The following is a 137,869-nucleotide window of genomic DNA, read 5'->3' as shown; positions in this document are numbered from 1 at the left end:
CGCCCCGCCCCCGAACTCGCCCGGGGACCCTGGGGGCCGCTGCCTTCCGGGAGGAGGGGCACAGGGCGCGGGGACACGTCCCGCCCAAGGCGCGGCCCGGCGCGGCCCCACGCGTCTCGACCCCGCCGCCGCGGGAGGAAGTGCCGGGACGCGGCTGCGGGGAAACCCCGTCCCCCACGGTGACCCCGAATGCTTGTAACACTACACAACGCGATTGAGATCTTTTGTCAGCGGACCGCCGAGGGGGCCAGCCCAGTCTCAGACACTGCCGGTGACGGGACCCGGGAGCGCCAGCGGCTCGTTCACAGACGCCATGGTTGGTGTAAAACACAGCAATCAAAACCGCAAGACTGCGCTTGCGCGCTGGAGGCTTCTTGATTGACACGCGCGCAGGACTCAGAGCAGCCAATCCTCGCGGCCGCAGCAGGACCTCCCTCAAGGGCGGGAAAAATCCGGTCCCGCCCCTTGACTGACAGGCGCGGCTTCGCCTCCTGACAGTCGATTGGCGAGACCGCGTCGGTCGCAACGCTGGCTGGCAGCTCGTGTACCAACAAAGCTCTGCGGACTGGTACTTCGGCCTCCACCGCATCTCACCTCCTGAGGGACCCAAAACGGCGTCTGCCAGGGTGGGCGGCGTGGGAGGAGGGCCGGGGAGACTGACAGGCGCACCGGGGCCCTTTGCCGGGCAGTGTGAAACTCCCACAAACCCTCAGCCAGAGCTTAAAACGCCGGCCTGGGAGACCCCAGACCCCCGCAGCCTGAGAAGCTCCAAATTCTCTCAACCTCAAGAGATCCCAGATCCTTCCACCTTGAGGGACCGTAAATCCCCTCAGCATGAGACCCCCCAGGAACGCCAAATCCCCTAAAGCTTAGATCGCCAAATACCCTGACACTGAGAACCACAGTTCCTCTCAGCCTAAGGCACCCAAACCGCTGAGCCTGAGAGACTTTAAATACCGCACCCACAGCGAGACCAAATTCCCCAACCTCAGAGACCCTAAGTATTCTCAGCCTGGAAACTCGTAATGCCTTCAGCCTCAAAGCCTCCAAATAACCTCAGTGCCGGAGAAACGAACGCCCATTAAAGAGACTCCAAGTCTCCTCAACCTGAGAGATCACAAATTTCCTCAGCCTTAAAGACCCCAAACCCCCTTAGCCTGATGAATCTCAAATCCCCTCCACTTGAGCCTGAAAGCTCCCCATATCTTGTCCTGAGAAACCCCAAATACTATCAGCCTGAGAGCCCAAATCCCCTGAACCTGGGAAGCCCCAATTTCCTCATCCTGAAACATCTCAAATTCCCTTAGCCTGACCGACCCCAAATCTCTTCAGCCTGAGAGATACCTGCCCCTGAGAGATCCAGACTGCTTTACTCCCAGATTTTTCCAGAACACCCAGTTGGAGATTCCCCAAATACTTTCTATGAGAAATGTTCATTTTCTCCATTGGAACAGAGCCAAATCTCAGCGGTTAGGGGTCCTCATCAGTCTGACCCGAATCCCAGCAGTCGGGGTCCTCAAGGTCTCCTTGGGACTCCTCTGGCCCTCACACCTCAGGACTTCCCTCGGACATCCTTAGCCACAACCCTCCAGATACCTTTGCCATCTTTCCTCAGATGAGCCAAGCTGCAGGGTAATTAAAGAGAAAATCCAGCTCACAGTAGTTGGTCTGTCATGACTGGTAGAGACCATCCCATCCCATCAATACCTCCCAGACCTGCTAGGCATCCTCTAGACTTTGCCAGGGTCCCACATCTTCCTGTTCTGGAGACCCCAGCCCAACAGAGAAGACAGTCTGGTTCTGGGCAATGGTTTGGGCTGTCACCCCCAAGGCTGTCAGCACCTTCTCCTTCCACAGAAGCCTTGGCGTAGGAGCTGGGAGACTCAAAGACCCTTCCCAAACTCAGAGTTGGACCAGAACCTGCCCAGCAGTCCAGCATCATGAGCCCTAACAAGTCCCAGGAGGAAAGCCCAGAGGTAGACGCAGGGAGAACAGGGTGGAAGCCCACAGTGAGAAGTACGGGCAGGGGTGGCGGGGGCGGGAGGGATGAAATCCAACTTCAAGCAGAGTCTGTAGGAAGGATGGGAAGGGGACCTGGTGACAAGGAGCTGGTCTCTGGAAGTCTGCAGACTCCTGGTCTGCAACCCTGGGCAACCCTGTCGGAATGTGCATGGAATGAGGGTAGTGGGTTCTGTCCAGGATGTGGGAGGGAAAAGGACACAGCATCAGCAACTGCTGTCTGTCGGAGAACTAGGAAAATGTTCAGTGTTTGCTCAGTTAAATAGGACACAATCTGGGGAGAGAGGGAAAGTCTTTACCCTTATTTCACAGGGGCCCCAAACTATACCCTACACACAGGTGGAGGAAAAGGCTCAGCTTGATGTGTGCTAGTAAACCACTGATGGAATCTGTTACTTTCTCTAGGACAAAGATGCTTTCAAAGACATTTCCATATACTTCTCCAAGGAAGAATGGGCACAGATGGGAGACTGGGAGAAAATCCGCTATAGGAATGTGAAAAGGAACTATAATGTGCTGATTACGATAGGTAACAGGAAGTGCTGGGTGCAGACCAAGCTGGGAAACATAAAACAAATTTTCAGTCCCTATATTATTTTAGCTTTCTCTTAGGTGGCAGCATCTGCCCACAGTTCCCTTCTGTATGGAGACAAATCTGGTGGGAAATTTTCATTTGTGTCAGTATAAGGCTGAGTGCCAATATTGGCCACAGAGAGGGCACAGTTCGACCTTGTATGAGATTCTCCCAGCTCTACAGACTGAGCCACACTAGTTTTGAGTTGCTTTGCACTACTACTGTCCTTAGTTCCTCCTCTCAGCTGTTCCCTTTTAGGACAAAGATTTTGCTTCTCTTCAGGTCTCAGAGCACCTCGTCCAGCTTTCATGTGTCACCGAAGGCAGGCCATCAAACACCAGGTGGATGACACTGAGGATTCTGATGAAGAATGGACACCTAGGCAACAAGGTGAGAAGCCAGAAGGATTTTAGAGGTGACCTCATGAAACCAGCCTGGGTTTAGGTCTCAGCTACATCTCAGGAGTTAACAAAGGAAACAGTATTCCCTCAAAAACTGAAATGTTCAACAAACTAGCAAGATGCAAAACAGTATACACAATAAGAGGCTATTCATACAAAGTTTTTAAATGTGTAAAACAATTAAATATTATTTAAAAATACAATAAGTAGTAAATATATACAATCATAATGTGAATAAGAATATCAAATTCAGAACAGTTATCATCACAACAGAAGGAGGAAGAGCTAGCAGGTGGCTTCACTGTGGCTTGGTTGACTTTTTTTTTTTTTTTTTTTTTTGAGACAGAGTCTCGCTTTCTTGCCTAGGCTAGAGTGAGTGCCGTGGCATCAGCCTAGCTCACAGCAACCTCAAACTCCTGGGCTCAAGCGATCCTCCTGCCTCAGCCTCCCGAGTAGCTGGGACTACAGGCACGAGCCACCATGCCCGGCTGATTTTTATATTATATATATATTAGTTGGCCAATTAATTTCTTTCTATTTTTATGGTAGAGACGGGGTCTCGCTCAGGCTGGTTTTGAACTCCTGACCTTGAGCAATCCGCCCGCCTCGGCCTCCCAGAGTGCTAGGATTACAGGCGTGAGCCATGGTTGACTTTTTGTATGTTTTAATTTTTGTTTTTGAATTTTGAAATTAAAAAAAAGATTTGAAGCAGTTATAGCAAAATGTTGAGATTGGACTGAACGAAGATGGATATATAGGTTTTCCAGTATCATTCTCCACATTTTCCTATGTTTAAAATTTAGGCCAGGCGCAGTGGTTCATGCCTGTAATTCCAGAATTTTGTGAGGCAAAGATGGGAGGATCACTTGAGGCCAGGAGTTCAAGACCAGCCTGGGCTGTTGTGAGACCTTGTCTCTACAAAAAATAAGAAAAATCAGCCAGGTTGTTGTGGTGTGCACCTGTAGTACCAGCTACTCAGAAGACTGACACAGGAGGATTGCTTGAGCCCAGGAACTCCAGGCTGCAGTGAACTATGACCCAGTCACTGCACTCCAGCCTGGACAACAGACTGAGACCCTGTCTCTAAAAAAAATTAAATAAATAAATAAAATTTGTCGTTCTTTTTTTAAACAAAGACTATTTTTCCTAAACATTGTTAATTAGTCAAAGGACAATTAATGCAACTTTAAGCTGTAAATCTACTAAATCTCATAATCTAGCTATCAAATGTCTTAGAAGAGGAAATAATTAACTATTAGGTTACATAATTTATTTATGTATATTTAATCATACTACATGATCCTCATACCCCCAAATGAATCTGATTCTTTGTCCTGATTCTGGGGGAAGGTTTGAGAGAACTATTTAGTGTCCCTGATCTTTCCCACATGTCACAGACCAGAGACAGCATTATGCAAATAAAATGATGTGCAATGATTATAAAACAGAAGTGAGAAGTTCATTTCCTCTTCTACAGCTTGGACAGGAAAGTTTAAAAGAGGGAGGATTTGCAGCTTAATAAAGGTTTCATTAATTATCAATTTATTTTTAAAATAAATAAATATCTTATGAACATAGGATGAAGCAGAGATGAAGTTTTTTTTTGTTTTGTTTTTTGTTTTTTTTGAGACAGAGTCTCGCTTTGTTGCCTAGGCTAGAGTGAGTGCCATGGCATCACCCTAGCTCACAGCAACCTCAAACTCCTGGGCTCAAGCAATCCTGCTGCCTCAGCCTCCCGAGTAGCTGGGACTACAGGCATGTGCCACCATGCCCGGCTAATTATTTCTATATATATTAGTTGGCCAATTAATTTGTTTCTATTTATAGTAGAGACAGGGTCTCGCTCTTGTTCAGGCTAGTTTCGAACTCCTGACCTTGAGCAATCCGCCCGCCTCGGCCTCCCAGAGAGCTAGGATTACAGGCGTGAGCCACCGCGCCCAGCCTAGAGATGAAGTTTTGTCTATTTTTAAAAAACATTTTAAGAAAATTAGCAATGCCTCCAATAGCAGCATAGGCCTTGATGACACTTCAGGAAACATTTTCAAATTGTCCTGGGATAATACTTGAAATTATCACGCTCTAGTTCAGAATTCTCTGTTTCTGATAAGAATGTCCAGACTTTGGAAATATTTACCAACCAAAGCACTGATTTATCATCACCTTTTAGTCAAACGTCCTTGGCTGGCCTTCAGAGTGGAACAGAGTATACACCAGAAGGTGAGTATCTCCTGAGCCCTATTGACAAGAAAGTCTTCCTCATGAGTCCAAGCACAGGAGAGAAGGAGAATATACAGTGTCCTAGGAACTTCCTTTCCTGATCTCTTCAGCATGGTGTCTGAGATCATCATCATTTTAAGAGTTAATAAGAACAGTAACAATAATTGCTACCACCATTTTATTTCTGCAATATTTCAGACTTTATTTTAAGCATTTTACATGAATAAACTTACAACAACCCTATGAGGTAGGTACTAAAACTATAACCATTTTATAGATGAGGAAATGGAGGTACAAAAATGTTCAATTATATGCCTGATATCACATTTAGTGTTGGTGCAGTCTAATCCAAAACTCCTTTTCTAAAGCACTCACACGCTCATTAAAACTTTCACAGTTTTTTTTTTTTTTTTTTTTGAGACAGAGTCTCACTTTGTTGCCCAGGCTAGAGTGAGTGCCGTGGCGGCAGCCTAGCTCACAGCAACCTCAAATTTCTGGGTTCAAGCGATCCTCCTGCCTCAGCCTCCCGAGTAGCTGGGACTACAGGCATGCGCCACCATGCCCAGCTAATTTTTTATATATATATTAGTTGGCCAATTAATTTATTTGTATTTGTAGTAGAGACGGGGTCTCGCTCTTGCTCAGGCTGGTTTCGAAGTCCTGAGCTCGAGCAATCCACCCGCCTCGGCCTCCCAGAGTGTTAGGATTACAGGCATGAGCCACCGCATCCGGCCTACTTTCACAGTTTTGTAAAGTTTATTCTGTTTTATTCATACATCATTCATCTGACTGATTTTTCAATCTCAGTTTTTCTCCATTATGGTAAAAGGAGAGATGCACTAAGAGACTGCAAGGGAGGCTACAAATACACAGTTTGTACGGTGGATGGTCCGTGATGAGAAGGAGATAGGGTCGCTACCCTTGTAAGGGACTCATTCTGATAAGAGAAACTGACTTCCACCCCTGAGGAGCTTCAGGTGTGAAGACTGACAAACAACAAATAAGAAAATAACTTAGGACTTCATATAGGGAACACACAATTCAGTAGAAATGTATCCTGTAACTGATTCCAAATGCTTATTCCTATAGGAGGAAGTAATGGCTCCGGGCTTTATTTAGGTCACTCTTATGCTATTTGGAATCATTTGTTTGACCTGCTGCCTTCACACTGTGAGCTCTTTGAGAGCCCCTTGAGTATTTTCTTGATGAGTGATTACAAATTTACAAATTAAATGAGTAACAGGGTCAAGGAATCCTGAAGATAAAATTTTGAGTTAGATTTCAACTGTAGAGAAGACTGAGGAGAGAAATTGGTACCAGGACTGTGAAGGAAATTATTATTCTCACATTCATACTGTTCAATAGCTCACAAAACACTTTGGCAAACATTATTATGTTTGATATTCACTATAACATTAAAAATTAGCATGTATGCCAATTTATGGATCAGAAAACTGAAGAGAATTAGCTAATGACATGCTCTTTTTCAATCACAATTGGTACAAAACTCAACTGATCTAACTGCAAAGTCAAATATTCTTTCCAGGACATGGAATTTTGCAACTTGTAGCATCACTCTCTTAGTTGTCTAGATACATTTTGCCAACTATTTGTCTCTTCCCAACCTCATCATTCCAGATGTGTTTCGGCCTCCATCAAGTGTCCACCAGCATAGAGAAGACCCTCTTTTTTCTCTGTAAGCCCTTACCCATTCTTCCACAGACCTTGTCAATTCTCCAGCTGGTCTTCCCAAGTTTCCTCCCCTGTTTGCCTTCACTTATATGGAAAAATATGAGAGAAATTTGAAGGGAAAGGGCCTTAAGACATGGGTTCTAGGCCTGGACTCACTACCCACTTAGGCCCTCCCTTTTTCCTCTAGTATTCAGACACCCCAGGTATTTCTAAGGGTTGTTGAAGCATTAACTAAAGTCATGCATATGAAAACACACACTGCAAGCCCTAAAGAACTAAAGAAACATGCTGTCTTTTAATATATGACTCTCACATTAAAGGGAATGCCCAGGGCGCCATTAAGTGATGGATCTAGTTTGAAGGAATTGTCAGGAACAGCAAATTTACTGAACACAAGTGGCTCAGAGCAGCCCCAGAAACCAGTGTCCCCTCCCAGAGAAGCAAGTACCTCTGGACAGCACTCTAGACGAAAATTAGGTAAGAGATAATAATTTCGGGACTTTAGTCTGTCTAGGTGCTCTAGAAAGTTTGAGGAGTATGGTTTAGATATGTGGGGTGGACTTTGGATAGGCCTGGGCTTAAGCTGAACTAAGCTGGGAGACCAGAAGTTGGACGCAGTACTGAACAGCATATAGGAACATTAACTTTGAAATCACACACTTGGGTTATAGTCTACACAGAAGCATTGGGGCCTTGGGCAAATCTCATAAATTTTCTGACCTCCTGAATGCTAATCTGTAAAATGAAGATAATGATACATAAGCTCATATAGTGTTTGAAAGCACTAAATTAAATATAAAAGAATTGAAACATGCAAGGTATCCAACAAATCCATCTCTGATAATAAAGACCATGCCTCCTTAGCGCCCAGGCCTTTGATTGATGCCTACCATGTCATATGCCCTCAACAAATATTTTCTGAATGAATAAATGCATGAATGAACTGTTTCATAAGTGGAAAGGTTGGGAGGTTAATGGGATAATGGGAAAAGCCAGAAACTAAAATTGAATTAGGCATCTGTAGTCAGTGTGGGTGTGGAGTCTCAGTCTCTCTGAACTAGTAGTTGGGGCGCGGGGGTGGGACCAGAGCATATAGAACAGATGATAATCTGACGGCAGGGGAGTTCACATCTTCTCATGAAACAGGGATAAACACCCCAGACTCCCAACTTCATTCACCTACTTTTCTCCAACTTAGAACTCAGGAGAAAGGAAATTCAAGTAAGGATGTACAGCCTGCGAGAGAGAAAGGGCCATGCATACAAAGAGGTCAGCGAGCCTCAGGATGACGACTACCTTTGTAAGTGACCCTTCAGCCCATTCACACAGAAGGCTGTTATGTCCTGATACAATAATTTCAGCTCATCATTTGACCCCCAAATCATTCCTTTACTCTAGTGAGTTGGAGTATAGGACTGAGGCTAAATGATGTGAGTGCTGGACTCTTTCTGAAGCTTTTTATGTCAAGAACATGCACTATACTTTTCCTAATTCCTGCTGCTCTCGCCTCTAGATTGTGAGAAGTGTCAGAACTTCTTCATAGACAGCTGTGCTGCTCATGGGCCCCCTACATTTGTAAAGGACAGTGCAGTGGACAAGGGGCATCCCAACCGCTCAGCCCTCAGCCTGCCCCCTGGGCTGAAAATCAGACCATCAGGCATCCCTCAGGCTGGGCTTGGAGTATGGAATGAGGCATCCGAACTGCCACTAGGTCTGCACTTCGGCCCGTATGAGGGCCAGGTCACAGAAGACGAAGAGGCAGCCAACAGTGGATACTCCTGGCTGGTGAGAAGTGCCTACCTTTTCCCCTGTTCTGGCTGCCCACATCCCTTCTGTGCCTTTGGTGGGAAACCACCTTCTACCTGGAAGGACGTGGACAGAAATAACACGGTTAGCTCTGTGTACTCAGTGGTCTTTGCATGAACATGGAACTCCTGTTTAAAGGTCACAGGGTAAGTGGGAGCACAGTAGTACAAATACAAAGAGGTGCATCCTCCCTTGTGGGCCCCCCACTCTGACGAGATGGATCAACTCAGAGATGTGTAGATGATGGCTGAGGAGGGTGCCACATGGTCTCCACTGGCAGTAGAATCCATGCAGGCTCCAAAGGCACTGATGACAGTAGAGTCAAATAAGTCTTTTGATTATTACCCCTAAATAGCCTTTAACTTATTTTTCTGAAACTCAGATAACCAAGGGGAGAAACTGCTATGAGTATGTAGATGGAAAGGACGACTCTTGGGCCAACTGGATGAGGTGAGGCCAATAGTTCTCTGGGTCTGAGCTGTCTTTTACAACCCAGATTCTTTTCTTCCCATCACATCTCCTTAAGTGGCCTTTATATCGTCTGCTCCTATTTTTCTCCATACAATGCTCTTTCATATCATGAACATTTAGAAAAAAAGAGATAAAAATGTAAGTATTATAATTTATTTTTCATCTAAACATAAATCTCTATGCTAGACAAAACTGAGGCACCAGGATAAACCTTGAGGAGCCTAGATTCATTGGGGATGCTGAATTCACATTTTAATTTATCTAATCCACATTTATTAAGCACTTACTGTGTTCCAGCTTAGAAAATAAACTTCATTACTTGAACAGATCATACAACCCATGTACTTTTGGAGGATGTATTGCAGACAGACATGAAACATTTAATTATAGGAATATTTAACTATAATTTTCCTATTTCTCAAGAAGCACACAGAGCCAAGACAGCCTAAAACAAAGGACCTTTAATCTGTGAGGGCAGGAAATTAAACCTGGGTCCTAAAGCCAGAGGAGAAGGGAGCTACAGAGTTGCTGCTCAAACTCTATCAGCTGATACAGAACAGGCATCAACAATTACTGTTCTGTGGTATTCTGCTAAGGCAAAGAGACCTCTAAGTTTCCATGGAAACCTGAGTAAACTGAGGAGACTGGAGGAAGGCTGCTCAAAACAAGGTGGACTTGGGCTGAGTATAGAAAGATGTGTGCTAATCTAGAAGTAGAGTACATGATCGAGCACCAAGTCCTGTGGTATAAATAGTTCAGAGTTTGGAGAAGCTAGAGGTCACTGTGTTTTATGGCCAATGGAGGTCAGTACGGAATTGGGCTTTGAAAGGTACTTAATTAGGCAAGAGGGAGGAAGCATTCTAGGCAGGATGAGCACCGTAAGCAGGACCTGGAGACAGGAATTCATAGAACACCGTGAAAGAGACTCAGGTGTGGGCAGGAGGTCTGAGGAGCAGTGGGGAGTGGGCAGCATCAGAGCACGGAGGCCTTGACCACCGGGGGACAAGCCAGACGTGAATCTGACGGGTGGTGGAAACTCACGGCCTGTTTTCTCTCCCTCTGCCTGCTCAACCCCAGGTATGTGAACTGTGCCCGGGATGAGGAGGAGCAGAACCTGGTGGCCTTCCAATACCACAGGCAGATCTTCTATCGGACCTGCCAGGTCATCAGGCCAGGCTGTGAACTGCTGGTCTGGTACGGGGATGAGTATGGCCAGGAGCTGGGCATCAAGTGGGGCAGCAAGTGGAAGGAAGAGCTCACCATAAGGCAAGGTGGGTGCCACAGTGACTCTCTAGGGAGGAAAGGGAAGGAAGGGTTCTCCTTGGGAATTCTCATGGCTCAGCTCTGATTGTTATTATACTGTATTTTTATTTCTAATTTTTTTAGAGACATGGTCTCACTCTGTTCCCCAGGCTGGAGTGCAGTGGTGCAGCCACAGCTCACTACAGCCTCAAATTCCTGGCCTCAAGCAATCCTCCTGCCTCGGCCTCCCAAAGTGCTGGGAGTACAGGTGTGTGCCACCACACCTGGCCTGGTTCAACTCTTAAGTAGAGTAAAATACAGTCAAAAGTCAGTGAAATTTCCAAGCAGGTGCTTCTGAAATTAAAGATTCATGTCATATGCCCTTGACTCTTAGGAACAATTTTTATATTTTAAAATTTTTGCCGGATTTCATATTCTAAGTACTTCGGGCAAAATTTATAATAGCCTATCGTGCTGAAAGATTGGAAGGCAAAAAAAAAGTTCTCTCACCTACCAGCTCTCTCAACAAGGTAGTTTCTTGTTGTACTTTCAGTTCTTTCTTTTTAATTTCTTCCATATTTCTAAACAATGTGCATATGTTGTTATTCATTCACTCATTATCTCAATTAGTTTTCATATGAATTCTTATGCTATGCCAGACAATGTTCCAGGAGATGAAAACATAGCTTGAACAAGAGAATCACAATACCTGCTCTTAGGCAGCTGACTCGTGAATGAGGCAAACAAGCACACACATCAGTGATCAGTGCTTTGGAAAAAACTAATCCAGGAACAGTGCCTAGGAATCGGTGTGAGGAGAGGGTGGGGTGCAGCAGGGGATGGTGAGGGAAGGTTTCTCTCAGGAGGTGGCATTTGAGAAGTGCAAGTAGCAGTGGGCAAAGGATTCCGGGCAGAGGGAGGAGCTGATGCAATGGCCCTAAGGCAGAAACAAGTCTGGGCCTGACCACTCAGGTGAAGGAAGCAGAAAGGGTAAGAACCAAGGTCAGAGAGACACAGCGAAGCCTAGAAACACAGCACCTGTGATTCACGCCAAGACACTGGGGATTTTCCGCAGTGAGATGGAGACAACAGTGGAGTTTTCAGTTATCTGCTCTATGATGATGCTTTGGTTAATTTTCGAAAAACAGACCACAGTGGATAATCCCTTCTGAGACTTTTTGGGTCTCCAGGTGGGTGGGATTAAGGTGGGGGTCTGGGAGGTAAGAAGTCTGATTAAGGATATGTTTTGAAACAGGACTTCCTATTTTGTTTGAAAATGGCTAAGAATGAATAAAATAAGGCAAGCATGAATACTTGGCGTGTGGCCTGAGTAAAGACATATTTTCATTTTGTGATTTGTGGGAATCCATGACCTACTTGGGGCAGCAGGACCCAGAGTCCTTTAGTCAACGGGACCTGGATGACTCTGTGTTGTCCAGCCTGAATCCCACTGCTTGACGGAGAGCCAGGCATGTAAGAGTCCTCAAACAAATAAATCTTTTTGAATGGGAGACTCAAATTCAAACTTACTCACACAAGCTCTCTTTAACCACGACCCTACACTGCCTTCCACATTCATGAGTATGCAGGCTGAGTGGTTCCTAACTTAAGAGATCCCTTTCCCTCATAGGAAAAGTCACTGAAGATAATCCCATGTAAGCCATCAAGAGTGCTATTTCTCGGTAGAATAAAATAGCTGCAGACACTGTATCAGGAGAAGGGCCTAGGATCAGTGTGAAGGAAGGGAGGGTGTGGCAAAGGGGTCAGCGGAGAGGTGTGACATGACTTGGGAGATACCTGCACTATGTGGGGAAAGGTCGCTGCAATTCCAGCTGTGTAAGAAGTGAAGCTGCCACCGGTGCTGCTTGAGGGTCCCTAGTCTGGCTGATAGGTAGAGAAGACAAATGATGTAGGCTTTCTGGGTTTTTTAAGAATATGTAGTGAATAAGAATGGAATGGAAAAATGTACTACAAAGGTCCGTCAGACACTTGGTGGGAGACAGCTTGCGTTGTTAACACGTAGAAGAACAATTAGTGCAGCAGGACTTACCACACAACAAAGCAGATGGCCCAGGCAGCCTTGTTTACATCTATTCTGACCCAAAACTTCCTCTCTCAGCAGAACCAAAGCCAGAAATCCATCCGTGTCCCTCATGCTCTCTGGCCTTCTCCAGTCAGAAATTCCTCAGTCAACATGTAAAACACACCCACTCCTCTCAGATCTCTCCAAGAACATCTGGAAGAAAACACCTCCAACCAGAGAATCCCTGCCCAGGGGATCAGAATCAGGAGCAGCAACACTCTGATCCACACAGCTGCAATGACAAAGCCAAAGATCAAGAAGTCAAAGAAAGGCCCAAACCCTTTCATAAAAAGACACAGCAGAGGGGAATTTCAAGGGCATTTTCCAGCCCACCCAAAGGAAAAATGGGGAGCTGCAGGGAGGGTAAAAGAATAATGGAGGAAGAGCCCAGAACAGGCCAGAAAGTGGGTCCAGGGGACACAGACAAATTATGTGCGGCAGGAGGAATCTCAAGAATTTCAAGAGTCAAGTATGGAGACAGTGGGCAAAGCTTCAGTGATAAGTCAAATGTCATCATACACCAGAGGACACACACAGGGGAGAAGCCCTATGTCTGCAGGGAGTGTGGGCGAGGCTTTAGCCAAAAGTCAGACCTCCTCAAACACCAGAGGACACACACAGGGGAGAAGCCCTATGTCTGCAGGGAGTGTGGGCGAGGCTTTAGCCAAAAGTCACACCTCCTCAGACACCAGAGGACACACACAGGGGAGAAGCCCTATGTCTGCAGGGAGTGTGGGCGAGGCTTTAGCCAAAAGTCAGACCTCCTCATACACCAGAGGACACACACAGGGGAGAAGCCCTATGTCTGCAGGGAGTGTGGGCGAGGCTTTAGCTGTAAGTCACACCTCCTCATACACCAGAGGACACACACAGGGGAGAAGCCCTATGTCTGCAGGGAGTGTGGGCGAGGCTTTAGCCGTAAGTCACACCTCCTCATACACCAGAGGACACACACAGGGGAGAAGCCCTATGTCTGCAGGGAGTGTGGGCGAGGCTTTAGCCAAAAGTCAGACCTCCTCATACACCAGAGGACACACACAGGGGAGAAGCCCTATGTCTGCAGGGAGTGTGGGCGAGGCTTTAGCCAAAAGTCACACCTCCTCAAACACCAGAGGACACACACAGGGGAGAAGCCCTATGTCTGCAGGGAGTGTGGGCGAGGCTTTAGCCAAAAGTCAGACCTCCTCATACACCAGAGGACACACACAGGGGAGAAGCCCTATGTCTGCAGGGAGTGTGGGCGAGGCTTTAGCTGTAAGTCAAGCCTCCTCATACACCAGAGGACACACACAGGGGAGAAGCCCTATGTCTGCAGGGAGTGTGGGCGAGGCTTTAGCTGTAAGTCAAGCCTCCTCATACACCAGAGGACACACACAGGGGAGAAGCCCTATGTCTGCAGGGAGTGTGGGCGAGGCTTTAGCCAAAAGTCACACCTCCTCAAACACCAGAGGACACACACAGGGGAGAAGCCCTATGTCTGCAGGGAGTGTGGGCGAGGCTTTAGCTGTAAGTCAAGCCTCCTCATACACCAGAGGACACACACAGGGGAGAAGCCCTATGTCTGCAGGGAGTGTGGGCGAGGCTTTAGCTGTAAGTCACACCTCCTCAAACACCAGAGGACACACACAGGGGAGAAGCCCTATGTCTGCAGGGAGTGTGGGCGAGGCTTTAGCTGTAAGTCAAGCCTCCTCATACACCAGAGGACACACACAGGGGAGAAGCCCTATGTCTGCAGGGAGTGTGGGCGAGGCTTTAGCCGTAAGTCAAGCCTCCTCATACACCAGAGGACACACACAGGGGAGAAGCCCTGTGTTTGCAGGAAGGGTGAGTAAGTCATTAGCACTAAAACTACATCTCAACAGCCACAGGAGGGCACCTCCTCACCTCACACCTTCCCACCCCAGCTCTGGGGGGGCTTCTAAGGAAGTCTACTGACCCTTTATATTTCCCAAGAGTGTAAAGAGACCAGAAATAACTGACTAAACAAATCCTCTACTTTCATGACTAGAGATGAGGAATAAAAACAGTGTGTGTGTGGGAGGGGTGATTCCTTAAATTTTCAGGGGGTGTTGACTTGTGGTTCTTTTCCACATTGATTCCCTCCATGGTTGGTTTTTTGGGATGTTTTTGTTTTCTTTTGCCTCCTGTTCTAATAAAATTTTTTTCCATACAAATCTGAAGCCCAAGCATGTACCTCATTCTGCTCTTACCACGGAAGGCAGACAAGTCCAAGAGGGCCACAAAGAACTCCTACTCTCAGCCCTGGTCCCCACAGAATTCAACCCCTGGAAAGTCATAAGCCTGGAGTCCATCTGGCTAAATTGTTGGAGAATCAATTCCTGGGCCCAGGGAGAGAAGTCTAGGATTTGAGGCAGAGTTGGGTCAGGGAAAAGAATTCCCTGGTTTCCTGGGAAGTGTGGCCTCTACTCATGATGGACTCCTCCCTTGGCTTCTGGTTATTTTCCTGGTTTCCTCCAAGCTCTGTAGCCCCTGAAGTGAAAGCCAGACAAGGATGTGCATGCATGTGTATATATAAGTATGCTATGTCTTGTGCATGCATGCATGGCTGTGTCCTAGGTATGTGTATGTGCATGGGGGACGGGGGTTGCCAGGGTTTATCCGCATGTAGTCGTGTGCATGTGTGTGTGTGCAGTTGTGTGCATGTGTGGGTGTGTCCACTTGCCAATCAGGGAAGGACTGCCCAGCCCCCTTCCTCCAGGGGAATCCTAGATCCTCACCCTCCTTCTATAGAGAAACAAAGATGTAAAAGAAAACACCGTTCTCTTTTAAAAATAAGATTATGAAAAGAAATAAACTGATGGTTTATTTCCTATTAAAATCCACAGTCTCTGTCAGACCAAGCCAAGCTCAGGGAGGGCAGAGGGACCCCTTCTCCAGGAGGGGATTAGGAATCAGGCCTCCCTTTCCCATACCAGCAGAAACAGCACTAAAATATGCTGAAGTTTCCCGTAAAAGAAAAAGCAGAGCAGGAGGTAGCACAGTGAAGCAGGCAGATGCCCCAGACATTTGGGCCATTGACTTTGCTGCCCATCGAGGACAAGCTCTGCGTTTGACTTCAGATCTGGTGCTCATTCCTGAGGTCAGAACAGGGCACTCAGAACAAAACGTCCCTATGGCCTGGAGACTCAGAATAGGGGAAGTGGGGTGCTCAAAAGAGAACCAGGTCCCCCCTCTAGCCTCTGCTGACTGTGCTGTTCACACCCCCATCTCCTGGGCCTTTCAGCTTAACCCTCCAAGTGCCACAGCTAGTCTCCTTGGCTCCTTCACTGATCCAAGTTCTCCACTATCCCTCCTCCTCTCCAGAGTAATCTTCCGAATGTTGATGTGGTCATCAAGGTGGATGAGGAGGAAAAGATGCTATGGTTAGTACACAGACAGCTAGTATATTTGTTTCCCAGGACTGCCATAACCAAGTACTACAATTAGGTGACTTAGAACAGAAATGTATTATCTCACAGTTCTGGAGGTGAGAATTCCAAAATCAAGGTATTGGCAGGGGTATGCGCCCTCTGAAACCTGTTAAGTAGGATCCTTCCTTGCCTCTTCCAGCTTCTCATGGTTTGCTGGCAGTCTTTGGTGTTCTTTGGCTTACAGTGTTAAAGAAAATACAGCACAGGGCCAGACGTGGTGGCTCACGCCTGTAATCCTAGCTCTCTGGGAGGCTGAGGTGGGCAGATCCTTTGAGTTCAGGAGTTCGAAACCAACCAGAGCAAGAGTGAGACCCCATCTCTACTATAAATAGAAAGAAATTAATTGGACAACTAATATATATAGAAAAAATTAGCCGGGCATGGTGGCGCATGCCTGTAGTCCCAGCTACCCGGGAGGCTGAGGCAGAAGGATCACTTGAGCCCAGGAGTTTGAGGTTGCTGTGAGCTAGGCTGACGCCACGGCACTCACTCTAGCCTGGGCAACAAAGTGAGTCTCTGTCTCAAAAAAAAAGAAAGAAAGAAAAAGAAAATACACCACAGGCAAGCGGGAATTTGTAGCTGGGGAGGCAGTGGATGGAAAATTACTAAGAGGAAACATAAGGGGTGAGGTGGTTCTGGTTAAGCTGACCTAATAGGATTCCTGTAGAAGGCAGGCCAGGGAGATCAGACATCACCTGGGGGTTGGTAGAGGGTGATCATAAGTTGAGGGGGAGAAGGGTTCCTGCTAAACTGACTTAGGGGGGTTCTTTGCAAATACTGGATTTTTTTTTTTTATTTGCCTCTAAGGAGAGTTAATACAGTTGTGCAAATACTGGATTTTATAAGGAAATGCAGAGAGTGGCCTAAGGGAAGGTTCAGGAACCCGACTAAAGTTGGGACAAGCGAAGAATCTTTGTCAAACGAACGGCATTTTTTTTCTTTGAACAATATAAATCCATTAAATCCATTTTCTCACCTTTTATTCATTAAAAACCAGTTGAATCATCTTTTTTTTCCTTTTTTGAGACCAAGTCTTGCTTTGTTGCCCGGGCTAGAGTGCCATGGCATCAGCCTAGCTCACAGCAACCTCATACTCCTGGGCTCAAGTGATCCTCCTATCTCAGCCTCCCGAATAGCTAGGACTACAAGTCACGTGCCACCATGACTGGCTAATTTTTTTTCTGTCTTTAGTTGTTTGGCTAAATTCTTTCTATTTTTAGTAGAAATGGGTCTCACTCTTGCTCAGGCTGGTCTCAAACTCCTTAATTCAAGCTATCCTCCCACTTCAGCCTCACAGAGTGTTTAGGATTACAGGCATGAGCCACTGCGCCCGGCCCCAGCTGAATCAGTCATCTATTAGGACTTGGTAGTAGAGGATATTTGCTGGTTAGTGCTAATAGTCATTTAATGAGGGGGAATCTCTATGGAAATAAAGAAAAACAGGCCAGGCACGGTGGCATTTGAGACCAGCCTGAGCAAGAGCTGAGACCCCGACCCCACCTCTACTAAAAATAGAAAGAAATTAGCTGGACAACTAAAAATATACAGAAAAAATTAGATGGGCATAGTGGCGCATGCTTGTCGTCCCAGCTACTCGGGTGGCTGAAGCAGGAGGATCAATTGAGCCTGGGAGTTTGAGGCTGCTGAGGGCTGTGATGAGGCCACTGCACTCCTGCTTGGGTGTCTCAAAAAAAAAAAAAAAGGAAATCACAGGATGTTCTTTCCCCTCTCTCCGGACAGTAGGGCCATGAAGGCTTTCTCCCTCGCCTTTCTTTTCTGTGCCTTGTCCATACAACAAACCACTGTTTCACCAGCCAGCACCAACTGTTTCCTACTCACCCACACAGGGGGTATATTTTGGGATCTCTCAGGGGAGCAAACAGACAAAACCTTCAGCCACTTGATTCTAGCAACCAGAACAAGATGAACCAGGGCCTTGTGAAAATAGCAAGGTGGGTAAGAGCTCTGAGGCGGTGGGGAGCTTCCCGGCTGACGGGCTCAGCCTCGCAGCTGGGATCCCCGAGTACCATCTGCCCTGGATGAGGAAGGAGGCGAGCAGCACACTCCTTACGCAGTCACCAACCCTGGGTTTTTTGGCTTTTGGTTTTTTGGACAGGGTTTCACCCTGTCACCCAGGCTGGAGTGCAGTGGTGTGATTGTAGCTCGCTGCAGCCTCCAACTCCTGGGCTCAATCGATCCTCCTGCCTCAGCCTCTCAAAGTGCTAGGAATACAAGTGTGTGCCATCATACCCAGCCACCATCCCTGGTTTGACAGTTTCTCAGCTTATGGCTTTCTACTGAGATGGTGCTCCCAGTCCTGATCTTTGTCTCAAAATGACTAAGGAGAAGTCAAAATATGGCCACAGTGTTGTCCCAAGTTCCCAGGGGAAGTGCTGCCTGATTAACATGGTGTCTCCCAGAAAAGTACTAATGTGGGTGTTTTCAGAGATCTAAACTGGGCACAGATCTCCTCAGGGCTGCCCCCAGAAGGTGACAACCTCTGCTGGGCATCCTGGAGTTGGGAGGAAGCAGGCACTGTCTTCTCTTTTTTCCAAACATGGTCTCTTGGCCTCAGAATGCTGGGGGCACTCAGAATAAATGTGCAGAATGCCACCAACAGTATGCCAGAGCGCCTACTCACTGACCTGTGTGGAATCCGAGAGCCTCTGTGAGAGAGCAGAGCTGTAGCTGGGCACAAGGGCACACGTCTGCAGTTCCCACAACTCGGGAGGCTGAGGAAGGAGATTCACTTGAGCCCAGGAGTTCAAGGCTGCAGAGTGCTATGACCACACTTGTGATTAGCCACTGCTCTCCACCCTGGGCAACACAGCAAGACCATGTCTCTAAACAAATAAAGAGAAGGGCCGTGTAGACAGCCTTGTTAGGGGGCAGACTGAGTGTAGTATGGGCATCGCTGCACCCCCTGCCAAGGCAGGAGGGTACACTGGGGGCACAGGACCTGTCTCCTAGCCCAGCCACCAGGGACACTTCTGAAAATTCTGCTCTATGCTCACCATGCCCTCATAGGTGTGTTGGGAGAATTAGGAGAGAAAATAATACTGAGAGCTGATATATACAGTCCTTACTAAGTGCCAGAGGCTGTTTATGCATTGGCACACTCAGTTTTCACAACAACTTTAGCAGTGAAGTGCTGCTATTATGACCATTTGATGGTGGGGACACTGAGGCACGGAGAAGTCAAGTCACTTGCTCTGAGCTTCAGAGCCATCTCTTCACTGCTACTCCAAGCATGAAGTATCCAAAACCCAGCTCAGTGCAGAGCATAGAATACTCCAACAAGGCCTGGACTTGGTACCTTTGGCTGCAGGGGATTTTGAGATTCATGATTAGGCAGATTCATGATTAGGCATTTTGAGATTCATGATTGGCACTTCTGCCAATAGTAGCTCGCTCTGCTGAGCACGTGTGGCTGTCAGGAACCCTCACACAGGACAAAGCTGGAGACGCACAATAATGGGAAGTGAGAACTGGCTCCTTGTACCAGTTAGCTATTGCTACGAAACACACCACTCCACACACAACTCGGTGGCTTAGAGCAACAGAATCAGGTATCACTTCTGTGGACCAGGAATTTGGGCACTCAGCAAGGTGGTTCTGGCCCACACATCACCTGCAGCTGTGGACAGATGGGGGCTGCGGGCCCATCTGGGCTTCCTCACAGCGGTGCCTCCGGGCACTCTAACACCACACGCAGCGGCCAGGCTCCAGGCAAGCTCCAACGCGCAGGGTGGGGGCGCCTTGCCCTTGCTGATGCAGCCCTGAAAGTCAGACGGCGTCACTCCCACAGCGTGCTGTGGCGGAAACCATCACAAAAGCTGGTGCACAGGGCGTGCGACAGGAAAAGCAGGTGGGGCTGGAGAGGTGACCCTGCCTGAGCTAGGGGAGGAGGATCACAGCCAGGCCTGAGCTTCCCTCCGGGGACAAAGCAGGCACGCACACACACACAGAGCACACTCACAGTACATCCTCACACGCCTGCACAAACACACACACAGCTGACTCCCCTATGTGTACACAGACCCCCCCATATGTACACACACATACACACAGCACATCCACGGCACATCCTCACACACCTGCACACACACACACAGCAGACTCCCCTATGTGTACACAACCCCCCATATATACACACATACACACAGCACACCCTCACATGCACACGCATTCCCACATAGCACACTCACAGCACACGCTCACATGCACATACTCATCCTCACATACACGCACACCGTCACAACATCCTCACACACAACCACACGCACACATTCAAACACCTTCACACACAACTCAAATGCTCACAGGCTCAGGCTCACATATCCCCACATACACACACACTCAAACACCCTCACTCATTTGCACACTTGTGCACATACACACAACCTTATGCACAGATGGTCACACTCACTCCCACATACTGGGGCTCACTCACACTAACACACTCCTTTATTTATTTATTTTTTTTTTGAGACAGAGTCTCACTTTGTTGCCCAGGCTAGAGTGAGTGCCGTGGCATCAGCCTAGCTCACAGCAACCTCAAACTCCTGGGCTCAAGCAATCCTACTGCCTCAGCCTCCCAAGTAGCTGGGACTACAGGCACGTGCCACCATGACCGGCTAATTTTTTTATATATATATATTAGTTGGCCAATTAATTTCTTTCTATTTTTTATAGTAGAGACGGGGTCTCGCTCAGGCTGGTTTCGAACTCCTGACCTTGAGTAATCCGCCCGCCTCGGCCTCCCAGAGTGCTAGGATTACAAGCGTGAGCCACCGCGCCCGGCCTAACACACTCTTGCACACCCCCAGACTCAGTTACACGCACATTATGCACCCTCACACCCTGACTCACATGCACACACCCACAGACTAACATGCATGCTCACAGGCTCACACACACACTCTCGGTCACACACAACTCTCATGACTGCAGGGTCTTGCTCAGTTCACTTTGCCTCTGTCAACCCGGCATGTGGCAACCTGCGTCCCTCAATGGTGGTGGAGGACACAGCCCTGCGGGCTCAGAGAGTAACTCAGGGAAGGGTTAGAGTTAGGCTTAGGGTTAGGGTGGAGGAGGTGTGTTTTGAGTTAGACTGGAGAGAAGCAGATGGTATGGATTTGTGGAGAGATCAAGCTGGCTGAATGAACCCAAAAATGACTATTGGGAGTTGCCCTTGGGTCACGGCAGGACACATGAGACAGGGGTTAGCTTGGAGCCACAGAGGAAATGGCATGCAGGTCCCAGGGGTCTGATCTCCTCTGTCTTGTTCTTCCTTACCGCGACCTCTGGTCACAGGCACTGGGACCCTCTCCTGACCTTCTCTCACAGCCTGCCCAGTCCTAGGCCTGTGCCCTTCTATGTACCAGAGGATGCCATAGCCTCGGGGCGTAAATATGGGTCACCAGGATCTTTCACCAAATATCTAGGCCTTCCAGGGGCCTCCTGGACTATAGAGATGATCTCCCAGACGGGTGTCCAGACTGGATCTCCCTCTTGTCACAGGGAATGGCAAGTACTATGTACAGCTGTTTAGGCTGTACACTGCACTTGTTGTCATAACTGGATATCTCAGACCTCACACTGCAGACATTTTTATTATTTTGAAATGTTTTTGCATTTCATTATAACTTTGTTTGAATCCAAAGATGAACTATTTGGATTTTATTATGACAATTTTCTAGCAGAAGAGGATCTTAAAGATTAGGCATCTTTTTCAAATTTGCCTGAAGGTGCCATAAGGGCCTGCTCATCTTATTAGGCAAGTTTCCAGAGCACACGATGCCCCAGTGTTGACCCTGGTTTTCAGAGAAGGCCAAGTCCCCCGGGAAGCAGGACCCTGCAGTCGCTCTCACTCTAGGTGGATGCCCAGTGGGAACAGCCCTGGAGAGGCCCAGGAGGAATGCCCAAGGACCTCTGCTGGCCCATGCTTCCTTCCCAAGCCACTAGGTCCCCCTTCCAGCACAGTTTCAGATCTCTGGAGAAGGGGGCAGTTAAAGAGCATTGCTATAAAAAGCTTTGTTTGTTGTTTCTGTCAGTTTACTTATAACATTTGAGACTTTTGAAAAAGTGACACAAACCCATGTTAGAAATTCTACAAGTACAAAAGGTTAAAGAGCCCTCAAGAGCTCTCAGTCCCTAACCGTTTATCTGGGGAGCTAGTCACTGGCGTTGGTTTTATGTGCCCTATCAGAAAATACTCCAGTACTGCCCTCCCTGTACCTTAGTTTTCTCCTCTGTAAGATGGTGATAATAATGCATACGTCAAGAGGTTGTTCCAGGGATTAAGTGAGCTATCTCTGTAACACAGCCAGAGCTATATATAAATTTACAAGCCTTCCTCCTTTTTACACGCAGTTTTGTGCCTTGTTACTAGTTGCTGTTTCCAGGAGACTGCTCATCTTATGCACAAATGGGCCTCATTCTTTTTAAGGGCACAGAGCACCCTGGTGTGTGACTGAGCTCACTTATTCCACTGGCTCCCAGTGGGGCCAGGCTGCTTGTTTCTGGTCTCTGGCACCCATGGGTGTTTGCCGTAACAGGTGTGAGCATTTCTTTGGAGTTATCTCCTACTGACAGAAGCCACGCCAAATGTCATGGATACTTAGGTCACGACTGGATGTTTCCTGGTTGTAACCAGAACACTCTGGACCTTTGCCGAGAGGGTCTCCTTCCCTTGCCTCGGAGAGGCCTGATCTTCAACCTGCAGATAACCCATGCTCACTATCAAATGATTAGAGAATGTAACTTGGCAAGCAGAAGGAAGTTTCCATATCCCAGAGCAAGACAACCAGTAAACCAGCATTGCGGTGTAGAGCTTTCTAGATTTTAAATATGGAATACCCTTATTTTATTTATATATTACACAATATATATCCTGATTTTGTTCTCTACGCTATATAATTTTAATATAACGATAGATTCACGCCAGTGCACGCAGCTCTACCACTTGTTTTTCTCACATTCAACATAACACCACCTTCTACCGGGTGTACCCCACGGGGGTCGGGGTGAGGGCAGGGGAAGGTATGGAGGGGACAGGTAGCGAAATCCCGAGAACGACAGCTCAGAGAGCATCCCCTTAACCTGTGGAACCACGTCAACAGCCTTAGGAGTTACTGCTCCCATTTCACAGACGAAGAAACTGAGGCAAGGTCACATGGCACGTCGGGACTGTAAAAACCGGAAAACCGTCCTTGCCCCGCAGGTTTTCTATCAAAATCCAGCCGGTCTCTGAGCCCCTCAGGGGAGATGGGCCCGAGCGCCCTGCAACCTGGGCTGGTCTCACCTGCAGCTGCCCGCCCCGCCCCCCATTGCGCCCCGCCCCCGCCCCGTCCGCGGCCCCGCCCCCGCTCACGGCCCCGCCCTTGCTCACGGCCCCGCCCCGCCCGCGGCCCCGCCCCGCCCCCGCTCACGGCCCCGCCCCGCCCCCGCTCACGGCCCCGCCCCGCCCGCGGCCCCGCCCCGCCCCCGCTCACGGCCCCGCCCCCGCTCGCGGCCCCGCCCCGCCTCGCTCTCGCCCTCGCCCCCGCCCCGCGGGCGTCGAGCAGTCCGGCAGGGCGGGCATGGGCTCCCGGGCCGCCCCGCGGCTGCTGACGCTCCAGCGACACCTGGGCCCCCCAGAGGTTGGAGGTTTGGGGAAAGGCGTAGGCCTGCAGGGTTCCTGTCCCCCGGTCTGCCTGGAGGGCTGAGCTCCGAGGACCCATGAACCGGGGCTGTGGAGGGGAGAGCCGGTTCCGCGAGAACAGGGGCCCCTCTGGGCACCCCAGGCCCCAGCGCCCACCGGCTGGGACTGAGGGGCTGGGTGATGGGGAGGGTCGGCGTCCCCAGTGGGAGGGGAGCGGGTGGGGGAGCGGGAGAGAATGAGGCGGACACAGGTCAGTCGTTGAGGAACTTGTTGCCTCGTCGTGCAGACTCAGCAGTTCCAGCAGCCGTGGACCCGGCCCGGCCCCTGGGCGGTTTGGGTGAGAGGACTCTGTCCTGTTTACCCACATCGCAGCTGGTGTGGACATAGGTTGGGCTGGGTGGCACAGACCCCAGAAGCTCACCCCTGCCCGTCTCTGTGGCCAGGGCAGTGTCATGGAGGCAGCCAGCAGCTTGCTGACCACACACGTCCTGGACACCGCGTCGGGGCTCCCCGCCCAGGGCCTCTGCCTGCGTTTGTACCGACTGGAGGACCATGGCCAGCAGTGGACGGAGCTAAGGACAAGGTAGGGTGGGGCAGGGGGCCTGGGGCAGGGTGGGAATCCTTCTAAAGCCCCATCCTGAGACTGATCCCAGACAGCCGAGGAGCCAGGCACTGAGGGCTGAAGGGCAGGGCTGACCGCTGCCCACTGCTGGGGTTCACATCCTGGCACCTCCCTACTGACTCTCAGATCCTGTTTCCTCACGTGAAAATACAGGGATGATGAGGGCAGCTGTTCCATCAGGTGTGTACAAGGTGTGTACAGTCTGAGCTGTCACAGGCTTCCTCCAGCCTCACACCCTATCCTGCTTGGGGTGGGAGCAGGTTTCTACCTCTCCTTGAAAGCCAAGCCTAGGGCTAGGTGAGTTAAGGCCCGAGGTGGAATCCAGTTAACAGGTGACCTTATGCCAGGCACATGCTAATAAGCACTTTGCTGTATTCTCCACATACCCACACACCTGTGGGCAGGCACTGCCGTCACCCCTCTCACATATGGCAAGACTGAGGCAGCAAGACACAAGGTAAAAGCAGGGATTCCCAGCCAAACCTGTCAGGCACTATGCTCTTCACCCTCACTTGATGTGGGCACTTGCCCTCTGCCCCCGGCACAGGCTGTGCAGTGGGAGGGGTGGCACTCAGGCCAGGGCCTTGTGGCCATTGGATGGCCTTGTGAGCGCGTTCCCAGACCCTCCATCTTGGAAGGGGCCAGCGCCCTCTGGGGGTCTCCGCCAGCCAGGGTGTGGCTGTGGCTCCTTCAGCCCTTCACAAAGGCAGAGGTGCCAGGTGTCCGGATCCCCTCTGAGCAGCTGGGAAGTCCTGTGTTGCGCAGGAATCCCATGGAGAGTCATGTGGACCCAGCTCTCATCACACCCCCCACCCCCCCGCCCCACACACTGGCTGTTTCTGGTCAGAAAAATGGCAGGTTTTTCTGGTGGTGCCTGAGAGCAAAGCCACAGCCTTGGGATCCCTACCGAGGGATCACTCCCTCCGGGCAGGTGGCAACAGGCCACCCTGTGGGTGAGGGTTTGGAACAGTGATTGAGCCAGAAAACCACATACGATACACCAAATGGAAAACACAAGTTATAGAACAGTATGAATAGTATAATCCATTTTATGATTTGTTTTAAAGTTTGTAAATATGCGTAGAAGAAAATCTAGAAAAATATATGCCAGATATAAAGTGGTTCTTGCTCATGGGGTACATTATGGGAGATATTTCCCCTTTTTGCTTCTCTGTATTGTGATTTCCTAAAAAGACAGTGCAGTGGGGCCCAGGGCTGCTCCAGGACCGCAGGCCTTGAACACAGTCCCCCTGGGTGTCTGCTCACCCAAGTCTGAGTGTGGCTGTGGGAAGTGTCTGGGATACTGGGGTGGGGGTGGCTCCTCACCCCATCTCTGTGGCCCCATCCTCTCCCCAGCTGCACAGACCTGGATGGCCGCTGCCCCGGGCTCCTGACCCAAGCCCAGATGAAGGCAGGCACCTACAAGCTCTCCTTTGACACAGAGGCCTACTGGAGGAAGAGGGGACAGGAGAGCTTCTACCCATATGTGGAGGTGAGGCCCACGGGCAGGGCAGTGACTCACTGTGACCCACAGGCCAGGTCCTGCTGGCCAGGCCTCCTCCAGGCAGTGGGCAGACTGGTCCTGCCCCTCCTACCTCTCCCAGGGCGATGGCAGGTAGGTGAGCTCCAGAAGAAAGGTCTAGGCATCATCATAGTTTATGGGGACACGCCAGTCCCTGACCTGCCCCTGGGTCAGGCTTTGTAGGGAGGCCAGGCTGAGGGTGACTGATCCCCCTTTGTAGACAGATGTCATGAGAGCCCAGACTCCAGCTCACTGGTCCTAACCTCTGTGCCTCCCCCTTCACCTGGAGCTGCCGTCAAAGCATGGACCTGCCCAGGTTGTGGACATGCTAGCAGCCCAGGCCTCCCTGGAGCTGTCCCTCAGTGGGGAGGATTCACCCCCACCCTTCGCCTTCAGGAAGTTTCCAGTTCTCCACCATGGGGGGACTTCTGCTCCTCCCTTGACTCCAGCCCCACAGCCTGGGCTGCCAGATTTTCCCTGGGAGAACGCAGGCCCAACAGGTCATGTACCTCAGGCCCTTATCCTCTAAGGTTGCCTCTCTCTGTCTCTAAGGTTGTTTTCACCATCACAAATGAGAGCCAGAAGTTCCACGTGCCTTTGCTGCTGAGCCCCTGGTCCTACACCACCTACCGAGGGAGCTAGAGCCAAGCCTGGCACAGGGGACGCCGTCTGCTCCTTCCCTCTCTGTGGCTGAGCTGCCCACTAGGCCCTCACTAGGGTGGGCTTTGTGCTCACTGTGGAGCAGTAGCATCACCCACTTCCTGGAGAAGGTTCCGGGCCCCCTGCACTGCCCCAGTGGGCAGCTGTACTCGGGTGTCAATAAAGTCCACAGTGGCACCTGCAAAGCTGCCGTGGCCGCGTGGGAGCGAGGGGTTCTCAGAGGTGCCGTTGCTGTGGTGGGGGCAGGGCTGGGAGGGAGCAGCCGTGGCACGGACAGGGCGCCCTGCGTGGAGGCACCACGGAGGGAGGCTCCTCCACAGACAGCAAGAGGACAGCAAGCAAACGTGAAAAGCCTTCATTTGCTGACGACAGAATCTAAGAAACATAAACTTGCTGTCCTTGGTGTATGAAGCGGGTCTCACGGGGAGGGTGGTCCCGGCTGGCTCTGCAGGCCTCAGCCCCTGGGCAGGGGGCTACGTGGGGGTGCCCACGAGTCCCGCAGGGCCCTGGCCCAGCGTCTGCCCGACCACGGCTGTCTCCAAGGGCTTGAAGCCCACATTGTCCAGGGGGACCCCGAAGGCCAGCAGCTTCGCCTCGTACGTGCGCAGCAGGTCGTTGTGGGCCTGTGGGGACAGGGTGGCGTCAGGGAGGAAAGAAGGTCCCCCGGACCCAGGGCCCTGTGGCGACACGTGGGGGTTCAGCCTCCAGGAGGGGCAGGCAGGGCGGGGCAGTGAGCGGCAGGGCGCAAGGAGGAACGCCAGCGTCTGTCGGCTGTTTGCTCTGTGCAGCCCCAGCGCCGAGCATCTTTATGTGTGTTGACTCGGGAGATGCTGCCACTATTCCTCTTTGGCAAGCAGGGGCACTGAGGCAGGGTTAGGGACTCGGAGCTAAGCTGTGTTCTGGGTGGGCTCTGGCTGCTGGCCGGGCGTTTCTCATTCAGGTTCATCATGCCCTCCCGGCCCCTGTTGAGCAGCATCGATCACCTGCCCTGCTGGGCACAGCACCGACTACTCTGCTTCTTCACCCAGGGTGGGGCGCTGCCTGGGGAGGGGTCCAGGTCATCCCCCCATCAATCCCAGGAGACATATGGCCTGGGCAGCAGCGATGTGCCTCAGAGCACATGGGACAGTGACACCTGCCCTGTCAAGTGAGATGTAAAGTAGAGACAGGTGGAGTCCTCGAGGTGGCAGCTGGGGGAAGCTGGGCACGGGGACAGCCCTGAGGCAGGGGCAAGGGGCATATCGTACCTTGCAGACCCGGGCCAGCTCATACTGCAGGTCCTTGATGGTGCTGTTCTTCGACTCCAGCACGTCCTGAGGAGAGAGCAGACGGACTGGGTGGTGATCTGGGCGCCCTGAGGGGTCCTCAGAAGTCCAGGGAACAGCAGTCCGGTGGACCATGTACACATGCACACAGGGGTGTGTCCACAGCAAAAGATCTCCAAGATCCAGAGAAGACAAAGAAGGAGAAAGGGAGAAACAGGAGGATGCACCTGCAGAACCTGCATCTCCACAAAGAAACCGCTGAGACCCATGAAGGTGGGTGGAGCAGGCAGTGTGCTAACCACTGTGGAGACTGGTAGCTACACACATTCACAATTACTTAAATTTCTTACACTAGGTGAGTGTATTATACTTTTTTTTTTAAGAGACAGGGTCTCGGCCAGGTGCGGTGGCTCACGCCTGTAATCCTAGCACTCTGGGAGGCCGAGGCGGGAGGATTGCTCAAGGTCAGGAGTTCGAAACTAGCCTGAACAAGAGCGAGACCCCATCTCTACTATAAATAGAAAGAAATTAATTGGCCAACTAATATATATAGAAAAAATTAGCCGGGCATGGTGGCGCATGCCTGTAGTCCCAGCTACTCGGGAGGCTGAGGCAGGAGGATTGCCTGAGCCCAGGAGTTTGAGGTTGCTGTGAGCTAAGCTGACGCCACGGCACTCACTCTAGCCTAGGCAACAAAGCGAGACTCTGTCTCAAAAAAAAAAAAAAAGAGAGACAGGGTCTCACTCTGTGGACCAGGTGGAAATGCAGTGGCGCCATCATAGCTCACTGCAGCCTCCAACTCCTGGGCTCAAACCATCCTCCTGCCTCAGCCTCCCAAAGTGCTAGGACTACAGATCACTGTACCTAGCCTCAGTTTTCTTTTAGCAGAAAACAATTCTTTTTTTTTAGACCTTTTAAGACTTTAGCAGTGTTGGCCCCACCCAGATGTGGGTATGGGTCTGGCCACAGGGCGAGGCTTCCAAGGCTCTGGTCTGAGGGGCACTGCTGGGCCCAGCCTGGCACTGGAGCCATCGCTGCTGCCAGCTGACCACAGTGCAGAGAAGCCTCCCAAACCCCCGCCTGCCTGGCCTGGGAAACATCCCTGCAGAGGCCTCTGCCACTTCCCCATGAAGGCACTTTCCTCATCCGTAACCATGACCCATACTGAGTGCCAATGGCACCCTGGTGGCTCGGCCCCACTGCAGTGACCACCGTGGGCCACCGTTGGTTTATCACCTCACAATGGTAGCTTGGTTTGCTCCGAGCCAGCTCGCCCTCTCCAGGAGAGGTGGAACGTCCCTCCCCCACTGTCCAGCAGCAGGACCTCACCCCCTCGCTGCCTGTGCTCATGGGTGCTGGCCCTGCCCTGGTCAGGGCCCAGCGCTGAGTGACAAGGATGAGCCTCCAGTCCCAGACGAGGCCCCTCCCGGGTGGCTTCACTACTTTAGGCCTTGAGAGCCGGCCTATCCCGGGCAACCCAGGGTCCCACGGGCACTGCTGCCCACTGGACCAGGACCCGACACTCCCCCATCAGTGCCCGTGTGTGCAGATACCCAGTGCCCTTGGCCAGAAGCGGGGCCATGTCATCATCTTAGCCCCTCCCATCCCCTCCTCAATCAGCTCAAATCCTGTTGACTCAGCCTCCTAAGGGGTCTTGAACCCTCTGCTCTTTCCCACCCTATACCAGCCCCCACCTGCCCTGCATCCCCATCTGTGGCAGAACAGTCGGGCACTCTCTGATCCAGTCCTCCCTGCCCAGAACCTTCCACGGTTCCCAGCTGGCCATAAACTCATGGGCACAGCTGACCAGCCTTTCAGAACAGCCCCCTCAGCTTCAGCCCTGCACCCCAACACCTGGGGACAGGACAGCTCAGCTAGAGTTCATTGCTCAGGTCTCAGGTGGAAGACAGGTGGACACGTGGGTAGGGGCCTGGGCAGAGGAAAGAGCCCAGGGGTAGTGTTTTAGGGATGAGGTGACTGACTAGACAGTAGCCAATCCACAATCCACTGGGCCTGGAGTCGGTGATGTGAGACAGCATTTATGTCCTGTTGAATTGTGTGCCAACAATTCACCTTAGAAATGCTGCTTGAGATATTTCTCAGGATAAAAAATAACTTCTATAGACAGTTGTAGAAGCCTCAAGCCTACAGCCCAGAAGTCTGCTGCTCTGCAGGATGAGTCTGCCACAAACAGCAGAGACAGGTGCCCTGCGGCCCCGGGAGGCTCCATGTCTGGGGTGAGCCAGCCTCGCTGCACCGGGCCTGTTGGTGGAGGCTTCAGGACCAGCTGTCCCAACATAGGGGCAGCAGCTGGGCCCAGGGCATGTGCCGTCCGCATCCGAGGGCCCCAAGGGAGACACGGGCCTGACAGCTCCCACTAACCCCAGCTGGCTGGATTCCAGTGTCAGTAAAGATACCCCAATCCTGCATCTGTTCCTCCTCTGACGCCCCCCAACCAGGTCCAGGCAGCGGGAGGACCGGGCCCGGCTCCAGAAGCTCGACACACAGTAAGAGACCACCTGTGAGGTTCTGTCAGAGACTCCGGGCTCCTGACTCTCTAGGTGACCACATGCCCTGTCACCCCAGATGGCCCGTGGGAGCCGAGGCCTCACCTGCTGTTTGCTATTGTCCCCTACCAGGACGACCCCAACAGAGTACCAACACAAACAATGGTGGAAACAGAAGACGGAATGTTCTGGGCTCTGCTCAGACCTCACATCCCCTGGCACCCACAAACACTGGGTCAGGGCCCTCAGGCTCACCCGGCCCTACACTTTCCCTATCGTAACCGTCTGTCCTAAACCAGCGCATCTCAGTGGCCTCCCGGTGCTGTTTCTGTCCCGGGACAGGGCAGGGCCCCAGGCATAGCACTCAGGAGACGTGGCCTCTCCTAGGCCCGTGTCTGGGTCAGTCGTCAAACTGAGCTCAGGCCCACAGAGGTTCCAAGAGCGGCTCTTCCACTCCCAAGCCCCTCCTCATGCTGTGCATGGATGACTTGCACCTGAGGAGCTCCAATGAGCCAGGTTGGGAAGCTGGAGTGGGCAGAGGCTAAGGGGTCCTGAGGTGCCATGAGGTTATGGAGGAGCCAGGAAAGACTCAAGAGAGATTCAAGCAAAACTGAAGAGTGGAAACTGCCCGTGCAGACAACTGAGAGGCACCCCCACTCTGCGCCCCCGTGGCTAACCAAGGGGTCTCTGTGCCTGTCCTAGGAGACACAGTGCACAGCTGATGGGTCCCCCCTCAGGCTGGGGCCACCTCCTGAGGCAGGAGCCTGCCCGGGGCCTACCTCGAGCTTGCGGGACACCAGCGTCAGGGCTGAGGGGTCCAGGTTGGAAGCCGCCAGCACCTCGTTGAACTGCACCTCCCTCTTCTCCACGGCGGCACTCAGCGCCTGCAACTTGCGCTCCAGCACCAGGTTCTTGAAGCCCGTCTTCTGCTGCACCTCCTGGATGGCTGAGGTGAACTTCCGGTAGAGGTCATCCCGTTCCTGCTGCACCTGCGGCGGGAGGGGCGCTGGGGTGGGTGGTGAGGCCCCTCTCCTGGGACATCTCGCTGGGGAGAAGCCACCTCTGCCCTGCCTGGAACATGCTGCTTCTGTGTGAGGGTCACCTGCCACTAGCGCCCACAGGCATGTGAGTGCACGTGTCGTCCAGACTGCCCACACCCCTCCCACGTCGTCCACACTGCCCACACCCCTCTCACATGTCATCCACACTGCCTGAACCCCTCCCCTCTGTGCAAACATCCACACTGGGAGGGAGGCAGGAGGGAAACATTGGCGTGAGCCCTCCTCCTGGGAAGGTGCTTCTGGAAGCCACAGTGTGTGCTGGGAAGAGCTCCCCGAGAAAGCTGCTCCATAGCTGGGTCGAGGCCAGCTTTGCCCTGAGTGAGGGCTGTGGACTCAGCCTGTCCCTGGCTGTCCCACAGGAGATCCAGGGCACTGTACGGCCAGCAGGCAGCGTCTGCAGGGTGGGGGCGGCCCTGGGAGGATCCACTCCCTCAGCCAGCCCCAGACCCTAGAATCCCATGAGCTGTCGGTGTGCCTGCCCCACAAACGGCAGGTCTGGAGCACAGCCCTGAAGCCCACTGCCTGCCAGCTGGTGAAACCTACTCTGCCATCGCCTGACTCTTCTACTTGTTAATTGTGCGTTGTAAAAATCTAGACTTTACTGAATGGTAAAAAGTGGACACCCCCTTAACCCTAATTCCCAGAAGCCATCATTGTGAACATTTGGTGTGATTCCTTCCAGAATGTTCTCTACACATGTGAAAATATTTATTATGGTTTGGAAGAGAATAGGATCATGCTAAAACACGGCAGCTTTTTTCATGGCACATCCCATGATACAGTGTATCCCGGAGCACCTTCACATCCTTTCTAACTGTTGTACAGAACTCCGTGGATTTGCTTAAGTCCAATTCCCTGTTTGTAAACATGCAGATTGTAAGTGCCTTTGGTCTCTGTTTTGCTGACAAATTTGAGCTCTCAGTTCTCTAAGAAACTGACACCGACACTGGCCCATATCAGGAACCACATTCAAAGGGAGGAAAATGTGGCGGAGAACACAGGCTCCAACCAGGCACCTCTCTGCTCTCCCTGTCCCACTAGTGCCCACCTCAAAGCCAACAGGAGGGAGAAGAGGGTCCTAGTCTAACACCACAGGACTCGGGGTCTCCCTGGCTACCCTATCGGCCCTTCCCTCGGCTGTCTGTGCAGGGCCACAGCTGACAGCTGGCAGAGCTCAGTATCCATGGCCTGCGGGGCTCTGAGTGTCTGAAAGTGAGTCTCAATCTGCTACACCCACAGGATGCTGCTGAAGACCCTGCTCTGGGGGAGACGGGGCCAAGCCCATTACTGCAGTCTGTGTCCATAAATTTCAACTAGGTGAGAAGAGAAAACAGCGCACACAGCTGCAGCTCTCAGATGGAATGCTGTGGCCACGCACACCACAGACAAAGCCCCAAGTGCCCTGTGTGCAGGCACCAGCCCCTGGCCACGTCTTTGAAACTGCACAGAGGCAGGGAGGGTGTCTTCAAGGACAGAGACAGGACCAAGCAACTCTACCGCTCACTAGGAATCTTGGAAATGCACCTTAAGTGAGCTGTTTTCCACACGGTCACATCAGCAAAGGTTTAAAGTTGTCAGATCCGGTGCAGGCAAGGAAGGAGTGTCCTTCAGACACTCTGGCAGGAGCATAACTCACATCCCTCTGGGCAGACTATCAGAATTCTGAGCACAGACCCTTTGGACCCACGATCCACTGCTGGGAACTAACTTTCCAAAAAAGATATCTCACACAGCTGCATGAAGATGAACTTAAAAGGATGACTGAAGCAGCAATGCTTGTAACAGCAAAGGGCTGGAAACAAAGATGGTCAGCAAGGAGAACCAGCAAGTCAGTAACTGATCGTTCATGTGATGGAGTAACCTCGCGGCTGCTGAAAAGAGTGAGGCCACTTTCTGTGTGCACCTGATACACTGTGAGATGAAAAAGTAAGTTGTGAGTGGGCACAGTGACTCACACCTGTGATCCTAGCACTCTAGGAGGCTGAGGTGGGAGGATCACTCAAGGTCAGGAATTGGAGACCAGCCTGACTGAGCAAGAGTGAGACCCATCTCTACTAAAAATAGAAAGAGGCCGGGTGCAGTGGCTCACGCCTATAATCCTAGCACTCTGGGAGGCTGAGGCGGGAGGATTGCTCAAGGTCAGGAGTTCAAAACCAGCCTGAGCAAGAGTGAGACCCCGTCTCTACTATAAACAGAAAGAAATTAATTGGCCAACTAATATATATAGAAAAAATTAGCCGGGCATGGTGTCGCATGCCTGTAGTCCCAGCTACTCAGGAGGCTGAGGCAGGAGGGTCGCTTGAGCCCAGGAGTCTGAGGTTGCTGTGGGCTAGGCGACGCCACGGCACTCACTCTAGCCTAGGCAACAAAGCGAGACTCTGTCAAGAAGGGGAGGGGAGGGGAGGGGAGGGGAGGGGAGGGGAGAAAAATTAGGCGACAACTAAAAAAAAAAAAATATATATATATATATATAAATTAGCCAGGCATGGTGGCGAATGCCTGTAGTCCCAGCTACTCGGGAGGCTGAGGCAGGAAGATCGCTTGAGCCCAGGAGTTGGAGGTTGCTGTGAGCTAGGCTGACACCACGGCACTCTGGCCCGGGCAACAGAGTGAGACTCTGTCTCAAAAAAAAGCAGGTTGTGCTCATGGCAGGATCCCACTGCTGTAGGGCACACAACCACATCCACTCTGGAGCATGCAGGAGGAAATCTGGAAGGAGGCTCACAAAACCGGCACCCGTGTGAGAACCAGTGCTGGGCAGCAGGGAGACGCTCCTTTTTACAACACACACTTGAGGCTTCCTCGACTTTTTCACCATGAGCGTGAATACGTTAATGTTTAGAAACACACTTATAAATGAAAAGGTCGTTGCTGCAAGGGGCTAGGCCTCCTCCATGTGTTCTGAGGTGAATCTCTGAAGGGATGAAAGTGGGTGTGATCTGCTGCCCGCCAGCAAGCTCTCGACACAACGGGCCACAGGTTTTTGCCTCACAAATGCGACATGGAATGAGGAGCAGGGAATAGCAACTCTAGCTTCTCAATCCCAAACCTCGTCAAGGTATCCACACCTGCTAGAGCTGGTTACGGGGCCCAGGCCGCAGGAGAGCCCCCTCCCTGGCACCAGGGGTCCCACCTGCTCACCCTGAGGAACCGCTGCTCCAGCACCTCGTGCTCCCACTGCAGGTCTTTCAGCTCCTTCTCGGCAACTTTCAAACGTGCTTTCGTGCGCTGGGGAGAACGTGGGGAGTGGGGGGAGAGAGCACTCAGGAGTCACAGCATCCAGGTAACACAGGCTCCTGGGGACAGTAAGGCCAAACGTAATTGCCCAGAAGACTTGGCTCAAGACACAGCAGCTGAGCCCCACCGAGGCAGGCCGGTGGGACACAGTGCAAGGTCAGGGCCTCGTCTCCAACACACTCACCAGCTCTAGGTTCCCCAGGAGGACAACACTCAAAGAAAGAGACTTCAGACTCTCCCTTCCTGCCCTAAGGGCTGAGCCCCGCCCTGGACGTTCCCTCTGTCCCGAGCCCAGTGAGCATGTGCCAAGGAGGGAGGCAGACCCACAGGACACTCACGACCAGGATCTGCTTGTCTCTCTCGTAGTTCATAAGCTGCTTCTGCATCTCGTTCATCTCCTCCCGAGCCTTCTGGAGAGGCTCCGCCAGGCGCTTGTTCTGCATGGACACCTCTGCCATCTCCCGCTCCAGGCGGTCTTCCTTCTTCCGCATGTCCTCCATCTGCTCCTGCAGGCCCAGGCACAGGAGGGGCTCGGTGGGCAGAACCAAGGGGTTGCAGCCTGTGAGGCGAGGGCTGGTGTGCTCCTGCCCCCAGACAAGCCCTGCGGCCGCACGCACACGCAGGGCCTAGACCTGCTCTACGTGCCACCGGGACACTGCTGCACACGTTCAACTTACTCTGCTCTTTCTGGGAATGCAGCTTGCGTGCCCTGAGAAACTGCCCTTGGTTCAGGATTCTGCCAAGGGCTGCCTCCACTGTGGAAAACGCTGTCACTGCATCTAACAGTGACGCCGTCCAGTCCTGCTGCCCTGGGGCCACAGCATGACCCTCGCTGCAATTCTACCTGCATTTCATTCACACGTCATAGCGCGTTTCACGACTTCCCCCTCAGCACTACAGGTAGGGAAGTACTGTGATTGTTTTCAGTTACAGGTGCACACAGGTTACATTATTTACACATTTCAGTGCAGGACGGTAGCGGGACACTGTCAGGTGGGAGTGCTGGGTACAACGGGCATGAGAACTGGTATCCAGACCCCCTGGGCTCTGAGACCCCACATCGTGGGACAGGCAGTGTGTGTGTCCCTCGCCAGCCCCACGGAGCACCTTGAGGGAGTTGATGAGGGCCAGGTTGTTGAGGGTGATGTCGTTGTAGTAGTTCTTGATGTCGGTGAAGGCGTCCTCGTGGCGCTGCATCAGCGTGTTGATCTGGCAGTTCTTCCTCTCCTCCACCTCGTGGATCTCGGTCTTCCTCCGCAGGTCTAGCTCGTCCCTGAGCATCTTCATCTTCTTGTCATACTTGGCCTCAATTTCTAAAAGGCAGCAGCAAACATAGCAGCTTAGCAGAGGAAGAACAGGTGCCCCTGTGGCCACAGCAGAAAGAACCTGTAAGCAGGGCCTGAGAACACACGTCAGGTCAGAACAAAGGCTGTGCAAACAAGCTCTACCAGAGAACAGGACGGGTTTAGGTGGAGTTTTCTCTGGGCCCAGATGACGTATTCAGCGCACACAGCCTGCCCCTGCTAGTGACAGGCACCGCTAATCAGTCCCTGCACTGGGCCCCAACAGCTGAAGGTTGGCTGATGCACCATGGGCTGCGTGGCCACCCAGCCACAGACTCTAGGGCTTCAGCAGTAAACCAGACCAACTTCTGCAAGTGGAGCCTTCTCGGGCCAGGAGTCAGAAAGAAGACTATTCTAAGAATGCTGCCCCCAAATAACTACCACCTGCTGTTAACTACCAATTTTAGCCAGGAGTGGGAAAGTGCGTGGTAATCACAGCCTCCCAAACTCACATGGAAATAAGTCTTTCTGGGATTCTGAGTGGGTCCACTGGCATTGGAAACTCCCACACTCTTAATCTTTGCATGCTTGGGCTGTTTTAATCCAGTGTATGCGCCCTGAATTAACAAGCTCTGGGGGTGAATTACTTTCTGATGGGAGGGGTCTCCGGCGCCATCCTCCATGATGTGCATGTGAAACACTGACCTCGCACTTGCCTCTCAAAGTCGTTCCGCAGCTTGGTGATCTCCTCGGTGTGCTTCTGTGAAGGTGAGAGCGGCTGTTACCGGACAGCCAGACACAGAGAAGCCCACTCCCCCCGGTTGACACTAGTCCTTGCTGCTATAAAAATCCAGCCTGGGCCGGGCCCGGTGGCTCACGCCTGTAACCCTAGCTCTCTAGGCTGAGGCGGGCGGATCCTTTGAGCTCAGGAGTTCGAAACCAGCCTGAGCAAGAATGAGACCCTGTCTCTATTATAAATAGAAAGAAATTAATTGGCCAACTAATATATATATACAAAAAATTAGCCGGGCATGGTGGCGCATGCCTGTAGTCCCAGCTACTCGGGAGACTGAGGCAGTAGGATTGCTTGAGCCCAGGAGTTTGAGGTTGCTGTGAGCGAGGCTGACACCATGGCACTCACTCTAGCCTGGGCAAAAAAAAAAAAAAAAATCCAGCCCGATAAATCCTGGTTGCTGCAGCCAGTTGCTGGGTTTCCCTCACCTCCAAGTTTATGGGACATGCGTAGAATAACGTGGTTTTGGAAACCTCTACATCTGCTAACCCACTTCCCGCAGCAGAAGTCCCCTCTGAGCTCCAGAGAACATTAGTAGATGACGTGAGCACTGAATGGCCCAGCCCTCCCACAGCAAGAGAGCAGCAGCCACGCGTACGCAGAGCTGTGTCTCCCCAGGTGCCTCCTATAGCTCCTAACTCACTTCACTGTTGCTTAAAATTACTTTAATAGACAGTTCTATGTTAGAATTTGAATAAAAATTTGAAATTATTTTGGAGCAGCACTTTTACCCAAAGGAGACCTCGGATCAGGTAACAATACCATATCCGGGCCCAGGTTAGCAGACAGCCTCGTTATCACTGAATTCATTTGATACCAATAACTCTGTGCTTCTCCAGAAAGATCAGACAACCCTGGAGGCTCCAAGACTTCAGCACCCTCATGGTTTGCTGCAGAGTCTACAATGTCATCGAGCTCTTTACAAATTCCGCGGAGGCTGCGCTGCTTCTGTCTGCCCAACCCAGCAGCCAGAAAGCACCTTTGGAAACTAGAGTCTGCCACTTCCTTCCTCTGCCCAGGTTCTCAGAGGGCACCTGACTCACGCGGGTTGAGGCCCCAGTCCCCACCGTGGCTTTCGAGGCCAAGCTCTGACACGTCTCCCCAGCCTCCTCACTCCATGCTCCTCTAGCCTCCGGCCTCTCGCCCATCCCGTCTCCTAGGCTGGGTGTCCCAGCTTGGTCACAGACCTTCTGACTGAAGCATTCCCAGAAGCCTTGTAGAAAACTGCACCCTCAACCACTCCTGGCAGCTCAGCCTTTCCCCGCCTGGCTCTTCCTGTAGCCCTCCTCCCCACCAGATATGCTGCGCATGCCCGACACATCCATCTTGTCTTCTGCATTACCTGCTCTCTTTCTAGACCATCAGCCCCACTCTGGCAGCCGCTGTGTCAGAGATCAGATCAGGGCCTGGCACTGAATGCGCACTCAGCAAGTGAATTTCAATCTCTACCTGGAAACCCCCGACCAGATACTCATGGGCCAGCTTGCATAACAGACTGCCTGGGCTGCCACGATTGGTTTGTGTCCTAAATGCATCTGATACTGTCCCCTAGGAAAAGTATTTGGATGTCAGGTGTCAACAGCACATGAAAAAAGATTCTGAGATGGATTTTCCTTTGGGGAAATCAATCTGTTGCTCAGGTCAAGACAGAATTCCACACTTGACCTCAAAATGGGGTTAGTTTGGATGCATTTTAAAAAAATATTTTAACAAATAGCAAAATGCAGGAGTTTTTACTCAAAAATATGAATTCCCAGTTGCTGTCGAACAATCAGAAGTTCAGGCAGTGAGCAAGAGCAAGACCTCATCTCCACTAAAAATAGAAAAAATTAGCCAGAAGTGGTGGTTCACACCTGAAGTCCCAGCTACTCTGGAGGCTGACACGAGGATCGCTGGAGCCCAGGAGTTGGAGGCTGCAGTGAGCTACGATGATGCCACTGCTCTCCAGCCTGGGTGAGACAGCGAGACTCTGTCTCAAAAAAAAAAAAGAAGTTCGGGCATCACTAGGCTCTGAGCAACAGGCTGGCCTCAACAGCCAGCCGACCCTGGGCGCCTGCCCTCATACCTACCAGCCGCAGGTTCTTCACCACCACCTCGCTGGCCAGCTCCTGCTCCTTCAACTCCACCTTCAGCGCCCGCATGTCCCTGCGCAGCATGCCCTCCTGCGTGCGGTGCTCCTTCTGTGCCAGCTTCATGACCACGGTACCCTCAGTCTTCATCTCTGTCAGGTTGTTCTGGTGCTCATACAGCAGGTGCTTCACCTTCTGCTTGTATACCTGCAGGGTCAGGAAAGCTCACCTGCACCCACCTGCTCACCCGAGGCACAGAGTAGTACACCGAGACTGGGAGGTGAGGCACATGCTGGCTTGCTGGGGATGTCGAGTGGCGGAGCGAGGTTGCACACAGGGCAGCCTGCCCCCAGAGCCTGTGCTCCTTCCACACTTCAGAGGCTGCATTTCAAACACTCGGGACCCACAGGGTCTCTCCGTACACCAGAGGGATGAAGTGTCTCTCCCTCGGCCTTTTATAAAAACATCTTCGGGTTCCCAATGTAAAGGACACAAAAGGCTGTGACCCCCAAAGCAAGGAGTGAAAATGTCCTGTCTCCACCCCACCATCCGGTCCAGCTCCTTTGCTGCTGCATGATGACCCAGTGGACACAGGTGGCCAGCCCCACTCACCTTAATCTCCACCTGGTGCCTCTCCTCAGCCTCCTCCATCTCCCGGTCTTTGTTCCGCAGCTCGGCCTTCTTCTCCTCCAGCTGCCTCCGTGTGATCTCCCAGAAGGTATGGATCTTGTCCCGCTCCAGCTGGAAGTAGTTGCGCTCCTCCCGCTCACGGTCCAGCTCCTCCCGGATGCGGCCGACATGTTCCTCCACCTGGCCGGGCGCAACACATCAGGTAAGGCTCCAAGCAGGGGCCCACCCACAACAACGGGCATGTGGACACAGAAAGGCAAGAAAGAAAAACAAAAAGAGCTAAAAACGAAACGTTAGGAAGGCTCCAAGGATAGGATATGCCTGACAAATGGCAGCATTCCCTTGAATTTGGCCAATAATCATAAAAGAATTATATCCTTTCATCCATTCCTGGGAACTTATACTAAAGAAATTTCTCAAAAGAAACACAAGAGGTTTTTGCTCAGATATTAGTCACATCATTATTACAACAACAACAACAACAAAAAATTTAAAGGAAATGATCTAAGGCCAGGTGCGTAATCAAGCCTGTAATCAATCCTAGCATTCTGGGAGGCTGAGGTGGGAGGATCACTTGAGATCAAGACCTTGAGACCAGTCTGAGCAAGAGGGAGACCCCACCTCTACTAAAAATAGAAAAAATTAGCTGCACACGAAAATTAGCTGTGGCACGACCCTGTAGTCCCAGCTACTTAGGAGGCTGAGGCAGGAGGATTGAGCCCAGGAGTTCAAGGCTGCTGTGAGCTATGATCACACCACTGCACTCTAGCTGGAACAACAGAGCAAGATTCTGTCTCAAAAAAAAAAAAAAGAGGAATTGATCTAAGACAATTTTAAATAGGGAAGTGTTTGAAAAATTAGAGCATATCAATTAGAAGAAATATTATATGGCCCAAAAAATAGATATGATAATGATATAGCAGCATGTAAACATGTTCACTAAATAACCTTAAATGAAAAAAAGTTCACCTTTACAGATATAATATTAAACAAAAAATATACAAAACAAGTAGATTCCTATCCCTGAAGAGGATTTGGTCCAGAGCCAATGCAAATCTGCAAATAGGTTAAAAAGAAAAAAAAAGTAGGACAGGCTTCTACCTTTCTTGGGATCTCATTTCCCTTAAGAATCAGTTATCTTTTGGGCACAGCCCCAGGCCACTTACTGCAAAGTTTTTTCTCTCTCAAAACCAAAGTCTCCACAGGGAAACCACATCTCTCACTTCAAGAGGGAGATGAGACACCACCCAAGCAAAGAGTAAGGGGCTCTGAGGTCCCCAGTAGGGCAGCACAGTACCCCAGAATTTGACTAGTGCCTCAGCAAAATGACAAATGTCTTCATGGCAAAAACCTCCAGTGTCACTCAAATAGTCTAAACCAGGTTCCTACCCTGTTCTGTTTGCTCACATGGTGTTAGATTTTGCCATCACTCAATATTTAGGTTTCTTATAAATATCCAGATTTCTATCTTCTCTTGAAAAATCAGAACACATCCAGCACTGGAATACAATGCCCACCGGGCAACCATCAGTGAAATGACTACAGCTGTCCTCTGCAGTGTGGCACAAGTGTCCAGGTTACCCATCCCTACCTTCCTGCCTGCACCCTGAAGGCTTCAGAGTCTGTGGCTCAGAGGTGCCCAGTGAAATGGTGAGGCCCCACCCTGTGGACTGTGCACATCTTATGGCCACTGCAATGTCAAAGTTCTGTCTTCATAGGATGGGAACTAAACAAGGAGACAAGAAATAGCTCAAAGTACAGGGCAATGTGATACTCAGTCCATTCTCAACCCAGGAGCTCCAACAGTCTTTCCAAAACATAAATCCAATCCCGCCACCCACCTGCTTAACCATGGCTTGAACTGTCAGTGGTTTTCCTGTGTGTAAAATAAAGCCATTCTTTACCACTGTTCAAAGAACTGTGACCAGCTCCAACTTCAGCTCATGTGACTCTTTTAGTCTCCTTCATATTTATTTCTTATCTTAAACTATCAAAAGAAAGTAAGGTTTATTAACACTAACAAACGACACAGAGTAACCTCATCCATCAACGTGGAGATCAGAGGGTGCACCCTGCCTACCATATGTTGTGGTTTTTAGGAGTCTTTTAAAACTGTAATTATATAATTATGTTCTCTAGCCCTTAACTACATCAAAATGAACAAGTGACTTAAAATAATTCCTACAAAGAAACTATCAAGACATCACCCCTCCCCAAAATAAGCACAGGCAATAAGAAAAAGGCAGCCCTGATAGTGTTACTCCTTGTTACAAGTTTTGTCAAAAACAATGAGTGATTAATCAGATTGAGATAAGATATTACATAAATCATGTTCCTTTTAAAAACTTTCCGTTTGCAGGCCGGGCGCGCTGGCTCACACCTGTAATCCTAGCACTCTGGGAGGCCCAGGCAGGCGGATTGCAAACCAGCCTGATGTCTCTACTATAAATAAAGAAATTAATTGGCCAACTAATATATATATAAAAAATTAGCCGGGCATGGTGGTGCATGCCTGTAGTCCCAGCTACTCGGGAGGCTGAGGCAGGAGGATTGCTTAAGCCCAGGAGTTGGAGGTTGCTGTGAGCTAGGCTGACGCCACAGCATTCACTCTAGCCTGGGCAACAGAGTGAGACGCTGTCTCAAAAAAAAAACAAAAAAACTTTCCGTTTGCTATGTTGGTAAATAAAATAAAGGAGAATGCTCTATACATATGTACTATGATAAGAGCTCTATAAACATCAGGTACATACAAGGATAAGATTAAAAGGGAATACAGAAAATAAAAAATAGCTTTTATATCAGAAAAGCATTTCCTTCCAAATTCCTGCCACCCTATTAAAGAGTTCTTTACTGTGGCTGTATCACCTTTTCTGAAACCTTTGGAGCTGGTGGGAACTATGGAGCATGAATCGGGGGGATGCTATGGTTTGGACAGAGCTGGTGGACCCACGCTGAGGGAAGATGGGATAGCCAGAGCAGGAGTGAGAGGTTCCAGAAGACACCTGGGAACAGTGCCCACACACCCTGAGACCGGCCACCAGCCGGCCCTGCTTACCTGCTCCTTGGTCATGTCCTCTGGAGCCAGCCCATCAACAATCGGGGTGCTTTTGGCTTTGCCTTTCTTCCCTTTCTTTTTGGGTGCCTTTGGTTAAAGAGATGATTGGGTAAGAGAAACACTAATGGCTTCTATTTCTTGGCTGGCTCTGATTTGCTCCTGGGGGCATTTGGCAAAGGAGTATTCTAGAACCTCTCTCCCTATTGCTGTCTCATGCCCCCAACAGGAACACTCACCTGGAGCACATCACCCTGCCCTGAGTGTTCCCACCATTAACCACACATACCCACTGCTAACACATTTGGAGAAGCACGAACGAGAACCTTCCTTTTCAAAAGAGAACATTTTGCCCAGCATGGTGGCTCATGCCTGTAATCCTAGCACTCTGGGAGGCCGAGGCAGGAGGATCACTTAAGGTCAGGAGTTCGAAACCAGCCTGAGCAACAGCGAGACCCCGTCTCTACTAAAAATAGAAAGAAGTTAATTGGACAGCTAAAAATATATAGAAAAATTTAGCCGGGCATGGTGGCACATGCCTGTAATCTCAGCTACTTGGGAGGCTGAGGCAGGAGGATCGCTTGAGCCTAGGAGTTTGAAGTTGCTGTGAGCTAGGCTGACGCCACAGCACTCTAGCCCAGGAAACAGAGCAAGACTCTGTCTCAAAAAAAAAGGGGGGGGGCATGGGCAATATATGTAACTTTAACACTTGTACCCCCATAATATGCTAAAATAAAAAATAAATAAAATAACATATTTAAAAAATTATCAATAGATCAAAGGGAGAAAAGAAAAATAAATTTTTTTAATTTAAAAAATCAAAAGAGAACATTTTCTCCTTCTAAAAATAAGAGACGGTGAACCCATTCCAAACCCACTCACTCCTTGGTATATGGCAAAGACTCTTTGGTGTGGATACAAAATTTATTAGGGCTCAAAAAAAAACGGAACCCAAATACCACACTGCCAAATGTTACCATGGTGGCTACTATGTTTGGTAACTACCACGGGAAGAACTATAATAAACCATTCAATAACTGTAGGGAGAAATGTCTCCATAGCAATGATCACTCGTGATAATTTGAGGCTTCCTTTCTTCCAGATAGAAAGCCCTCCAGAGAAGCTTGGTCAGGAAAGCCTGGGCAGACAGCACCCACTGTGAGTGCTCCATGAATGGGCTACCAGACAGAACTGCCATGATGTCACACCTGGTTTTAGCAACTTTGACAAGGTTGAGAGAGAGAACCTTCTACCTCACTCTGTTCCCACAGGCCACTCAAGCAGATAGTGGATTTCCAAATCCTATCTGTCCTTCTGACTTTGCCATGCCCAACTCTCCAGCCCATGCTTTTATGTATCTACATGTCTCTGTGACATTTTTATGATTACAAATGTTACATGGAAATTTTAGAAAACATTGAGAAGAAAAAAGCAAAATCATCCATATTCCCACAAGCTAGGGATAGGTAGAGTATTTGGGTGGGCTTTTTCCCGGTAGGTTTTCGAAAGACCCATCCACTTAAATCTTAACTCCTAATGTCCTGCTCTCTTTCTAATCCCTCTGCTCCAAGAAGGCAACCTCACTGAAGGACCCCATAGGCCTGGAGGAAGATTCAGCATTTGGGATGTTCACAGCCAGCTGCAGGGTCTTGGTGGGGCTCTGGAAACTCTCCAAGGGAGCTCATCCTCCCTAGCAGCTGACACCTGCCTAGAAACTGAGTTACTGACAATTTATCATCAAGGGGCAGGCCCTATTACACAAGACTCGGAGCAGGAGCACAAGGCAGCAAGTTCCCACCTTCCTCTTCTCAGTATGGGCCTAACTCCCTCAGGCTCTCCAAGGCAACCGTACTTCCCGTACCTAGGATGTCCTTGGTGTAGAGGGATCTCTAGCCACCCTGGTATAACCCCCGGCTCTCCCTCCCAGACACCCTAGGGTGACCCCTACCCCCACCTCTCCCTGGAGACCCCTGTGTGCCCCAGAGCCCCGGCGAGGAGAAACCCTTGGTCCCAAGGATCCGATAGACCGAGTCTTCCATTCCAGGATGGAAATCCCTTAGACCCAGGTTCCCTTTTCTGCAGACCGTGCACACTGGGCCCTGTGTGTCCCGGGGGCTTCCACGACCAGCCCTGTGAGCACGGGATTCCGGAGAGCCCGGGTCTCTCAGCTCCGAGTGCGTGCAGGGCCCAGGATCCGGAGCACCCTGAGCTCTCCCAGGGCTACTCCACGAGTGCACCGAGTCCTCAATTCCAGAACCCGCGCTCCAGGCCTCCCCGTCCTGCGGTCTCAGTGAGCGCAAGTCCAGGGGACCCCGCAGGCCCAGGCCTCCCCGCCCAGGGGTCTCTCGGCGCAGGAGGTCCTGGAGCTCAGGGCCCGCTGTCTCGGGGTCGCTGTGCGCGCAGGGATGGCAGACCCGGGAGCCCCAGGACCCCGGCGCGGACCCCAGGCTCTGCTCCCCGCTCTCCTCACCATGGCGCCAGCAGACTGGTCAGGCTGCGACGCACTGACCAACACGCCCGCCCAGCGGAGGCTGCGCCGTCTCCCAGCAACCGCGGGGCGATCCCGCGCGAAGTCTCGGAGGTCCTCGCGATACTCTGCCCGCCGCCACAGGCCCTGGAAACCGCGGGAGTGCGTCCCTAGCAACTCATGTCTGCAAGGAGCCCCGGGGTTGCGACAGTCCAGAAGATCTCCGGGACAATGATCTCCCCCACGTCCCTTAAGAATTTCGTTGCAGGCCGGGCGCGGTGGCTCACGCCTGTAATCCTAGGACTCTGGGAGGCCGAGGCAGGCAGGTTGCTCAAGGTCAGGAGTTCAAAACCAGCCTGAGCGAGATCCCATCTCTACTATAAAAACATAGAAAGAAATTAATTGGCCAACTAATATATATAGAAAAAATTAGCCAGGCATAGTGGCGCATGCCTGTAATCCCAGCTACTCAGGAGGCTGAGGCAGCAGGATTGCTTGAATCCAGGAGTTTGAGGTTGCTGTGAGCTAGGCTGACGCCACTGCACTCACTCTAGCCTGGGCAACAAAGCGAAACTCTGTCTCAAAAAAAAAAAAAAAAAGAAAGAAAGAATTTCGTTGCAATGGCCGGCCTGTAATCCTAGCAATCTGGGAGGCCAAGGCGGGAGGATCACTGGAGGTCAAGAGTTTGAGACCAGCCTGAGCAAGAGCAAGACCTCGTCTCTACTAAAAACATAAAGAAATTAATTGGCCAACTAAAAATATCTAGAAAAATTAGCCGGCATGGTGGTGCATGCCTGTAGTCCCAGCTACTCAGGAGGCTGAGGCAGGAGGATTGCTTGAGCCCAGGAGTTTGAGGTTGCTGTGAGCGAGGGTGACACCATAGCATTCTAGCCTGGAAAACAGAGCGAGATTCTGTCTAAAAAAAAAACAAACCCAAGAATCTCGTTGCCATATGTGTTTCCTTTAATGCTGGTATCCTCCACTAGAACCTGAGCTCCATGAAGGGGGAAGAACTGTTTCGTTCACTCTGTACTGCAGCGCCTAGAACAATGCACACACCTGCTCAATGAAGAAGTGTTGAATGGCTGGATAAGTGAGAGAATGAATGAGTGAATTACTGAATGAATGATCAACCCACCATCCAAGGCTTCAAGACATTATATGAATTAGATTCAAATTGGGGCTGAGACTCGGCCCCCCCGGGACTCCCTGCACCCTGCCCACCTTTGCAGATCCCTCAATATAACTGGGTTTACACAAACCCTCAAAAAAACAACAAAAATAGGAAAGAAAAATATGTTCCAGATTAGCTACAACATTTTGAAATCAACAGTGCCCCCTTCACAAAAATAAACTGCTCTACCTGAAGAGGCAGCCTCTGTGCCCCAACCCAGCCCCCACTCATGGATGAGTAAATATGAGAAACTTCTGCCAGAGGCACTGCATAAAAAGGTTATTTTCCTTTTATAACCTCTTACTCGGAAAACTGCTAACCATTTCCAAAGCAAACTTCCCAACAACCACTCTATCACCCACACCCAACAATCTATATCACCCAGAAGGCTGAGCGTTTGTCATAAGCAGGTACCCAACTTTACATGCCATTGGTTGCCTTTTTTCCCAAGTTCTCAACTTTAGCATCTTTTTAAAAAGTGGCCTTCCAGTAGGTCTTATTCTCCCATATGTTTTGGGATAAAGATTCCATAATCTAATCCCCCTAGAGAGTTGTGAAGGAAGACTGGGGGCTCAGGTTTTCCTGCCCAGTTCAGGGAGAAAGATGCCCTAGGAGTTGGGCTTGCTCAGGCCTCAGGCACCCACACAGTGATGGGAATCTGAGAGCCACAGTGATGAGCCCTCAAGGGGCTTCCTGTTCCCCCACTCAAGCCCTGATTGTTCTTGGAAAGAAGCAGCCAGTTGGACCAGTTGGAAGGACCTCCCTGACTCAGTGTGCACGATTTATTTATAGTAAGCCCCAAGGCCTTTGTGAGGTCTAGCCTTGTTACTGTGCCTGTGCAACCAGCAGCCAGCACCACTGTGCCGGACTCCACAGGCCTGATAGGGGCTTCTCCTCCAAGGCTGGGGTGGAGGGGGTCTCCCAGAGGAGGTTTGGCAGCCAACAGTACAGGTGGATAGCACAGCAGGGTAATTTTTATTATTTAACACTTACTTCAGAGACCCAGTGTGCTAGGTGCTGCATGCTGATTGGCTTTTTGCTTTAAAAGTCTGGCTGGCAGTCCTGAATTAAATAAACATATTAACAATTATTACCTTCAGCAAAAAGAGCAAAAGTAGGAGGGTTAGCTCAGGATAGCCTGCACAGGGTATTCATTTGTCACAAACCAACAGCACAGCTTGGTCTATCACTGGGGATTGCAGAGGTGACTAGTTTAGGGCACCTTGGCTGCAGACTCCCTGGGCTCCTGACAAGGCCCACTCCAACATGTTCTTTTCATATTGAATTTTAGTTCTGATATTTTTTAAAAGCCTTTTATTCACATATGTGGCATAAGATACTTTCATTCAGCATCGAACTATGCAGCATAGAAACCCAGATAAATGGCATCTGAGTTTCCTGTGATATCCCAGAGCAAATGTTAATACATACAAACCAACTGGCTATTCTGTCTAATGTTTGGGTCTTTCTGACTCCCATTCAGTCTTCCAGTAAAGTGCCTCAGCCACTGCAACAACTTGCTAAAGTCCTGAATGTTAGAATAACAAGAGCATTTAAAAGTTAACAATTTTTGCACATTTTAAAATAACAAAAAGAGTGGAATTGGAATGTTCCTAACACAAAGAAATGATAAATGCTTGAGGTGACAGATACCTCAATTACCCTGATTTGATTACACAGTATGTCTATGTCAAAACATCACATGTGCCCCATAAACATGTACAACTGTTATGTATCCATAATTAAAAATTTTAAAAAGGGTGATGTTTAAGAAGACTGGACTTTCTTTTAGAGATAAATATTGAGGTATTTGTCATTATGAAATGATATAATATGTACGGGATTTGCCTCAGAAAGATCCAACAGGAGACAGGTGATTGAGGATAGAGAGGAAAGCAGATTGGCCAGTGAGTTGGTAATTGTTGAACCTGGGTGATGGGCACATGTGGGTTGACTGTACCATTCTCTCTACTTTCCTATGATTGAAAATGTTCTTAGTGAGAAGTGAAAGATAAAAAGACATTGGCCCCTGGAATCAGACTGCCTGTGAATTGCCAACTGGGCAACATTAGACAAGACCACCATCTATATCATTTATTCATCTCTCAAATGAGAATCATTATTACATAAATTACTGTTGCAGTTACTATGGCTGCATAACAGGTAACCCTAAAACGTAGTGACTTAATACAATGACAACATTTGTCTTCCTCATAAATCTGCAACTTGCTCCAGACTGTGGGGACGGCTCACCTCAGCCCCACTCACCACCCTCTCCAGGACACACAAAGCCAGAGTCTGGAACCATCTCGGGGCTCACTCACGCCTGGCAGTTGAGTCTGGCTGTTGGCTGAGACCTTAGCGGGACCAACAGCCTGAACACACACAGGTGGTCTCTCAGGGTACCTGCTTCCTCACGAGCCTCGTTGTGAGTAGCCTAGTTCCAGTAGGGACCTTTCCAGAGAGCTGAATCCTTCTGGTGTTGCAGCCTTGGAAGTCACATGACATCTCTTCTGCCACACCCTATTGGTGGAGGAGTCACAAGGCCCAACAATGTTCAGACAGAAGCAGCACGGATGGGGAGAGTCTTGATGGGAATAGAAGGTTCTGGAAGACATGTGGGACTAGAAATACGGCTGTGGCTACTTTGAGAAAACACAAACTGCCACCCCAGTGACTCTGAGAGTCCCCAGCCCACCCACTGTGGCCACTAGCTTGCTCACATCCCACCACCCGCCCGGCTTCATCCCTGAGAGGTAAAAACACCTCTTGGGCATCAGGGAGGCCAGTGGCTCAGCTGGTCCTAGTGGGGCATGAAACCATTCTAGAGGGGTTTTAAACAGCAGTTTTTACTTTTGTTTGCTTTGTAAACTAAAGAAACATGGGAACTATTAGCCTGTCTCACTGACAGACTTTCAGGATCAAAGGCCCTGAAACTGGAGCTGCGTGGGCAGTTAGGCCCGGGTGGGCGGCCAGGGCCTCGGTAGTGACTTTGATTGGCTGAAGCTACACAGACACCCACCTGTGAGCCGGAGCCTTTCCTGCACTCTGGGCCTATGGAAGTCCACCCATCAGTTCATGCCCTCTTCCGCCAACCTTTTCCATTCCCAGATAGGAACAAACTTTTCTTCCCAGAAGCTTTTCTTTGGTTTGTTTTGCTTTTGGAAAAGTGCATGAGCTGGGAGTTGGACCTTCTGACTTCCAGCACCTGGATGGGCAACCTACAGGTTACCTACCGCTCTGTGCTCAGCTTCTTCACCCAGAAAGTCAGGATACCTTCTTCGTAGAGTCACCGGGAGAAGCCATGAGATACACGCTCTGTGCACGAAGACCTGGGCACAAAGCGTGGCGCACACCCTGAGCGCTTAAGAGTCCGCACCCCAGGGACTGCGTGCTGGCCTGGTGCAGCAGGCCACGTTTGGAGGTGGAACTTCACTGCACGCCCGGGCCCTGCATTCCTTTCCCAGGGCGTCCTCCCTGCCTGCCCCGCTCCCCTGAACGCCCATCCCGCACCCTGCCCCCCTCCAGCCTCCCAACTACACTTCTCGCCCCCAGCCCCCTCTGTGTTAATGCGCAGCATTTACCGCGCTCCACCACTCTAAGCTTAGCGCCCAAGGGTGTCGATGCTGCACAGGCCCCTCCGTGTGCCCCACTCCCCCCACTCCCGCCCCTAAGAGGCACCTGCACGTAGCGGGCGCCCCCAAAATACCCGGAGGTGAGCAAACGGACGGAAGCCCGCGCTGCTGCTCCATGAGTACGCGGGAGCCCCGTACACCCGGCCGGGGGTGGGGTCCGCGGCCGGGCGAAGTCGGCGGTGCAGGGAGCTCCGCAGGGCCCGGGCCTGCAGGGGGCGCGCGCGGAGCGGGGCGGGGCCGCACCTGTCCTGCCGGCCGGGGACAGACGGGAGGGGGGCCGGGGCCCTGGAGCAGCTGCGCGCCCCGCCCCGCGGGCTCCTCCCCGCCGCCGCGGCCCCCAGGCTGCTGCCCCGATGCGCTGCGCCGGGAGCCCAGGCCGAGCCGCCGCCGCAGCTGTTGGGGCGCCCGGGCCGGGTGACGCTGCCGCTGCCCGTGCCCCTCTCAGACCCCGCCGGCTGCATGGAGCCCCCGGAGGGCGCTGGCCCGGGAGGTGAGTAGGGTCCCGGCCCCCAAGACCCCCAGGCTGCGCCTTCCCGGCAGCGAGCCGCAGCCCCTCCCCCCAGGCCCACCGGTCGGCCGCGCCCGGGAGCTGCCGGCAGCTCCGAGAGCCGGGGGGCGGGGAGGGAGGCTGTCGGTCCTGCGGGGGACACCTCCCCGAGCGGCCCCCGCGCGGGACTGGGGGCGCACAGACCGAGTCTCCGCCCCCTTGTTCTTTGCGCTCCCGGTCTGGGCAGCCTTGCCTGGCGCGCTCCTCGGTGGGTGGCCCAGAGTTCCGTCCTGAACCCCCTCCTCGCCGAGCCAGCGGGGATCCCGGGAGCGGGGCAAAGGCGTGCCGGGGCCAGAGTTCGGGGTCCTAGTCCGGGTGGTCCGGAGGCGACGCTGCGCGCTGCTAGTGTGTCCGCTTTGTTCGCACCAGCAGCGACAGGGGCGGGGAGAGGGGTCGCGAGGCAGACATCCTACAAGGGGCTCCGGGCTGAGATAGGATCTCGGTGGGGGCGTGGGGGATGTGCCGGGGCGCGGCCTGCTGGGGGCTCCCCAGGCTGCAGTGGTGGCTGGTCGGGGCGAGGCCCAGGAGCGCGCACATCTGGGAGGGGAGGAAGGTATGCATGGACTGTCCTCTCCTCGAAGCCCCTGTCAGCTGCTGGGGAGGCACCCCTGACGGTTGCGGTCCTACCGCAGGTTTCTCCCCTTGGAGTCTGGCTCCAGGCTGGATGTGGCTGGTAATGGGAGGAAAACTCTCAGAACCACCCCCTTCCCTCCCACCGCTCTTTCCAGTAGGGTTTTCTAGGTTCCATGGGCCTAGGAACTTGGATGGAAATTGCAGACGCCTCCCCTGCCTGGCCAGGGCCACTACCTCCTGGGTTTCCTGGGGTGGGGGGGTCCCATGCCAGGGAGCCAGCAGGTGCCTGGGGTTACAAGCCAGCCTTCCCCTCACTAACTACACAGGGGCCTTCTCCGGAGCCCAAAGGGCTGTCCCCAGAACTGTCTGTCTGGAAGCAGTGGGTCCACCTGCCGCTGTGTATCTGTAGCCCAAGGTGGGGGTGATGTCCTGTGTGGGCCCTTGTCACCGTGGTCTAAGCACCACCAGAGGCATCCAGGGACTAGACTAGTAGGTTTGGGTTTTCTCTTTTGTCACTTGTGGGAGGGACTCAGAGCTTTCTTGCCATTGACAGTCCCAGGACCCTGGGACTTCCCAGTGGACACAGGAAGTGGGGCAGTCGGAGTGCAAGGGCTTCAGGAGTCCAGCGTTGTCTCCAGACTGTGACTTGAGAGCCTTCAGATGCTGGGGCCCTAAAGCAGCTGGGCCCCTCTGAGCCTCCATTTCCACGTCTGTCAGTGGAGAGAGCCCCCTTGTCGTGCAGGGCTGTGGAAGCCCAGGGAGAAAACAGAGGTGAGGCATTTGGGAAGAGGAGGTTAACATCTTGTCTCTTTTCCCTCGGGGAAAGGAAGGGAGACTTCCCAGCTGCTGAAAGGCACCAAGAGCAGGTTCAGTTTCTGAGTCCGTCACTCCCTGGCTGGGGGCCTCCGAGGGCTAACTCATCCAGTGCACAGGTATTTTTTGCTGGTTCCCACTCCGGTGGGTGCTATTCCTGCAGTGGGGCACAGCGAGACAGGCAGAGCCCCGTCCTCAGAGGGCTCACACTTCTCCACACCCTCAGCCTGTCTCCTTGTCTGCAAAGGGGCTGGTGATCTCTACTTTGTGGGACCTCATGAGGTCACACGTTGGGGACTATGATTGTCATTGTCTTCAGTTCTCACGTACCTTTGAAAACTATAAAAGTCAAATATCAATATCATGATAGGCCAGGCGCGGTGGCTCATGCCTATAATCCTAGCACTCTGGGAGGCCGAGGCGGGCGGATTGCTCGAGGTCAGGAGTTCGAAACCAGCCTGAACAAGAGTGGGACCCTATCTCTACTATACATAGAAAGAAATTAATTGGCCACCTAATATATATAGAAAAAATAAGCCGGGCATGGTGGCGCATGCCTGTAGTCCCAGCTACTGGGGAGGCTGAGGCAGCAGGATTGCTTGAGCCCAAGAGTTTGAGGTTGCTGTGAGCTAGGCTGATGCCACAGCACTCACTCTAGCTTGGGCAACAAAGCAAGAATCTGTCTCAAAAAAATAAATAAATAAAATATATATATATATATATATAATAAAGCCCCATGTACTACAACCCAGCCCCCAGACCCACAGCCTGCTCAGCCAGACCATCCCCAACGACCCTTCAGTAGTATTTTGACGCAAATTTAGACATATTTTTTCATCCATAAATATTTCAGAAATGATCTCTAAAAGATTTTTATAAAGCATCATTAAATTACTATTTTTGCCAGGCATGGTGGTACACACCTATAATTCCCCCAGCTACTTGGGAGGCTGAGGTGGGAGGATTGCTTGAGCTCAGGAGTTCAAGGCCAGCCTGGGCAGCATATAGAGACCCCCATCTGTTAAAAAGAAATATTTTTTAATTTATTTTTATTTTTTTGAGACCAGGCTGCTCTCAAACTCCTGGCCTGAACCAATCCTCCCACCTCGGCCTCCCAAAGTGCTGGGATTACAGATATTAGCCATGACGCCCAGCACCCCAAAAACTATTTTTGCACCTAAACAAATTAACAATAATTTCTTAATATCAAAGTATGCAGAACATGGAAGTGAGAAGTATACGCAGTGGGTGAAGAGGGCCCCACCTGGTGCTGTTGGAAGCCAGGGCTCTAGCCCACCTCAGTCTATCGAAAGGTCTGAATCCAGGGACAAAGGTGCTGGGGAGATAAGGTGCTCCTACCTCTGTGACCACCTCTTCTTCCCTGCAGCCCTTTTGGTTTTTATGATACTCATTACTCACTTCATTAATTCGTTCGTTCATTCATTCATTCGTGCAGCACTGTGTGCAGAGTAGCTTCTGGAGGCTCTGGGCGCACAGCAGGGAACATGAGATTTGGGCCAGGTTTTCGAATCACGAATGTGCTGGAAAATAGGTCAGCAGCAGAGCACAAGGTATCGGCAATCAGCCCTCAGGGAAGCCTTGGGGGGCAGGGCTGAGGCTGCTCAGTGCCCACCCAGCAGTCAGACCAGCAGTTCCTGCAGGGGGCTGGGCCCTCCCTTGACAGGGCTGTGCTGGACTGAGGACCAGGACATTGCTGTGACCCCACACGAGGTCCCCTCTGGCGCATCAGAAACACCTGCTTGCCTGTGCCTGCCCAGCTTATGGCTCAGCCAGGTGGCCAGCACCCTGCCCCCATGCCTGCCTGTGTCACTGCTGACAAGAGCAGCAGCAGCCTCACAAACGGGTAATCTGTTCCTTCTTCCCATAAGAGCTCGTGGAGAGGTGTCAGACCAACTCTGTGGCTCCTGACATAGCCACATACTAACTGGGGGTGTGGGCTCATTCACTCACCAATGTTTATTGTGCACCTACTGCATGCCAAGGTCAAGCATAGGTCCTGGGAATGCAACAGTGACCTAGAGGCAAGCTGCTGGGAACCCAGACTTCCTGACCAGTCACAGCCTCGGGCTGACCCCGGTATCGGGTATGTGGCAGGCACCCAGCACGTGTGAGTGTCTCTTTCCCCAGGCTTTGCCCATCGACTCCAGCCAAGGTCATCCTTGCACCTGTGTTTCCATCGAGGATTGTTTTGTTTTCAGATAGGGTCTCACTTTCTCACCCAGAGGATTATTTTTGAGATATTATTAAAGTTCACCCTTTTAAAGTACATGATTCCATATTTTAGTATATTCAGAGTTTTGTAGTCTTCACCACCAATTTTAGAATATTTTCATCACCCCCAAGAAAAGCCTGTACCCACTCTCCACTCCACCCCAGCCACTGGCGATCATGAATCTTTCTATGCATTTGCCTATTCTGGACACTTCATATAATGGAGTCATAAAATATGTGGCCTTTTGTGTCTGGCTCTTGCACTCGCTATGATTTCAAGGTTCATCCATGTTGTAGCCTGAGTCAGTGCTTCATTCATTTTTATGGTTGAATAATATTCCATTGTATGGACAGACCACATTTTGTTTATCCATTGATCTCCTGATGGGCATTTGCACTGTTTTCACTTTTGGCTACTGTGAATCACGCCGCTCTCAATATTCATGTACAATTGACCTTTGAACAATGCAGGGGTTAGAATCACCAACCTGGCACAGCTAAAAATCCAAATATAACTTTTAACTCCCTCAAAACTTAACTACCTCTGTTGGCCAGGTGCAGTGGCTCATGCCTGTAATCCTAGCACTCTGGGAGGCCGAGGCAGGCGGATTGCTCGAGGTCAGGAGTTCGAAACCAGCCTGAGCAAGAGCGAGACTCCATCTCTACTATAAATAGAAATTAATTGGCCAACTAATATATATAGAAAAAATTAGCCCGGCATGGTGGCGCATGCCTATAGTCCCAGCTACTCAGGAGGCTGAGGCAGCAGGATTGCTTGAGCCCAGGAGTTTGAGGTTGCTGTGAGCTAGGCTGACGACACAATACTCACTCTAGCCTGGGCAACAAATCAAGACTCTGTCTCAAAAAAACCAAAACAAAACAAAAACTTAACTACCACTGTTGACATTAAGCCTTACCGGCAACATAAACAGTCGATTAACCCATATTTTATATATTATATATATATGCATGTTATATACTATATTCTTACAATAAAGTAAGCTAGAAAAAAGATCTTAAGGAAGAAAAAACTGGCCGGACGCGGTGGCTCACACCTGTAATCCTAGCACTCTGGGAGGCTGAGGCAGGAGGATTGCTCAAGGTCAGGAGTTTGAAACCAGCCTGAGTAAGAGCGAGACCCCGTCTCTACTAAAAATAGAAAGAAATGAATTGGTAAACTAAAAGTATATAGAAAAAATTAGCTGAGCATGGTGGCACATGCCTGTAGTCCCAGCTACTTGGGAGGCTGAGGCAGGAGGATCACTTGAGCCCCGGAGATTGAGGTTGCTGTGAGCTAGGCTGACGTCACGGCACTCTAGCCCAGGCAGCAGAGTGAGACTCTCAAAAAAACAAAAACAAAACCAAAAAAACCACATATATTTTATATGTTATATATATGCAAGTTATATATTATATTCTTACAATAAAGTAAGCTAGAAAAAAGAAAATCGTAAGAAAAAACTATTCATTAAGTGGAAGTGGATTATCATAAGGTCTTCATCCTTGTTGTCTTTATGTTGAGTAGTCCAAAGAGCAGGATGAAGAAGAGGGGTTGGTTTTGCTGTCCCAGGCATGGCAGGAGCAGAACAAAATCCACGTATAAGTGGCTTGCTCAGTTCAGACGTGTTTTGTGCAAGGTTGGTCAACTGTCCAAGTCTTCGTGTGTGTGCACGTTGCCATTTCTCTTGGGAATACACCTAGGAATAGAACTGCTGGGTCATGTGGTAATGCTAGATTTAACTGGAGGAAACGCTGGCCTCTTCTTCACAGTGGCTGCACAACTTACACACTGAAAATCAATCTTGCCCTCCTGGGGGCCTCATCTGTCCCGGCATTTTGCCTCAGGTGCCCATCTCCCATCACATTCCTCTAGCCAAAACATTAGTGTTCTTTTTTTTTTTTTTTTTTTTTGAGACAGAGTCTCGCTTTGTTGCCCAGGCTAGAGTGAGTGCCGTGGCGTCAGCCTAGCTCACAGCAACCTCAAACTCCTGGGCTCGAGTGATCCTTCTGCCTCAGCCTCCCGGGTAGCTGGGACTACAGGCATGCGCCACCATGCCCGGCTAATTTTTTATATATATATCAGTTGGCCAATTAATTTCTTTCTATTTGTAGTAGAGACGGGGTCTCGCTCTTGCTCAGGCTGGTTTTGAACTCCTGACCTTGAGCAATCCGCCCGCCTCGGCCTCCCAAGAGCTAGGATTACAGGCGTGAGCCACAGCGCCCGGCCAACATTAGTGTTCTTGATGGCAAAAGTTGCATCTTCTGCGTTTTCCTTCCTCACAGCTTTAACACAGGTGAGGGCATGAGGGCATGAGAATAAAGACCAGACCGCTGCCAAAGGGAGATGGAAAAGAAACAAAACTTGATACCTGGCGACTTCAAAAGTTCGCAGACCAAATTCCATCAACTCTAAGATTCCGTCAGCTACAGATGCATTGCTGTTTCCGGGATGTTAAAATACAAAAAGATATGGTTCTTAGAGCCCGTGTAAGAGGGCTGGAGTTTGTCCCATGGGCCGTCTGCAGCATCTGTGACCCCAGATCTATGATGAGGGTGGCTGGCATTCCCAGACCCGTCCCTGTGCACGCTGGGGAAGGAACGCGCTATTTGGCTGAGGTCCTGTTTGGGGCCCATCTCAGCACACGTGGAGGATGTGGGGCAGGGCCTGCAGACTTCCCTTCCAGTAGGCCATGTCCTCATTGGCCTCGAGGTAAAAACGCAGGTAGACGCTTCATACTGGGTCGAAACCCTGTGGCAGCTTTTCCCACCTCACTCAGCGTAGAGCCCAAGTCCTGACAACGCCCACGTGACCACACACAGCCCAGCCACGTCCCCCGCACTTGCCCCCTCGCCCTGCTTGCGAGGCCCGCCTCGTGACCCTTGGCCGTCCCTCAGATTTGCAGCCCGGGCCCTCCCATGCTCCATGCTGGCACCAGAGCCTCCCCCCAGGTATCACCCAGCTCCCCCCAGACACCTGCTCCCAACCCCAGCAGAGCCGTCTCTACAAAGGGAGTGGCCTCCCTGCTCGCTGGCACTGCCTGCGGGCAGGAACCACCTGTTTGGCTCACGCTGCCGTGTCCCCAGAACAGAAGGAATGTTTAGGAAGTCCTGGTGGGATGAAGGTGTGGATGAATGAATGAATGAGCACCTTCTCGTCCAGATGAGCCTCAGCAAGTGAGAGGCTGGCTGTGCACAGAGATCCCACCTCCATCCCACCTTCTTTCAGAAATCCACGTCCCACCTAGGTTGGGGCCTAGGGAACCGATGCCGGCAAGCTGGGCCTTCGCCCTCAGCCGGCCCTTGTGCCAGGATATCCTGCCCCAGCCTTGACTGGCACGCCTTGACCAGAAACAGGCTGGCAGGTGCAAGCTGAGCGCTCCCACTCTGGTCCCTGGTCAGCCCTGGGACAGGTGCTGACCCAGTCTGTGCCTCAGTTTCTTCATCTCTAAAGTAAAAAACTCAGATCTTTCCCTCGTGGCTGAGAGTCAGAGTTAGGTGAAATGAAGTTAGTTGATAAACACAGAATGCTGGGCTATGCCTGGCACAAAGTACCAGAAAAACATGAGCCGCTGTCATGATTATTGACCCAGAGCCACTGCCCAGGTGAGGGCTTGGGTTTTATGCAGAAGTACACTCACCACACCCCAGCTTTCCTTGATTTCAGGGGGCTGTCGGGGGTGTCCCTCTGGCCTGAGGAGGGACAGAGGTAGAGTTGAGGGATGAGGGTACCCGTGCCAGGGCTGTAAGCCTGGGCATGTTTGTCCTTGTGGCCTTTCCTCAGCTGGGAATCCTTTAAGCTGAGTCTCCTGGCAAGTGACTTATGCCCTCTGTACCTCGGTTTCCCCACCCTGTCAGGGGTCTGTGCCAGCTGTGCCTGGGGAGGGAGGGGCAGTGCCTGTTCTATCACGGGCCCAGCAGGTCTGAGGCCCCCAGTCCACCCCACCCCAGCCAGACGCTGTGGACAGTCAGCAGCACCTTCCGGAGCCCCCAGCTGGGATGGAGCCACAGCAGCCATGGCCATAGCTCCACACTGTGGGAGCGTCTTGGAGCTGTGGCCCTACACAGGCCAGCAGAGCATGGCTCCATCCCTCCGGGGCTCCCTCACGCCCACAGATATCATGCTCCTGCTGACGGGCGAAATCTCCGGGGCTCACCCAATCAGAAGGCGTCCAAACCTCCTGTGCCCTCTGGGCGGCCAGGACACCGAGTGTAACTTGACCCTCCAAGTATTCTCTGAAACCACATCCCAAATGCAGGTGGAGAGGTGGAAATCAGATATCCTGTGTCCCATACAGCCTGGCCAGCCCCCAGGCCTACAGTGGGCCACGCAGTGACACTGCACTCAGCTGTCCCCGGCATGGCATGAGCACCATCCTGTCAGCAGGACACTCCGCTCAGCTGCCGTGTCACCTGCTCACAGCCATGCTGCCCAGCTCTCCTGCCACTGGAGATGGGGCGCCAGGGAGGGTGGGGGCCCCCCAGGTCCACGCAGGTGCCGTCACCCAGGAGGCCAGGGCCGCAGGCACTGCAGCTCTGCGTCCATTTCCTGATCCTCTTCAGATCAGCTGGGGAGAAGGTGCCTAGGGGCTCTGCAGGTTGTTACAAAAGGTATTAGTTCACCTTTTTTTTTATGGCTGAGTAGTACTCTATGGTATACATATACCACGTTTTATTCATCCACTCACATACTAATGGGCTCTTGAGTTGTTTCCACTTCTTTGCGATCATGAATTGTGCTGCTATAAACATTCAAGTGCAGATGTCTTTTTATAAAATGTCTTTTTCCTTTGAGTAAATACCCAACGGTGGGATTGGTGGATCAAATGGTAGGTCTACTTAGTTCTTTGAGGTATCTCCATACTACTTTCCATAGAGACTGTACTAGTTTGCAGTCCCACCAACAATGTCTAAGTGTTCCTTTTTTTCTGCATCCATGCCAGCATCTGTTGTTTTTGGACTTGTAGATAAAAACCAGAAACTGTATTATTTTGAACTCAAGTAAGACAACATTGGTTTTTAAAAGGAAAAACTGGGCTGGGCGTGGTGGCTCACGCCTGTAATCCTAGCACTCTGGGAGGCCGAGGCAGGCGGGTCCTTTGGGCTCAGGAGTTCGAGACCAGCCTGAGCAAGAGCGAGACCCCATCTCTACTAAAAATAGAAAGAAATTAGCTGGACAACTAAAAATATATATTAAAAATAAATTAGCTGGGCATGGTGGTGCATGCCAGTAGTCCCAGCTACTCAGGAGGCTGAGGCAGGAGGATCGCTTGAGCTCAGGAGTTTGAGGTTGTTGTGAGCTAGGCTGACAATAGCACTCTAGCCCAGGCAACACAGGAGACTCTGTCTCAAAAAACAAACAAACAAACAAACAAACAAAAAAAAAACTGGCTGGGCACAGTGGCTGACACCTGTAATCCCAACACTTTGGGAGGCCATGGCAGGAGGATCGCTTGAGGCCAGGAGTTCAAGACCAACTTGGGCAACAAAGTGAGACCCCATCTCTACAAAAAATTTAAAAACTACCCGGGTACGGTGGTCCCAGCTACTCGGGAGGCTGAGGTGGGAGGATCACTTGAGCCCAGGAGTTGGTGTCTACAGTGAGCTGTGATTTCACCACTGCACTCCAGCCTGAGCAATAGAGCGAGACCCTGACTCTTAAAAAAAATAATCATAAGTAAATAAATAAAAGGAAAATTCAGTCCACAGAGGAAAGACAGGAGAGAGGGACTGTTCTGGATTAAAGGGAACCACAGACTATGAGCATGGAAATCACAAGTGACCCTTCATAGGATCCTGGGCTGGGCCAAAAATTGGAGGCCAGCAACAGTCTGAGAACACAGGGGTCTCTGAGCTAACGGGACCATGTGGAACTCTCCACAGCAAGGTCTGCCTGGTACTACATCTGTTGGTGCTCAAGTACCAAGAGTGACCTAAATGTCAGAGGGAGGTGGCCAGGGCCCAAGGGGGAGGGGCAGCCACCATCTGGCCACCCCTAGGCACTCCCTGGCCATTGCCCAGAGACTCAAAGGAGGACTTGATGTGCCCAGTCCTCAGGTCCTCCCTGGACCGTGTCCTGGTGGTGACGTGGGTGCCTCTGTGGGCCTCAAGGTAACACCCTGTGTCTTTGGTCGCAGAGATCGGTAAGGAGGTTGAGGTCCTGCAGGCTGCCCTGGGTGTCCCAGCCCATGGGACAGGGGACAGCTGCCACTCGCCTGTGGTGGAAGAAGAGGTGGGCATCCCTATACCAGCACCGGGGCTCCTGCAGGTCACAGAGAGGAGGCGTAAGTATCGCTGACCAGCCCAGCACACTCTGTGGGGACCCTGAGAGCCCCCCTAGGACTGAGGCAGAAACACTCCCAGCGGGTAGAGACTCAGAGACAGCCTGAAAAACCAGGTCTGGGTCTAGTGCTAAGCCCCTCGCTCGTAAAGCGTTGGCTGTCTGGGCCCCGGGTGACCTGTCTAAAACGGAGGACCTTCAGAAAGCTTTGCAGCCTTGGGTGTGCACAACAAACGCCCTGGTCCAGGTCGCCTTTACAGAAGGCTGGGGTTCAAGCGTGAGCCTTGCGGGAGGACGCAGCACAGACTGAGGGGTAACTGTCCCTCCTCTGCCCCCAGAGCCCCTGAGCAGCGTCTCCTCTCTGGAGGTCCACTTTGACCTCCTGGATCTCACCGAGTTGACCGACATGTCCGACCAGGAGCTGGCCGAGGTCTTTGCTGACTCGGACGACGAGAACCTTACCAGCGAGTCCCCAGCAGGTGAGGCTGACCTGTGGTGGAGGGGGTGGTGGTGGGCTGAGGCCCTGCAGGAAGTCCTGGGATCTCAGGGAGGGTCTGGCATCCACCACTTCATTTCCTGCATCTCATGAGTCTCCCCCCACTGCAGGTGCTGCTCCTAAACTCTACCTTTCCAGTGAGCAAGTAAAGCCCAAAGCCACTGTCCATCCAAAGTAGAATCTGCTAGATGTGAATTTTAACCTAAGTTAAACCAAGCACAAGGTAGGGGTGGAGGTTTTCACCAGCCCGGGCCCCTCCCCAGCTCACTGACTCAGTTTCCCCTCTAGTTCCCCCAGAAGCACTGCCATTGGCCTGAGGGCTGGCCCCAGCACCCTTCCCTCCCTCTCTGCTTACACCCCGCCCGAGTGGGGCCCCACAGCATGGCCACTTTCACGTCCCCTTTCCAAGCCCTGTGATCAGAGTACAGGATTCACCTCTAGTGGGGACACAAGTGTGTCTTTTAGTCTCCTCTGGCGGTGAGTAGGAAAGGACATCGGTGTGACCCATGTGGCCTTCCGCCTTGGGAGGAGAGCACAGGAGCCCAGACCTCCCCTGACCAGGCAGCGGGGCCTGGCCTCTGCTTCCCCATCCCTGGCCACCCAGGACCTCACTAAAGGAACTCAGCCTCAGCGCGGATCCTGCCAGCTGACCAGCTGCCCCTGTGGTCCCGGGGTGGGGCAGTGGAATGGGGCCTGGCCCCACCTCAAGGGCAATCTGCCCCCAGCTCACCTCCAGGACAAGCCCACCAGCCCCTCGGCTTCCCACACCTTCCCACAGGCCCGCACATGTTAGCCAGGCCAGGCCGGCCTGGGCCCCTGCACCTGAGGACGTGGGAGGCTCAGGCCCCAACACACCTGAACCCCCAGCCCGTGGGGCTGCAAGCTGCAGCAAGACGAGACCCGTGACGGGCAGAGGCTGGGCGAGGCCTGTGGGCCCTCAGGTGTGCTCAGCTGCTCCAAGCCGTGGAACACGCCACATCCCTGAGTGACCCAGAGCAGCCAGAGCCAGGTTTTCACAGGGAGGGGAGGCCCTGCCCAGGCTGCACCCAGACCACAACGGCCATGTCTCTGGTGGGGCCAGGGAACCCCAGTATGCGGTGGGGGACCTGGTGAGAGAGGGACCACAGGCATCTGCGTGCAAGCCCAGGAACGCGGGGCCCAGGGCAGGGCATCGGCAGGTGGCTGGCAGACACACACTCCGCTGCCACACACCCACCAGGCCTCTCGGCCGTGCTGAACTTCACTTCCCATGTTCCTGCCAGGGCTGCACCCGCTCCCGAGGGCCGGCTGCCTTCGCTCCCCCTCCTGGACGAGGACAAGAGCTGAGCAGAACCGCGAGAAGCAGCCCCTTGGCGACCCTGAGCGGCAGGCCGCAATCCTGGACACATTTCTCACGGTGGAGAGGCCCCAGGAGGACTAGGCATCTCCATCCGCCTGGGGGCGCTGCAGCCCCCATCACGATGACACATGGGGTGGTCCTGGCCCTGCTGACAGACGTTGCCCTCTCCATGAGGCTCCAGCCATCACCTCCTGACACAGCAAGCCGGGGCCGGGGGCACTGCGGCGGAGGTTCCCTGTCAGCCCCTGGGCCAGGGCGTCTGCTGGGCACAGGACTCGGCCTCACTCAGAGACCAGCTGGCTTTCCCGGGGGACACGCTGGGCCCCTGGGTGCCTCTGGGAGCCCCAGCACAAGCACAGCCCAGTGGCCTTATGTCCAGCCCGTTCCTGGACCCTGGATCAGGAAGACGACACCGTCAAGTCACTGCCTGGTGATGAGACAATCGGCAGAGTGCGCAATGGTAGCCTCAGGGTGGGGGGACCTGAGCCTGTGGGAACCTTGCCAAGAACCCCCTGGGGGTCCCCAAGCTTAGCATGAGATGCAGGTTTGGTCGTAGCTGACAGGACACAATGCTGTCCAGCCAAGCACGTGGGCTAGGGTCAGCCCCGGAAGTTTCCACCTTGATTTCATTCCTGCTCCCTTCCTCTGCCCCTTGGAGGCACTGCCAGCCCCAGGGCCCCTCCCCGGGCTCACCTCTGAGACCTGCGCCTGCTTTTCCTGGTCTCTCCATCCATCTCCTCCTTAGCTCAAAACACCAAATATCGCCAGACTGCCTCGCAACCCCGAGACACCTCCCAGACTGCCTGGGGGGTGGGGTTCACCCTCTTCCCCACCCTGAGCCCTAAACAAGGCACATCCTTCTGTCCCTTCTCCACATCCCACAGACCGGCTGCGTGGCCCACCCACACCTCTGGGTCCATGTGACTGTGTCCCAGGCACTGACAGGCCCACCCACTCTCCTGTGGGGGTGTCAGGAGCTCCCAACGAGCCCCTCCCAGCACTGCTTTTCATGAGCTGAAGATCACAGAATAAGCTTCTTGTTTGATAGCAAAGAACCGTCAAAGAACAGTTTTAATGGGAAAGTTTAAGCTTGCTTTTTGTCCCCAAGCCACCCTGCCATGCCCCATTTCCCACGAAAACATTTCCAGGGAAGGAAAACAGGCTCTGATCCTCACGGGACTCTTCTGGAGAGACGCCCTGGGCACGCACTGGACTCCTGCTGTGTGTGGGTATGTCCAGGAGGCTCCCTGCTGACCCGCACCCTCCTCCCCCGCTTGTCTGCACTGTTGGCAAGTCCAGGTCCTGCCCCAACCAGGTCTCCTAAATGAAAACCATCCCTGCTTTCCAATCTCACAGAACCAAGCAGCTTTCTCTTTTGACCCCACAAAGGCAGCCGTGCCCTTGGCCACACCTCCACCATCCAGGGTGGTCTTCCCCATTTTCCATCCTTCCTGCTGCAACTGACATAGATCTCATCCACAAAGAGTGGGATTAAAGCATCACCACCCCGCATCTCAAGGCCTGGCCACAGTCTCTTCCTTTCTAGCTGACACCAGGGTCTGGGAGGGGCTGCCCTGGAGCAAGGCTCAGCCTTCGGGTCATTCTCCAGCCCTGCTGCACTCCAGGTTGTGCGTATGTGGGTCACATCTCAGGGACAAGTGCCCTGGATCCCTGTCCAGAAAGGAGTCACTAAGGAAGTAAAAATCCTGCCCACAGGAGGCCACAAAGGTGGCCCTGGGCTGGGCAGCAGTTAGTCCCTAGCGACAGCTCTTCCCAAGAGCCATGTCCCAGAAGGCCAAGAGGAGGCCCAACACCCACCCACTTAAATCCTCCTGAAATGAGGTGAACATGGAGCCGGCCAGGTCCGACCTGCTTTCTACCTGGCCCAGGTAATAGGACCAGCGAGCTCCGCGCCCTTATCTGGCAGAGGCAGGCAGGCAGGCTGAGAAAGGCCCACAAGTGTCACTGGGCCCAGCCAACACTTTGCGGGATGGGCCTTCACCTGTCACGGTGATGCCGGGCAAACTCCAAGTCACACTTAAGATGGACAGGAAAAGAGAATGGGACATGCTGTGTCCAGTTCAAGGGTCGGGAACCACAACAGGAGACTGTTCCAGGTTTACATAAAGAGCCACCTGTAGAGGACGCAGGCAGGGAGGCTGGTGGGGGAGGCTGGCACAACCAGACCAAACAAGGTGCAGTGGGGCAGCTGCAGAAGACAGGTCTGTGGAGGGAACAGCCAGGTGTGGGAGCTCAGGGCCCCCACTCCCCGACCATGCCAAGGCCCAGGCAAGAGACGGACTCCTAGGCTCTGCCCATCAGTCCCCACCAGGGCGAGCCCCACCCAGAGCTATGACCTCCCTTGACCCTGTGACAACATGCACCCTGGAGGACCTGCCACAGACACTAATGTCACAGAAGCCATCTGGGGTCAAGGGAGCACCCCCACCTCCATTTGAGGGGACACCAAGACTAGGCCCAAGCAGGACCCCAAGTGACTCGGCTAATCTGGGTCTGGTGGAGGCCACAATACAGGTTGAGCCCTAGAGACTAAAAATCCAATGATACATGTTTTACAAAGAGCATATGTTGAACTTGCTTGTCCCCAGGTGGAAATTCTATTTTTGAGGCTCGGAGGCAAACATAACCAACACTCTGGAAGACACAGCACAAAGCCCCAGTGTCTGTTCTGGGCTGGGCCAAGAGAGAAGCTGAGGGCAACTGGGGACAGTGAGTGGAGCCACCCCTCCCTCGGCCACCCAGACACCCATCCTCCCACCCCAAGAGGGAGGCTGACGCAGCACACTCACGGGCCAGTCCAGGAGGCAAGCTCTGGGGCTAGAAGAATGGGGACAGCCTTACTAAACCCCACAGCACTTAATCCTAAACCCAGCTCCACAGCACTGGGCCCTCATCACACTCTGAATGACAAAAAAGAGCAAAGCCTCTTTCAGCTAAAGGCCTCAAAACGGCCTGGGGCCCATCACCCAGACGGCAACCCAGCCCCGCAGTCCTCCCTGGAGCCCGGCAGCTCTACCACCTTCTCCCACCTGAGAGCGACGCCCTCCTGTCTGACTGCTCCTGCCACTCCCAAAACAGGGCTGCCTTCCTGTTATTTAGCTGCCCAACCCCAGGAAGAGGGCTCACAAACAGGCACCAGGACCACTGCTCTCCACAAATACCCTCCCTTGGGTGGGGTGGGGGCTCTGTGATTCCAAAAAGCCGTTTCAGGGAACAGCAGCTTAGTGATGATGAAAGGACTTAAACCACCATCCTCCCCACAGTTACCACAGGCGTGTGGTCTTAGCTGTCCTCCATAAGGACAGACTGGCGCTCCACCAACCAAATGGCTCCTTTAAAAGTCTACTTTTCCTTGACAATTGGCTTACACTTTCCTTTTGTCAATTCTACCTCAGCAAACCTTGAGGGCTCTTGTGCTGGGCCAAGACTCCTCCTCTGAGCGATTTTAGGGCAGCACACATCAGTACTTCTCCTCGGAGCTCCCTGGGAAAGCCTGTCCTGTCTCTACTGAGCACCGACTCGTGCCTGTTGCTGGACCCCACACTTAGGGCTCCCAGGAGATACCAACCCTCCCTTGGCCTCAGGGGTTTAGAGCGCTGCTGCCTCACCCCTCTGCTCTGACCCAGGACCTGGCTGTCCTCTAGAAACAGGGCCCAAGGACTCACGGTAGCCCCTCTTAGTCACCTCTCAGGCTGGCTGCTGCCAGCTCCCAGCTCCCTTCTCTGTGAGTTCAGAGCACCCTCATCTAAAATACCCATTTGCAGTTATTAAGTGTTTTAATTTGTTTTCTGGTGATTCTGGCAACTGCTTTGCAAAGGCTCTGGGTATGCGGTGGTCACCCAAAGTCCCATCCAGTGGCAGGTGCTGGCAGTGGCTACACCAGCTACCTGGGGCTCTCCTGCACACACGGCTCCGTGTCCCCCTCCTGTGCCCGGTTCCAGCCCTTCAGACCCTCAGGAAGGGACGTGTCTTCCCCCAGGCTGCCGGTACCTTCCACAAATTCCTCGTAGGTGGACCTCTCGGCGAAGGGCCGGGGGCCTAGCAGCTCCACCATGTCGGCCTTCTCCAGCACTTCCTTCTCCAGCAGCCGCCGGCCCACCTGGAAAGGAGGCCCACCTGTCAGACTACTCCAGGCATCTGCTCCCGCCAGCCCCAAACCTAAGCAGGCCCCTGAGGACAGGTGCAGCCTGACCATGACCCAACCTGTGACCTGTGACCGGGCTACCAGGCAGAGACCGAGCTCACCTTCTCCACTTGCTCTCGGCACCGAGTGAGCAGGTCCAGGGTGCGTGCGTAGGCGGTGCTGATGAGGTGGCGAACCTCCTCGTCGATGAGCTGGGCGGTTGCCTCGCTGTACGGCTTCTCCACCAGGGTCTCGCCTTGCCGAGGAAAGTCGAAGGACACCTGGCCCAGCTTCTCGCTCATCCCAAACTGCGCGATCTGGAGTGTGCAGAGCCCAGGGTGAGCCTGCACTCAACACGGCCGCTGGCAGCCAGGTGCCGGGGAGGCCGCCCCTTACCTGGGCGTAGGCGCTGTGGGTGACCTTCTTCAGGTCGTCCTGAGCCCCTGTGGTGATGCGCCCGAAGAACAGCTGCTCAGCCACCCTGCCCCCCAGCATCACGCACATGCGGTCAAAGAGCTGCTCACGCGTGTAGAGGTATTGCTCCCGGGGCAGGTGCTGTGCATAGCCCAGTCCCTTGCCCCGGGGAATGATGGACACCTGCAGGACGGGAAGAGGCCAAGTCATCTCCCAAACACCATCCCCGCCTCCTCCGGGAGCTTCACCCAAAGCACCCACACCCACCTCACCCAGCTCTCGCCACGGGGGCCGCCCTGAGAGGGCACCCCGCCTCTGGGAGCTGCAGTTCATGAGGGTCACATGGGAGCCACCTCTGTTGTGCCTGCCCTGCAGGAGCTCTGGAGAAGCCCAACAGTCAGACCCAAGGCTTCAGAGTGAGTCTGACATCAAAGCTGCTCTGTGGAGTCAGGTGGCCGAGGCCCTGCCTGGAATCAACATCCACTGCTCTGCCTTCCCACCCTCTAGGGCAGGGGTCCCCATCCTATGGGGGGGGGGGTGTAATTATTTCATTATATATTACAATGTAACAATCACACAAATAAAGTGCACAATAAACGTAATACACTTGAATCATCCTGAAACCATCCCCCTCTGCCAGTCTGTGGAAAAACTGTTTTCCAGGAAAATAGTCCCTGGTGCCAAACAGGTTGGGGACTGTTGCTCTAAGAAATCTTTTGACAAATTCTAGACCAAAATATTCCTTAAAAATTCAAAGGGCCACCCCCTTGAATGTGCTGTGCCTACGTGGCCACAAGATGGTGCTCAGACAGCCACCCAGGCAGCAGGAAAGGGAGCCCAACCTTCAGCAGGGGGTCCGCGTGCTCCAGGAACCAGCCCGCCACCGCATGTCCAGCCTCATGGTAGGCCACAGTCGCCTTCTCACTGGGCTGCAGGACCTGGGTCTTCTTCTCAAGGCCTAAGATCGCAGTCACAGGAGAGGAAGAGGAGGGGAAGACGGCGGCTGGAGGTGGGCACCGAATCTCCACGCCCTCCGTGGCTAGCATAGGTCTACCGCCACACCTGACCCCGCGGCCCGCCCACCTGTGCACAGACAGCAGAGAGGCCAGAGCCCGGCTCCACGCTGCTCTCTGCCCTGCAGGAAAATGCCATCTCCCGGCTCCACAGCAGGTGCCACCCACGCGCCTCACACACGGTGGCCCATTTTCCAAGGCCTGCTTTAAGCCAATGGGAACAGCTGTGTGTGAGCTCAGAGAGGCACTCCTGCAACTTGGCTAGATGTGACCCCACTCCACTGCACGAGGGACAAAAAAGGACACCTCCTGCCAGGGTCCTAAGGCCCAGCTCACGGGCAGGTGGTAGGGCAAAGAAGAGGCACAGACACGTGACCGCCTCTGCTCGGCCCAGCCACTCTGGGTAATCAGCGCACCAGAGCCCAAGGACGGCCCTCAGGAAGCTCTGTGAGGGTCTAATTTTGGCTACTTGATGTTGTTTGTACTTTTTGTGTGTGTTGTACCTCAATAAAAAGCTGAACCAAGAGGCAGCAGCAAGGATGACCTGCCACCTGGCCGATATCCGTCTCACAGTTCAGGGCTGGACCATGAAAGACAGCGCTGGCACCTCCCTAATCTCCATCACCAGGGCAGCCAGACCAACTCACACAGCACTAGGAGTCCCTTCTCCACCGCTGACTCCAGCCCCCCAGGCTGACCCGGCTGACCGCCCCGAGTTGCAGGGGCTGTGTGACACATCCCACTGCTCGGTGCACTGAGCTGAAGACAGTAGACCAACACAACTATCCCCCCAACTGGAGAAAACACACTGACATTCATTTTTTTAACAAGAGTGCTGTCCTGAGAAAGCCTGAGCAACAACCATGGGACAGGCCCTGCAGCTCCCACAAGGCTCTTCCCTGGAAACCCCATCATTCCACTCCCTGCCACTCCCTGCTCTGCCACACACGGCCAGCATCCAAACCTGGTTCTGTCTGTCTCCTCTGGCCCTCTGACGGCCTAAAGTCCTGCCGCTTTGAAGTCCTAAATATTGCTCCCAGAAGGGGCATGGAAGATCCCAGGTCCCAAATTTTGGTTTAGAAATTGGTCCAAGGCCAGGTGCAGTGGCTCACGCCTATAATCCTAGCACTCCAGGAGGCCGAGGCGGGCAGATCACTCAAGGTCATGAGTTTGAAACCAGCCTGAGCAAGAGCGAGACCCCGTCTCGACTAAAAAAAATAGAAAGAAATTAGTTGGCCAACCAAAAATATATATATAGAAAAAATTAGCCGGGCATGGTGGCGCATGCCTATAGTCCCAGCTACTCAGGAGGCTGAGGCAGGAGGATCGCTTAAGCCCAGGAGGTTGAGGTTGCTGTGATCTAGGCTGACACTATGGCACTCTAGCCTGAGCAACAGAGTGAGACTCTGTCTCAAAAAAAAAAAAAAAGAAAGAAAGAAAACTGGTCTCAGTTCCTATATAGAGAAATGAGGCTGGGGCCCGAGGGTGAGCCTGCCAGGACCAAGCTGGACACGCACCTCCCCCCGGGGGCTGTGGGCTCACCTCCAACAACCCTCTCGATGGCCTGCTCAAAGTGCTGCTCCTGGACGAAGGGGCTCAGGTGGCGGGCAGCGATCAGGGCGGCCTCATTGCAAACGTTAGAGATATCAGCACCTGGCCCAAGGAAGGAGAAACAGTCAATAGTCGGTGCTGTCCCTGGCCACTGGAGCTTGACCTAGATCAGCTCTGTCAAAGGAAAATCTCCAGCAGAGAGGCCAGGGCGGAACTTCAGCAGAGAACTGAAGGGTAATGGCAGCTACTTCATCAGTCGCCATTACTTTTAGCCAAGTTTCTTGGTTTAACTTTATTGAGGTATAATTTATATGCCATGAAATCCACTCACTTTAAGTGTACATGTCAATGATTTTCAGTAAACTTATCGAGTTGTGCGACTGTTGCCATAACCGAGTTTTAGGTTTCTATCACTGCTATGATGGAGGTACCTGTGCCCACGTACAGCTGATTCCCACCCCTGGCAAACCTCTCGTCTACTTTGTCTCTGCGGATTTGCCTGTTCTGCACATTTCACATAAGTGGGATTACACAACACGTGGCCTTTTGTGTCTCACTTCTTGCACTTCCAACAGTAGTGTCTAGGTTCTTCATCCGCTTTGTAGCATGTGTCAACACCTCACTCCTTTTTACAGCTGAGTTCTTTTTTAGCACATGCCAGTTTATTTATTTATCTGTGGGTGGACACTGGGTGTGTTTCTACTTGGGGGAGTACAATGATTCCTGCTAAGTCCTCCCTACTGAATCCTCCTGGTGGAGAGGCAGTGCTGAGTCCTCCCTACTGAGTCCTCCCTGCTGAGTCATCCTACTGAGTCCTCCCTGCTGAGGGGCAGTACTGAGTCCTCCCTACTGAGGGGCAGTGCTGAGTCATCCCCACTGAGGGGCATAGAAAACCAAAGTCTGGGTAATTTATTCCAGTTTCCTAACTTTGGTATATAAATGGACATCTGAAGTCTGCAGGGTCTCTGGGAAGCACGCTCTAGGCATGAGACAGATGACATCCTTCACGCGCCAACCGGGCAAGAACGGCTCCTCATCACCCTGCAACAGACAAGTGTATGCTCCTGTGCATGAACACACCTCACTCAACACTGGGCAGGACACCGTGACTTCAGGTGGCAAGAGGGGGTGAGACTCAGGCCAGAATGTTCCAGACGTGGCAGGTGCAGGTGGGTCTGGGTCAGAGGCCACAGCCAACAACTGCCGCGCAGTCATGACGTACTGGGGCTCCCAAGGGCTGCTGGGGAGGGGGACCTTGGGCAGGAAGCCCCAGGGAAAGGCCTCCCCTCACTCCTGGAGTAAGACTACCCAGGTAGGGATCATGTTTCTCAATATAGGAGATTGACTTTTAATTAGAAAGAAGGAAGAAAAGCAAAAGAACCTCTCCAGCTGAGAGCTCAAGCCCAAGACTAAAATGCAATGTGACTCATCGCTCCAGCAGATCCTTCCTCAGACAGCATTCTGGTCTCTGCAGTAAAGGCTTATTAAGTCTGAACAAAATTAAAACAGAAAATCAGGCCAGGAGCAGTGGCTCATGCCTGTAATCCTAGCATTCTGGGAGGTTGAAGCCAGAGGATCATTCAAGGTCAGGAATTTAAGACCAGCCTGAGCAAGAGTAAACAGAAAAATTAATTGGTCAACAAAAAATATATAGAAAAAATTAGCTGGGCATGGTGGCACATGCCTGTAGTCCCAGCCACTCGGGAGGCTGAGACAGAAGGATCGCTTAAGCCCAGGAGTTTGAGGTTGTTGTGAGTTAGGCTGACGCCACGGCACTCTAGCCAGGCAACAAAGTGAGACTCTGTCTCAAAAAAAAAAACAAAAAAAAAACCAGAAATACCAATGGGTACAAATTAGCTTTAGGGCTAAGAAAAATGATGTCTGAGGCCTCTGAGCCATCTCAACAGGTCAAAGTTCTGCAGACACAGGTGAGCACCTGCAGAACCCAATGTGCAGGACCAGAAACCACCCAGTCACACAGAGATAAACACACGGTTCCTGCCACAGCAATCACAACACTCACCTGTAAAGCCTGGAGTGAGTGCCGCCAGCTTCCTCGCCAGGGCATCCTTCCGAAGCCTCTCGTCCAACTTCAGTGGGCGCAAGTGGACCTTGAAGATCGAGGACCTGCCTTTGATGTCAGGGGGACCTAACAAAAAAAAGAGAGACACAGGCTTTTATGCTCACTGGGCCTTTAGAACTAGGCCCCCCACCAAAGTGCAAGGACAGCCCAGGGTTCCAGCAGAACTCCCTGCCATGGGCATCCAGCCCGAGCCAGGGAGCAATGGCAGAGACACCCAGCGTGCACAGGTGTTTGACTCCACAGTGTATTAAAACACCTTCCCGGGCTGGGTGCGATGGCTTACGCCTGTAATCCTAGCACTCTGGGAGGCCGAGACGGGTGGATGGCTCAAGGTCAGGAGTTCGAAACCAGCCTGAGCAAGAGCGAGACCCCATCTCTACTATAAACAGAAAGAAATTAATTGGCCAACTAATACATATGGAACAAATTAGCCGAGCATGGTGGCACATGCCTGTAGTCCCAGCTACTCGGGAGGCTGAGGCAGTAGGATCGCTTGAGCCCAGGAGTTTGAGGTTGCTGTGAGCCAGGGTGACGCCACAGCACTCACTCTAGCCTGGGCAACAGAGTGAGACTCTGTCTCAAAATAAATAAATAAATAAATAAATAAAACACTTTCCTGGCTGCACTGGCTCTGATGAACATCAAACCCATTTCCAGGCCACATAACCTGCCAGCAAGCAAAACAAAGACTGCCCTGGGCAGCAGGGGACACCCACACAGGACTGATGTTTCCTGACGAACAGGAAAGGACAGGGAGAAGATGAAGGTGGCTGTCGGGGTGAAGAGTAAAGGATAAATTCTTATCTTCTAAACTATCCAGTGTTTACAACACTGTGCAAAAAGATAAAAGTTGGAGGACAGGTACCCATTACACCACTCGCACTTGTGTGCATGCACTGCAGTGACATTCCTGCAGGCCCAACCACACCTGTTCCCCCCACCCCAAAGAGTGGACGGCCAGAGGCAGGACCCAGGAGCAACCTGGGCACTCATGTGTCTCCACATTTTCAAAATGTTGCGTTAATTCCTCAGGATCACTATTAAAACCTCTTCCAAATAGACAGCAAATGACCCAACCAATCTTTAAGGCCAAGGGGATGAAGGCCCAAACCTGCATACAACGTACTCACCAATGTAAATCTGGCGGTCGAACCGGCCGGGCCGCATCAGGGCTGGGTCAAGGATGTCAGGGCGGTTAGTGCCGGCGAGCACCACGACGTTAGTGGTGGAGTTGAACCCTGAACACAGGAGGAACAGGTGAGCTGGCAGGAAAAAGCCCAGTGCGCACAACCCCAAGGAGACCTTTCCAGCACGGCGTCTTCCCTGCTCCTGAGAGCACCTCCTGCCGCCCCTCCTGTCCCTGTCCCTGTGTCTCCAGAGCCACTTCCCACCCTGAGCCAGCTCCGCACCAGCTCTGCTTTTCCTTTTGCTTGTCCCACACACACTGTGGGGCCCTTGGAACAGGCAGGAGGCCCCTGCTCAGCTGCCCACATCCAGCACTGGCTCTGAGGACCAGGAAGGAACCTCTCAGAGGCTCCAGGCCTGGCTCTCACTGTTTGTACAGTCCCCTCACTGCTTTGGCTGAGATGGGTCTCCACCAAAAGGTACCCAGACCTTCTCTGGCTAACTGGGAACCCCACAGCCTGACTCCAGGAGTACAGACAAGTGCCAGGCTGGGACCCTCCTTATCCTGACTCATTACTGGTTCCTGCCAGCCTCTGACACCATGCAGTGCCCACTCAACGGTGGCAGCGTGAGGTCTCCATCCACTCAGGTTCTCCCGGGCTCACAGGGCCCAGGGAGCCAGCATGAAGGATGGCAGGTCAGGGCCATACAGAGGACAGGGACATCAGCAGAGGGAGGGTGCAGAGGAAGGCCAGGCACCTACCTCCTCCTCCTCCTCTCCTATGAGTCCCTTCCAGATAGCAAAACAGAGACAATCAATTACTGTTGGACAATAAAGATAGTAAGAGATTTTGGAAATGTTTTTGGCCCGTATAGGAAAGTATTAACACAGCAAGCCTGACTGCTGCCCTCAGAAAGGCCACCACAAGGTCCAGGAACTGCAGCTCTGGGAGCCTCCACCGCTCCCTGGTAAGAATGGCTCACTGTGCGCAAATTGGGAGAACAGTGTGGTTTGTTGCCTTCCTCCTGGCCGTCTGGGCTCTTGCTGTGTCCTAGGCAGAGGGTGTCTACATGACCAGCTGCCGGGGAAGACCTGGGGAGCAGTCTCTCACTTGCTCCCTGGTCAACACATGGCACGTGCCGTCACAAGTAAGTGCGTCCCATGTGGCGCCACAGGGAGAGGGCTCTGAACACTGCGCCTGGCCTGCCCAGCTTCCTCCCCACTCCTTCCTCCCTGCTGATTTTGCTGTGTCTTTTCACAGTAATAAATCACAGATGTGAGCACAACTGCACACTGAGTCCTGTGACTCCTGCTAGCAAATCACTGAAGTTGGTGGCCTTAGGGACCCTAACGAAGCCCTAAAGCCCAAGTACGGATAAAATCTGACAAAGTTCTAGAGAAAGCTTTTCCAAATGCAAAAACTAGTGCCTAGACACAGATGCCTAGACATGTCCCATGAAGTTTCAGCAGGGCTGATAGGCAATGGATCACACCATAACTAGAATCACTCTGGGAGGAAACAGGTCTGGGCACCTGTGTGAACCTGGGTGAGGGGTGCAGCAGGCCAAGGCTCTTCGTGGAAGGGGCCTGGGGTGCTGAGCATCTACTTGGTCTCCCTCCCCAGAGAAGCAGGTATCTCCACACCCCAGGTGACAGCAGGTGAGTGCCACCTTTCATGGATACCTGGGGACACTGACTCTAACACAGCTTTCTCCATGTGTTTGCTTAAAAACGTATTCCTTAAAAACAGAATAACCAGGGATACTCTCCAGGGAGTATGGCTATAGAAAGAGGCTGCAGGAGAGTCGCGACAGCTCCTGAGCACCTGCAGGTGGCGCCACACTGTAGGCTGTGGCAGTGTCCCTCACCATCCATCTCCACGAGCATCTGGTTCAGGGTGTTCTCCTGCTCGCTCTGGCCCCCGAAGTGCCCTCGGCCTCGCTTCCTGCCAACTGCATCGATCTCGTCAATGAATAAGATGCAAGGAGCATGCTTTCGGGCCATTGCAAACATGTCACGAACCTGAAACAGGAATCCACAAAGTCTACTTTGGATTCCAAAGTCTACTTTGTGGTATAAAGACAAGGAGGACTGTCCACTTTGCACCCCCTCCTCTGAACTCCCCTTGTTCTGCCCGGGCGCAGCAGACCACACACGTGTGCCCACTGAGGGCCCCTCACCAAGCCTGAGCTGAGCGAGCCGACCAGTTCTGGTGAGGGACAGGCATGCTGCGGCCGCCTGCAGCAGCCCCCCATCCACCTACCCTTGCTGGCCCAACACCGACAAACATTTCCAGGAACTCAGACCCATTCACGGTGATGAAGGGCACACTGGCCTCCCCGGCAGTCGCTTTGGCAAGAAGTGTCTTGCCAGTCCCAGGAGGACCGGTGAGCATGGCTCCCTGAAACAGAAAGGTGACACTGGGTTCTTCAAGGGGGAACAGATAGTATAGGGAGGGAGTGCTGTTTTCTACTAGATTCGACTAGGAATTTGTTCCCGGCTTCTAGGATTGACTAACTAGAATCGTATCAAACACACCACTCATATAGCCTGAGGTTGTTAAAAGATCTTTTCTGCTTGTAAAGTCTTTCCAACATGTTCACCACAAAAAGGTCAAACATTATAGACATAATGAAAGTCCTTCATACCCCCATTCAAAATGAGGTTATTTCTGCAGGAAAAACTCCTGGGGCTGACTCCTGGATCAAAAGCTCTGAATGTTTATTTAATGACTGATTATAATCAAACTGTTCTCCAAAGCAGTGGTACCAATTCACACTCCCAGTAGGAATGAATGAACAGCCCACCTCTCCAAATCTTTGGCCACATTGAGTTCTGTCAAGCTTTGCAACCTTGCCAGTCTAAAGGACGGAAATGCCACCTCATTTTCAAGGTTTGCTTCTTTGGTTAAGACTGGGCACCTGTTCATGTCCACTGTACCTGCTTTCTCTTCTGTGACCTGCTTCTTCTACACTGGCTTAAGGTTTAAAATCACCTATTCACACCCTTGTAACACAGTTCTGTTTCCATTTTTTGCATATCATTATGCCTGAAAATTAAAAGAAAATTTAAAGGAGAGGCTTGGATTACTCCATTCCTAGTCAAGGGTGTAGGTTAGTATCTGATTATCTCAAAGGAGATTATAAAGTGGTTTTTTTAAGTGTTTAAAAACAAAACACTCACATGGGGGGGGGGTAACAAAACTCAAGCCCACACCAAGGTGTTGGAGCCAGACACCTCGCACCTGGTCTGAGCATCCAACCGTGCATGGCACGGATGTGGGCACCAGACCTCAGCCCACAGTGTGAATGGTCTTCACACTCCATAGTTATGACACTGTTTCAGGAGCCATCCCTGCCAGCGTGAGAACATTCCAGAGGGCAGGAGGGGCCGGACTCACCAACAGCACACCAGGTCCTACCCACGTGCTACATGAAATACTCCCATGCTGACCACTCTCAGCCAGTTCTTCGTGAGAGTCTCACAGAGGAGTGGTAATTCTGGGAAATTGTCACACTTCATATCCAAGAGGAGCTGGAAAGCCAGGTGAGCCCTGAGCCCACTCGCTCTTTCCTGACACCCACGGCACAGCACAGAGCCCACGACAGAGCCCACCGCCTGGCTGGGGAAGGGGACTAACACTCCAGGGGAGAGGCCTCTCTTGGTGCCAGACTGCTCCATCCCCTCACTTTATCATGCAGATTTTCTCCAGGTAATACAAGCACCTGAAAGAAATTCTGAAAAGCAAACAGAAGTGCCCAGTGCAGCTTTGGACTGTGAACAGAGGTGAGTGGCAGCTGGGCTTGCTGTGGCCAAAGGTCCACACGGAGCCGACAGACGGCTGGCTCTGCACTTCCAGCGCGCCAGAGTCTGAAACTGATATGTCACCTCCTGGACCTAACCCCCAGGCTCAGGGGTTGGTAATTTTTTGTTGTTGTTCAGAACAAACCATGCAGTGGTGCTCAACTTGTGAAGAGGAGCTGGGAGAACACAAGGGTGTCCTCCAAGGACCAGCTACACAAGGAGTCCTTAGCCTGGTCTGAAGCCCAGAGATGACCCGAAGGGGCTGTGAATTGCCTTTGTGTGGACATAAGTATTTCTGGGACAAGAATCCATGGCTTCTGTCAGGCCCTCAAAGTGTCCATGACCCCACAAAGGAACCAGGAGACACACTTGCCCTCTGTTTACCCAGAAGCCACATTCCCCACAGCTCTGCTTCCTCTGTGGGGCATCCCAAACCACACCCACCCCAAGACGCAACACACTCCCGTCCTACCAGCTGGGGCCTGGGCCTACCAAGAGGCAGCTATATCTGATCCCAAACCTGTCCATTTAAGTTGTACTTATTTTAATTATGTAATTTAATATTACATAAACTAGGGGCTGGGTGCAGTGGCTCGTGCCTGTAATCCTAGCACTCTGGGAGGCTGCAGCAGGCTGAATACTTGAATTCAGGAGTTCGAGACCATCCTGAGCAAGAATGAGACCCCCATCTCTACAAAACAATAGAAAAATTAGCCAGATGTGGTGGCGCATGCCTATAGTCCCAGCTACTAGGGAGGCTGAGGCAGGAGGATTGCTTGAGCCCAGGAGTTTGAGGCTGCAGTGAGCTATGAGGATACCATGGCACTCCAGCCCCAGCAACATAGCAACCCTGTTTCCAAAAAAATCAAAAACATTAACTCACTGTGGTCTTAAGTCCATCAGGGCCAGGCACGGTGGCTCACGCCTGTAATCTTAGCACTCTGGGAGGCTGAGGTGGGCAGATTGCTCGAGGTCAGGAGTTCAAAACTCCTGAGCAAGAGCGAGACCCCGTCTTTACTATAAATAGAAAGAAATTAATTGGCCAACTAATATATATATAGAAAAAATTAGCCGGGCATGGTGGCACATGCCTATAGTCCCAGCTACTTGGGAGGCTAAGGCAGGAGGATCGCTTGAGCCCAGGAGTTTGAGGTTGCTGTGAGCTAGGCTGATGCCATGGCACTCACGGTAGCCTGGGCAACAAAGCAAGACTCTGTCTCAAAACAAAAAAATAAAGTCTATCAGATAAGGACTTTTATCATTCTACTCTGCAAATGCTATTTCTATCCTCTAGATGTGTTTAATAAAATGCAAAACCATCACAAAAAATTAAGTTGTCAAGTATCCGTCAACTCTGAACCATAGCGATCTCTAACTTTAACTTGGAACTCAGAGTATTACCATGTTTTTTGGAATCAATACCTTTGGAATTTTGGCTCCTAAGTCCTGATACTGCTTGGGATTTTTCAGGAAATTCACAAACTCCATAATTTCCAATTTAGCTTCTTCACAACCAGCTACATCTGCAAATCGCACATCGATGTTGTTCTTTAAGATCTTGGCGGTTGTCTCACCAACAGTGAAGAGGCCCCCTCCTCGCCCACTGCGCCCGGCTCCCATGGGCCCCTTCCTTGCAGCATAGAGGAGAATGCCAACCAGGATAAGCGTGGGCATCATGCTTCGCAAGAAAGAGCTGGAAAATCCAAGAAAACCACTGGTCACAGTCACTCAGGAGAAAGGTCAGAAATATCACCTTCGGGCAGAGAACAGACTGCTCTACAACTTTATTTTGCTACACAAAAGGGAGCAGTTTCTTTTTTTCAAATGTGCCAAAGTCTGTCAGGCATCTGACTTCCACGGTACTGACGGCTCTGGTCCCACGCATTTCTGTCTCCCCTGACTTACCCTGTCAGGCTGACAGGGAGGGGAAGGCGGCTGACTCCTGCACCCACCACCACGCTCCTCCCTCAGGCAGTGCTCCAGAAGACCCATCACAGCCTGTTTTATCTCAGGAAGACACAGAATGTCTTCCTGTTCTATCTATATTTTATCTTTTCTCTTGTGCTCCAGTGACTTGAGACTATCCCATTCCCCCAAGGGGCTCTAGTCACTTTCAGCCCCAGAACAAATCCTCAATTCCCAGAATGCAGGCCAACACAGAACCAGCATTCCTGTCTGCTCAAAAGTGAAAACAAAGCCCAAGTCAGCAATAAACAGCACCCAGGTGACACTCAGGAGCTCCAGTAGAAACCTGCAGGCACTGCAGGCCCCAGCACTGGGATTCTGAGAATTAAACTCCAGAATTCTATCTACCTCACCTTCTCTCATCCCCACCGCAACCTCCACTCCACCCTTAAACACATGTCTAGAAGTTAGAGAAACCATCTAAATCACTGTTCTACCACTTCTTTACACCCCTCCTGGCTGCAGCTGACACCAAGCTTGTTTTCTCTCCTGATTGAGCTTTCAATTCAGAGGGCAGGGCCCGAGAAGACAGAAAGTCACATCCTCAGGAAATAAACATGAGAGCAGGATCCACGCACAGCAGCGCTGATTTGTGCTAGGTCCTGCAACGTGCAGACAGTATTTGTTCTGGTATCTGCCCTCATCATAAGCACGTGATCACTTTAAAAACATAACCATGCAGGGGGGATTCGAGCATGGGGAAGTATACCCTGAGCACGTGTCAGGGGCTACTCAGTCAGGAGCTGCAGGGTTTTGAGAAGGGACCTCCAGCACCAGGGAGACTGGTGAAGTCACAGGTGCTCGGGCTCCACCTCTGGACGTTCCAGTTCAACAGGAGTGGGGGGGCGGAGGAGTGGTGGTACCTTTTGAAAGGGCTCTCACAGGGATTCTGTTGTGGGGCCAGATTTTAGAAGGCTTCCTACAAGGCTCAGGGAATTTGTGCTACAATGATGATATCAACACCCGTGCAACACTTTTTTAAGGCTCTCTAGCTAAATATTTCCCTGCTTTAATTCTCTTCACAATAAAAGCAGAGCTAAAATGCCACTCACCCGTCACTCTCAGTGGTGTAGACCACTGCTGCCTGGTGGCTGGGCTCAATCCCCAGCTCCCACTGAGCAGACTCCAGGTTCCGCTCAAAGGTGTCAACACTGCCGATGTTAAACCACACGAACCGCTGCAGAGACCAAGAGCAGACTCAGGCTACATCACTGTGTCCCACACTGAGACCCACCCAAGCACGCCTCTCGCCACAGCCTGCTGTCCTCACTCACAACTCCTCTTCTAGCCACATCCCTTCTCCTAGCCCCAACCTCCGCCACACGGACAAGTCCCACCCTGAGGCTGGCTTCAAAGGAAACTATGCCAACAGCAGGAGACCCTTCAATTCTGGACCCCCCGAAACTGAAGACTTTAAGTTCTAGATGAAGGTGCAACAACTGCTGAAGTTTGCCTTAGTCCTTTCTTCTTTTTTTTTTTTTTTTTTTTTTTTTTTAAGACAGAGTCTTGCTTTGTTGTCCAGGCTAGAGTTAGTGCCGTGGCATCAGCCTAGCTCACAGCAACCTCAAACTCCTGGGCTCGAGCGATCCTTCTGCCTCAACCTCCCGAGTAGCTGGGACTACAGGCATGCGCCACCATGCCCGGCTAATTTTTTATATATATATCAGTTGGCCAATTAATTTCTTTCTATTTGTAGTAGAGACGGGGTCTCACTCTTGCTCAGGCTGGTTTTGAACTCCTGACCTTGAGCAATCCGCCCGCCTTGGCCTCCCAGAGAGCTAGGATTACAGGCGTGAGCCACCGCGCCCGGCCTCTTCTTTTGTTTTTTTATTCTTCTCTTTTCTTAAACCATGGCAAGTGGTTCTCACATATTACTTGTCAAATGTGAATCATATAGTCTTATAAGGGTTCCCATCCTAGTAGGAAGACTTTGTTAGTGATATATGTCAATGAGATAAACCATCACATTAATAGGGGTTGTTGCTGGATATCAAGGCAGGCATATTACTGAAAAAAACAGAAAACCACACTTTACATTTAAAACACCTGTCTGGAACACTCAGCCCTAAAACCATCCCTCACCTCAGAAGATGTCCCAGGGACAGGAATAACACGTACAAATTGTTTGTTCACGACTTCCAGACGGTCCACCTGGGAGAAAGAGAAAAGCAATCAGAACAGCTGAGGGAGTGAGTAGGAATCCCACTCCCTCAGCTTTTTCCAAATAGGAAAAAACAAATCACAGGCCTGGTCCTCAGACACAGACTCCAACTGTATCCAAGGGACTGGCACTCACAGGACAGATCCAAATTTTGTCTCCCAATTAACTTGCACATTTTTAACCTGGAGTACTAATCTATTTCCACTTTAATAACCAAAAACCAATTCCAGAAAAGCAATTAAAATTTCACACATCTGAGCACCAAGATCCCAGACTAGCTTAAAAATCTAAAAAGAATACAAATAAAAGTCTTATAATGATGATACAGTGAAGTCTTAAATACAGAGTGGATTCAGAAACATTTTGTCCGCCCAGCTACAGGTACCACAAGATAATGGAGACAACAAGAATGAAAATGCAGGCCCAAACGCCCACAAGGTACTAGCACCTCTACACACAGGTGTCCAGCAGGTGAACACAGCCCCTGAGAAGCAATGTGGAAACAGCACAGCTCGAGGGGAGGGTACACCGCTCCATCAAGTGCAAGGGAAATACTGGTGCTCTCTTCGCTCTCCACAGAATCTTAAACCACTACACCAATACAACTTCTTTTGGAAACTAAATGAAGACTTAGGGTTATGTGACCAGCGTGAATGTGTTTATTACTGAGATGCCTCACAACCACAATACGACCTTCTCACTGCCAGCATGTCAGATGTTTGGGAAGGACTTCTCAGAAGCTCTAGAATCTGTCCAGAATCCACACACAGAAAGATATCCTGGGCCGACACACTTGTCCCGCAGCTCCTTACAGTGACAACTGGAGGTGGCAGGTCCACGGCAGGGAAGGGCTGGGCTGCAGCTCCCACCTCCCCCCATAAACACTCCTGTAGGCAGCAGCATTGTTAACGGCCTCTCTGAAAACAGGCATGTGCCCCGTGACCAGACAAAACACCTTGGCTGCAAACTCTGACACAAAAGGAGTTTCAAGCAGAAAGAAGTTCAGATCTTAACAGTGCATCATTTCACAAACATCTCTGAGGGCAACTGTGAAGCCAGGCAGCTGCCCTTGCGTAAGTTCACGCTGAAGCAGTACTTCACCACACCTATGCACCCTGACAAACTCATGCTCTGTGCAGGACAAATGGTGTCTCTGCAAGGAAACAGATAGCCAGCAGAGCCAGCAGCTCACTAAGGGAAGAGAAAAGATCTCAATCGGTTATGAGATTGACATTTAAAGATAAACGGACAAATAGAACTCTTAGAAGCCAAACCTAAAGAAAGATAAAGTCAGACCATTACATTAAGGAAGTCTCCACTCAGCAAGAAAGTGAGTATAACACCATTCTGCTAGAGTAGTTATTGGAAAAGTAAAACCCTGTTTTGTCTTGAGATATCCACCACACATGAACTCTCAACCACGGCCTCAGTACTCCCCACCTCTCCAGGGTATCATAGACCATGTGCAGGGGTATACCACCCTCTTTCCTGGTAGGTAGACTATAAATTCCCCTCACCAGACCTCTGGCCAGGTAATACTGTACAAAGTGCTTCCAAGTGATTTCCTTTCCAGAATCTCGAAAATAGAAGTAGAAAAATCCCATGGCAACGCCTGCCCCCAAAACGGCCAGATTGCGGAACTCCTTATTGTCCCAGGGGGACTCCCCCTGTGAAAGAAAAGATAACATATTTTCCAGTTAAATGAGGGCAGTTTCTTCACGAAAATGGCTATTTCCTTTTCCAGATGTTATTAGAAAAGCTCTCCAAACCTTCCCTCCTGATTCTACATGACATGGCCTTGGTGCATAGTGAAGCCAAAACCATCCCTCTGTTGAGGAAAGACTTCACGAGGTGTGTAAGACATACCAAAAGATACCTCGGGAGAAGCAAAAACCCAGGGAGAGCGCTGCCTTTAGAGCCAGCCTTGTTAGAGTTACTTCTTATCTGGGTCATTCAAAATTTAGATAGAAATCACAACGCATTTTTAGAAATTAATTTCTTTGAATCTTTGAACTAATTCTTCAACTTAGCAAGCAGAAAGATTGCCATGGGTTTGAATGCATGTGTCCCTCCAAAATGTATACATTAGAACACACCTCCAAGGTGAAGGCCCTTGGAAAGTGGTTAGGCAGAGCCTTCATGAATGAGATTAGTGCCCTTATACAAGGGCTTGAGGGCGAAAGTTCAGCCCTTCTACCCTGTGAGGTGGACGCGACACTCGTCCCCTCTGGAGGAAGCAGCATTCAAGACACCATCCCGGAAGCAGAAATCAGGCCCTCACCGGACACCAAACTTGTCAGCACCGGATCTTGGACTTTCCAGCCTCCAGGATGGTGAGCAATAAATTTACCCTGTTTATAAATTACCCAGTCTATGGTATTTTGTGACAGCAGCAGGAATGAACCAAGACAGAGATCACAGAAACCCTAGGCTCTGCAGTGACTGCACCCTTTGGGGAAGAAGCAGGGTCCGAGTCTGGTCCTCAGACCCACACAAACCTTTTGCATCCGTCTCCACCAGCCAGAGCCTCCCTGCTTCCCTCCTCTCCTGCCTCCATCTTCTCCAGGCCCAGCATTCTTTGGGTCACCAGCTTCTAAGAGAAAACAAAGACTGACTTCAAAAAACAATTACATATGACTTTCTAGAGAAAGAGGATTAAGAGAACAAAAAACACTTTTCAACATACAATTTTAATAACACCAATGCTTTCTGGGAATAAACAGGGAACAGGAAGAGGAAGAGACTATTGCCAAGGAGTAGCATCAGATACATCTAAAATCCCTCAAATTGCACCTTGCTGTCTTCAAACCTGAGCTTCAATGGCAAAAATTTTTTTGGCTAACAGTCCCAACATTGGCTGTAATTATGGGAAAGAAAGCAAGCAGGAAGGAAAGAACATGGGGAGGGAGGCTAGCACAAGTGTCCCCCTTCTTAAGAGAACCATAATGCATGTCACCTGCTCTGAGCGGCGTCCACCCCTCCTCGGAAAATCTTGCCCCTTGTGTACACTTGTGACCTATGGACTGTATTGTCAAAGTGGAGTCCCATTAGTCTCTTCCTGTAACCCCAAAATAATACCCTGAAAATGTGGACAAGGCCAAGGTGATCCCAGGAATGAAAAAAAATCATATTATAAAATAGTAAAAATTTGCACAAATTTTAGGACAAAGCATGAATTTCTACAGAAACATTGCATTTGTAGCAAGGTACATCACCACACATCCTAACACACTCATGCATTTCCTATTCCATGATCACGGGTACCTGAGCAGGAAACATTTCACAGGAGAAACACATTGAATAAACACTGACTTCACCTATCCCCAAACCCAATCCACATCACCGAACATGATATAATTTAAAAGATGATTTGTCAAGGCTCACAGTCCAAGCAAGGGGAGAAGACACTGAGAGATAAAGACAAGGAACAGTGACGTGGATGAGACACCCAAACAAGGGAGGAGAACATCAACATCACACACTCACAGACCCACGTGCTGTTACTTCCCGAGGAGATTAGATTAACCCTCAAATTAGTGAATGTTTTAAAAATACTCGAATGTAAAACTTGACAGTCTAATTTGTCAAACTGGCCCTTTAACCTTTTTGTAGACCTATTGATTTTTGAGACTGTTCCTTCCACCCCTCTTAAAGTACTTCTCAAACCCTTAGGGACAAAAGGATGAGGTTCTAGTACTTTAGGAGAAAGAATCACACTTAGAAAAACAATCATAATGTCAAATCAGGACAGAGGAAGTAAGAGAGAACTCAATTTTCTTTCCTGTCTTTCTTCTTGCTTGAGGCAATCAACATGTACCCCTAGGCTGGGGTGCGTCTTCTACTCTGTGAGACACGGGGTCTCCAGGGGCCTCTGTGAGCACAGTCCCTGGATCACTAAACATAGGCCCATGGCCTTCTCTGAAGGGCTCTAAGCAGACAAATGTGCTCTCAGCTAACTACAGTCTGCACATCATCTCTGTTTTACTTTCCAAATATGAGAACTTGGTTAGTCCTCGGAGTCAAGACATGCAGAAACAAAAATTTGTTCCCATACCTTCCAAAATATTCACCTAGAAACCTGCTTCTAAAGGAGTTTCTCTTTCGTCAGCTTTACTGGGATATAAAAAACCACAAAGGCATGAAGAAGCTGCTGTCATGTGGCTCAATATGGAAGCTAGCACAGGGGAGGACAGAGGCAGCCTGAGTTCTCCTGCTCCTCGTTCCCTGGATAATCGCTGTGGGAGATAGTTCCTATAAACTTCATGCTGCTAATGATGGTAGAAAAAAGACAGGTACCTTTGGGTGGTTTTGAACACAGCTGCTGGGAAAATGGCACCGGTCTCCCCTGCAGAGCCAGCTGCTGAAAGCGGATCACCTGGAGGCACTGAAAGAGAGGATTCCTTTACTAGCTTCTGCAATACAATGCAGCACATCCTCAGGAAGGGCTGAAAGAGGCAGGACTCAGGCTGAGATGGAAGCTTGCTGCCTTTATTCGCCTGCTTAAATATACTATTAAAAGTATGATTCAAATAGGATAAACAGGAACAAATTCACTGCATAAAGGCATAAGGAATTTTTATAGCTACAGCAAGCAAAAAGACCCTCCAAAACAAAAAAACCCTAATCATTACTTAGTAACTGAGGCAATTTTAGTAACTTAAAATATTACAACTTCAAAAACAAACATAACTGTAAGACAAAAATCTAAAATTATGGTAAATGAAAATACTGAAATATACTATGACTCATCTTTGATCAGCCAAGAGGTTGATTTTTTTTTTTTTTTTTTTTTAAAGATGAGGTCTTGGCCAGGCAAGGTGGCTCATGCCTGTAATCCCAGCACTCTGGGAGGCCAAAGCAGGCGGATCACTCAAGTTCAGGAGCTCAAAACCAGCCTGAGCAAGAGTAAGACCCCATCTCTACTAAAAATAGAAAGAAATTAATTGACCGACTAAAAATATATAGAAAAAATTAGCGGGGCATGGTGGAGCATGCCTGTAGTCCCAGCGACTCGGGAGGCTGAGGCAGCAGGATTGCTTGAGCCCAGAAGTTTGAGGTTGCTGTGAGCTGGGCAACAAAGCGAGACTCTGTATCAAAAAAAAAAAAAAAAAAGGACAGGACTAGAAACAATTTGTATTTTTCACTATTATAAGTCAAAAGCCATTAAATAAAAACTATTGCAACATACTTAAAAAATAACTAAGCACACTCAATAACCTACTACTAATTGTATTCAACAAAAATCCCAACATAACCAAAGAATTTGGATTGTCCTCAGTCTTTTACTATTGTGAAATTAGACTCATGGTTTATGTAGTTGACAACACCTGTTATTTTAGCAGCATCAACATTCAGGGTGAGAGAGGCTCTTACCTCAAAATAACTTCATTCCCCAGTTAGTAACTTGCTAAACAACTAAATTATTCAAATATCCATATCTAAGGCCACCACAGACTAAAACATAAGGTATGCTATGAAAAAGACATTAAAATTAGGGAAAAATCCAAGCAAAGAAACTCTGAAAGGAGATGCTGGCAGTCATGGTGATGACACCACACAAGTAAAGGCTATGTGCTTAATGAGGACTTCTGCACCGGGAATGAATCCATCTGCTGCAGCAGGTCATCCCAGGACCAACGAGACACAGTACCCGACACTAAACAATGAAACTCAAAAGATGCCATGAAGGTGCATTACCCTGACTGGGGTTTGGGACCCAAGGTATGGATCAACAGGAAATCCACACAGAGAACAGACGGTGGCCATTAATGGGCACTGGAGGGTGCCAAGAGCTTCTCAGTCACCTCATTCAATCCTCACTGCCCATCTGAAAAAGGAGATGCTATCAGCCCCACTGCAGAGACAGAAAAGCAGAAATTAAGAGGTAATGTGAGTGCCTGAAGTAACAACATAGCTGGAGATGAGTGATGAAAATGCTGGTACCCAAACCTTCCAGGGCTTCTCCAGAACCACTACAAACAGAAAGTAAGTACCCTGTGCTGGGGCTCAATAAATCCCAGGTAGCCTACAGCCCTTGAGGTACAAAGTACGACTCTTCAGGGCTCCAAAACATCCAATTTCTTTGGAGTTTTGTTTGTTTGTTTTTTGAGACAGGGTTTCACTCTGTTGTCTGGGCTAGGGTGTGATGGCATTATCATAGCTCACTGCAACCTCAGATTCCTGGGTTCAAGCAACCTTGCTGCCTCAGCCTTCTGAGTAGCTGGGACTACAAGCATATGCCAAAATGCTCATTTAATTTTTCTATATTTCGTAGAGACAGGGTCTCCTCTTGCTCAGGCTGGTCTCAAACTCCTTGCCTTAAGCAATTATCTCACTTCCCATTCCCAAAGTGCTAGGAGTACAAGTGTGAGACGAGAGCAAGGACAGTGTAGGCAGTGAATCAAATGAAAGATGACCACATGGAAAACTCCACAACACAAACTTCCCCTGGGCAGTGCCAACTGTTAGGGTTAACTATAAAACAAGTGCCACCACCTAACACCTGCCTTTGCATGAACCTTCAGCCCACCAATTGTGAAGTCCTCAAAAAAGGGCAGAGCATGGGGCTGTGCCTGTCTTGTTCACCATGATATTCCCCAGTAGTAGACTGCCAACAGATATTTGCCTAATAAATGGATAAGGATGAATGACTCAGTCTAGGAAGGAACCCAAAGATCACTGAACTTCCTCCCTTCATAAACACATGGAGGCCCACTGCAGTTAGTGATTCAGGACTCACTTGTGCTATACCAGGCTGTATACACTTAATATATTACTGACTTTTGACCCATGTTAACCAGAACAACCCTTTGCAATGCTGAGATGCCACATGACCACAGGCGAAAGACTCTGCTTTCACTGATACTGCTAAAAACAAAACTATCCTGCAGTTTCCCAAATGAATGGAGATGAGGGGGGACAGTTCATTACTGAAGACAAGACAGAAAATAAGTTCATGAAATCCTTCTTCCTATTTTACTACTGTCTGAAACCCATGATACCTTTCTGGGAACAAAATTCAAAACTTCTGCGTTAGTGCATTAGAAAAAAATTCACTGTGACCACTGCCCACTGGGATGAATCAATACAAAAATAGGCCAGGCGCGGTGGCTCATGCCTGTAATCCTAGCACTCTGGGAGGCCGAGGCAGGCGGATTACTCGAGGTCAGGAGTTCGAAACCAGCCTGAGCAAGAGCAAGACCCCGTCTCTACCATAAATAGAAAGAAATTAATTGGTCAACTAATATATACATAGAAAAAATTAGCCGGGCATGGTGGCACATGCCTGTAGTCCCAGCTACTCGGGAGGCTGAGGCAGCAGGATTGCTTGAGCCCAAGAGTTTGAGGTTGCTGTGAGCTAGGCTGACGCCATGGCACTCACTCTAACCTGGGCAACAAAGCGAGACTCTGTCTCAAAAAAAAAAAATACAAAAATAAAACAACCTTAAAACATGGACTATTTCATATGTTTCTTTTTCTACAAAATAGAGTTATACTAATACCTACTTACAGGACTGGTTTAAGACTAAAATGAGATAATCCCTGCAAATCCCTTAGCACGTAAGCCTGCAAACAGTATTACCGTGTTTCCCCGAAAATAAGACCTACCCATAAAATAAGCCCTAGCAGGATTTCTAAGTATTTGCGCAATATAAGCCCTACTCCAAAAATAAGACCTAGTGATGGGCGTAGCTACCCAGCATATCTGCACAACCCATGCATTTCGTCGCAGAGCGCTAAAGACAAGGAGCAGCCCTTCTCATCTACCCCATCCTGACAGCTACTATCCCAGAGGTGACCGCAAAGGTGCCGGCAGCCCCACCAACAAGGTGGGCTCCCCTTGTCAGGTCCTGGCCATCCTGTGCGTGCTGCAAGCTGAGGCTTTGAGAGGAAAATAACACATCCCCTGAAAATAAGCCCTAGGGTGTCTTCTTAAATAAGACCGTCTTAATTTCGGGGAAACACGGTAGCTGTTATTGGAGCGGTAGAGTTGGGCTCAACGAACGTTCATTGAACAAAGAACAGTTCACAAAACTCTTTCACGTCTGTTAGCATATCTGGTTTGTAGAGCAACCCTGAGGTAGATAAAGCAGGTGTTAATGCTGCTGAGCCTCCCAGTCTAAGCAACACGGCTGGTTCGCGGGATTCAAGAGCTAATGTGGCTCTTTGGAGAGGAGAGAGGAGCTTGGAGGCTCCTGTTCAGCTCCCCGAGGGAACAGACAAAGGGCCGGGCATCCGAGAAACAGCGGGAATGTCGGAAAAAGTGGGTGGAAGGAGTAGCGTGCAGGCGAGGAGGAAGAACTCGGAGGACGGAGAGAGCGCGGCCAGGGAGCGGAAGCCAGGGGCAGCCGGCCTCATTGAAAAGGGCTCAGGCCAAGCCAGAGGGGACACGGCCACCACTCTGGGGTGTGGCCACCCCCCGCTGCCCTACACCGGATGGCGCAGGTGGATGGCGTCACCGTGGCGTCGCTCACAGCCCGGCTGCCCGGAACCGGCAGACAGCGGCTCCATGCTCACCCGCCGGGCGATGCCAAGGGCCCTCACGCTGGTCCCAGCCGTCTTGTCGCCTCCCCGGCCACCAACACATCGCCACACCACGGCTAGGGGCCCGACCAGCGTTCGACTGCCGGCAGCTGCCACCAGCCGGTACGACATCCCCCGCCCCCAACCTCGCGCCTCTGGGACGCGCGGACGCGTAACAGCGGACACGTCATAGGGCACTGCGCCCCTGCATACCGGCTGCCGGCTCAGGGAGGCCACGCGCGTGCGCAGTATGGCCACGGCGCCGGCTGGGGCCCTCTCTTAGGTGTCCACCCTCCCGCCTGACTAGTCAAGGAGCTCGCCATGAGCCCCGCCTTGCCCTGCCTAGACAGTGAGCGCAGAAACCCCAGCAGCCTACTCGAGCTAAGCGTTAAGCGGTGTTCCCGCGCTTTTTAGACTTATCTTAAGTCAGGCATCTCTAAGAACACTCACTTCTGGGGTCCTCCATGGAACGCGGCTCACAAAAGTGAACGCTCGCGCTGCGCTCGCCCCGCCTGCGTACGTCGGTGGCGTCATAGGTGTCCCTGCTTGTTCCACTGCGGGTTTGGGCTGTTGCGCTGATATTGGTCATGAACAAAGGACCTGGTTAGGTAGACGTTGTGCCTCATTGTTCCCTTTTATGGATTGTCGTTTGGTTGCTTGGTTAGTTGGTAGTCCTCTGGAGCCACAGAAACCCACGCCACTCGCTGTGTCTGCGGCTGTGCTGTCTAGGAATTTAGACTTTGACACCATCGAGGCCCACGAGTACCTCCTTGGAGTCGAGAGCGAACCAGCCTGTTCCTGGGCAATGGGGCTGAGCAGGCCTGTGGTGTCCCCGCCACATCTCTAGGAGCCTCAGCCCGCGCTATTTGCCTCCTCGTTTTCTCTTTCCCAAGTTCTGCAGGGGAGCATAGAGTAAGCACAGTCTTCTTGCACCTGAGTGTGCTGTGATTTTATTACATTTTCGAGGCAGAAATGCCCGGGAAAAGGCCCCTAAATGCAACTGTCACCCAAGTACCAAAAGGGAACGGAAAGCAATTACCCTTGACACCAAGTTAGAAATGTTAAGACGATTTGAAGCAGGTGAAAAGCTCAGTGAGATCGCAAAAGCCTTAGGCCTCGCTGTCTCTACAGTGGCGACCATCCGAGATAATAAAGAAAAAAATCAAAGCGAGTTCACAAATAGCTAACTCCCTTGAGAGCCTCCCTGTTGACTCGATGTTGAAATGCAATCATGGAGAACATGAAGCGATTGTTGAGCGGGTGGCTGGAATGTGCCCTTGAGTGTCATTGTCATTCAGGAGAAGGCTAAGAGTTTAACGACTTACAGTGTGAACAAGGAGAAAGCTCTCAAACGGAGAAGTTTAGTGCAAGTAAAGGGTGGTTTATGAGATTCAAGGAGTTTCATTGTTTGTCCCACTTCGAGATAAACAGCACAGATCCCAGAAATAACAAGGACGAGTATCCAAAAGTGCTGAAAAGCATCATCGAAGAAGGTAAGTATGCCCCCCCCAAGACAAGTTTTTAATGTAGATGAGACAGCACTTTATTGGAAGAGAATGCCTAAAGGAACATTTATTTCCAAGGAAGAGAAAGCTGAACCAGGGTTTAAGTCATCTAGAGATTGCTTGATGCTGCTGCTTGGTGGCAGTGAGGCTGGGGACTTTAAGTTGAACCCCTTAATGGTATACCACTCGGAAACCCCCAAGGCTCTGAAGGGGGCAGCAAGAGAGGAGGACAGTGAAGATGTACCACCTGCCCTGCACCAACTAACCACAGGAAAACTGTCAGCAGCATTCTCACATTTCGAGGCCGGCTAGTAACTGCCCTAATAATGGTGAGTGGATACTGAAAGTTTCAAGAGTAGTCAATGATGCAATAAACTGCTACAGGGAATTGTACAATGAGAAAAAGCAGCACTCATAGCAACTATCTTAGGTCGTTTTCAGTTTATGTTACCAAAGGTAATCAAAGTAAAACCGGAACCACGGAGATGACCTGGACAGTTGAGGCCCAGCCAAGCCTCTCCGCTTCCAGATGTTTAACACCCCTGGAAAACTTGCTGTTGGCATTTCCATTTTGACCTCTCAGAGTATCAAATTTTGTCATTAAAATGTTATTTAAGTGTGTGCTTTAAAAAGATTACATGCAAGAATAGCCAGGAAAACATTTTTTAAAAAAGAAAAATTACAAAGTGGAGACTAGCCCTTCCAGACATTAAAACACACTGTAAAAGCCTTTGTAATTAAAGCAGTGTAGTTGTCAGATCTGTGAGGCAGAATTAAATAGTCCCATGGAGTAGAATAGAAAGTCCAGAAATAGATTCAGATAGACTTTTTAATAAATGGTGCAGGACAACTGGTTAACAATTTAGGAAAAGTTAGATCTATATTTGATAGCCTATACAAGAATAAACTCCAAATGGATCAGGAATCTAAATCTAAAAAGGGAAAGCATGCAAGTACTGCAAAAACATGTGTGGATGCCTCTTTAACAAGGGTGCAAATCCAGATGAAATAAAACATTAATGTGACCATATAAAAACATAAGCAAGCCCTCCCTCCCTCCCTCCCTCCCTCCCTCCCTCCCTCCCTCCCTCTAAAAAAAAATAAATAAATAAATAAAAATAAAAACATAAGCAACACTCTTCCATAGGAAAGAAAACACCACAAATAAGGTCAAAAAGCAATCCACAAACTGAAAGAAAATATCTGCAGTATATCTCACAGATAACAGGCTAATATCCCTGATATGTGAAGAGCTCTTTAAGAAGAAAAAAATAGCAAAATTTCAATAGAAAAATGACCAAAAGACATAATTCATAAACAAAGGAGATCCTGAAACATGAAAATAAGTTCAACCTCATTCATAATTACAGAAATGCAAAATAAAACTACACAAATACCATTTCTCACTGCGAATACTCAAAAGCATGAACACATTCTGCCAGTGAGGCTGTGGAGTAACAGACACTCTCATACATTCCTGGTGGGAATTGCTACAACCATGATAGAGGGCCATTTGACACACAAAAAATAATTTGCCAGGTGCAGTATCCCTCACCTCTAGTCTCAACTACTCAAGAGGCTAAAGTGGGAGGATCTCTTGAGCCCAGGAGTTCAAATCTACCCTGGGCAGTATAGTGAGACCCAATCTCTTAAAAACAAAAAAAAAAAAGGAAAAAATTCAAAAAATAGATTGGACTCAGCAAGCTCAGCTTAGGATTGTACCCTGAAGATGCACCTCCAACAGAAGATAATACATGTGCACAGGTTATTCACCGCAGCCGTATTTGTAACTGCAAAAGCTCAGGAACAACCTGAGTATTCATATATAGAAGAGCGGTTGGATCAGAAATAGTAATCCCATGCAATGGAATATAATACAGATGTAAATTATGAAAATAATAGTAGAATGAGGTAGAACTCTATGAACTGATGTGGTTTCCAGGATATATGACAGTATTAGGTGAAAAAAACCCAATGTACAAGAAGATAGTATGCTACCTTTTATGGAAGAAAATTAAAAATAGAAATAGAAAATATACATGTGACCAGGCATGGTGGCTCACGCCTGTAATCCTAGCACTCTGGGAGGCTGAGGCGAGTGGATCATTTGAGCTCAGGAGTTTGAGACCAGCCTGATCAAGAGCAAGACCCTGTCTCTACTAAAAATAGAAAGAAATTAGTTGATCAACTAAAAATATATAGAAAAATTAGCCAGACATGGTGGCACATGCCTGTAGTCCCAGCTACTCGGGAGGCTGAGGCAGGAGGATCACTTGAGCCCAGGAGTTGGAGGTTGCTTGTGAGCTAGGCTGATGCCACGGCACTCTAGCCCAGGCAGCAGAGTGAGACTTTTGTCTCATAAAAAGAAAATATATGTGTATCTTACACAGGAGACAGGCTGAAAGGGCTCCCACTGGCCAAATCTGGGATAATTTGAGAATTAAAATAATCACAATAAGGGATTATAGCCCACTGAGTAAAATAGGGCCTTGAGTGAATAAGTAAATAAACAGGGAGGAAGTAAAGCTCTTCAGTATGATAGAAAGATGCAGAAGCAGTAATGGAATTAGAAAATCACCATCTGGCAATCATCATTGTAATAATTGAATTAGGCAATAATTATCAGTGGATACTAACATCAGGGGGTTTGGAAGTTTGAGGAGTAACTGGATATTTATAGTCTCAAAGTATTTTCCCACAAGATACATAGTAATTACAAAGGAATATGTAGTAATCTCATAGTGGAGAAACCTGGCAGACACCATCCTGCCCAGATTTCCCACAGTGGGACAAATTGACATTGTGCGCTTCCCATTATGCCCCAAAGAGGACATAGCATCATTGCTGTGGAATTCCTGCCAGAAGTGCAAAGCTTGAATGGGAGACAAACCCAATCTGAGAGACATTCTTCAAAATAGCCTACATCTTTCAAAAATGTCAATGTTTTGTTGTATTAAAGAAAGTCAGGCCAGGCGCAGTGGCTCACACCTGTAATCCTAGCACTCTGGGAGGCTGAGGCGGGCGGATTGCTCAAGGTCAGGAGTTCAAAACCAGCCTGAGCGAGACCTTGTCTCTACTAAAAATAGAAATAAATTAATTGACCAACTAAAAATATATATACAAAAAATTAGCCGGGCATGGTGGCGCATGCCTGTAGTCCCAGCTACTCAGGAGGCTGAGGCAGTAGGATCCCTTGAGCCCAAGAGATTGAGGTTGCTGTGAGCTAGGCTGACCCCATGGCACTCACTCTAGCCTGGGCAACAAAGTGAGACTGTATCTAAAAAAAAAAAAAAAAAAAAGTCAAAAAGACATGGCAACTGAATGTAATGTGGGGTTTGGGGGAGGGGGAGGAGGTCGATAAAATCTGAACAAGGTTTGTTGTAGGTTTTGTATGTTGTCAGTGTTACTCTCCTGATTTTGATAATTCCATATTTGATAAATGTGGCCATATAAGGTAATGTCCTTGTTTTGGGGTAATAAACACAAGTATTTAGCAGCAAAGAACAGCATCATCTCTGCAACTTACTGCCAGATGGTTCAGAAAAAAAATGTATGTGCAGAGAAAGCATAAAGCAAATGGGACAAAATGTTAACATTTAGAGAATCGAGGAGATGGACAAATGGGAATGTTTTTGCAACTTTTCTGTAAATCTAAATTTGTCAAAATAAAAATATTAAAAGAAAAACAATTTCATAACCTAAAGGCGGAAAAACAGTTGTGTCCTCTAATGTGCAAAGTGCAGCTTTAGCTGCTTGTAGTTTTTAATTGGAGGCGTGTACTCAGACACGTGCCAGCACTCGGCCCACAACAGCCCCGGAATGCCTTTCCTCCTGCCCCTGTCCCCCAGCCCCGTTCCCTCGATTATGGATAAAGATAGCAGATTCCTGCGTTTCCTAGGCCATAGCCCCTTTGAGATCCTGGTCAAAACCATAGATCAGGGGTCCTCAAACTTTTTAAACAGGCGGCCAGTTCACTGTCCCTCAGACCGTTGGAGAGTGCGCACTGTGGGCCCGGGATGAGTCGGCTGCTAAGCAGGACAGGTAGGGGCGGCAGAAACACCTGGAGGACTGGACAAATGTCCTTGGCAGGCAGCATGTGGCCCGCAGGCCGTAGTTTGAGGACGCCTGCCATAGATCATGTCTCTGCAGAAAAATGCACAGAGTTTTGAGTCTAATTTGGAAGGAGAGTTTATGGTTCCCCTGAAGTACATCCATTATTTATCCTTATTCAAGGGCAATGAGAATGCCTTCAACTGTGGTGAGGGCCCTTTTCATGGTTCTGACTTATGGAGCTGAAAAGGCTCCTGTGATTTGCGTAACTAGCCAGTTTCTTGTTGCCTAAGATAATGAGACAGTCCTTTCAATAAGAGGACTCTAGAAAGAAGACAAGCTCTATGTACTGAGCATTTCCTGCATGCCAGGCACAGCACTAAATGCTTCTTGGAACACTAAAAACCCCACGAGGTGTGTTGTAATCCCATCACATAGAAGAAATGAAGGCTGAAACTGTGTAACTTCCCTACACATTGTGTCAGAGCCAACTCAGGCCCGGGTCTAACACCAACATACGTACTTCTCCCAATTGATCAAGAAATATGAGTATCACGAAGAACGGAAAAACAAGCACCACATGTACTCACCATCAAAGTGGTATTAACTGATCAGCACTTATGTGCACATATAGTAGTAACATTCATCCAGTGTTGGGCAGGTGGGAGAGGGGAGGGGTATATTTACACCGAATGGGTATGGCGCTCACCATCTGGGCATGGACACGCTTGAAGCTCTGACTCCAGTGGGGCAAAGGCGATATATGTAACCTAAACATTCGTACCCCTATAATATGCTGAAATTTTAAAAAAGGAAAAAAAATTTAAAAATCAAAAAGAAATATGGCCAGGTGCAGTGTCTTATGCCTGTAATCCCAGCACTTTGGGAAGCCAAGGCAGGAGGATCACTGGAGGCTGGGAGTTCAAGACCAGCTGTGCAATGAAGCAGGACCACAACTCTACAAAAAATTTTTTAAATAGCTGGGCGTGGTGGTGCACACCTGTAGTCCCAGCTACTGGGGAGGCTGAGATGGGAGGATTGCTTGAGTCCAGGAGTCTGAAGCTGCAGTGAGCTGTGATGATGCCACTGCACTCCAGTCTGGGTGACAGAGTGAGACCCTGTCTCAAAAGAAAAAAAGAAAGAAATAGTACTTCACCCCAAACCAGATGGTTTGGTACATTCAAACCAGAATGGTACATTCACCCCCACTGGATGAGGTTGTTTGTTATTCCCTAAGGCTACAATTGGCTTGTATATCAACACATTCTCAGCTTTGTCTCCAATTCACCACACACACCAGAGTCTGTAGGACACCAATTTAATGTGACGGTGACAGTGGCATTGTTACAACTGGGCATCCCCCAGGCCAGCCTAGTCCCAAGCTAAAGAATCGCCCTTGCATGTGCTCTTCTATAAGATGCCGCTTATGCAAACGATTTCCTTGGTGGGTTTTCCCTAGTGTGCTGTGGATGTGTAGAAAGCCCCCCACGTGATTCTGTTCAAAGACTTTGTCCTCCAGAGGGGCAGGTGAGGAAGAGATGTTGGGTAGGTTAAAGGATGACCCAACCCTTTGTCCAACAAACGCCAGCCTGCTTTTTCTGCAGACACGGTGATCTGTAACTGGAATGTGGTGATTACATAGGAGATTCGGGAATGGCCAATATTCATATGACAGAAACGTGATGCAGTCGTGAGAAATGTGCAGATTTAAGGATGCAGGAAAAGAGCATTTGACCTTTAATCCCCCCTGCAGCCCCAAAGAAGCAGAGAAAGCAGGACAGGGACCCAGCATTGACCCGACCTCACAGCTCCCTCTCTAAAGGACTTGGTTCCCTTCTCACCATTCCACCCTGAGGTAGGTCCACACCACTGCCCCCATCTCCCAGATGGGGAAAGTGAGGCCGAACAGACAGCAAGACCGTGTCTAAAGCCACGGGGTGGGGCGAAACGATGCCGTCCCTTTCCTGACGGTGCAGAGGAGCAGGGAGGAGGCCACGCTGTCTTTGTCCACCCTTCAGCGGGCCAGTGAGCCAGGCTGGCCTTTCTGCTGACTGAGGCATCTCTCTTGGGCGTCTCGGCAATAGGTGATGGCTGTCCCGGCAGCTACGTTCCCTGCCCTCTGCCCACATGTGCCAACCATGCGCACCAACAGCCAAGCACAGTCCCGGGAGGGGAGGAGGAAGGCAGATGCAAGCTGCCTCTGCTTCCCAGGGGCAAAAGACTGGGAAGCCACGTCCCGAAATGTCCCCTCCTGCAGCCCCTCAACGCAGGACCTATAAAGTGCAAACACAGAGGCCAGGTGTGCCTCTGTCCCCACTGAAGAGCTGTAGGTCTCGTCTGCTGTCCAGGGGCCCTTTGTCACATGGAATGAGGGACCTCCCACACCCCCTGCCCTCATCCTTCTGCATGGGCTCTAGGCCTCACGCCCAGGTTCGTGGTGAGATCCACATGTGATTCTGTTTAAAGACTTTGTCATCCAGAGGGGCAGGTGAGGAGGAGAGCAAATCCCCCAGCTCTCGACCTGAGGCCAAGCCAGCCAGAGCCCTCCACAGGTAGCAGGACGGAACTCCTCAGGGACAAATGTAGTCCTGAGAAATGCCACCCAGGCCTACTGTAAGTGACCCTGTTGCCTAACCTGGAACCTCCACTGGGGCACAGGTCCTGCACCACACCTGGAGGCCGGGGTATCTTCCTCAGACTGGACCCCCAGCCTCCCAGCTTGGAGAACCGGGGTAAGGTGGGCTGGGCCATGGCAGGAGCAGCAACAGGTGTGCCCAGGAGGGAAAAGTGCCACAGCCTCTTCCCTCCCTGACCTCCCAGGAGCACTTAGAAGAACCTCAGGAGACCAAGACAGAGGTAGGTCTATGGGAGACCACCGTGCATGGCCCCAGCCAGGGACAACCAGAAGCCCCACAGACAAGTGGCCGGAGGTAGTGGGAGCCTCTGGGTAGAACCCAAACCATCACTGCAGGCGAAACTCGGCCCGGGGCATCCTCAGGTCTTAGCGACCATGCTCTGAAGCCCTCTGGGGGTCTTGGCCGGACGAGTTTCCAGGGTGGCTGGGGCAGGGCCCGCAGCATCTCCAGGGCCCAGAGGCTTGGCCCAGGGGCACAGAGAGGGAAGTGCAGCGGGGGGAGTTAGAAGTCCTCCCTCACCCCACAGAGTCCTGCAGTGGGGAAGGGGACCCCACACAGCAGCACAACCAGGTAACAGCCAGGTGATGCCACCCCAGGTACCACAGAGCACCTGGGGGACGACAGTCCTGCTCACCACCTCCTACCCCTGCAGGGATAGAGAGGTCCGTGGGCTTCACCCCGGGGGTCTCCAGAGCAGAACCACCAACTCGACTTTGGCAACGCCAGCGGGGTCAGGGACAGGCAGTCCTGGCGGGGCACCCGGCGTCCTCCTCGGCCTCAGGCGTCCACGTCCGGACCAGACTCCTGGAAGAGCGACTGCTTCCGCAGGCTGAGCCGGGCACACTTGGGGCAGGTGGTTGAGTTGTCATAGTAACAGTCCCTGGGGGCGGGAACAGGTTGGGGCGCTCAGCACAAGAAGTTCCACCACTGAGTCCTCGCAAGCTGCCCGAGTCAGATCCCCTCACCCCTCGACAGGTGGGGAAACAGGTTCGGAGATGCCACCCAGGGTCTGAGCCCAGAAGCGACTGACCGTGCGGTGCGCGGATGGTGGGCACTTACCCAGGACGTCGAGGGGGGCTCCCTCAGTCCTCACGGCAGCTGATGTCCCTGACGGCCCAGGGCTCAGGTCACCAAGGCCCAAGCTGAAGGGGCTAGACCAGGCAGCCACCTTGCCTCTGAGCGCTTAGTGACTGTCACCACCTGTTCTTATCCCCACTGGCTGCCACCATGGTTCCCAAACTGTGCATCAGGGTACCCCAAGGCACCTCAGGGGATTCCATGGGCCAGTTTAGATTTTTGAGGAGAACACAGCAATATCTGACATCTGTCAGACGCCAAGCAAACTAGGGGCTCCAGGGAGTCCAGTTTCAATGTTAGTTTTTTGGTTTTGTTGTTGTTGTTTTTGAGACCGAGTCTCACTGTGTTGCCTGGGCTAGAGTGCCGTGGCATCAGCCTAGCTCACAGCAACCTCCAACTCCTGGGCTCAAGTGATCCTCCTGCCTCAGCCTCCCGAGTAGCTGAGACTACAGGCACGCGCCACCATGCCCAGCTAATTTTTTTTTATATATATATTTTAGTTGGCCAATTAATTTCTATTTTGAGTAGAGATGGGGTCTTGCTCTTGCTCAGGCTGGTCTCGAACTCCTGACCTTGAGTGATCCTCCTGCCTCGGCCTCCCAGAGTGGTAGGATGACAGGCGTGAGCCACCGCGCCCGGCCTCAGTGTTAGCTTTTGCTACAGTTCCTTCAGTGACATCACAGCTTTGCAGAGCTGGGATTCGGCAGGTGCCATGATAAATAGCGAACGCCAGGCAAAAACCAGTGTATGGAAACAGGGGTGGTGGTTTCCTACCTGATTCCAGGTTTGAGGAGGTGTGCAGCGCCCAGGACACAAACACATGTCATCAGTAAGTAATTGTGCTTATTGAAAAAGGAAATTAAAATTTTTTTCTTGCCATTTTTGTGTGTTATTTTCCCAAACAGCCACTAAATCTTTAGTGATGTAAATAAATCTTCAGGACATAAATACTTATAAAGTTGTTTGAACATAAGTACTGAACAAACCAAGGGGTTAGGCATTTCTTTTGGTCCAGGGATACTTTGAAAAAATTAAAAAATTAACTGGGACACTAAAGGGTGCCAGGAACTAGAAAGTTTGAGAACCTCTACATACAGTAACCCTGAAAGAGTAACTTGAATCCTAGCAGAGAAAGGAAGCAGTTCAGGTGCCAGGAACATATCTGGGGGCAAGCTGGGGCCTCAGGTGACTTTTTCTTTTTGAGACAGAGTCTCTCTTTGTTGCCCAGGCTAGAGTGAGTGCCGTGGCGTCAGCCTACCTCACAGCAACCTCAAACTCCTGGGCTCAAGCAATCCTCCTGCCTCAGCCTTCCGAGTAGCTGGGACTACAGGCATGTGCTACCATGCCTGGCTAATTTTTTCTATATATATTAGTTGGCCAATTAATTTCTTTCTATTTATAGTAGAGACGGGGTCTCACTCTTGCTCAGGCTGGTTTCGAACTCCTGACCTCGAGCAATCCGAGCAATCCGCCCGCCTTGGCCTCCCAGGGTGCTAGGATCACAGGTGTGAGCCACCACACCTGGCCCTCAGGTGACTTTTAGTGTTGTCACAGACAGCAGGGTCTAACTCCATATCTTAGGGTCAGCAAAGGGCTTTGAAAATCAGCAGCAAAGATGTAAATGTCTGTCTCTCTCTCTCTGTCTCTGTCTGTGTCTCTCTGTCTGTCTCTCTCTGTGTCTATCTCTCTGTGTCTCTGTGTCTCTGTGTCTGTCTGTCTGTCTCTCTCTGTCTCTGTGTGTGTGTCCCTGTCTTTCTCTCTGTCTCTCTCTGCCTCTGTCTGTCTGTCTGTCTCTCTCTCTCTCTCTCTGTCTGTCTGTCGTCTGTCTGTCTCTCTCTCTCTCTCTCTCTCTCTCTCTCTCTCTCTCTCTCGAAGCTCCCGCAGGACCAGCCGCACCCACCTGTGGAAGACAGCGGAGCAGTCGGTGCACACAGACGTGTGGCTGTCGAAGGGGAACAGCACGTCGCCCTCTCTGCAGAGCTCGCACACGAAGCCCTTGGCCTGGCACCGCTGCGGGGGACAGTGGGGGTTGGGGTGGGTGGGCGAGTGCCGGCTCTGGAGGGCAGTCGGGGGACAGGGGTACTGGGGACTTCTCCAGCCAAGTCCCGCCCTCGGGCTGGGGGTGGGGGAGCAGCACCCACGGTCCCCCCTCGGCGCGGTGCGGACGCCCACCTCACAGTCCAGCTTGATGTGCTTGGCGAAGAGCGTGTGGATCTCGGTAAGCGAGCAGCCCAGCCGGCCTAAGCGCACGTCCAGCAGGTCCTGGACCGAGTACATCTCGTCGTTCTCCACGAAGTGCTGCCGGTCCTGGAGCTGCCAAGGCCCCGTGGCCGTGACCCCCAGCACCAGGAAAGGAAGCCCCATGGCCCACCCAGAGCCACTGCTGGTGCCAGGGAAGCCACAAGTTTCAGACGGTGTCTGTGTTCAGGCCCCAAGAGCAGAATCAAGGAGCCCGGGGTGGGGGGGCTCATCAGGGAGAGACGACCAGGACCAGGGACACCAAGGGTCTCTTCACTCCCCGATACAGCGCCTCCAGCCACACTGCCACCTCCCCGATCCTGTCCCCTCCGTGTACACTGCGCCCCCTCCAGTGTTCCACATCCCCCTGTGTACACTGCGCCCCCTCCAGTGTTCCACATCCTCCCGACTGGTCTTGTCTGCTGTGCTCGCCACCCTGACATCATTTGCCTACTTGAAGGGCACTCTCTAAGCGCAAGGGTCCCTGCGTGTTCTGTCCACAGGTGCCCAGAGTCTAGAACGGCGTCTGTGAGTATCTGTTGAACAAATGCACAGGTGAGCCTTGAAGCCTGTTCTGTGGTCAGCCTGCCTGAGGGGGGCTAGGCTGGGTCTCCCCGGGGGGAGATTCACAGGAAGCCTCAGCACCAACCTCGGTATTCCCCAAACTGAAATGATGAGGACGCTTGTGTGGGTGGAATACCTGTTTGCTTTGTTCCTTGAGACAGAGTCTGGGAAACCCTCTGCTAAATGGCACTACATATACCAGCTATCAGGCTATCGGAGAAAGATCTGAGTACGAGGCGCTCTGTCACCCTGGCTCTCTCTGTGTTTCCCGTCTCGAGCCAGTCCTCCTGGCAGTCTGACCTGCAGCAGCAGACGGGCCTCCATGGCCTCCTTGCAAGTGATGAAGTACGGCTTCATGAGCAGGATGTCCTGGCGCAGTTTCTGTGGACAACAGGAGCGGGAGGGCCTCAGCCAGGATACAGGGCCGACGCTGTGCCCATGTCCGCATGGCTGAGGCCCAGCTCCATGCTGGTGTCAGGGGGGTCCTGCTCACGGGTGTCACACCTTATACCCTGGGGACGGTGCCCTCAAGTTCCCCAGAAAGGTCCCAGGTCTGAGTGCTTCAGCCAAGCTCTAGTTCAAACCACAGTTTCTAGGCTGGGGAGGGCCTTGAGGTTCGACTGTCATTGCCCACGGAACCCTCCACTCACCCTGCCTCAGCCCCACGGGCACGAAATGCCACCTGTCCCGATGTCGGCAGCCTCGCACACCTCACCTGCACAGCACGGGCACGTCTGACACCCTGAGCCAAACTCCCAGAAAACTCCCAGCTCCCTCCTCAGCCCTGTGGCCCCAGCAACTCAGCTTGCTGCCTCACCACCTCGTGGAGAGGGGCCACCCCCAGCCCGAAGTGCAGCAGCCTCTGCCCCCGGCCCGCCCCCCTCCCTCACTGCTGGCCGAGAGAACCGGCCACGCGCAGCCCCTAGGGTGGGGAAAGCCGTTGGTCCGGACAGAGGCTGCTGTAAGTGTAGAATCCACACTGAAATTCAAAGAGGTGGTGCGGAAAAGAAAAAGGATGTAAAATATCCCAATAACTTTGTATGATTGCGTGTTGAAGTAATCTTTTTAACATGCATTAGGTTACATTAGGTTAAATAAACAGATATTGGGCTAAATAAAATACATTATTAAAATTGACTTCACCTGTTTCTTTTTACTGTTTTAATGTCGCTACTAGAAAATGTGAAACTGTCTCTACGCCTAGACCACATCGCTATTAGACATGGCTCCAGCATCTTCAAATCAAGGGATAGTCATGGAGCCCTACTGAACCTAAGCAGGTGGTCTCCCTCCTCTGTTTAAAACCCCCCACAGTGGCGGGGCGAGGTGGCTCATGCCTGTAATCCTAGTACTCTGGGAGGCCGAGGCGGGCAGCTTGCTTGAGGTCAGGAGTTCGAAACCAGCCTGAGCAACAGGGAGACCCCGTCTCTATTATAAATAGAAAAAAATTAATTGGCCAACTAATATATATAGAAAAAATTAGCCGGGCATGGTGGCGCATGCCTGTAGTCCCAGCTACTCGGGAGGCTGAGGCAGGAGGATTGCTTGAGCCCAGGAGTTGGAGGTTACTGTGAGCTAGGCTGACGCCACGGCACTCACTCTAGCCTGGGAAACAAAGTGAGACTCTGTCTCAAAATAAATAAATAAAACCCCCCACAGGGTCTGGCTCAGTGGCTCAAGCCTGTCATCCTAGCACTCTGAGAGGCCGAGGTGGGCGGATCGCTCATGGTCAGGAGTTCGAAACCAGTCTTAACAAGAGTGAGACCCCATTTCTACTAAAAAAATAGAAAGAAATTAGCTGGACAACTAAAAATATATAGAAAAAATTAGCCAGGCATGGTGGCGCATGCCTGTAGTCCCAGCTACTTGGGAGGCTGAGGCAGGAGGATCACTTGAGTCCAGGAGTCTGAGGTTGCTGTGAGCTAGGCTGACGCCACGGCACTCACTCTAGCCTGGGCAACAGAGGGAGACTCTGACACACACACACACACACACACACACAAACCCCACAGCACCCAGAGAAGAGGGTGGCTGGCCCCGCCATGGGGTCCCCAACAGAATACCGCTGCAGCCCCCGGCCCCAGCCTCACCCGGATCTCCACCAGCTCCTCCACATAGTTGAACAGCAGAGGGTTGATCTCACGGAGCCGGAGCACTGGCCGAGACACCATCAGCGCCAGGTAGCGCATGCTGCAGCGAGACACCTGCAGGGCGGGGCCCAGTGTCACCTCCGGTACCATGTCTGGTGGCACCGTGTCCCCCCAGGCCTGTGCAGCCAGCAGTCACCCACCCAGGGCATGCCGGCCCCGCCCACAGCTGCTCTGCCCCCCAAGGGCCATCCCTGCCTCCCGACCCCTGACCTTGCGAGGCTCAAAGTCCCAGTTGTGCACGACCCTCGCAGGGATGACGGCCAGGTCGTTCCAGTGGCAGTGGCTGCAGTAGTACTGGCCGGTGTAGTCGCACTGCCTGGCCTCGCTGGGCACACCCCCTGCAGCGGTGTGGCCACCACAGCTTCAGAATGGCCGTCGGGGTCCCGTCTCACCGTGACCCCCACAGCTTCCACACCCTGTGGTCCACGCTCCCCTAGACCACAGCCCTCGGGGAGACAGCCCCAGGGGCCAAGGGCACCACCCTGCAAACCTGACCCACCCTCTTCTCAGCCGTGAGACCTCAGGGATCCAGCACCTCCCTGCTCTGTTTTCCCATTAGTAAAATGGGACAGTAAAAGCACCCTGCCATGGGACTACGAAGGGACCTTGTGAATTGACACTAGTAACTTTCTAGAAAGAAGGCCTGCAGGTGCCATGTGCAGGATGGCTGTGTGGTTTTTCCCCAGTCCCTGTCTGTGTGGGCTTTGTGGGACAAAGGGACGAGGCTGAGGTTAGGTCTGGCCCTGCAAGAATTCCTTGGTGACCTGTGCAGGCTTCCAGACGGCTGGGACCTCGGCCTGCTTGCATGGAAGACGCAGGGACCACGCCCAGGTCCTCACCTAGCTGTCTGACTTTCCCGACGCCTGGCTCCCCTGCCCAGCAGCTCCCCGCCACCACTCACGCAGAGAGATGGGCGCCCGGCACTCGGCACAGCGGTAATCCTGGCTGTCCAGCCCTGTCTCGGGACAGATGTTCAGCTCATACTCGGCTTGGTGGCTGACTCTGGAGCTCACGCAGGGCTTGGAGATGAGGCCCAAACACTTGCTGTGGCAGCGGTAACAGCAGCCTGGGGGGCAGGGGCAAGACACACACCCTGAGAAGTGGGGGGAGGCCCCTGCGGCCAGGCGACCTTCAGCTGTTCTGCCCCCTCCCCCGTGGGCTCCACTCCAAGGCCCAGGCCAATCCAAGACCTCCTGGCGCCGCTGTAGGTCTTTGAACCTCAAAGACCCTCCTAGCCCTGTGCTCTGAGCCTCGCCCCTCAACTTCAGGTGTGTACGTCCAGTGGCCGAGCTGCCATTCCCAACTCAAATCCAAGCTGTCCAAATGGAATTCCCACCCTTCCTTCCCAACCTCCTCACGGCGTCCCATCTCAGATTTCAGCGACTCCATCTTTCCACTGCTGAGACCAACCATAGTGAGTCATCCCGACTCCATTCTCGTCTCTTACATTCATTTCCAAACCTGCAGCTGGTACTAAACTCAGCTACTTCTGACTCCCACTGTCCCACCTGAACCAGAGTGCCACCCCCTCCTCATCCATGCTCAATCAGCAGCCAGAATGACACTGTTAATACCTAGGTATGGGCCAGGCACAGTGGCTCACACCTGTAATCCCAGCACTTTGGGAGGCCAGGATGGGAGGATCACTTGAGCCCATACCAGGAGTTCAAGACCAGCCTGGACAACATAGCGAGACTCTGTCCCTACAAACAATTTAAAAACTACCAGGGGGGCCGAGCGTGGTGGCTCACGCCTGTAATCCCAGCACTCTGGGAGGCTGAGGCAGGCGGATTGCTCGAGGTCAGGAGTTCAAAACCAGCCTGAGCAAGAGCGAGACCCCATCTCTACTATAAATAGAAAGAAATTAATTGGCCAACTAATATATATATATATATATATATATATACACAAAAAATTAGCCAGGCATGGTGGCACATGCCTGTAGTCCCAGCTACTCGGGAGGCTGAGGCAGGAGGATTGCTTGAGCCCAGGAGTTTGAGGTTACTGTGAGCTAGGCTGACGCCACGGCACTCACTCTAGCCTGGGCAACAAAGAGAGACTCTGTCTCAAAAAAAAAAAAAAGTGGCCGGGCGCGGTGGCTCACGCCTGTAATCCTAGCTCTCTGGGAGGCCGAGGCGGGCGGATTGCTCAAGGTCAGGAGTTCCAAACCAGCCTGAGCAAAGGCGAGACCCCATCTCTACTATAAATAGAAAGAAATTAATTGGCCAACTAATACATATAGAAAAAATTAGCCGGGCATGGTGGCGCATGCCTGTAGTCCCAGCTACTCGGGAGGCTGAGGCAGGAGGATCGCTGGAGCCCAGGAGTGTGAGGTTGCTGTGAGCTAGGCTGACGCCACGGCACTCACTCTAGCCTGGACAACAAAGCGAGACTCTGTCTCAAAAAAAAAAAAAAAAAAAAAAAGTATAAAAAAAAACAAACCGGCCGGGCGCTGTGGCTCACGCCTGTAATCCTAGCTCTTGGGAGGCCGAGGCGGGCGGATTGCTCAAGGTCAGGAGTTCAAAACCAGCCTAAGCAAGAGCGAGACCCCGTCTCTACTATAAATAGAAAGAAATTAATTGGCCAACTGATATATATATATAAAAAAAAAAAATTAGCCGGGCATGGTGGCACATGCCTGTAGTCCCAGCTACCCGGGAGGCTGAGGCAGAAGGATCACTCGAGCCCAGGAGTTTGAGGTTGCTGTGAGCTAGGCTGACGCCACGGCACTCACTCTAGCCTGGGCAACAAAGCGAGACTCTGTCTCAAAAAAAAAAAAAAAAAAAAAAAAAACAAACTACCAGGGCATGGTGGCGCATGCCTGTAGTCCTAGCTACTCAGGAGGCTGTGGCAGGAAGATCACTTGAGCCCAGGAGTTGGAGGCTGCAGTGAGCTGTCATGACACCACTACACTCTAGGCTGGGTGACAGAGAGAGACCATGTCTCAAAAAAACCAAAAAACATAAGTATGTCCAACAACCCCTTGTAGCACCCATTGCAGTTACAGAAAAGCCCCCAGCCAGCACTACGCCTACCCCTACCCAACCTCCCTCAGAGGTGCAGCTCCAGCCCCAGGGTCCTCTGCTCCTCCTTGAAGACACCGGACACACCTCAGCCACTGGGCCTTTGCACACCTGGCCCCCCCACACCAGAACGTTCCTCCCTAGATATACTCCTGACTTGTACCTTCAAGTTTTTGCTTAAATGTCACGTGATGCCTTTTCAGTCTGCTCTGAAGCCATACCCATTCCACCCTAGCGCATGCTATTCCTGTTCCGGATTTTTCTTCACTGTCATGTGACTGTCTGACACACCATGTCGGTCACTAGTTTGGTTTCTCATCCCGAATGGCACCATCAGATGGGATTTTCCGCAATCACAGAAAAGTTTTCTCTGCACTGTCCAACATGGCAGCCACTAGCATCATGGGCTCTTGAGCATGAGCAATGTAGATGGTGCAACTGAGGAAATGAATATTCGAGTAATTAATACTCAAATTTGCATAGTCGTATGTAGCTAGCGGCCACCCTCCTGGACAGCTCAGGTGTGGCTGTGAGATCAGTGTGGGCAGGGGTTTGGTCTCTCATTGCTTGTGTCTTCAGCACCCGCAGCAGCTGAGAACACTGCGGAACATTCACCTGAATGTGACCCAGATACGGAAGCAGAGCTCTGGGCTCCTGCACCCTGCCCTGAGGACCCGAACCACTCACTCATCCAGCAGGAACAGGTCTAGGTCTCGGCCCACCTGTGCAGGTGTACCAGGTCTGAATGAGCCCCCAGATGATAGTGTTGCACTTGTCACAGGTCTGCTTGACACTCTTGCTCTTCTCCTTGTAGAAGCGGTGGTCGAGGAGCACTCGGAGGTTGGGCTCGTCTTCATTGGGGTCCTGCAGAGGAGGGTTGGGGAGGGGTCACAGGTGAGCTGGGCTGCAGTTCCTTTCCCCTCACACACAAGCCCCTCAGCTTATTTCTCGCAGGCGCTACTGGCAGCAGAGACAGTGAGTGTCGGCGCAATGTCAAGCCCCTTTTCCTTTCTACAATGAAACAATGATCAGTCAGGCATGGACTGCCCAGATCACATGTTCCCTCTCCCGGCACCCCACCGCCAGGTGCTGCTGGGTGACTGTGGGGGCCCAGGACACCTGGGCAGCGATGGTGCAGCTCCCTGCCCATCCCTCCTGTCTGCTGGTTGGGTGCAAACCCAGAAGACACGGTCTGAGGCCACCTTAGATCCCCCAGAGACCGCAGAGCAACAAGAAAGGGTGACCCAGGTCCTCAATACCATAAGCTGCCACATGGGCCCTGGACCACCTATGGCATTTTCACGTGAGGAAAATTACACATTTTTTTTTTTTTTTGAGACTCAAAAAAACAGAGTCCCACTCTGCTGCCTGAGCTAGAGTGCCATGGTATTAGCCTAGCTCACAGCAACCTCAAACTCCTGGGCTCAAGCAATCCTCCTGCCTCAGCCTCCCGAGTAGCTGGGACTACGGGCATGCACCACCATGCCCGGCTAAATTTTTTTTCTTCTATTTTTAGTTGTTTGGCTATTTTCTTTCTATTTTTAGTAGAGACGGGGTCTCGCTCTTGCTCAGGCTGGTCTCAAACTCCTGAGCTCAAATGATCCTGCCGCGTTGGCCTCCCAGAGTGCAAGGATTACAGGCGTGAGCCACCGCACCCGGCCGAGGTTGGGTTTCTGTCCTTTGCAACCAAGAGGGTCTAGACCTGTAGAGAAACAGCCTGCCGCACACGGGTAAGGCCCTGTCTTTGACCCTGCCCTCTACATACCTTTCTACCTCAGCTCCCCAGAGCCCAGAGGGACCCCCACCCAGGAAGGAGCCAGGGGCTGCCCCAAGGTCTCCTGCTTCCCACAGTTCCAGCCTCAGCTCCAGGCTCCCTCTGCGGGGGGAGGGCCAGCACCCACCTTCAGCTCCTGCAGCTTCAGCCGGAGGTGGATGAGCCGCACCACCGCGTCCTTCTGCTTCTCCGACTGCTCGGGCAGCTCCAGAATCAGCCGCTTGCACTCCTCGATGGCCTGCTGCAGCTGCTGGATGTCGGAGGCCAGGAACAGTCCCTGCCCGGGTTGGGGTTGGGGGCAGTCAGATGCCACCCCTGCTCGGGCAGGGCCCATCCTCAGACAGTCAGGCCCAGAGCAGGCCTCACCCGCTACATGCACATGAGGAAGCTGAATCCGGAGGGCTGAGGACATGCGTAAGTCCCGGGAGGGTTGGCGGCATGGTTAGGGCCCACCCGGTGCCAGGCCTCTGAAGACCTAATGTTTGAAGGAAGCTTTTCAAAAAATAGCTTCCTTCTATTTTTTTTTTTTTTTTTTTTTTTTTGAGACAGAGTTTCACTTTGTTGCCCGGGCTAGAGTGAGTGCCGTGGCGTCAGCCCAGCTCACAGCAACCTCAGACTCCTGGGCTCAAACGATCCTCCTGCCTCAGCCTCCCGAGTAGCTGGGACTACAGGCATGCACCACCATGCCTGGCTAATTTTTTTTTTCTATATATTTTAAGTTGGCCAATTAATTCGTTTCTATTTTTAGTAGAGATGGGGTCTTGCTCTAGCTCAGAACTGGTCTCGAACTCTTGACCTAGAGCCATCCGCCCCGCCTCGGCCTCCCAGAGTGCTAGGATTACAGGCGTGAGCCACCGCGCCCAGTGGACAACTTCCTTCTTTTAGAAGCCAAATTGCTTTTTTGGCTACACCATTTCCCTTACTTCCGAAGAACTTCCTCTTGGAGGAAGGCCAGGGAAATGACGTTTGCTGTCGTGAAGAAGAGCAAGAGGCCTCCAGCTCAAGTGCGAAGCCCACGGTCCTGGGAGAGTGTCTGAGAGGACACGGCCCTGCCGCTGAGAGCTGCTGACAAGGAACCCATGGGCCCCTCCTACCATGGGGGATTCAGCCAGTCCCTCCTCCCACCCAGACCCAAACCTCACCACGGGGCGGGAGAAGTGGTCCTCAGACAGGCCGAGATCCATCACGCGCTCGGGGCAGCGGAACTCGGGCTCTGCGGGCTGCAGCTCGGGCAGGGCCTCTGTGGGGAGGGGGCAGGTGTGGAGGGCTGCGGGGAGAGAAAGGTCAGCCTGTGGCCCCTCGTCCCCCAGGGAGGAGCTCAGATGGCTGCGGCGGGAAGGGGGTTCAGGGAGCCCACGGGAAGGAGGCGCCAAGGCACCGAGACACGCTGCTTGGTCTGATGTCTGTCTGGTTTGCACCTGCAGAGGAAGCCATGTCTTCCTGCGGACGGGAAGGAGGCAGTCACAAAGATGAGGCGGAATGTCCCTCCGTGGTGCTAAAATGCCCACAACAGAGCATCATAGAAATGTCCCCATTTCTAAGGCATTGTGAATAAATAAATGTCTGGATTGAAGAGAAATGACTGCGTGGCTACACAACAAAGTCCACAAACCTGGTGGACTCCAGGCCGTCTCTTGCCCTGGCCCCAGGAACTCCCTGCTGACCCCATCTGCAGTTTCTGCGGCTCATACTGTCCTGACCCCCAGAGAAGTGGGGCTTGGAACGAGACCCTCTATCCACTGAGCTCTCCCCGTCCAGATCTCAGCTCTGAGTTCACTCCACAAGGGTTTGCTGAGCACCTACTGTGTGCCGGCCCTGGCCGTCACAGCGTGACAGGTGAGGCACAAGTCCCCGCCCTGAGGAGTGCTCGTTCTGGTGGGGGACACAGAAGCGACCCACGGAGCGAGTGAAAAGTGACTTGTGCTGTTGGGGAGGGAGCAGCCAGCAGCGCCAGCTCTCCGGGAAGCCAGTGCTCACCTGCGAGGACGAGGACGCAGCGGAAGGAAGGAGGGTGGGGCTGGCGTGAGGGGTCAGATGCCCGCCCAGCTCCACCCCTGCAGCACCCACCTTCAACAGCGACTTCCGGGGCCCCCTCGCCGGGCTCCTGCTCATGTTGCCTCGGCCCAGGCTGCTTGTTGAAGGGGTTGAGGTGGACCTGCCGGAACCGGGCCAGCTTCTCATCATGTTCCATAGCACCCCTCCTGCGGGCCAGGCAGAGCCGAGTGAGGGCCCAGGTTCTAGGCTGGCCACAGACCAGCTCCTGTCCTCAGCCCTCTGGGGTTTCGGGGATGAGGCCGGCCTCCTTCACATCCCTGAAGGGTCTGGGTGGGGCATCTCCACGCCACGGCCCCTCCCAAAATGCCTCAGCTACCCCCACCCAAACCCCCACTGGTGTGGCGTCCCCTCCAGAAGAACCCATGATGTGGTGGCTCAAGCAGAGGCGAGAGAGGGCACAGGATCCTTCCAAGGGGCACAGCTGGAGAGTCTGGAAGCCACGCCCCTGCCTGCCAGCACACGGCCCTTTGGCCCCAGATGCTGCAGGACTCTAGCCCTAGGGCTGCCCGGGAGGGTGCCCTGCTGGGCTTCAGCTGCCAGATGCCTTCTGAGACTCAGCTTCCAGAAATGGGGCCCTCCTTCCTGGCCCCTGACTCGAGGTGCTCCTTTCCCCTCAGGGCACCCTGAAATCACAGCCCCCACAGAGGGCTCAGTGTTGGACACTCTGCGGCCAGTCCCAGGGCCATTCCTGCTATGCTACTAGCAGGGGACCTTCCCCGTGCCCCTGGCCGGGGGTTCTTGGGAGGATTAACTGGCCACAAATGGAGAAGACTCTAGATGCTTCTAGGCTGTGCTGGCACCTCTCGGCCTGGGTTCCAATCCCACCAACCAGCGAGTGGTGCAGCTGGGAAGTGCCTGGAAGTACCTGGAGGAAGCTGAGGGTCAACAACTGCTCTCTGCACCCCACACCCCCAGGATTAGCAAACTGCAGAACACATAAGGCACAAGGAAGGTGCTTTGGTTGGGGGGAAGGAGGCAGTTTGCATTTGCTCCCCCACTTAACTGGCTAGGCCACCTTCCTTATCCATAAATGGGTCACTGTGAGGGTGAAATGAGTCATAGGTGCTGAACACAAAATAAGCTCTCTATAAGGTTTGTTAATGTTATAAAAAGTTGGAGAGTTTTTTTTTTTTTTGGAGCTGTGTAGCAAGTGCATGGTGTTGGTTACCCTCCCTCCCTCCTTTCTTTTCTTTTCTTTTCTTTCTTGACAGAGTCTCACTTTGTTGCCCAGGCTACAGTGCTGTGTCATCAGCCTAGCTCACAGCAACCTCAGACTCCTGGGCTCGAGCAATCCTCCTGCCTCAGCCTCCCAGGTAGCTGGGACTACAGGCATGTGCCACCATTTTTTCTGTATATTTTTTGTTGGCCAATTAATTTCTTTCTATTTATAGTAGAGATGGGGTCTCGCTCTTGCTCAGGCTGGTCTCAAACTCCTGACCTTGAGCGATCAGCCTGCCTCGGCCTCCCAGAGTGCTAGGATTATAGGTGTGAGTTGTTATGCTTTCTTTGTATCTGTTACAGTCTGAAATAATTTGTAATTACAAAAGGCAATCCTATGACTCCTCCTCTGCCCCTTCCTCAAAAGAAAGGGAACTGAGCCCAGAGGGGGCAGCCCTGCCCAGGGTCACACAGTGTCATCCTGGGAGCTGGGGCCTGAGCCCTCCCGGGCAGCTGAATGAGGAGGCCTCACTCCACCCTTGTTGGCGCCACACTGGGTCGGGATCTCAGCACACCTGTGGGACCTGTCCTACCTGCTGGGCCTCTGTGGTGGGGGTGTGGGTTGAGCAGCTGGAGTTCCAGCCCGGCAGGACCCAGCACCCAGTGACGGGCTGCCCCTGGATGGAGGCAGGGGAAGGACACAGGTGCTGTGGGCTAGAGTCTCACCGCTGTACCCATTACCTGATGACTTTGGGTAGGTCACACGGCATGGTAGAGTCAGAGGCAGCTACTGTGTTTCCCTGAAAATAAGACCTACCCATAAAATAAGCCCTAGCAGGATTTGTAGGCATTTGCACAATAGAGGCCCCACCCCACGCCCCCTAGTGGTGGGCGTGGCTATGCAGCTCATCTGCACAACCCATGCATGTCCTTGCAGAGCGGGAAAGAAGATGAGCAGCCCTTCTCATCTGCCCCATCCTGACAGCTGCTATCCCAGAGGTGACCGCAAAGGTGCAGGCAGCCCCACCAACAAGGTCGGCTCCCCCTGTCAGGTCCCGGCCATCCTGTGCGTGCTGCAAGCTGAGGCTTTGAGGGGAAAATAACACATCCCCTGAAAATAAGCCCTAGGATGTCTTCCTGAGGAAAAATAAATATAAGCCCGTCTTATTTTCGGGGAAACACAGTACTTGATGCTCAGTGCCTCCGCAGAGTGTCCTAAGGAACGCCCAGAGTGTGGGAGATCAGGCTGCGCCAACATTCACTCACCCACTCACTCCTTCCTGAGTGGGGAGCCCTTGTTTTGGGCACTTTTTCCAGCCTCCCGTGCAGCTAGGTGTGGTAATGTGACTATGTTCTGACCAATAGGAAATGAAAAGAAAGATCACATGAGACTTCTGGGAATTATTCTTAAAGGGAGGGGATACCCCTCGTCAGCCCCTCCTGCTTCCTACTGTTCAGGATGCAGATGTAATGAGTGGAGCTGAAGCAGCCACCTTGGGCTGTGGCATAAAAGCTATGAATGAGGATGGCAGAGTGACAAGATTGCAGTGGATGCCACCTGAGCTCTGAGCTGCTCACTGCTGGGCTTCATTCATGTGAGACAGAAATAAATTCTACGTACACCACTGTTATTGGGAGGGGCGCTGCTGTCTTTTGCAGCCAAAGAAAATTTTGACTGATCATCCCAGTAGCTTCATGGTGAAAAGGCAGATAGGACCAACTTAATCCCTACTCTGCCCACTCCTGCCTGCGTGAACTTGGGTAAATGTATAAACCTTTGCTTCCAATTTCTCACATCTCAAATGGAGGTTATAATATTAATAGTACCATATAGGGTTTCTGTGAAGATTAAATTAGTCAATACAAAGTTCTGAGAAAACTAGCCAGCACACAGTAAGCACATGATAAACATCAACTATAGCTTATTATCACTGTCACCATTAATTACAAGAATCAGAGGCCGGGCGCGGTGGCTCACGCCTGTAATCCTAGCACTCTGAGAGGCCGAGGCAGACGGATTGCTCGAGGCCAGGAGTTTGAAACCAGCCTGAGCAAGAGCGAGACCCTGTCTGTACTATAAATAGAAAAAAATTAATTGGCCAACTAATATATATAGAAAAAATTAGCTGGGCATGGTGGCGCATGCCTGTAGTCCCAGTTACTCGGGAGGCTGAGACAGTAGGATTGCTTGAGCCCAGGAGTTTGAGGTTGCTGTGAGCTAGGCTGACACCACAGCACTCACTCTAGCCTGGACAACAAAGTGAGACTCTGTCTCAAAAAAAAAAAAAGAATCAGAGAGCCTTGATTTAAATTCTAGCTCTCTCAGTGACGAGCTACATGACCCCATTTTCTTGCCTATAAATCAGGGAGGACACCACCTCCTGGGGTGGGAGGAAGGATCAGGCACTTGTGTGTGTCAGTGAAGCATCGGCCCACAGCAGCTATTGGGCAAACCTTATGGTCATCACGTGGTGACCCCCCCAGCCCAAAGGGACTGTCACGGGGGTGCAGGAGCCGCTCCTGGGGGCTCCCTGGAAACTTTAAAATACGGCAGAGGAGCTCAAAATGCAGGCCCCCTGGCAGGAGCACCTCTACTCTTCCCAGCAGCTCTCCTCTGGGCTGTGAAGAAAGCAACTTTTATTCCCCTTCTGAGCGCAGTGCCAGCCCCAGCCCAGGCTGGCACAGAGGCAGCGAATGATCGAGTGGAGCCATTAGACCTTTCAGCCCTAGTTCTCTCCTGCCAAGTTGAAGAATCACATTTCCCCCTCTGCGGAGGGCAGAGACACAGCAACCCGGCACACTGACCCAAAGGCCGCAGGGCGTAGCAGCAGCTACCAGCAGAGCATCAGCCAGCTTGCCCCTCACCCCTCACCAGAGCCAGCCCAGAGTCCTGCCCCCAGATTTCAGTCTCAGCCTCAGAAAGCAACAAGCAGGAAGTGAGAGACGGAGAGGAAAGAAACAGGCTACTCCACCCTCTGGCCGGGCTAGAGACCACCCTCTCCTGGTGTGTGTGTGTGTGTTGGGGGTGAGGGGGGGTGGACTCCACAGCTCAGCAGTTCAAGGACACCTCAGAATAAAGCCCAGAGGGCTCCAGGGCACTGAGGGCTCCTGGCCTGGGCTGAGCTGACCCCTGGTGTGGCCAAGAAGTGTTAACACTGCAGCTGCCCTGATAATTTGGAGGGTAGAAGGGATAAGTTCTGTCCCATGTGCTCACACCTGGAACACCAGGTGTGAGAAACACCTGCTAGGAACACCTGCCAGGGCGCAGGGGCATGCAGAGACAGGGTTACTATTCCTTTAAGGTTACTATTGCCACCGAAGCCAAGCCTGGCGGTGCCTTCACTGCCTGCCACAGGGACGAGCCCCCCAGAGGTGTGCCTCCCCCACCTTCAGCCCTAACCACACGACTTCACTCTGGGCACCCTGTGTCCCAGGCTCCCCCACCACACCCACCCGTTCCGCAGACCAGGGCACTGAGGCTCGGGGCAGCCCAGCAGCCCACGAGGGTCCCTTGGGCCTCCAGGGCCCCCGGCACAGCCCAGGTTGGTGTCAAGGGCGGGGGCGCTGAGCTCACCGACGCCCCCTGCGCCGGGAGAGGACCAGACGGAGTGAGGCCCTGCGCTGCCCGGGGCAGAATCCTCCGGCTGCTCGGTGCACGGCGCCGGCGCCCCGACAGGGCTGCTGGGCCCCGCGAGCCCCGCGGGCCAAGCCCCCGCGCACCTGGCCGCCGCCCGGAGACCCCGCTCACCTGGCCGCCGCCCTCCTGCATCGCCCCCGCCGCGCCGGCTACACTGTGTCCGCCCGGCCGCCGTCGCTACATTGTGTCCGCCCTGCCGCCCGCTGCTGCCGCCTCCGGCCCGGAGGCTCATGACACGCCGGCTCGTCCCCGCGACCCTGCGGCCCCAAGTCCCTCCGGCAAGAGGCCGCGCGGACCCGCCGTCCAAAGTGGTATGGCCCGGGTATGCGTTTCCTAGATTTGCTCCACTCACGAAAGTCCTGGTTTAAATCCAAGCCACAACACTTAAAAAAAAAAAAAATTGGTGACATTTAGGGTTTTTTTGGTTTTTGTTTTTTTGGGTTTTTTTTGAGACAGAGTCTCCCTTTGTTGCCCAGGCTACCGTGAGTGCCCTGGCGTCAGCCTAGCTCACAGCAACCTCAAAGTCCTGGGCTCAAGCAATCCTCCTGCCTCAGCCTCCCGAGTAGCTGGGACTACAGACATGCCCCACCATGCCCGGCTAATTTTTTCTGTATATATTAGTTGGCCAATTAATTTCTTTCTATTTATAGTAGAGAGAGGGTCTTACTCTTGCTCAGGCTGGTTTCGAACCCCCGACCTCGAGCAATCTGCCCGCCTGGGCCTCCCAGAGTGCTAGGATTACAGGCCTGAGCCACCGCAACTGGCCTGGTTTTAAAAACAAACAAACAAACAAACCAGCAGCTGAGGGAAAAAAGAAAGAGAGAACCACTCACTACGCAGCAGCAGCAGAAAATACGGTTGGATTCACCTGCATGACCCTGTGTGGTCTTCACAGCTGGTGAGGGAGGGACAAGGTGTCACTCCACCCCACTTTACAGAGGAGAAAACTGAGGCACAGCGAGATATGGGGCTTTTCAGTGGAGGGGCTGGGGGGTAGGAGTCTGAAGGCAGCCGGTTTCTGTAGAGCCTGGTATCATTGCTGCTTTGCAGTTGCTCATACGCATAGCAGGGCTGCTCTAGCCCTACCCCTCACACCCCAATTCCTGCTGCCAGCTCAGGAATAAGCTTCTTCACCTAATGCCCTTCATCCCACAGGGAGAAGCTGAGGACAGGTGAAAGCAGACAGGGGCCAACATACGGGTTGCGGTGGTCCCGAGCTCCCAGACTCAGTTTCCCCTCTCTGTAGAACGGCACAGCTTTGGCTGCCTCCGGACTTGGCCCACTTTGCTCAGAGGGGGTACCACGATGGATGATAGTGCCCAGCAACTGGGGAAATCCCAAGTGGGAGTCACATGCCATCGCATTTAACCCTATCTAAGCCAGGGGCAGGTGGTGAACTACTGGAGCAGCGGCTTGGGCCACCTGGCCAAGGTCACACAAGGAGCAGAGTGAGGCTCCAGCCCAGCTCAGAGTAACTGTGGCTCTGTGCACCTTCTCCTTCTGCTCAGACCTGAAGGGAGAATGCACTGAGCTGCCGCTCCAAGGTCCTCAGTCCCAGAGATTCTGTTTCCACCTGGCCTCCCCTGCCAGACTGGGGGCCCCACCAACACCCCCCCTGCCACATTTCTGAGCTTCCACCTGGGCCCCACTGTCCATCCTTAGCCCAGTAATCAGAGGGATCTTGGGCGGAAGTCAGCCCCAGACTTTGTCTCCTGCCCCCTCACCCCCTTTCTGGGCCCCACCCACCTGCCCCAAGCCCCCCCTGCCTTGAGCATCTGTGGAACATTCTTCCCTGTTCTCTGGGACCCACGGCCCTTCCCCTCACACACTTGCCGACTCTCTGGAGCACTCATCGCTGTCTAATGTTCTCTGTCTTGTACGTTTTTATTTGTCATCTGCCCCACCGCCACTACCAGAAGCTAAGGGCTGCAGGCAGCATTCTGTCGGCTTCCTTCACTGCTTCAAGGCTAGACCAGAGCCTGGGCACGCGCTTGAGTCCCTGAGTGAGGAGGGCCCTGAGAGGAGGAAGGTTCCATCCAGGTGGCAGCCCAACCCGCAGATGTGTGTGAGGCCCAATTATAGATCTGAATCCCTGCAAAAGTAATGGGAACCCCCACGCCCCCCAGCCTGCAAGGAGAGACCAAGATCCTAAATGACCCATACTCTACGTCATCCAGTTTAAGGTCTACTTTCTTTTTCTGTGTTCCTTTCTTTCTTTTTCTTTTCTTTCTTTTGTTCTTTCTTTCTTTCTTTTCTTTTTTAATGGGGTCTTTCTCTGTCACCCAGGTTGGAAAGCAGTGGTACAATAATCACTCACAGCAACCTCAGGCTCCTGGGCTCCAGAGATCCTCCTGCCTCACCCTCTAGGGCGGCTAAAGCTACAGGCATGTGCCACCATGTTTACCTAACCTTTTAATTTTTTTGTAGAGATGGGGTCTTGCTATGTTGCCTAGGCTGGTCTCAAACTCCTGGCGTTTGGGTGCAGTGGCTCACACCTGTAATCTCAGCACTTTGGGAGGCTGAGGTGGAAGGATTGCTTGAGGGCAGGAGTTGGAGACCAGCTGGGGAAACATACTGAGACCCTGTCTCTACAAAAACAACAAAAAAGAAAAATTACCCAGGCATGGTGGCAAGTACCTGTAGTCCCAGCTACTTGGGAGGCTGGGGCAGGAGGATCGCTTGAGCTCAGGAGTTTGAGGTTGCTGTGAGCTATGACTATATTACTGCACCTTTGCCTGGAAAACAGATCAAAACCCTGTCTTAAAAAAAAACCAAAACCTCCTGGCCTCAAGTGATCCTCCTGCCTTAGATTATAGATGTGAGACACCATGCCTGGCATACTTCTTTCTTTTCTCTTTCTTTCTTCCTTTTTTCTTTCTTTCATTTATTTGAGGCAAAGAAAAGAGAAATTTATTAATTTGCCAGCAAATGAGAGGGGCAGCAGACTAGTGTCTCACCCAGTCTGCCTTTAAGCAAACCATCCTGCCTTTATGCAGAAAACCAGGGCTTTAATTTAATTTTACTTTTTAAGGTAGGGGCAACAAAATGAGGGCTTTTAAAAGGAGAGGTTTTGGCAGTTGGGCTCAGGTCTTTGAGACCGGTGTCATGTGTTGTGGCTTCGGGCTGTTGTGTTTAACAGTAATTGGTGGTTTCAGCCCACCCTGTCTCTGGTAAGGAAGATCTTCTGACCCTTGTCCAGACAATTACTTTGAGCCATCTCCTCCAACACCTGGACTCAAGAAGTCAGGCTGTAGTTTGTTAGTTCTCAGTTCCTGGTGTGCTCATGGCCAAAGAGTGACCAGACAGACACACCCAAAGCAAAGCAAGCGTAAAATTAAGTTTATTGAGGAAGGACAAGATATGTTTACAGAGCAAGAACGAACCCCTCTGCCATAACAGGAGGACCCTCCTTTCTTAACTAGAACGTGTCGTGCCCATTTCTCCATTCCTCTGTAGACCGACCATTCAGCAACACATTTGTTGGGCACCAACTGTATGTGGTGCTTTGGCCAAGGCACCACCTGGCACGTCCAGATGTCCACGTGTGGCCTCTCCACGTGGCCTGTGCTTCTCACAGCATGGCATGGTGTTCAAGACAAAGCCTCCTGAGAACTAGGCAGGAGCTGTGTGACCTTTCATGGCCTAACCTTGGAGGTCATGCGTCATTTCCAAGAAGGTTTTTCTTACAAAAGCATGACTAAGGCGTTTCAGCTTCAGTAGGAGGGGAATTAGTCTCTAATTCTTTTAATTTTTTGGACGGGCTATAGTGCCATGGCATCAGCCTAGCTCACAACAACCTCCAACTCCTGGGCTCAAGTGATCCTCCTGACTCAGCCTCCCGAGTAGCTGGGACTACAGGTATGCGCCACCATGCCCGGCTAATTTTTTTTCTAGATATTTTTAGTCGTCCAGCCAATTTCTTTCTATTTTTAGTAGAGACGGGGTCTCGCTCTTGCTCCAGCTGGTTTCCAACTCCTGACCTTCAGCCATCTGCCCGCCTTGGCCTCCCAGAGTGCTAGGATTACAGATGTGAGCCATCACACCCGGCCTACTCTCTCTCTTTTTTTTTTTTTTTGAGACAGAGTCTCGCTTTGCCCAGGCTAGAGTGAGTGCCGTGGCGTCAGCCTAGCTCACAGCAACCTCAAACTCCTGGACTCAAGCAATCCTCCTGCCTCAGCCTCCCGAGTAGCTGGGACTACAGGCATGCGCCATCATGCCCGGCTAATTTTTTCTATATATATTAGTTGGCCAATTAATTTCTTTCTATTTATAATAGAGAGAGTGTCTCACTCTTGCTCAGGCTGGTTTAGAACCCCTGACCTCGAGCAATCCGCCCGCCTTGGCCTCCCAGAGTGCTAGGATTACAGGCGTGAGCCACCACACTACTCTTTAACTCTTGATGGGAGTGGAAAGGTCACAGTGCGGGACCACCTATGGGGTGGAAGGTACACCGGGGCCATCTTTGGACAGTGCAAGCTGTCGGGAGCACAGAGCTACGAGAATGACCCTGGGGAGTGCTCACAGCCCTCCAACACTGGGAGGTTTATGAAAGATGAGGGGCAGGAGGAAGAAAGGGAAGTGTCCCCTCAGTTGGACATCAACCTCACCCTCCCAGCCCACGGTCACCCAGCCTCTGCTGGGGCCTGCTTGGTGTCCCTACCCACTGCAGTGGCTTATTCTGCCTTGGAGCTGCTGGGGCTGTCTGCAACCCTTGGTTTCATTCCCTTAATTGTCACACACTCTCTGGATTGTCCCCAAGGGGGGCTGCTCACCACAGCTCGGGGAGATCTGGAGGTGGCTGTCATGCACAATCTTCCGGCCTGTGGCTCAGCATCCCGGCTCTGCCTTCCTCAAAGGACTGGCTTCTCCAGGCTACGCCCCCCCCCCCCCACAGTGCTGTCCTCAGAGAAGGCCCAGCTTTGCCTGTCGACACCCTCTTGCATGCGTCCCCAACCCACCTCCTACCGCCAGAGCTTTTTGTTCGGATCGTTCCTTCTCTGCCTCAGTGGGTGACCTTGATTAATGAAAATCATCTGGAGTAATTCTACTCTTCTTGCCAGTAGTCAGTTTAAGAACAGGTATACAGGCCGGGCGCGGTGGCTCATGCCTGTAATCCTAGCACTCTGGGAGGCCAAGGCGGGCGGATTGCTCGAGGTGAGAAGTTCAAAACCAGCCTGAGCAAGAGCGAGACGCTGTCTCTACTAAAAATAGAAAGAAATTAATTGGCCAACTAAAAGTATATAGAAAAAATTAGCCGGGTATGGTGGCACATGCCTGTAGTCCCAGCTACTCGGGAGGCTGAGGCAGGAGGATCGCTTGAGCCCAGGAGTTTGAGGTTGCTGTGAGCTAGGCTGATGCCAGGGCTAGAATGCCTGGGCAACAGAGTGAGACTCTGTCTCAAAAAAAATAAATAAAAGTAAGAACAGGTATACAAGTCAAGCCAAGGAACCATGAGGGGACACTGACTGGGGGTTTCATCCCCAGGAGGCACAAGATGAGAGGCTCCCCTTTTCTGCCTCTGACCTAGTTGTGACCACTGGAGCAGTGGCAGCAATCCTGGGACAGTGGGGCCCACGCAGGAGGACAGGGCCGCTGCAAGACGGAAGAAACACGAGTCCTTGGACAAAGCACTGAGGCATCAAACAGAGCAATTCTGGAACTGCTCCCTGTCCAGACCCCGGGTTACAGGAGAGACTATAATTCAAGCCATTTATTCAGCAAACATTTATTGAATACCGACCGAGAGCCAGACATCCTTCTGTGTGTGGGGCATGGCAGGGAACAGCATGGAAGTCCCTTCTGCTGGAGGGATATTCGGGCGACTAAATGACAGGCTAGACGTGGGGCTGATGCCTCCCCCAGACCCACTCCTATCTTCCTGGTGCTCTGTCTGCGCAGGCTGGCCTGAACACAAGCCCCTGCGGGGTCTGCTGTCCCGACTTCTGGCTGAGTTCACCAGGTGGGCAGCCTCACCTGGAGACCAGAGGGTGCAGAGGTAGGGACGTTTATCCCCGGCTCCATTTGAACCGGGCTGGTGTTTGGCAGTGGGTCCTTCCCCGACAGCAACCATGGTCCTGTCAGGGTTGTCTCTCCTGTGGCTCCAGCTCTTCCCCTACTCCCCCCGGCCCCCGGCCTGTCTGGGCCTCGCCTTTCCCTGCAAGGGAACACAGGACATGGGGCCAGTGAGCACCTCTGTCCTGTGTGCACAGAAAATGACCTCCAGGGGTGCATGGAGCCAGCCCCCAGCTCCCCGTGTGGGCCTGGCCCTGGGCCCTGTGTCCACACCTCGCTGACCCCTTCCCAGAGCCCAAGCCCTGAGACTCCCAACACACTTTTATTTTTCAGGGGGTGCTCAGGGCTCCCCTCCCTCCCTCTCTGGTTCGGGTGCCAGGCTTCAGGCCTCAGTTTCCACCCTGGCAGGGGCTGCCTGCCCCAGCTTCCTGCACACAGACCAGCCAGAGGAAAGCTCTGGAACCTGAGCCACCCTGCGGGAGACCAGTTTCCAAGTCACAGGAGGACCACGCTGGGGCTTCTGGAACGATGACGCGTTACCCCAGCCCATCCCTTGTCCCGGCCCCTCCCGCAGGGGCTCCCTGGGGCTGGCTGGGCCTTGAGACCCCTCCAGGCCCCCAGCGCAGGCCTGTCTCAGCAACCAGCCTGGGGGACAGCAGCCCTGCGCCCCTGGGCCTCCCTGCCTGCCCCAACTCACCCCCTCTGGGCCCAACTTCCAGAATAAAAAGAAATCTTCAACACCAGGAAGGGGTATCCGACAGCAGTAGATTTATTAAGTATCCCCCAAAATATAAACACAAACCGATAGAAAACAAAACAAACCATAAACCATCAGGCCTGGAGCCACGATAAGTCGGAGACGAACGGGGACACAGGACGGAGATGGCCCACGGTGGCTGGGGACGGGGCGGCCATCGGTGCTGGAGGACAGGACTCGGGCCCCCGAGAGCGGCGAGCTTTGGGGAGCAAAGCAGGGGAGTGTGGGTAGCTGATGTCGCTGGGACGGAGCACCCCGGCCCCACACCCCAGCTGCGAGCGGCTTCACTTGGGGCCCTGGGCCTCAGACTCCTCCTCCTCATCTTCGTACATCTCGCCCTCCTCCTCGGCCGTGGCATCCTGGTACTGCTGGTACTCGGACACCAGGTCGTTCATGTTGCTCTCAGCCTCGGTGAACTCCATCTCGTCCATGCCCTCGCCCGTGTACCAGTGCAGGAAGGCCTTGCGCCGGAACATGGCGGTGAACTGCTCCGAGATGCGCTTGAACAGCTCCTGGATGGCCGTGCTGTTGCCGATGAAGGTGGAGGACATCTTGAGGCCGCGCGGCGGGATGTCGCACACGGCCACCTTCACGTTGTTGGGGATCCACTCCACGAAGTAGCTGCTGTTCTTGCTCTGGATGGCCAGCATCTGCTCGTCCACCTCCTTCATGGACATGCGGCCGCGGAAGACGGTGGCCACGGTCAGGTAGCGGCCGTGGCGCGGGTCGCAGGCGGCCATCATGTTCTTGGCGTCGAACATCTGCTGGGTGAGCTCGGGCACGGTGAGCGCGCGGTACTGCTGGCTGCCGCGGGCTGTGAGCGGCGCGAAGCCCGGCATGAAGAAGTGCAGGCGCGGGAAGGGCACCATGTTCACCGCCAGCTTGCGCAGGTCGGCGTTGAGCTGGCCCGGGAAGCGCAGCGAGGTGGTGACCCCGCTCATGGTGGCCGACACCAGGTGGTTGAGGTCCCCGTAGGTGGGCGTGGCCAGCTTGAGCGTGCGGAAGCAGATGTCGTACAGCGCCTCGTTGTCGATGCAGTAGGTCTCGTCCGTGTTCTCCACCAGCTGGTGGATGGACAGGGTGGCGTTGTAGGGCTCCACCACCGTGTCCGACACCTTGGGCGAGGGCACCACGCTGAAGGTGTTCATGATGCGGTCGGGGTACTCCTCCCGCACCTTGCTGATGAGCAGGGTGCCCATGCCGGACCCTGTGCCCCCGCCCAGCGAGTGGGTCAGCTGGAAGCCCTGCAGGCAGTCGCAGTTCTCACACTCCTTGCGCACCACGTCCAGGACCGAGTCCACCAGCTCCGCGCCCTCCGTGTAGTGGCCTTTGGCCCAGTTGTTGCCAGCCCCACTCTGACCTGTGGGGAGAAGAGGAGGAGGAGACAGACAGGGGCCAGGGGTGCTCCAGCCCCTGCTTGGACATCCCAGAGGGCAGCTGTGGAAGCCCAGTGCCTCTGCTTGCCCTTCTATTAAGTGGGCCGTACGGTCACACCTTCCCACACCTGCAAGCCTTCCCCGGAGCCAACCTGCTGGGTGCCAGGGAGCCCGGCGGCATGGTGCCCAGACTTGAGGGCTCTGGACAGGCAGTTGAGACCTGGAGTCAGGCCAGGGCCTTGCCTCTCTCCTGAGGGGAAACAGTCTTTCCAACTGGCCACGCTGGAAGCTTAAACTGGCCAGGGCTGGGTGTGAGTCAGCAACTACCAGTTGGATATTCTGGGGGCTGCAAGGCAGAAGAAGTATGAGGCCCTGTTTCTGTGAGTGCAAGCAGGGCCCCGCCGCAGGGACAGGCACTAGAGCGGCACGGCAAGGCTGTGCATCACGAATTCCAGAGTCCTCCTCTGGAGGCCCAGCTGGGTTAACGATTCTGTAAGCTCGTTCCTGCCCCACACCCCACTGTGCTTGAGCTGCGCGAGTGGTTTCTGTTTCCTGCAGAGAGTCCACTCTCTGGGCTTCCGATGCCCCGCTGTAAAACGGAGAGGTCAGTTCCCACCCTGCAAGATCACAGTGAGGAGCTGACTTTGTTCTCTGTTTCCAAGACCCTGGGCTTGCCTGTGTCAGGGACAGAGCAGAGGGAACTTACCGAAGATGAAGTTGTCAGGCCTGAACAGATGCCCGAAGGCGCCAGACCGGACGCTGTCCATGGTCCCAGGCTCCAGGTCCACCAGGATGGCCCGAGGCACATACTTGTGAGCTGAGGGGATAGGAGCTTAGTGATTAGGGAGCCTCCCTTCTAAACCCTGCCATGCCCACCACAGCCCCGCTCTAACCCTGAGAGACTGGACTCTGCAGTCGGAGGGGCCTGGAACCAAAGGTGAGTTTGAGCAACTTACTGCCCCATTCGCTGTGTGTGAGAGTAAGGGAAGGGTCAACACCCGAGAACAGGCAGGACTAAATCACGTGTCCATGTGGGCAGGGTAGTATTTCACTACTTTGTTACAGAAATCACTTGTACTAATTGCTCTTTTCTTTTCTTTTTTGTACTAATTGCTAAATAGCTCTTGGTCAAGCTCTTCAAGTGACCAGATGACCCCTTGCTCTGGACTCCCCTATGCCCTACCCCCCAGGATGCAGCAACCAAAGTCTCCTTCCCCTGCTTGTACAAAGGCTGCATGATCATTAAATGTGCGTGTGTTTAAGGAAAAGTGTCTCTCTCTGTCACTCAGGCTGGAGTGCAGTGGCTCAATCATAGTTCACCGCAGCCTGGAACTCCTGGGCTCGAGGGATCCTCCTGCCTCAGCCTCCCCAGTAACTGGGAATATAGGCATGCGCCATCATGCCTGGCTCATTTTTTAATTTTTCATATAGACAGGGTCTCGTTATTGTCCAGGCTGGTCTCAAGCAATGACCCTGCAAAGTGCTGGAATTAGAGGTGTGGGCCACCATGCCTGGCCATTAAATATGTTTGAATCTCACTTCTCACTTTATGGTGATTGCCACTATGATTTGTTCTTTTTGTTTGTTTGTTTTTGAGTCAGAGTCTCACTCTGTTGCCCAGACTAGAGTGCCGTGGCATCAGCCTAGCTCACAGCAACCTCAAACTCCTGGGCTCAAGCGATCCTCCTGCCTCAGCCTCCCAGGTAGCTGGGACTACAGGCATGCGCCACCATGTCCGGTTAATTTTTTCTATGTATTTGCTTTTTAGTTGGCCAATTAATTTGTGTCTATTTTTAGTAGAGAAGGGGTTTTGCTCTTGCTCAGGCTGATCTCGAACGCCTGACTTCAAGTGGTCCTCCCGCCTTGGACTCCCAGAGTGCTAGGATTACAGGCAAGAGCTACCTTGCCCGGCCGATTTGTGTTTATTCTGTGAGTCTGGACACCCAATATCCAGCTATGCCTGCTGGCCTCTTGGGGGACAGAGAAGCCAAGACCCAGCCAGTCCAGGTGCTCCCCAGGGTGCAGGGTAGGGGCTGGGCAGGTAGGTGCTCACAGGAGGCTTCATTGTAGTAGACGCTGATCCGTTCCAGCTGCAGGTCCGAGTCCCCCACATAGTTGCCGCTGGGGTCTATGCCGTGCTCATCACTGATGACTTCCCAGAACTGTAGGAGGGGTGAGAGAGGAGGGGTCAGCAGGTGGCCATGACCCCCTGCCAGGCCCTTTCCCTCCCGAAGCCTTACAGCCCTGGGTGCAAAATCAGGGCCTTGTCCCCAAGGCCTTCACTGGCCCTGTTGGCAGGCTTTAGAGAAGAGCCCCACGCTCTGTCATCTGTCGGAAAGTTGTCATAATAGGGAAGCACATGACTGTCTGCCTGCCCAGGCTGCCAGGGCCCCCAGGCTGGCTTGGGGCTTGACTGACACAGACCCAGGTCTCCAGAACCAGCCCTGCACTTGCTGGCAAGGGTTCTTGGCCAGGTGACTCCTCCTCAAAGGGGACTTAGTAATAAACACCCTGAGGGGTAGTTTTGTTTTTTAAATTATTTTTTATTTATTTATTTTTTGAGACAGAGTCTCGCTTTGTTGCCCAGGCTAGAGTGAGTGCCGTGGCGTCAGCCTCGCTCACAGCAACCTCCAACTCCTGGGCTTGAGCGATCTTCCTGCCTCAGCCTCCCGAGTGGCTGGGACTACAGGTATGCGCCACCATGCCCGGCTAATTTTTTCTATATATATATTAGTTGGCCAATTAATTTCTTTCTATTTATAGTAGAGACGGGGTCTCGCTCTTGCTCAGGTTGGTTTCGAACTCCTGACCTCAAGCAATCCGCCTGCCTTGGCCTCCCAGAGTGCTAGGATGAGAGGCGTGAGCCAGCGCGCCCGGCAGAGGGGTAGTTTTGTTATTTCTCCTTTTCAGACAAGGAAACTGAGGCACAGAAAAGGTAGAGAATGGCTCACAGGAGGTGGCAGAGCAGGGTTGAGAGGCCCAGAGTTCAGGATCAGATTTTGGGCCACAGTATCTGCCTCCGAGCATCAGAGCAAACAGCGTCCGGCGACAGAGCTGGCAGGGACTCGAGCATCACTGGCCTCAGCCACAGGAGCCACAGGGACCCTGGGAGCCAATCTCACTGCTGTTGGGAGGGGCTGTTGGGGTCCCAAGTGGGAAAGGACTTGCCTGAAGTCACCCAAACTCTCCGTGTGGAGCTGGCATTGTCCCAGTCCCGGGACTCCTCCTTTTACTGCCTGGGCAGGAGCTTAAGGTGCTTCTCAAACTCTACTCTCAGGTGTACACTCAGGGGCTGCACAGCCCAGCCTCAGCCCTCCCAGCTGTGTGGCCTTGGGCAGGTCACAAGGGCTCTCTGTGCCTCAGTGTCCTCATCTGTACAATAGGCCTGTTGACAGGTCTTTGTGAGAACAAAGTGAGTTAATCTGTGCAAAGCCTATGAATGCAGTGTGGCAGATAGTGCTGCACAGAATTATTAGCACAGATGTGTGCAAACAAAGGTACACACCCTGGGAGAGAGGAAGGCCCGCAGAAAAGTACTGCCATATGCCAGGGATGCTACCCAGGCCGTCTTGGAGCAAGCACAGTGTCTGCACGTGCAGGCAGGAAGCCTCATGGGTCACATGCTGCCCAGGGCTGCCTGAGCCCGCCCAGGGCCCCTCCTTCTTACTCCCAGGGCTGAAGTGACTTTCAGATGACTTAATGGGTATGAAAGCTTGCAGGAACAAAGGGCCACTAAAGGGCCTGGTGAAAAGATTGCTCAATGAGAAGAGCAGGTTAGAAAACAATTTGCACATGCTATGTACATATGTTCGACTCAGACACACAGAGAGCGTGTACCTGGGGGTAGGTCCCAGGGTGGGGGACAGAGACTTCTTTTCACTGCATGCCCCTTGGCACTGTTGGAATTTTGTCATGTGCACGTTAGCTTTTCAAAAAAGATTAGTTAATAATAAATTTTCTAAAAAGCTTAGGATTATGAACAGAGTAATTCTTTTTTTTTTTTTTTTTTTGAGACAGTCTCACTCTGTCTCCCAGGCTAGAATGCCGTGGTGTCAGCCTAGCTCACTGCAACCTCCAACTCCTGGGATCAAGCAATCCTTCTGCCACAGACTTCCAAGAAGCTGGGACTACAGGCATGCGCCACCATGCCCGGCTAATTTTTTCTATATAGTTTTGGTTGGCTAATTAATTTCTTTCTATTTATAGTAGAGACAGGGTCTTGCTCTTGCTCAGGCTGGTTTCCTGATCAGGCTGAACTCCTGATCTTGAGCGATCCGCCTGCTTCCAGAGTGCTAGGATTACAGGCGTGAGCCACCATGCCCAGCCAATGGGAAGTTCTTTGCAGAGTGTGAAGCAATGAGCAGGGTGGCTCTGGGCCAGGGACTCTGCCTTTCAGGGCCTCAGTTTTCTCATCTGTGAGATGGACATGCTTGTAAGACCCACATCAAGTGATAGCACAAGGCTTGACATAAAATCATTCAGCAAATGTTGGCTTCATTTTGTTCAAAGGTTTTAAATGCTATTTAAAGTTTTGAGGCCATATGCACAAATAAATAAAACGGGCAGCAAAGAAACCTTGTCCTCACTTGGAGAGGGGACCTAGAGAGGTGGTTCAATGGCACTTTAGCCTTATCTGCAATGTTTCACTTTTTTTTAACAAGGAGAATGAATATATTAATAATTGCTTTTGTAGTTAAAATTAATAAAAACATTATTTAAAATAAAATATATTATCAGTAAGATGTATTATGCAGCCTATTTAATAAATAACAAAACATAATTTTGTGAATCGCTAGCATCACCACAGAAAAGCAAACTGCCCGATGACGTGTGGCCCTCAGGGGTCCGGGACGTCCCCTGTTTAAGGCCCCAGGGTTTGGGTTTGTCTGCTGGGCGGGGCGGCGGCAGAGGCGCCGGGCGCTGTCCGAGGTGCTGACGCGCGCGCTTGGATCCTCCGAGAACAGCTGGGCTGGGCTGAGCGGGGCGCGGCGGCTCTCAGTTCAAGCCCCCTCCAGGACCCCAGACACCTGCCCTCCACCCCCAGCCCCACCCACAGCTTCGCAGCGACCAGGACAGCCCTCTCCCGCTGCCCCGGACGGGGCCCCGCCCCCAGGCTCCGCCCAGCAGCCGAGAGGCGGGGGTCCCGGGGAGTCCCTGGCAGCTGGCAGGGGCGCAGACAAAGGCTCCTTCCAGACGGCTCAGGACCGCCCTGCCCCTCTGGGGGAGGAGAATGGGGTCGGGGCCCAAGACCCCAGCAGAGGAAACCAAGAGACTCATCTGCTCCTTTTTTGGGGGGGGGTCATGAGTCCCCCACCTTTCCCCTTAGGCAAGCGTGTGATTGCAGGCAAGGGGCTCAACTTCCCAGAGCTTTGAGTTTTCCTAATCTTGGGGAGGGCCAGACTCATCTCCCTACATCATTGTGCTAAAGCTCCAGGGCAAAATTGTGATGAATCATGTCACCACTTAGGAGGCGTGTGTTTGTTTCTAGCCTGAGCTCACTCCTCACCTCCCTCCACACCACCCTACCCCAGCCAGGTCCCTTCCCAGGGCGGGTGGGCCCTTCTGAGCCAGGCACCACCCTGGGACCCCAGAGCAGGACAGCAGCCCCACCTGGCCACCCAGTCAGCTGCTGCTGGGCAGGGAACACCTGTCACACCCCACCTCCTGCAGACACACTAGCTACAAGGGGAGTCCTGTCCGTGTGGGCAGACGCTGAGCCCCCAAATCCCCCTCCCCCGTATGGGGCCTGGCCCCAGGGGCTTGGAGTTTGATCTCTGGAGACCTTCCAGGGCAAGAGTGCTGGACAAAAACCACTGAGCTGCTTTATTTGCACAAAAGGTTGACACAAAAGGCAGCGGTGGGAGGGAGACTATTCCCCCTCTCAAGAAAATTTACTTCTCTGTTGTTTGCACTATTAAAAAGAATCAACTATTAATTTTTAAACAAACACAAACTAGAAAAACAACTCAAAGTGAATAAAAAGTAACTGAAAAACCTAAGTATCACTGTGCAGAGAAGCAGAACAAATCTCAGCCCAGGACATTGTCTCCAGCATGTAGGTGGCTCCGTCTGCCCACAGAGCCCCAGGAGCTGTCTGCACTGTGGAGCAGACCTCCAGGCCCCTGCTCTCTCTGGGGTAGGAAGATCACCAGGCAGGCCTCAGGGCTGCCTGTCCTCCCTCCCCCCAGTGACCCTGACCCTTCCAGGAGCAGATGTTCAGGGCAGGCCTGGGCCCAGTGACCACTTGGTGAGCCCTCAAACCCCTCCCCACAGGCCAGGGCAGCTGTCAGAGACTGCCCCAGGAGTCCCCCTCATTTGATTTGTGGCCACTGTCTCCCAGGCCGATCCTCCCCCAGCCCCTCTCCTTGGCAGGCACAGCTGTTTTACGGAGTGATTAGCAAGTCTTCCTGCTACGGGGCCTCTCCCCGCCGCCCCCCCAATCAGGCACAACCACCCAGAAGCCAAAGTTGCAATTTACATGTCAGCCACGTGGCTGCCCATCCCTGTTGTAATTAGCTTTTTGTTCCTGTATGGTTTCTATGGCAACAGCCTCCAGAGGAAGGCTTTCCCTGGCCCCTTCTCCTCCAGGACCTGTCTCCACCACCGCCCAGCGCCACGCCTGAGCCGGGTCCCTGGCCTTGGTCCTGACAAAGCCACTCCGCCCCACATTGTTCTCAGGGAAGACCCACCCACCCTGAGTCCTGGGCGACACCTGCAGGGGCCGACCCCAGTGGACGGCCCAGCTCCATCTCGCACTTGCCGGGTGACCTTGGGCAAGGGACAGCTTCCCAGGACTCGGGACAGGACGTGACCTCATGAGTTCGGGCAGTGATCAGGCCACCTCCCTGGGCTCCCTGCAGGGTTACTGCCGCAGTGCCTGCGAGGGGAGCTAACAATGGAGAGAGAAGGGCCCAGCAGGGATGCAGCCCTCCACGCCCCAGAGCTTCCTTCTGTGTGCGTTCTGTGTGCGACCTCCAGCCCGGTGGGCCCTGGGTGGGCGCAGTCCGGCTTGGAGGGGGATCTTCCCAGGCGGGGCTGTGCTCAGGGACGGTCCAGTCCTGCACCAAGGTCACCCTGAGTCCAGGCCCAACCCCTCTAACAAAGGAATAGGGTGGGGCTAGGAAGCCGAATGTTGTCAGAGCGAGACAGTAGGGCAGCGCCAGCCTCTTGGGGCACGTTCTGTGCCTCCAGTTGGGGGTTTGGGCAGAGGAGATCATGAGGCCTTTGGGGGAGGGTCCCACCCAAACCTGCCCACCCCACCCCTCTCACGGCCCGCAGAAAAGACGGCCACACCCAGACAGCGCTCCCAGCTGCACCCGCAGAGGCCCCTGGAGGGGGCCAGGTGTGGATGAAGCCGAGGCTTAAACTAAGGGCCGCCCTGCGCTGCGCCCGACAGCCCAGGTCACCCGGGCGGAGGCAGGGGAAAGGCGAGGACTCCCGCGTCCTGGCCGCGCGGGGCTGGGCTGCGCACGTCCCTTTGTTCCCAGCTCCGCAGCGGCGGCGGGTGCGGCTCGGGGTGCAGCCCCCGCGGACGCGCCTCCGTCCCCGGGCTGGCTCCGCGTGGGGACCCGGGACAGGCGTGAGGGGGCGGCGCGCAGCCTCACCTTGGCCCCGATCTGGTTGCCGCACTGGCCGGCTTGGATGTGCACGATCTCCCTCATGCTGGGCGCGTCTGCGGGCGGCTGCGGGACGGGCACGGATGGGCCGGGCTGGCTGCGGAGGGTCCGCCGCCCCCGCTGCCGGCTCTTATAGCCGCGCCCGCCCGCCGCGCCCCGTGACGTCACCGCGGGCTGCCAATCCGCAGGCACCGCCGCAGCGGGTGGCCCGGGCTCCGCAGCATCAGCACCGCGCCCCGCGCCGCCCCCAGCCTCGCCCCATCCCCGCCCTCCCCACCCCGCACCTCCCACCCCGCATCCCCGCCACCGGGCGTTCGGGGGAGGGGCTGGCTCCCAGGGGGCTGCGGCGGGGGTGGGGTGGGGCGACGGCCTCCAGGGAAGACAATAGAAGCCCCCTTGGCACCCCGCCCCAGCTGCCCTCTCGGGGTCCACCCCCGCGGCAGCCCCACCCTGCGGCTTTGCGAGGGGGGCCTTTCTAACCCCCGCGCTTAGGGACCAGCCGCCCCCCACCTCCGCGTCCCAGCTCCCCGTCCTGTGGCAAGAAAGGGACTCTGAGCTGTGCTGGATCATTTGGGGTGGGGAAGGCAGAAAATGGCTGGGGCAGACCCAGACCCCGCTGGGAAGAAACGTCTGAGTCCGAGGGTGTGGTCAGACGCCGAGCTGAGCGCAGCGTCCCGCAGTGGAGGGTGCTGCTGCCCTTCCTCCTCCGAGGGCCGCCAGTGGGATCTGAACCTCGGGATTTGAGGGCGCCTTGTGCGCCGCACCTGGCACGCAGCCCCTGCGCAACGAGCCTCGGTGTCAGGAATTGTCATAAGGACACACCAGACAGGCAAGTGACCCGCCAGGCTGGGGGTGCTGGGCAGTGGTGTCTGACTCGGTCCCTGACGCCCCTGCGTGCGCGAGGAGGCGGGGTGCGCGTGGTGGAGGGAGCGTGGGGGGGCCTGGGAAGGAGAGTCCACTGTCAGAGAGGAAGGATGGGAAAGAATGCAATGGGCATTTGCACAACATGCCTTACACTCTGCACACACACGCCACTGAGCTGCACTCCTGGGTCAGGTGTTATAGTGACAGCACCTTATAAATCCTTCTGAAATTTCAGTGACAAAAATCCTCTCAGTGATCCCTCATTTCACAAAGGGAGTGGAGAGCAAGCCTGTGCACCCCGTGTCCAGTCTGTGCACACCGGAGAGCGTGTGTGGTGCGGCTCTGTACCCCTCTTCCCTCCAGAGAAGCTCCAGTTTGGAGAGTCTAGAAATGGCTCTTTTGTTCTTGTGAGATGCCCCTCCCCCACAGTGTGCTCATGAGCTGGCTTTCTGTGGTTGGTTTCCAGCTGCCGGGGGCCCCTCCCTGCCCCTGTCCAAGGGGTCCTGGGTGTGCGTTTGGCTGTGTCTCCTTGACTCAGCAAGGGTTGGAGCTTTGCGACATCCTGCAGGCCAGGGCTCCGCCTCCCTGCCGGGAGGGCATCAGACCAACCAGCTCTTCCTCCATCCCCAGAGGTTTCCGGGCCAGGCTCAAGGCTGACTCACTGTCCCGTCTCCCAGCAAGGGCTGGCCCTGCCGGGAACCAGCTCCCGGCCCTGAGGCCAGCACTTCAAGCCTACCCTGGACCTGTCCGCTCCTGAACCCCCTGGCAGCCTCACCCTGTCCTCAGAGGCCGTGCCTCACATGCTCTCAGGTTGAGCACTGACCCCCGACTCCTGGAAGGGCAGGGCTGGGCAGACCCAGCCCTGGTCCACCCTGGGCCGAGGGATCCTCGGGGAAACTGGGAATGGACAAGGTGGGCCCATTCACAGAGTGTCCTGGCTGCTGGGATGGGGCTAGGAGAGGGACATGCTCTGGCTGAGGTCACACATGGTCACAGAAAGGGCTGGGATGAGGGGTCCTGCCTTAGCTGCCGCTGGGTGGCCCGGACTAGGGTGTGTTGGGGGGTGCTGAGGAGCTGGGGTTCATAACCACACAGGGGAATCCAAGAAGCAGGATTGGGGTGGGTCCGACTGGGGTCCCCATACTCTCCCCACAGGCACTCAGGGCCTTCCGGGGTTGTGGTCACCTCCTCTCTGCAGGCCAGTCATGGTCTCTGGGACTTCCTGCTCCCCCTGGAGAGACTACCACCCCACCGCCTTCCCCTCCCCCATGCCTCCACTCCCAGACTTGAAACAATTTCTGGAAGAAGCCAAGGTGGATGTGATGAGTCTGCATCTGGGCACATTTATTATCTGACTGTTTCCCGGCTCTGAGCTACCAGGCACTGGTCACGGATTCAGGACGACAGCTTCTACCACAGCCAGAGCGGGCGTCTGCCAGAGCTGTGTGCCAGGCGTGAGCTGGTGCAGACAGACAGACTCTGTCTGCAGCCCTCTGGTCACCACGGAGCCTCAGCCCTGGCCCTAGCAGGGGTCAGCCTCTGCCTCTGTGGGGCCAGGAGTTCGCTTCTTCCCCAAGTAGCTGCTTCGTGGCTGTGGCTGAATATTTCTGGTCACAAAGCCCCTTCTCCTGAGGCCGTCTCAGGAGCAGCACTCCTTCTCGGTGGCCTTGTCACTCTTCCATCCCAGAGACTTCCCGGCTGACGAGGGCACAAGTAAGGCCTGAGAGTTGGCAGCAAAGATCGGGTGCAGGCCAGGCACGGTGGCTCGCGCCTGTAATCCCAGCACTTTGGGAGGATCCCTTAGGGCCAGGAGTTTGAGAGCAGCCTGGGCAACATGGTGAGGCATCATCTCTACCAAAAATTAAAAAAAAAAAAAAAAAAAATCAACGAGGTGTGGTGGCGGGCACCTGTAGTCCCCACTACTCAGAAGGCTGAGGCAGGAGGATCGCCTAAGCCCAGGAGTTGGAGGCTGCAGGGAACTGTGATTGTGCCACTGCACTCCAGCCTGAGCGACAGAGCAAGACCCTGTCTCAGGAAAAAAAAAAAAAAAGATGGGGTGGGGAGTGGGCAGAGAATGTTTCTTCGGGAGCCTGGGTCCTCCCCTGGTGCCTGGAGCTAGAGGACCCACGGCCTCCCCTGCCTCCTCCTCCTCACACCTGCTGCTGAAGTGTCCGCTGGAGATCTGCACCCGCCCAGCCCTTTCCCTGGTCCCAGAGGGTCTGCAGTGCGACACCTTCACGGATCATTTAGTTCATCCAGGATCAGCCACATAACGTCACCACCTCCCTCTGCCCAGCCACTGGCCTGGAGGCCCGCAGCCGCCCCTGCCTACCAGGAGAACAGCAGCACCTCCCTGAGCGTCTTGCGGAGCTCCGGGCTGCGGAAGGCGTAGATGAGGGGGTCCACGATGGCGTTGCAGATGATGAGGGCCAGGAAGAGTTTGAAGTTCTTGAAGATGCAGCTGCAGGTCGGGTGCTGCGGGCAGACGGCGATGAGCGTGAGGTGCAGGAAGAAGGGGCCCCAGCAGAGGAAGAAGACGCCCAGCAGGATGGTGAGGGTGGCCGCGCCCTTCAGGCCCAAGCCCTGCGGTGCCGGGCGCTGCCGCTTGTGCAGCCGGGCAATGCCCTGGGCGTGCTGGCACGCCTGGGAGAGCATGTGCGCGTACAGCACCGCCATGAGCACCAGCATGGCCAGGAAGAAGACCACCAGGCAGAGCAGGGCGGCCGTGCGGTCGTAGTAGGCGATGAAGAGGGTGCTGGAGAGCACGCTGGCGGCCCAGACCGCCGCGACGGCCCGCCGTGCCCGGGGCAGCGTCACGATGCTGTGGTAGCGCAGCGCGTAGAAGATGGAGATGTAGCGGTCCGTGGCGATGGCGCCCAGGAAGCAGAGGCTGGACATCATGGAGCTGCAGGTGAGCACGTCGATGACGTTGCCCAGCTGCTGCACCACGGTGGCCTGCGCGGCCAGGGCGCCCGCCTCCAGCAGCAGCAGGACCGCCGTCTCCAGCACGTTGCTCACGCTCACCAGCAGGTCCGACAGCGCCAGGCAGCAGATGAAGCAGTACATGGGTGAGTGCAGGTTGCGGTTCTTGGCGATGGCGGCCACCACCAGCATGTTCTCCACCAGGCTCACCAGCCCCAGGCATAGGAAGAGCCCGTCGGGCACGGACACCTCCAGGCACTGGGGTCCCGTCTGGTTGGCGGCCAGCCTGAGATGGGGGGCGGCTGTGGGGGTGGAGTTCACGGGGCCCAGCAGGCTCCTCTGGGACCCCTGCGCAGGCATGGTCAGTCCAGGGAGCAGGACTCCGGCCGCTGCCCACGCTCCAGGCGTCCCGCTCAGCTCATGGCGCCAGCCTCATTCCATCTGGGCACCCCCAGGTCTGCCCTCACACTCACCTTCTCCCTGGCTGGACACTTCCTGGCCAGAAGCCTGAGCTCTGTGGCATTGATCCTCTGGGCTCAGGGACGCCCACTCCTGATGTGAGCAAACCCCGTCCTCAGCCCCCTCCCGGACTCTTTCTTCTCTGGAGGCTGCTCAGGTCCGGACATTTTCACACCTCTCACCTCCACCCAGCTTCTCCGGCACTTGCTCTGATAGCTCTGCCACCTCCTGCCTCCCTGGGCCGGGGGAGGGCTGAGGCCCGGGAAGAATGGAGCCTTTCTCTGCATCTTTAAAGTCATCCCTGGAGCCCCACCTCCTGAGGGCAGCCACATGATGGGCGTATGGCCGGGATGCGCGAGGGCCCACTGCACCCGGCCTGCCGCCAGGTGGCATGAGTGGCAACCGGGGGGCTCTCTCTTCTTTGCCTTCAAAGCCACTGAGTGTCCCTGACTGGTCACTCCTGCTCCCACTGGACCTCCCCTCTAGGCATCTGGGGGCCCCCTCGGACCTGCTCATGCACCCCCATCTTCGAAACTCCGAACTCTCCTCCAGACCCATCTCCAACACCTCCTTTTTAGTTTTTTACTTTTGACAAATTTTATTATTTTATTTATTTATTTTAGAGTCAGGGTGTTGCTCTTGCTCGGGCTGGTCTCAAACTCGAGCTCAAGCGATCCTCCCGCCTCGGCCTCCTAGTGTGCTACGATCACAGGCGTGAGCCCGCGCCCAGCAGCACCTCCTTGAAGCTGTCCTCAACCCCCAACGTCCTCAGTCCGTAACTGGCTGTTGACGGTGACACCCCCAGCCCCCAGCCCTCACCCCACATCGGAAACTCGGGGTGGAGGACAGGGGCAGCCTCCGCTCCCAGCCGAGACGCGAATATGGAATGGCAACTGAGTGGGTTTTGCTGGAGCTGCACGTGGCCGGGGGGTGTGAGGCTAGGACAGAGGGTGACAGGGACCCCACGGAGCCTGAGGCTGCTCTGGCCGCTGCCCCCCGAGGGCCAGAGCGGCGACCGCCCTCAGCTGCAGCGCTGGGAGGGGAGCATCCTGGTCACGCCTCCTGGACCCTTCAGTCACCTCTTGCTCCTGCTCAGCCTGACCGGAGCACCCAGGAGGCAGCTGCCCACCCTCCCCTGGCGGAGCCCCCGTTTCCACTGCGGAAAGGCCTTGAGCCAGGAGCCCCGGCCCAGGCAGACCTCTCGCCTCCAGGCAGGACACATGCCCCCCCCACGTGTGTGAGCGCCGCAGCCACTAATGCAGTAGATGGTGACCGTTTCTCACATCTGCACTTGGCAACTTACAATCTTTCCCATGTTTTGGTTTTATTTTGAAAAAACTTTTTATGGAAGTACAAGATACACAAAAGTACACAAATGGTAAATATGCAAGTGGAAGGACGCCCCAACCTGAGCACGGCTGTAAGCAGCAGCACGAAGACCGGAACACCCTGGGCCCTGCCCGAGCCCCAGTGAGCCACCGCTCTGGCCTCTGACACCATAGATGAGTTTTGCCTATTTTGGGACCTCATATACCTGGAATCGTGCAGTTTGTGCTCTTTGTGGCTGAGCCACGCTTGTCGTTGCAGACAGTTGTAACCCGCACCCTCAAGACTGCAGCGTCCACAATGTGACCAGAACCCGCTGGCATTTGGTGGCCTCTGGGCTCACTTTCCCTGTTAGAGACGGTGCTGCCGGGATGTTCTCGCTCTCATCTTTTGGTGGACACAGGTGTGCATTTCTGCGAGATGACACCCAGGAGTGGGACTGTGTGGGCAGGTGTGTCTTCAGCTTTAACAGACCTGATGGAACCATGTTCCAGACTGGTGGCCCGTTTCTGTTCCCTGCAGTGCATGGGCTTCCCCGCCCTGCCTGGGCTGCTCGCTGGGAGGGTGAGAAGGTGCCTCTGCCCAGGACTCATGGCACGCAGCACAAGGACCTGCCCACGCGGGCCTCACCTCAGTCCCAATTTTCATCTCCTGCAGACTTAGCCCCTCACTCACCCTCTGCTGAGAACTGCCAGAGGGAGGTGCAGGGGTCCAGGGCATGGCCGGGAGGCAGGGCCAAGGCTGGGGACGGTGGACGCCACCCCAGTGCGAGGGGCCGTGTCCCTGCCACAGGGAGCCCAGGACGCCCACTGCCGACCACCTCCGAGGACCCGGCACTGCAGACCACTGGTCAGCACCTCTGGCTCCAGCTTGCCGTGTCACGGCATTTCAGGGATGTCGCTATTTCCAGCTTCATGAATGAGGCCTTTGAGATGGAGGCGGTTAACCCTAGCCCTCCCCCCACCCCCACGGTCTGAGACTTCAAAGGGCGTGAGAATTGGGCAGCCTTTGGCAGCAGCAACCGCAGCCTTCTTCCTGGCAAGGCCCAGCCAGAGGCATCGGAAGTGGGTGACCCTGCCTCAGGACTGCTGCCGTGGTTCTCAGGGACGGGCCGTTGGGACTTCGTGAGAAGGAGACAAGACACATCTGAGCTGGGAAAATCCAATGCTTTGATTTGTTATCGTCATGGGGGGGAGATAAATTAGGCTTGGGATTATCTGTGATTGGATGCAATTAGATAATTCTAAAGCTAATTATATCTCAATTTTTTTTTTTTAAAGAGAGGGGGTCTCATTCTATAACCTAGGCTGGAGTGCAGTGGCACAATCACAGTCTACTGCAGCCTTCAACTCCAGAGCTCAAGAGATCCTCCTGGCTCAGCCTCCTGTGTAGCTAGGACTACAGGTGCACACTACCACACCAATCTAATTAAAACATTTTTCTTTTTTGTAGAGGAGGAGGTCTCAATGTTTCCCAGGCTGGCCTCAAACGATCCTTCTCCCTCAGCCTCTGAGTAGCTGGGATTATAGGTGTGGGCCACTGCACCTGGCCAATTATATCTCAATCTTCATCTCCTGCCCCTGGAGAAACTGCGTGAAGTGACCAGGGGACACGCAGGGGTGACCCACCCACTCAGCGCGGCACACGGAGTGCAAACCGCCCCCTCCCTTGGGCACAGGAGCCCCAATTCCCACGACCAGAGACATTTCTGATCAGCCCCCCCATAAGGAGGCTGGAAGCAGGTGTCTTTCTGGTCTGTCCACCGTGTCCAGCACCGAGGGCTCCCACACACACACACACACACACGCTTCCTGTGCACCCACAATCTGTGCCGGGAAGCCTCTGTGCTGGCCAGGGAGTGGCCTGCACCTAGCCACGGCCACTGCTGGGGCGGCGGGGACACTGCCTGACCAGAGGGCCCAGCTTCCTTCATGGAGGCCCAGAAGCCCACGAACAGCCAGTAACCTGCCCCCCAGCACTCACGACTGGGCTTGGGCACAGCCTTGCAGGGAGGCCTGGCCAGCTCTGGGTCACGACGTCTTGGTTCAAGG

The 137,869-nt window shown here is 52.8% G+C and overlaps 8 protein-coding genes across 21 annotated transcripts; 4 read left to right on the top strand and 4 right to left on the bottom strand.

Moving 5' to 3' along the window:
• Nucleotides 1-1,655: 1,655 nt before the first annotated feature.
• PRDM7 (PR/SET domain 7) lies at nucleotides 1,656-14,652 on the top strand. Its single transcript, XM_075995911.1, has 10 exons — nucleotides 1,656-2,009; nucleotides 2,425-2,548; nucleotides 2,876-2,983; nucleotides 5,162-5,211; nucleotides 7,224-7,380; nucleotides 8,102-8,203; nucleotides 8,417-8,688; nucleotides 9,092-9,159; nucleotides 10,258-10,451; nucleotides 12,545-14,652. Exons 1-10 carry the CDS (start codon nucleotides 1,941-1,943, stop codon nucleotides 14,335-14,337), a joined length of 2,937 nt encoding a protein of 978 aa, XP_075852026.1. The 5' UTR covers nucleotides 1,656-1,940; the 3' UTR covers nucleotides 14,338-14,652.
• Nucleotides 14,653-23,461: 8,809 nt separating this feature from the next.
• Nucleotides 23,462-26,570, top strand: LOC105855930 (5-hydroxyisourate hydrolase-like). 3 transcript variants are annotated; one of them, XM_075995908.1, is made up of 5 exons: nucleotides 23,466-23,579; nucleotides 23,868-23,918; nucleotides 24,025-24,164; nucleotides 25,560-25,695; nucleotides 26,278-26,570. In XM_075995908.1, exons 1-5 carry the CDS (start codon nucleotides 23,520-23,522, stop codon nucleotides 26,365-26,367), a joined length of 477 nt encoding a protein of 158 aa, XP_075852023.1. In that variant the 5' UTR covers nucleotides 23,466-23,519; the 3' UTR covers nucleotides 26,368-26,570. The 3 variants fall into 3 exon arrangements, with proteins under 3 accessions (XP_012592666.1, XP_075852023.1, XP_012592667.1); XM_012737212.3 differs by lacking the exon at nucleotides 23,868-23,918 and having other exon boundaries at nucleotides 23,462-23,579; XM_012737213.3 differs by lacking the exon at nucleotides 23,868-23,918 and having other exon boundaries at nucleotides 23,485-23,586.
• A 157-nt stretch (nucleotides 26,571-26,727) lies between these two features.
• DRC4 (dynein regulatory complex subunit 4) lies at nucleotides 26,728-45,292 on the bottom strand. Of its 3 annotated transcripts, none has more exons than XM_012737209.3 (11): nucleotides 44,753-45,292; nucleotides 42,286-42,372; nucleotides 39,213-39,410; nucleotides 38,601-38,807; nucleotides 36,444-36,498; nucleotides 35,563-35,768; nucleotides 34,794-34,961; nucleotides 34,360-34,446; nucleotides 30,937-31,146; nucleotides 27,633-27,698; nucleotides 26,728-27,008 (listed from the first exon to the last, which is right to left on the bottom strand). In XM_012737209.3, the coding sequence occupies exons 1-11, from the start codon at nucleotides 44,753-44,755 to the stop codon at nucleotides 26,859-26,861; spliced, it is 1,437 nt and encodes a 478-aa protein (XP_012592663.1). In that variant the 5' UTR covers nucleotides 44,756-45,292; the 3' UTR covers nucleotides 26,728-26,858. The 3 variants fall into 3 exon arrangements, with proteins under 3 accessions (XP_012592663.1, XP_012592664.1, XP_075852022.1); XM_012737210.3 differs by lacking the exon at nucleotides 44,753-45,292 and adding an exon at nucleotides 40,822-40,956 and having other exon boundaries at nucleotides 42,286-44,717; XM_075995907.1 differs by lacking the exons at nucleotides 42,286-42,372; nucleotides 44,753-45,292 and adding an exon at nucleotides 40,822-42,274.
• Nucleotides 45,293-49,863: 4,571 nt separating this feature from the next.
• Nucleotides 49,864-65,485, top strand: DBNDD1 (dysbindin domain containing 1). 2 transcript variants are annotated; one of them, XM_075995910.1, is made up of 4 exons: nucleotides 49,864-50,048; nucleotides 59,858-60,004; nucleotides 60,339-60,479; nucleotides 60,607-61,749. In XM_075995910.1, exons 1-4 carry the CDS (start codon nucleotides 50,018-50,020, stop codon nucleotides 60,672-60,674), a joined length of 387 nt encoding a protein of 128 aa, XP_075852025.1. In that variant the 5' UTR covers nucleotides 49,864-50,017; the 3' UTR covers nucleotides 60,675-61,749. The 2 variants fall into 2 exon arrangements, with proteins under 2 accessions (XP_075852025.1, XP_012592681.1); XM_012737227.3 differs by lacking the exon at nucleotides 60,607-61,749 and adding an exon at nucleotides 61,759-65,485 and having other exon boundaries at nucleotides 49,870-50,048.
• A 128-nt stretch (nucleotides 65,486-65,613) lies between these two features.
• On the bottom strand, nucleotides 65,614-88,900 carry LOC105855931 (mitochondrial inner membrane m-AAA protease component AFG3L1). Of its 4 annotated transcripts, none has more exons than XM_012737217.2 (17): nucleotides 88,614-88,739; nucleotides 85,794-85,950; nucleotides 84,393-84,480; nucleotides 82,595-82,689; nucleotides 81,614-81,763; nucleotides 80,018-80,086; nucleotides 78,988-79,112; nucleotides 77,393-77,663; nucleotides 74,430-74,567; nucleotides 74,035-74,188; nucleotides 72,171-72,278; nucleotides 70,981-71,106; nucleotides 68,949-69,059; nucleotides 67,236-67,351; nucleotides 66,376-66,576; nucleotides 66,102-66,296; nucleotides 65,614-65,955 (listed from the first exon to the last, which is right to left on the bottom strand). In XM_012737217.2, the coding sequence occupies exons 2-17, from the start codon at nucleotides 85,860-85,862 to the stop codon at nucleotides 65,740-65,742; spliced, it is 2,232 nt and encodes a 743-aa protein (XP_012592671.1). In that variant the 5' UTR covers nucleotides 85,863-85,950; nucleotides 88,614-88,739; the 3' UTR covers nucleotides 65,614-65,739. The 4 variants fall into 4 exon arrangements, with proteins under 4 accessions (XP_012592671.1, XP_012592672.1, XP_012592669.1 ...); XM_012737218.2 differs by having other exon boundaries at nucleotides 85,794-85,923; nucleotides 88,614-88,738; XM_012737215.3 differs by lacking the exon at nucleotides 85,794-85,950 and having other exon boundaries at nucleotides 88,614-88,900.
• Nucleotides 88,901-88,922: 22 nt separating this feature from the next.
• On the top strand, nucleotides 88,923-91,144 carry CENPBD1 (Putative CENPB DNA-binding domain-containing protein 1). Its single transcript, XM_020282828.2, is given in 4 exon segments — nucleotides 88,923-89,622; nucleotides 89,625-89,776; nucleotides 89,778-89,804; nucleotides 89,806-91,144. Coding segments are annotated over 4 exon segments (549 nt in total). The 5' UTR covers nucleotides 88,923-89,591; the 3' UTR covers nucleotides 90,145-91,144.
• A 5,249-nt stretch (nucleotides 91,145-96,393) lies between these two features.
• DEF8 (differentially expressed in FDCP 8 homolog) lies at nucleotides 96,394-114,680 on the bottom strand. 6 transcript variants are annotated; one of them, XM_012737222.2, is made up of 12 exons: nucleotides 114,598-114,680; nucleotides 109,704-109,837; nucleotides 108,779-108,903; nucleotides 107,764-107,913; nucleotides 106,585-106,726; nucleotides 103,741-103,905; nucleotides 103,050-103,177; nucleotides 102,780-102,893; nucleotides 100,990-101,070; nucleotides 100,060-100,200; nucleotides 99,788-99,897; nucleotides 96,394-97,690 (listed from the first exon to the last, which is right to left on the bottom strand). In XM_012737222.2, exons 2-12 carry the CDS (start codon nucleotides 109,825-109,827, stop codon nucleotides 97,588-97,590), a joined length of 1,383 nt encoding a protein of 460 aa, XP_012592676.1. In that variant the 5' UTR covers nucleotides 109,828-109,837; nucleotides 114,598-114,680; the 3' UTR covers nucleotides 96,394-97,587. The 6 variants fall into 6 exon arrangements, 5 of the variants coding, with proteins under 5 accessions (XP_012592676.1, XP_012592677.1, XP_012592680.1 ...); XM_012737223.2 differs by having other exon boundaries at nucleotides 108,779-108,876; XM_012737226.2 differs by lacking the exon at nucleotides 96,394-97,690 and adding an exon at nucleotides 97,697-98,661.
• Nucleotides 114,681-121,243: 6,563 nt separating this feature from the next.
• Nucleotides 121,244-134,408, bottom strand: LOC105855934 (tubulin beta-3 chain-like). Its single transcript, XM_075995903.1, is given in 5 exon segments — nucleotides 121,244-122,615; nucleotides 123,338-123,448; nucleotides 124,685-124,793; nucleotides 132,677-132,765; nucleotides 133,412-134,408. Coding segments are annotated over 5 exon segments (2,367 nt in total). The 5' UTR covers nucleotides 134,394-134,408; the 3' UTR covers nucleotides 121,244-121,539.
• Nucleotides 134,409-137,869: the final 3,461 nt, after the last annotated feature.

Source organism: Microcebus murinus, chromosome 20, assembly GCF_040939455.1.
Source record: "Microcebus murinus isolate Inina chromosome 20, M.murinus_Inina_mat1.0, whole genome shotgun sequence".
NCBI classification, from domain to species: domain Eukaryota; kingdom Metazoa; phylum Chordata; class Mammalia; order Primates; family Cheirogaleidae; genus Microcebus; species Microcebus murinus.
Note: the sequence above shows the minus strand (reverse complement) of the source record. Positions and strands in the feature narration are given on the sequence as shown.

Coding starts and splice junctions, on each gene's coding strand:
- PRDM7 (XM_075995911.1), top strand. CDS start 1,941: ATGAGCCCTAACAAGTCCCAGGAGGAAAGCCCAGAGGTAGACGCAGGG. Junction 8,204..8,416: donor TCAGGATGACGACTACCTTT/GTAAGTGACCCT, acceptor TCTCGCCTCTAG/ATTGTGAGAAGTGTCAGAAC. Junction 8,689..9,091: donor ACAGTGGATACTCCTGGCTG/GTGAGAAGTGCC, acceptor TCTGAAACTCAG/ATAACCAAGGGGAGAAACTG.
- DEF8 (XM_075995905.1), bottom strand. CDS start 109,827: ATGGAACATGATGAGAAGCTGGCCCGGTTCCGGCAGGTCCACCTCAAC. Junction 108,904..109,703: donor CCCGGAAGTCGCTGTTGAAG/GTGGGTGCTGCA, acceptor CTCTCCCCGCAG/CCCTCCACACCTGCCCCCTC. Junction 103,178..103,740: donor CCGGGCGCCCATCTCTCTGC/GTGAGTGGTGGC, acceptor ACACCGCTGCAG/GGGGTGTGCCCAGCGAGGCC.
- LOC105855931 (XM_012737215.3), bottom strand. CDS start 88,751: ATGTCGTACCGGCTGGTGGCAGCTGCCGGCAGTCGAACGCTGGTCGGG. Junction 82,690..84,392: donor GTGTTCAAAACCACCCAAAG/GTACCTGTCTTT, acceptor GTTTTCTCTTAG/AAGCTGGTGACCCAAAGAAT. Junction 66,297..66,375: donor CCCACAGCGCCTACGCCCAG/GTAAGGGGCGGC, acceptor TGCACACTCCAG/ATCGCGCAGTTTGGGATGAG.
- LOC105855930 (XM_075995908.1), top strand. CDS start 23,520: ATGGGCTCCCGGGCCGCCCCGCGGCTGCTGACGCTCCAGCGACACCTG. Junction 23,919..24,024: donor CCGGCCCCTGGGCGGTTTGG/GTGAGAGGACTC, acceptor CTCTGTGGCCAG/GGCAGTGTCATGGAGGCAGC. Junction 25,696..26,277: donor GCTTCTACCCATATGTGGAG/GTGAGGCCCACG, acceptor TCTGTCTCTAAG/GTTGTTTTCACCATCACAAA.
- DRC4 (XM_012737209.3), bottom strand. Junction 39,411..42,285: donor AGGACATGACCAAGGAGCAG/GTAAGCAGGGCC, acceptor GCGCCCGGCCAG/GTGGAGGAACATGTCGGCCG. Junction 27,009..27,632: donor AGCTGGCCCGGGTCTGCAAG/GTACGATATGCC, acceptor CTGTCCCCACAG/GCCCACAACGACCTGCTGCG.
- DBNDD1 (XM_012737227.3), top strand. CDS start 50,018: ATGGAGCCCCCGGAGGGCGCTGGCCCGGGAG. Junction 60,005..60,338: donor GCAGGTCACAGAGAGGAGGC/GTAAGTATCGCT, acceptor CTCTGCCCCCAG/AGCCCCTGAGCAGCGTCTCC. Junction 60,480..61,758: donor TACCAGCGAGTCCCCAGCAG/GTGAGGCTGACC, acceptor TGTTCCTGCCAG/GGCTGCACCCGCTCCCGAGG.